This window comes from Schistocerca americana, chromosome 6 (genome assembly GCF_021461395.2).
Source record: "Schistocerca americana isolate TAMUIC-IGC-003095 chromosome 6, iqSchAmer2.1, whole genome shotgun sequence".
In the NCBI taxonomy this organism is placed as follows: Eukaryota; Metazoa; Arthropoda; class Insecta; order Orthoptera; family Acrididae; genus Schistocerca; species Schistocerca americana.
In genome coordinates, this window is record NC_060124.1 from 536,764,000 (window position 1) to 536,908,178 (window position 144,179).

The 144,179-nt window shown below is 43.7% G+C and overlaps 2 protein-coding genes across 2 annotated transcripts; both read left to right on the forward strand.

The window, feature by feature from the left end:
- The first annotated feature begins 7,656 nt into the window (after positions 1-7,656).
- Positions 7,657-60,625, forward strand: LOC124620273. Its single transcript, XM_047146940.1, has 2 exons — positions 7,657-7,773; positions 59,381-60,625. Exon 2 carries the CDS (start codon positions 59,384-59,386, stop codon positions 60,623-60,625), a length of 1,242 nt encoding a protein of 413 aa, XP_047002896.1. The 5' UTR covers positions 7,657-7,773; positions 59,381-59,383.
- A 64,913-nt stretch (positions 60,626-125,538) lies between these two features.
- On the forward strand, positions 125,539-126,780 carry LOC124620274. The gene has a single exon (XM_047146941.1). The coding sequence runs from the start codon at positions 125,539-125,541 to the stop codon at positions 126,778-126,780; it is 1,242 nt and encodes a 413-aa protein (XP_047002897.1).
- The last annotated feature ends 17,399 nt before the right edge of the window (positions 126,781-144,179 follow it).

Below are 144,179 nucleotides of genomic sequence, written 5' to 3' on the forward strand. Positions count from 1 at the left end.
AAGAATGCCTTCAAGGTGCCGGAGACGCCATTATGAGCACCTCGCTGAGTTTGAACGAGGAAGTGTAATAGGCCTACGAGAAGCTGGTTTTTCCTTCTGTGATATTGCAGAAAGTCTTGGCAGGAATGTTGCCACTGGACTTCAGTGATGGCAGCAGTGTTCACGAATATTCACGGTTGCAAGAAGCCGGGTTCTGGATGGCCCTGCCGAGAGGGAAGGCCATCGTATTCGGCTTAAGGTTCTGGCATCTACAGCAGTAATATGAACTGCATTTGGCACCACAGTGATACAACGAATTGTTACAAATTGCTACTTCTGGGACAGCTCCGAGCCAGGTACCCTGCAGCGTACATTCGAGTGACCCAAAACGACCGCCTTTTGCGAGTTCAGTGGTCCGAAACGAGAGCTCATTGGAGGGCAGGGTGGAGGTCTGTTGTATTTTCTGATGAAAGCTGGGTATGCCGTGGTGCCAGTGATGGCTGTGTGTTGGTTAGAAGGAGGCTAGCTGAGGACCTGCAGTCAACCTGTCGGTGTGCTACACACCCTGGATCTACACCCGGAGTTATGGTCTGGGATATGATTTCATATGGTCTGGGATATGACTCTCGTGGCTATCCTACGCATCCTGATTGCAAATTTATAGGTCAATCCGGTGCTTCGATCTGTTTCGCTACCATTCATGAACAGCGTTCCAGGTGGTGTTTTCCAACAGGATAATGCGCGCCTACATACCGCTTTGTAAACCAACATGCTCTACAGAGTATCGACATGTTGCCTTTCCTTGCTCGATCACCAAATCTGTTTCTAACAGAGCACATGTGGGATATCATTGGACATCAACTCCAACGTAATTCACAAACAGCGTTAACCGTCCCTGTGTGGACCGATCAACTAGAACAGGCTTCCACTTCATTGTACAAACTGACATCTGGCCCCTGTACAAGATAATGCATGCACGTTCGCATGCTTGCATTCAACATTCTGGCAGTTACACCGGTTAGTAATTTAACAGCATTTGACATTTGCAATGTCTTATCTCGCGCTTTCGTTAACCTGTGATCTTGCAATGTTGATCACTTAAATACGAGGGCCGTTCAGAAAGTAACCTCCGGTTGATTTAAAAAATACACCAAGTTAAATAAAAATATTTTAATATATACATCTTACAACTACATATTTGCACTATTTTTCTACATAGTCTCCATAGCGATTGAGGCACTTGTATCTCTTCACAAGCTTTGAAATTCCTTCTGCATAAAAATCACCCGCTTGTGCCTGGAGCCAGCCTGTGACCGCATCTTTGAGCTCTTCGTCGTCATCAAACCGCTGTGACCCGAGCCATTTCTTCAAATGCATGAAGAGGTGATAACCACTTGGCGCCAGGTCTGGGCTGTAAGGTGGATGGTTGATAACGTCCCACTTGAAGGACTCAAGAAGGGCCGTTGTTCTGCGAGCAGAGTGAGGACGGGCGTTATCGTGCAAAAAAACGATACCGGAAGTCAGCATACCACGGCGTTTGTTCTGTATAGCCCGTCGTAACTTTTTTATTGTTTCACAGTACACGTCTTGATTAATGGTCGTACCACGTTCCATGAATTCAACCAACAACACCCCTTTGGCATCCCAAAACACCGTTGCCATCAGTTTTCTGGCAGAAAAATCTTGCGAGGCTTTTCTTGGTTTGGTAGGCGAATTTGAATGTGCCCACATCTTTGATTGTTCTTTTGTCTCAGGGTTCACGTACTTAATCCAGGTTTCGTCATCGGTCACGATTCTGTTTAACAATGGTTCTCCTTCGTCCTCATAACGTGACAGAAAGTCTAATGCAGAGGCCATTCTTTGAGTTTTGTGGTGGTCGGTAAGAATTTTGGGCACCCATCGTGCACAGAACTTACGGTAACCCAATCTTGCTGTCACTATCTCGTACAAGAGAGTCTTAGAAATCTGTGGAAAACCAGTAGACAACTCCAACATTGAGAAACGTCGATTTTCACGAACTTTTGCATCAACTGTCTGAACGAGTTCGTCAGTCACCAATGATGGTCTACCACTCCTCTCTTCATCATGAACGTTTTCTCGTCCACTTTTAAATAAACGTACCCATTCACGGACAACTCCTTCACTCATAACTCTTGGTCCGTACACGGCACAAATCTCACGATGAATAGCTGCTGCAGAATATCCTTTGGCTGTAAAAAACCTTATGACAGCACGCACTTCACATTTGGCGGGGTTTTCTATTGCAGCACACATTTCAAACTGCCACAAAAACTAAACTAGCGCAGGTACGACGTTCACTCGACCACGGCTTGATGCCGACTGACCTGTTGAGTGCGTGAACGCACAGATGGTGTCGCTACTCCCCCCACAACCCACACTGTGACCAATCGGAGGTTACTTTCTGAACCGCCCTCGTATGTTACTTAGACAAATGTATTCCCGAAATTTCTCTGCTGTACATTAATTTATTTTGATGTTGCGACTTTTTTTCCGTCCATGTAGTTCACCTGTAGTGGAATGTGTACGTGACAGGAGAAATATAGTCAGGCTTAAGAAGAATGTAATAATTCCAGTTCCAAATAAGGCAGTGCTGATCAAGTATGAGAACTACCGAACCACCAGTGTGCCAAGTCACGGTTGCAAAACATTGACACGAATTATTTACAGGAGAATGGAAGAACTGGCAGAAGCCGATCATACGGAAGATCAGTTTGGATTCTGGAGAAATGTAGGAACACAGGAGTCTATACTGAACTACGACTAATCCTAGAAGATATGTTAGTTACTTACACCTCCTATAAACCATTTCAACGGTTCTTTTACTAAAATGATGCGGAACGAGTCAGTTTATGTAATATGTATACATGATTAATGTTTACAATAATGTACGCGTTATTTTGTTAGTCCTACTCATGCAACTATTCTATTTTTTAAGAAAGGAAAATCCACTTTTATATCATTCGCAGACTTAGAGCTTTTGACAATGTTGACTGGAATGCATTCTTTGGAATTCTGAAACAAGACCGATAAATACAGGGAGCAACAAGTTATTTATAACTCGTAAAGAATCCAGAGTGAAGTTGTAAGAGTGCAACGACATGAAAGGGAAGATGTGATTCAGAAGCGAGTGAGACAGGGTTGTAGTCTACCCCGACGTTCTTGATTCTGGTCACTGAACAAGCTGAGAAGTGACCCAGAGGATGACGCAGGGGACATTCGGAATGGAAATTAAAGTTCTGAGACAACAAACAAAAATTTTGTAGTTTGCCGATGAGACTCTAATTGTGTCAGACACGACATAGGATTTGGAAGAGCAATCGACCAGAATGGATAGGACCTTGAAGGAAGATATAAGGTAAACACCAACTAAAGTAAAAAAAATGTAAATGAATCAGACGATGATGAGGGAATTGGATCAGGAAATGAGATGGAAAGACCTAGATGAGATGGGAAAAAGTAAGCTAACTGTTTACGATTTCAAAAGTAATCGCCGTAGGTGTTAATACATCAATCCCTCCATGAGACAAGCTTATTCATCTCTGAATAATTACTGCGACCTACAACCATTTGAAACCGCTCTCTTCGTTCGTGCCTAATACTCCCCCTACTGTTTTTGCCGTCCGTGGTTCCCTGCGTTACCAAACTGACGAATCCTTGATGCCTCAGGGTGTGTCCAATCAACTGATCTCGTCATTTAGACAAGTTCTGCCGTATGTATTTACTTCCAGATTTGTTTTAACACGCCCTAGTTATTCTGTCTGTAACGGCAATCACGTAAGAATGAGACAAATGGAAAAACTAAGCAAACTGCTTATTATTTCGAACACTTTAATACAGTTTTAACACATTTATCCTACTGTGAGACAAGGCGGTCCATGCCTTTACGGAAAAATGTGTAACATTACCTACGAAAGAGAGATTGTACTCAGGCGTCCGGCTCTTCGTCCGAAGCAAGTCTAGGGCCACGAATGTCCTTTTACGTGGATCCACCCCAAAAACATGGAAAATGCATGCCGAGAGATAGGAACTGTGTGGAATAGTGAAAACAGCACCATTCTGTAGTAGTATAGTGCCTACCCACGTTTTGACAAGGTTGTTTTGACTACGTTGGGGATGAGTCGCTGGGGATGAGTCGCTGGGAAGCCTTTACACATCAAGCGCACAGCTCCGACCTCTCCCAATGAGACGTATATATTTTTGCGGCCCTGAGGAAAGACCTTCGTGGTCTTAGATCCGCTTGGGACGAAGAGCGGCACGCCTGGATACTATCTGCGTTCCGTAGGCAACTGAAAACATTTTGCCATGAAGGCACTGGCCATCTTGCCTCGCAGTGGGATAAGTGTATTGAACAGTATTAAAACGTTTGAAATATTAAATTGGTTTTTCCATCTCTCTCTTTGATTTATCTATTGCTTCACAGACAGAACAACTAGAAGGTATTAAATCACATTGGGAAGTAAATATATACGACATTGGATTGCACGGGAGTGCAAACGCGACCTCCCACTCTTTTATCCGGCATGACGAATCTCGAGCTGTGACGTCACCTGGCAGCTACTGCAGTTTGTTTACAACGGTGTCGCTCAGTGTTTCTATCGAAGGCGTGCAAGTGAGTTCGTGTTACACGTTAGTTTGTGTGTAATTCTTGTCCTGCCGAGTGTTCAGTTGGAAAGGAATTGTTCCGTGAGTCTTGTAGCTTCGTTCTTGGAATTATGTCTACAAATACGTCGTATTGTGCAGTTGCTGAATGTAGTAATAGTGGACGTAAGACTGAAGGCGTAATTTATCATCGTTTTCCAAAAAATGTTGACCTACAGCGTAAGGGGATTGCTCGTTGTAAACGAGAGGACAAAATTAATGTTAATAATGCAAGAGTTTGTTCTGAACATTTTTGTGGAAGCGATTACAAACGAGACTTGCAGAATGAATTGTTAGGTCTAGCTATACGGAAACTGCTACAGGATAATGCTGTTCCGTCTCTAAAAATACCAAACTGGCACGGAAATATATTCGAAGTTCCAGGTCCCAGCACCGCGAATGTTACCGGTAGTGTTCTAACAGAGAGAGAACGTCGCTGTGACGCTAGAACAGTAAAAAAAAGAGCTCTCTCAACGTTGAAAACTTTATCTCCCAAGAAAAGTAAGCTGGACAAATCCAGCAACACAGACGTTTTTACTGATCCGCTAATTTCACTTAAAGACCAGGAAATTCAAGCACTGAAGAAAGAATTGGTTAGTTTGAAGATTAAAAATGTTCGACTGGAACAAAGAATTAAGTCCATGAAAGAAGTTATAAAGCAAGCTACATCTATAAAACGTAATGTGTCTCACACTAAGAACCACAAATGTGTATGCTCGGATGTGAGAAGTGCACTTTCTCAGTGTCTCACACCAGGACAAATTCGTTGTCTGTTAAAGAAGAGGAAGCAAGTAAAGTGGTGCTCAGAGGACATTGCAAATGCTCTCACATTGAGAGCTTTGTCTCCTAAAGCATATGCCTACCTGAGGAGGAAGAATTATCCTTTTCCCTGCATGTCAACACTCCAGACATGGACGAAACAGTTGAAATGCTAACCAGGTATTTTGAAACCAGTTTTGGAGTTAATTAAAGGTAGGTCAGAAATGTTCACATCATTAGAGGCTATTGGTGTCCTAAGCTTCGACGAGATGAGCATTGACGGTCGTGTGACTTACGATTCGTCCGACGATGTAGTACTCGGACCACACAACAATGTCCTAGTCGTCATGGTTCGCAGCTTGCTCTCACACATCAACCGCACAGCTCCGACCTCTCCCAATGAGACATATTTTTGCGGCCCTGAGGAAAGACTTTCGTGGTCTTAGATCCGCTTGGGACGAAGAGCGGCACGCCTGGATACTATCTGGGTTCCGTAGGCAACTGAAAACATTTTGCCATGAAGGCACTGGCCATTATTGAACAGTATTAAAACGTTTGAAATATGAAATTATATACTTGGTTTTTCCATATGTCTCTTTGATTTATATATTGCTTCATAGACAGAACAACTAGAAGGTATTAAATCACAATGGGAAGTAAATATATACGACATTGCATTGCTTGTATTGTACCTTCCGACAGGCACTGCTGCGACAACAAGCGTTATGAAGTAAATTAAATTTATTCAGTTGCGAACATGAAAAACTATCAGCTGACAAAAGGAACGACAAAAATGAAAATTTGTGTCGGACCGAGCCTCGAACCCGAATGCCCCGCTTTACGCGAGCGGTCGTCTTAACTGGTTCGGATATCCGTGCACGACTCACTGCCAGACCCGAGTTTCCCCACATGTCGTCGTTCTTGCGTTACAACCCGTATGTATGCATGTCCGAAGGAACATTACATCGTACTTTTAACAATACTGGCACTGCAACGTCATATTTATCCGAGAATACCAGGCAGCGACTTTCAATTAAAATGTCTTTCCCTGCAAGAGAATTACACAACACGTGTGCGAGAGGACAGGTTGTGACGCAGGAACGACGACATGTGGAAGTTTGGGTCGGGCCGTGAACCGCGCACGGATAGCCAAAGCCGTTAAGACGACCACTCACGAAATGCGAAAAAGCCGGTTTCGACTCCTGTACAAATATTCATTGTCGTCATTCCCTTATACAGCTTATGGTGGTGGTTGTGCGTATTTGCAACTCCGAATACATTTCATTTAAGTGAGTATATGGAGGAACTTGATTAAATGAAGGGACCATAAGATAGTACACACCCTCAGGTATTAAAGAATCGTCAATTTGGTAATGCAGATAATCACAGAGGCTTAAAACTGTAGACGGAGTCTTAGGCATGAAAGCAGTGAGCAGGTTGAAATGGATGTACGTTGCAGTGGATTACTCAGAGATGAAACGGCTTTCCCAGAATGGACTGGTGTGCAGAGCTTCGTCACACCTGTCTTCGGACTGAAGGCCAAAACAACAACGACATCCTGTTGCATACGACCCTTGCTACAAAATGTCATCCTAACCTTACAACTGATTTTTGGACTGGAATACAGTTTCATATGAGTATTAAGAGTGTTAATGGTATTTATGTGCAATGCAGCACACACACGTTTTATGTCGTCACTCCACTTCTGTGGTCCTTCAATTCAGCTGCTTTTCTCGTTCCTGTAGTAAGTGACGCACATATCGGTGTGTGGACTGTCACTTAGTTGCGTATTCGAAATAGTATAAATGTATGCATTTTGGAAACAGAAACAGAAAACACCAAACCGGCTGCAAGAAGCGAGTCGGAACGCGCAGGTGGTACAACGAGTTAGCTCAACACGCAACTTAGACAGTCAAAATACCAGCAGGTCAATGATACTTCACAGTGGCAAGCAACGTCAGATGCCATGTGACTGTTTACAGTTGTATAATCTTGTGTTCAAGATCAGGAGCAACTAAAAACAGGTTGTTTATCCCAGACCATGTGATGTGTCGGAGAACAATCATGTGGTGTTGCCTCTATCTTATCTGACAGAAGAGAAACAAATAAGTAGCACATGTGCACACGCACGATGACTAGAAGTAAAGGAACCTTGAAGAGAGGCCAGGAGTGATATAATTACCCGATGTCACGATGGTAGCAGTAGCAAAGTTTCCTTATATAAGGAAATCCTCGGCTTGTAACCGCTTCTATTGTGTCCATCTTTGCTCGCGGCTCCTAGCGCCGCAACTAGGGAAAGACGAACGTTGCCGTTAGTTGCACCCTCTGGTCACAGAGGAAGGGGACTTTGGAACCAAACGCCTACAATTAGTAATCGTAAGTGGAGATTTAATTTACGTTTAGTTGTTAAGCGGAGTGTAATATCGTATCTCTCGCGCCAAAACTATGATTGTGCATCGGAGAGTGTCATTTTCCGTGTTGTTTGTTGTGGCAAAACCATGAGTAAATTGCCTTGGTAGTGCAGGGAAAATGCAAGGTACATTATCAAGAAAGTGCAAAATTTGCGTATTTTGCAACACCACAATGGTGAATGTACCGCATTCGTGATTTTGGTACCACGTTAGGAGCTTCCTGTGCGTTGTGCAAACATGCATGTGCAACATCTACAAATTTTCTTACGTGCGACTACAATCGCGCATGTCATTATTTACGCCTTTCGCTTGTAACAATGTGCATATAAACCGAGAACGAAATGATGTAGTAGTAATGTGATCATAACAATCGTTTGAAGAGAAGAGACCTGTGTCAAAAGAAACACAGTAAGAACACAATGCTAGTACAAAGTGATGCATGTTCTGTGGCCGTAAATTTTGATCTGCAACGCACGTTAAACAATCCGAATTCACCTTGTGCTCAAATGTTCTACGTGAGAAAACGACAGAGTATAATTTGACTATAAACAATCTGGGAAATCAAGAAGGCACATGGTACTTGTGGAATGAGACAGCCGGTAAAAGAGGATCGATTGAAATTCCCACATTGTTTATGATTACGTTATGGCCATTCCAGATACTACCCAAGTGAAGATAGATGGATGTACGACCAGCAGAACAACTCTGGCTTGTATCTGTGCGTACTGATCTGTTCAAGAACCATCCAAACTTACAGTCAAATTATCATGCAGTTTTTGAAACATGTCAAACGAAAATGAAAAGCGACTTCATTCAATCACGAGAGAGAAAGAAGTATGTAGATGTAGAACCTTGGAGGATGGGCATAAGTCTGCCAAGCTGCAAGAACAATCCTTGCCCTTTCGTCATCCGTACTACGCTAAGCGGCGATTTTTGAACTTTAAAAATGACCCTAAAAACATCCTCAAGTTTTCAGTACACAATGTCTGCCTTCCCTGTTATCAATGAAACAAACCTCTTTCAGTTTTTTATAAGCGAGAATTTGAAACGTACCTTTAGGGGAGTAAACCTGAAAGTGCCAGCCTTCGGCAAATACGTCTCGTCCCAAGGTATACACGAGAAAAAGTTCTGTAATTGCAAGATCTTCTCATAATGTGTGAGCAACAGATGATTAGGCGGGAATATCATGATTATTACAGCAGTTCGTTGATCGATCAAGCTGCCGCACTGTCTGAAACAGATATTGAAGAGGAATCTGACGCACATGAAATGTTTCTGTGGATTAGATTGTTTATTTACTAGTTTTGTGGCTGGTTCAATCTTTGTTTTGTAATTTGTCTTATCTATTTTAAGCAATAAAATTGTAATTAGTGTCTACTCTGTCTGATTTACTTCTAGTACGTATGTGAAACTCAGTATGTATTTATAATTTCAGAACAAAGAATGTACAATTACCTTCATCCTCTACAAGTATGAAACTCAAATTCAAAATTTTTAAATATGGTAACAGTAAATCAGACACAAATCGATTTCTTAAATCAGTGTAGTTGATTTTTAAGACTATGAAACATTCAGTCGCCTGCATCTCAAAAATAATATAATACACGTTTTTTATGAAGGGGACGAGTTGCTTCTGCTGACAAGTACTGGAACAACAGTCTCTTAGTTCTAAAATACGCAGGATATCCCTTAAGCCTTATTCCTATTTCAAGCCGTAATATTTTTCATTAACAACAGTTTCGTGTTAAAAAGGTTGTACACTTAATATTTAAAGTAGTCGATCACAAGAAGGAAATTTGGAGCTCTAAGAATAAATATAAAACTACGTGGTTAATTGTGAAACTATTGTCAGTGCTGTAGACGGATGCTCGATATGTTACATATATTTTGCGAGATCATAACACTGTATAAAAAATGTAATAATCATTTCGTGTTAACACTCGTAGTTAGCAATTTAAATAAAGATTATACCGGTACCGGCAAGTATACAGAAGTTTAACAGTTCGATAATCCAAATGAAACAGGCAAGCAGGAAATTGAAGCAATTATTATGACACACAAGAGTAAAGAATGACTCGCGTGGAACAATATATGTCTGGTTAATAAAGATCGTTGCAAGACATATCATCACACTATTCTCCCCTCCTCAGAATACGTCTTTCGACTGTATTAATTTTCGACGTAGGTGAGAAGCACTTTACCACACAGGAAAAAGAAAAAAAGTGTTGTTTTAGGTGGTATGTGAAAGAAAAGTAACATCTCAGTACATAGAATTACAGACGGATTTGCGTTTTGCCTCCAATAAAGTGTGATAAACAATAAATACAAGTTATTCGTTCGGGTGTGTGGTACTATTTGGCCCAAAAGATAAGCTGAAGAGAGTACCTTGTTTTACTGAACAAAATTTTTTGACTTTCTGGACCAAGATATACCTTTACAGAGTTTGTGTGTGTGTGTGGTTTGAGGTTTTCGGGCGCTAAACAGCGTGGTCATCAGCGCCCGGAATCAATGAAAAATCTCATAAATGGTTCTATTTTTATCTTCGTATCTAGTAACTAAAAACTCTGGTGTCAACAAATAAGGAGAAAACTTGACTGTCTGCTCTCTGATGCAAACAGGTCCGAGGAGAAGTACATATTTTGTAAACCCTCGTCGCCAGTTTTGTAAAGGTCTCGTCGCTACTGCTGTGGTGGCTGAGTTACCATTTTTGTTACGGTAGGCCGAGCTTGTGAGTTCTTGGAACGGCTTCTGGTGCAGTACATCGCTAGAACAATTTCTCCCTGCCACTATTACACAGCTATGCCCCAGGGTCAGGCAACAGGAAAGGAGAACGAAGGTTCTACAACACTCCAATCAATTAGTAACAAAGTCAAACAAATGAGCTAAAAAGGTTTACTTATCTTTGTGACTTGTTGAATGATTAAGTCTACAACACTGCTTGTAATATAGCACAAACAAGGCCCTCAATGGCTAAGTGCAAATAATTGTAGGCAAACTTTACAGTATATAGCAAGTGCAGCTCACTTCCAAGAGTTCAGTAAACGACGTCCGCCGTCTAAGTCAGCCCCGGACGACGACCTATAACCAAGTGGGCGAGAGGTGATCTATCTTCAGAGTAGGCTTCTATCCGTTGTCGTCCGGTCTTTGGCGGATTGTACTCGGCCGGCAATTGGTCGAGGCGAAGTCGATGTCTTCATCCTCAGTGCCGCCTGTGGCGCTGGTGGAACTCGCCGAAGTGGCGAGTCTCTATGGCACTCGCACCAGCTCACATCTTTGCGCCTGTGGTGCTTTTCTCCTGGCTGTGTTCAAAAAATGGTTCAAATGGGTCTGAGCACTATGGGACTTAACATCTGAGGTCATCAGTCTCCTAGAACTTAGAACTATTTATTTATTTACTTATTTAAATGTCAAGTTCCGTAGGACCAAATTGAGGAGCAAATCTCCTCCTAACTAACCTAAGGACATCACACACACCCATGCCCGGAGCAGGATTCGAACCTGCGACCGTAGCGGTCGCGTGGTTCCAGACTGTAGCGCCTAGAAACGCTCGGCCACCCCGGCCGGCTCCTGGCTGTGTCTTGTTCGGGCGACACAGTAATATATACTGAAGGGAAAGAAATCCCAGCACCAAGAAGGCGTTGTGCGAGATAAACGAAAGTTGTTAGGCGCTTTTCTACATCTGAAAGATATCTATTCAAACTAAGAGTGGCGCTAGTATCGCCAGGTTAGCTTTAAATACGCGCTGTAATGATCATTAGCGCTATTTACCTTGGGGATTGGACGTAGCGAGTTGATGTCAGTTTCGAATGATTTTAAGGTAAAGGATGACAGCCAAAAACAGTTGCAGGATAAAAATTTTATTAAAATTTCTTGACCAAGGTTTCGGTACATATAAATATGCCTTCATCAGAAGTAAAAAATCTGAAATTACATCATGTAATGGAGATTAATAAAACAATTACGCCAAAGGCGTCGTCAATAATTGAGACATCTGCTGCCCTTGCAGCTTCAACACGATACCACAGTTCATCAAGAGTAGTGACTGGCGTATTGTGACGAGCCAGTTGCTCGGCCACCATTGACCAGACGTTTTCAATTGGTGCGAGATCTGGAGAATGTGCTGGCCAGGGCAGCAGTCGAACATTTTCTGTGTCCAGAAAGGCCCGCACAGGACCTGCAACATGCGGTTGTGCATTATCCTGCTGAAATGTAGGGTTTCGCAGGGATCGAATGAAGGGTAGAGCCACGGGTCGTAACACATCTGAAATGTAACGTCCACTGTCCAAAGTGCCGTCAATGCGAACAAAGGTGACCGAGACGTGTAACCAATGGCACCACATACCATCACCTCGGGTGATTCGCCAGTATTGCGATGACGAATACACGCTTCCAATATGTGTTCACCGCTGTAAACAGAACCTGGATTCATCCGAAAAAAATTACATTTTGCCATTCGTGCACCCAGGTTCGTCGTTGTGTACACCATCGCAGGCGCTCCTGTCTGTGATGCAGCGGCGAGGGTAACCGCAGCCATGGTCTCCGAGCTGATAGTTCATGCTGCTGCAAACGTCGTCGAACTGTTCGTGCAGATGGTTGTTGTCTTGTAAGCGTCCCGATCTGTTGACTCAGGGATCGAGACGTGGCTGCACGATCCGTTACAGCCATGCGGATAAGATGCCTGTCATCTCGACTGATAGTGATGCGAGGCCGTTGGGATCCAGCACGGCGTTCCGTATTACCCTCCTGAACCCGCCGATTACTCATTTTGCTAACAGTCATTGGATCTCGACCAACGCGAGCGCCAATGTGGCGATACGGTAAATCGCAATCGCCATAGGCTACAATCCGACCTTTATCAAAGTCGGAAACGTGATGGTACGCATTTCTCCTCCTTACACGAGGCATCACAACAACGTTTCACCAGGCAACGCCGGTCAACTGCTGTTTGTGTATTAGAAATCGGTTGGAAACTTTCCTCATGTAAGCACGTTGTAGGTGTCGCCACCGGCGCCAACGTTGTGTGAATGCTCTGAAAAGCTAATCATTTGCATATCACAGCATCGTCTTGCTGTCGGTTAAATTTCGCGTCTGTAGCATGTCATCTTCGTGGTGTAGCAATTTTAATGGCCAGTAGTGTAGAAGGACTTAACGGGCTCCGACTGGCCACTTGGCACTAACGAGAGGGAAGACGGCCGTTTTCGGTGTATGGCTGTCCAGCAATGTATTGCGTCTGCAACAGCAATTCGAGCAGCGGTTGGCACCACAGAGACACAACGAACTGTTAAAAATCGGTTACTTCAAGGACAGACCCGAGCCAACAACCCTGTAGCGTACATTCCACCGACCCCAAACCAACGCCATTTGCGACTTCAGTGGTGTCAAGCGAGATCTCATTGGAGGGCAAGGGGCGACCTGTTGTGTTTTCTGATGACAGCTGGTTGTGCCTCGGTGCCAGTATTGGTTAGAAGGAGGGCAGTTGAGGGACTGCAGGCAACCTGTCTATGTGCTAGAAATACCGGATCTGCAACCGGGTTTATGGTCTGGAGTGTTATTTCGTATGACAACAGGAGCACTCTCGTCGTCATTCCACTCACCCTGACTCCAAGTTTGTACGTCAGTTCGGTGATTCGACGTGCTGCCATTCATGAGCAGAATTCCATGAAGTGTTTTCCAACAGGATAACGCTCGCCCACATACCGCTGTTGTAACTCAACACGGTCTACAGAGCGTTGACATGTTGTCTCGACCTGGTTCAAAAGGTTCAAATGGCTCCGAGCACTATGGGACTCAACATCTGAGGTCATCAGTCCCCCAGAACTTAGAACCACTTAAACCTAACTAACTAAGCACATCACACACATCCATGCCCGAGGCAGGATTCGAACCTGCGACCGTAGCGGTCGCGCGGTTCCAGACTGAAACGCCTAGAACCGCTCGGCCACACTGGCCGGCTGTCTCGACCTGGTCGATCACCAGATATGTCTCCAGTCGAGCATACATATCATATCATCGGTCGATAACTCCAGCGTTATCCACAACCAGTATTTAACTATCCATGTATTGATCGACCAAGTGCAACAGTGATAGAACTCCATCCTACAAACTGACGTCCGGCAATTCTATGGCACAGTGCGTGTACGTTTGCATTCTGGCATTCAATATTCTGGCGGTTGCATCGATTATTAATCTACCATCATTTGACATTTACAATGTGTTTTCTCGCGCATACATTAACCTGTGATCTCTCAACATTAACCACTTCAATATATTACGTAGACAAATGTATTCCTGTAATTTCATTACTCTACATTAATTATTTCTTGCTGTTGGGGTCTTTTCCATACCCTATCTGCCATCTTAACAGATGAAATGTGTTTATTTAGCATAAGTTTCTCTTTTGTCTTCTCCATACTCTTACGGAAAAAATAAAAGGTTCAAATGGCTCTGAGCACTATGCGACTTAACTTCTGAGGTCATCGGTCGCCTACAACTTAGAACAAATTAAACCTAACTAACCTAAGGACATCACACACATCCATGAACGAGGCAACATTCGAACCTGCGACCGTAGCGGTCGCTCGGCTCCAGACTGTAGCGACTAGAGCCGCACGGCCACTCCGGCCGGCCACTCTTACCGATTGCAGTTGTTTCTCGCATTATATTCTCATTGCATTTTCTCACACTTTTTTGGTGACATGTTGTACTAATTTTGTTTAATGAAGCGTATTTTAATTCCAATAACTGTTTACTTGAAACATTCGCTTACTCTTTAATAGACACCTCGTCCGTCTGGGGGTTTTATTTTCTTTTATTCTCTTCATAAATAATATCTTACTCTTTTTGTTGTTTGAATAGATATTTATGTTATGCGCTGTCCAATGTCTCTTGTTTCTATGCTTCTTCTTTTCTCAACATTTTCTGTAGACCTTCTGTGACTTATTTGTCCCAAAGTGCAAGTCAGTTGGTCACATCGAATCCGAGGAAACAATTAATAGGATTAAAAATAAATCTACATCAACATCTACATCAACATGGATACTCTGCAAATCACATTTAAGTGCCTGGCAGACGGTTCATCGAACCACCTTCACAATTCTCTATTATTCCAATCTCGTATAGCGCACGGAAAGAACTAACACCTATATATTTCCGTACGAGCTCTGATTTACCTTATTTTATCGTGGTGGTCGTCCCGCCCTATGTAGGTACGTGTCAACAAAATATTTTGGCATTCGGAGGAGAAAGTTGGTGATTGGAATTTCCTGAGAAGATTCCGTCGCAACGAAAAAAGCCTTTCTTTTAATGATTTCCAGTCCAAATCCTGTTTCATTTCTGTGACACTCTGTCCCATATTTCGTGATAATACAAAACGTGCTGCCTTTCTTTGAACTTTTTCGGTGTACTCTGTCAGTTCTATCTGGTAAGGATCCCACACCGCGCAGCAGTATTCTAAAAGATGACGGACAAGCGTAGTGCAGGCGGTCTCCTTAGTAGGTCTGTTACATTTTCTAAGTGTCCTACCAATAAAATACAGCCTTTGGTTAGCCTTCCCCACAATAATTTCAATGTGTTATTTCCAATTTAAGTTGTTTGTAATTGTAATTCCTAGGTATTTGGTTAAATTTACGGCTTTTAGATTAGACTGATTTATCGTGTAACCGAAGTTTAACGAGTTCCTTTTAGCACCCATGTGGATGACCTCACACTTTTCTATATTTAGTGTCAACTGCCACTTTTCGCACCATTCAGATATTTTTTCTAAATCATTTTGCAGTTTGTTTTGATCTTCTGATGACTTTATTAGTCTATAAACGACAGCGTCACCTGCAAACAACCGAAGACGGCTGCTCAGATTGTCTCCCAAATTGTTTGTATAGGTAAGGAACAGCAAAGGGCCTATAACACTACCTTGGGGAACGCCAGAAATCACTTCTGTTTTACTCGATGACTTTCCGTCAATTACTACGAACTGTGACCTCTCTGGCAGGAAATCACATAACTGAGACGATATTCCATAAGCACGCAATTTCACTATGAGCCGCTTGTGTGGTACAGTGTCAGCCTTCCGGACATCTAGGAATACGGAATCGATCTGAAATCCCCTGTCAATAGCACTCAGCACTTCATGCGAATAAAGAGATAGTTGTGTTTCACAGGAAGTACGTTTTCTAAGCCCATGTCTATTGTGTGTCAATAGACCGTTTCCTACGAGGTAACTCAATGTTCGAACACAATATATGTTCTAAAATCCTGCTGCATATCGACGCTAACGATATGGGGCTGTAATTTAGTGGATTACTCCTACTACCTTTCTTGAATACTGGTGTGACCTGTGCAACTTTCCAGTCTTTGGGTACGGATCTTTCGTCGAGCGAACTGTTGTATATGATTGTTAAGTATGGAGCTAATGCATCAGCATACTCCGAAAGGAACCTAATTTGTATACATTCTGGACCAGAAGACTTGCTTTTATTAAGTAATTTGAATTGCTTCACTACTCCGAGGATATTTACTTCTACGTTACTCATGTTGGCAGCTGTTCTCGATTCGAATTCTGGAATATTTACTTCGTCTTCTTTTGTGAAGGCATTTCGGAAGGCTGTGTTTAGTAAATCTGCTTTGGCAGCACTGTCTTCGATAGTATCTCCATTGTTATCGCGCAGAGAAGGCATTGATTGTTTCTTGCCGCTAACATGCTTCACATACGACCAGAATCTCTTTGGATTTTCTGCCAGGTTTCGTGACAAAGTTTCGTTGTGGAAACTGTTATAGGCGTCTCGCATTGAAGTCCGCTCTAAGTTTCGAGCTTCTGTAAAGGATCGCCAGTCTTGGGGATTTTGCGTCCGTTTAAATTTGGCATGTTTGTTTCGTTGTTTCTGCAATAGTGTTCTAACCCGTTTTGTGTACCAAGGAGGATCAGCTCCGCCGTTTGTTAGTTTATTTGGAATAAACCTCTCAATTGCTGCCGATACTGTTTCTTTGAATTTATGCCACATCTGGTCTACACTTATATTATTAATTCGGAATGAGTGGAGATTGTCTCTCAGGGAGGCGTCAAGTGAATTTTTATCTGCTTCTTTGAATAGGGATATTTACGCTTATTTTTCGAGGATTTGGGGATTACAATATTCAAAAAAATGGTTCAAATGGCTCTGAGCACTATGGGACTGAACATCTGAGGTCATCAGTCCCCTAGAACTTAGAACTACTTAAACCTAACTAACCTAATGACAACACACACATCCATGCCCGAGGCAGGATTCGAACCTGCGACCGTAGCAGTCGCGCGGTTCCAGACTGTAGCGCCCAGAACCGCTCCGCCACCAGCGACCGGCTTACAATATTCAATCTCGCTACGACAACCCTGTATTTGCTAATTCCTATATTGATTTTGATGCTAGTTATTAACTCAGGATTATTTGTTGCTAAGAGGTCAAGTGTGTTTTCACAAACTTTTACTATTCGCAATAAATTAAAAGTTATTAAATAGTAGTTTCGCAAACATTTAAGCGTCTTCCAGTTCCTCAGCACACTCATTAAGCCGATAGCTACTCTTTTCAAAATTTCTATGTAGCCGCTATTATAACCTGTGTCTTCAAGTTATCTAAAATGTTCATTACTGGAGAAACATACACAGAACCTTTTATGAACTTGCGCAAAAAGAAATCACATTCCGTACTTTTGTGGAAAGATGTGAAGTGTCAAATTAGGTCCCTATCACACAAACTCAGAGTTGTTCAAAAGGTGACTCTCTAGCATGGAGGGCTGCAGTGGTGTACCGTTTCGTTACGAAATCAAACCTAAAACTTCCAACATTGGTTAGAAATAAAATGTTCCGTACAAAGTATTAGTTGGATAAAAGAGAAAGCCATAATCAATTGATGGTTCAAATGGCTCTGAGCACTATGGGACTTAAAATCTGAGGTCATCAGTCGTCTGGAACTTAGAACTACTTTAACCTAACTAACCTAGGGACATCACACACATCCATGCCCGAGACAGGATTCGAACCTGCGACCGTAGCGGTCGTGCGGTCCCGGACTGAAGCGCCTAGAACCGCTCGGCCACCGTGGCCGTCTCAATTGATGGATTTTTTGCGTTAAACATGGATAGATGTCTTTTCTTGACAGGAAGCCATACTGTTAGGAGAATCTCTTCCATGGAGGTGAAACTGGTGTTTGCCCCGTATTTACTCTTGCGCCAACGTAACTTTCGCACAATGTTGTACTTCAGACATACAGTTTCAGAAGTACTGTATCTTCCTCAGTTCTGTTCGACTACTGTTCGTCAGCAGAGTTCTTTGATGAGGAAATCTTTCTTCGCCGATGCCTGTCTGCTCTGTTGGCCTTCCTTGCTACTATGATCTGACATAACTTCCTCCCTACGTAGTGGAATCTTCTGTTCTTACGCTGAATTCTCCAATTCCTATGCTTGTTGCTTTCCTCTTAGCTCCATCTTTTCGTTGCTTTCGTTTGTGTTCTGGATATACCGAACGTCACGGCTATAGGTACAGGTATTATAATAATTGGTACCTTAATATGTACCAATTTAAACGCGTTAATTGTTTTTTTTTCTCTAGGTCTAACAGTCTTCTGCAAAAATATCACGTAGTATACTACTGCTCTCAATGGGCTATGCCTGTCAGTATAGACTGCCCGTTTTGTGTCCACACGTCCACACTTCAGTAGCTTACCTTCTGCCTAGTGTGAAAAACTTTAAGAGCTTGCTTCTGCCTTGTGTACTTGGAGGCACTAACCAACCTAAAAATATATCACTTGTAATAGCTATAATTATTAGTGTGCATATGAAGTAAATGTTGGTGTAACGTTGTTCAGTACACTGCCCTCAGTCATTAGCAGAAATATCTGCACTTGTACCCCTGACAACCAGTATGTAGTGTGCCAGGGTTGAAGTTTTGTCAGCGTTTCGGAGCGGGTCGGAGCCTGAACGTGGCAGTGTTACTGGTAGGACGACTTAGAGAATGATTTTCATGATGTTCACCAGATTATTCTTTGAAATTCCGTAGGTACCAGGGGTGAAATTCAGGGAGCGAAACACTATTTACAACTTACACAGAAACCAGACAGCAGTTATAAGAGTCGAGGGACATGAAGAGGAAGCAGTGATTGAGAAGTAAATGAAGGAGGGCTACAGCATATCCCCGATCTTATTCAGTCTATATATTTAGCAAACAGTAAATGATACAAAAGAAAAATTTGGATTAGGAATTAAAGTTCATGGAGAAGAAATAAAAACTTTGACAGCAAACGACTTGGAAGAGCAGTTGAACGGAATGGTCAATGCCTTGAAAGCAGGATGTAGGATGAAGTATTGATAAAGTATTCAGGTATCAACATATAAGTAAACCAATCAAGGAGCTCAGTACACAATATATCCCCTTAGGAATATCTGTCATTGTAACAAAGAGTGTTGGCTTAGTTTGCATACTCTCATTCTCTGTTGAATTACAAATTTATCTTCTGCATTCAAAGCAAATGAAGCAATTATTCAGCGCAGGAAGCATTAAGAATATTGTGTAAAATAGATAACGGCAGAGATCTTTTTAACGATCTAGAAATTTATGTACTTACATACCATAATGCTTAATGTTACTAACAGGATTTCATAGTTACACACAGACAAGTCCTACGGAACAAGTGCACCTCAAACACGTAACACAGCTATTGAAAAGTACCACGACCATTTAATCAGCTGGACTGAAATCCGCACATTCAAAATACAGGGGCGATCAAAAGGTTTCCGTTTGAGAGAGGTACTATAGCGTATATGCAACGCAGTGGGATTCCGAAGTTGGTATATATAAGTACGGACATGTATGAGAAACAATCGTATAATTTCCGTTCGGAGGCCGCACTAATCTTTCGCCTGCAAGACACTAGAATGATTTTCATTTATACTTTGCCTTAATGGCTAGGCTTCAGCGTGGCGTTATAAACTCTGGTGAAAAGGAATGCAACAGACTCCCACCTAAAATAAAGCAAGCAGTTTGGAATCCCTGTCAGGTCAAAAGAAAATTATAAACGCATCGCATTAACCACTGTTTCTATGATCAAAAGTATCCGGACATCTGGCTGAAAATGACTTACAAGTTCGTGGCGTCCTCCATCGGTAAGGCTGGAATTCAATATGGTGTTGGCCCACTCTTAGCCTTGATGACAGGCTTCCACTCTCTCAGGCATACGTTCAATCAGGTGCTGGATGGTGTCTTGGGGAATGGCAGCCCATTCCTCACTGAGTGCTGCACTGAGGAGAGGTATCGATGTCGGTCGGTGAGGCCTCGCAAGAAGTCGACTTTCCAAAACGTCCCAAAGGTGTTCTATAGCATTCAGTTCAGGACTCTGTGCAGGCCAGTCCATTACAAGGATGTTATTGTCGATTCCGCCACAGGCCGTGCATTATGAACAGATGCTCGATCGTGTTGAAGGATGCAATCGCCATCCCCGAATTGTCTTCAACAGTGGGGAGCAAGAAGGTGCTTAAAACATCATGGAGGCCTGTGCTGTGATAGTGCCACGCAAAACAACAAGGGGTTCAAGCCCCCTCCATGAAAATCACGACCACACCATAACACCACTGCCTCCGAATTTTGCTATTGGCACTACACACGCTGGCAGATGACGTTCACAGGGCATTCCCCATACCCACACCCTGCCATCTGATCACCACATTGTGTACCGTGATTCGTCACTCCACACAACGTTTTTCCACTGTTTAGTCGTCTAATCTTTACGCTCCTTACACCAAGGGAGGCGTCGTTTGGTATTTACCGGCTTATGAGCAACCGCTCGACCATGAAATCCAAGTTTTCTCACCTCCCGCCTAACTATCATAGTACTTGCAGTGGATCCTGGTGCAGTTTGGATTTCCTATGTGATAATCGGGATACATGTCTGCCTATTACACGTTATGACCCTCTTCAACTGTCGGCGGTCTCTGTTTAGTCAACAGACGAGGTCGGCCTGTACGCATTTGTGCTGTGCGTGTCCCTTCACGTTTCCACTTCACTTTCACATCGGAAACAGTGGACCTAGGTACATTTAGGAGTGTGGAAATCTCGCGTACATACGTATGACACAAGTGACACCCAGTCACCTGACCACGTTCGAAGTCCGTGAGTTCCGGGGAGCGCTCCATTCTGCTCTCTCACGGTGTCTAATGGCTACTGAGGTCGCTGATATGGAGTAACTGGCAGTAGGTGGCAGCACAATGCACCTAATATGAAAAACTTATGTTTTTGCGGGTGTCCGGATACTTTTGATCACATAGTGTATGTGACTGTGAGGACTCAAGGATGGAAAAGTTCTGTTAGCTTCATTGAAAGCTGAACTGTTCACTGCAGTGATGCGTGAGAGATAGAGTATTGCAAATTGTTATTACAGATAAATAGGTAACTATTTGCTTTGGAAGAGATCAATGTCATGAAGTAAATGTTACGATTCCAACTGGAAATAAACAGCAGATATTTAACAAACCTGAGGAAGCAACAGTTTTTTTCCCAAATTAGAACCTTTCTTTCTAACCTATGTGGTTAAATTTAGCTGGCATAAGTACCAATATCATCAAGCAGTATAGTGATGGTTCACTGTTAGAAGGTTTCTATGACTGCTTGTCTTTTGCTAATTCCTAGTGTTGGGGACTAGGAAGCACGATGAATGAATGAATGAACAAATCAGTTTGTAGCAGTGACAGGCCACAACGAAGCCCACATCGTAGAAAAAATCCCTAATTCGATTTAAAATAAGAAGTTGGAGAACTAGTAGCACTTGATGTAAAAACACACTTATGTTAATGCTGCAGTGCATAAAGTATCTTGTTCATGTTAAGCTATGTATTATATTCAGAAGATAGTCCGAATTTTCGGCGAAATCTTCAAAATGTGTGAATGCCTTTATTTTAAATCACATTTTTTTTTCGTAACTGAGCAGCTCATTTGCACTGGTTCATTTCGTCCAAATCTGAGAAAGGTAAATTGTATGTTTAGTCATTTTGAAAAATCTACAACTGGGAGAACATGTGCAAAGAAATATCTGAATACGTTACCAAATGTAAGGCTCATGAGAGGCCTTATATACAGCAGGCTACATGGATGACGGATATAGAGATTCGACACCCTTAAATAACAGACTACTCGAAGTTCACGAACTGACGCCACAGATAACTGTGACTGTCGTTTTTGGGCTAAAAACAGGGGGCGCTGTTTCAGCAGTGTGTGGAAACCCTGTATTTATTGTAGTCATCTCTGCTTGTCTTCTCCATACAAACGGCCCAACTGCTCTGGTTCGTAACAGCAGCTCGTATTGTAGCTGATCTGACCAGCAAAAACTAGTATTTGCTAAGTGAAGCAATAGTTGATGGTGTAAATATCGTCGGCAGACTTTCGTACTGTAATATTATATATACTACTTTGAGTTTTAACTAAGGAAGTATCTCTGGTGTACGAGAAATATTCAAGAATATTTGTTAGTTCACGCTTAGTTATCACTTAGTTATCACTTTTTCTAAGCACGAAGAAAACTGCAGATCACGAATATGAGCAGACTTAGATACCTGGCGAAAGACAACCCTGTCCTAATTGTCGAGATGTAAAGTCTGGCGGTGTGTTGTAGTTACGGTACGCAGAAATGTAATTTGAGTGACACCTACTTAAATACCATCATGGTACTGTCTGCCACATCAACGCAGTATCAAACGAGAACCTGGTGCTGGCTATGTATTTAAAAGAGGTTAGGCCGAAAAGCATAGTAGGGCTGTCAGTGTTGCTTGAACTTTCCTTGTCATAAATCCGGCAGTAGCGTGTGACTGTTGTCTTACGAACAGTTCAAGATCGCTTTCTAATTATGCCAATTTCCCTAGCCTCAGTATGGTCATAATAACAATGTCACGTGTTGCAACACCCCCTATGACAGCTGCATCCCCCGCTCCCCACCGTGACGTCACACGGTGATCCAACTGTGCTAAGTCCAGAGATCTCTGGATCCCCGGAAGTGTTCGTTCGGCTCGCTGCATGTTCAGTTATCAAATTATGTAATTATCCTGCTGCCGTCCCCTGGATTCTGTGATGTATGTCATAATTTCATCAGATGATGGCGCTGTCTTCTGGACATGAACCCTGAACCTTGTGCCCTCGTCAGGATACAATACATTCACTAGACATGATGAACCTGTAAAAAAAATTACAAGAGTACATAAAATTTGTGGTGGATACATACCGAATACATCGTCAACAGCGGAATGTATCCCGACAAGTTTAGGTGCGTCATTACCACCTGTGAGAGCAAATAAATAAAATTGTACTTACCAGTACAGCTACGGTGAGAGTCGTTAGCGTCTTGTGAACGTTCTGTACTGCGTCATTTGATAGCTAGCTTTACAAGGTGCTTCCTACTGACCCTGAGAGAACGCCCGCATGAACCCATGTTCAGATGCTGGTGTTTGCAACTTTGGAGGGGGAAGAAGAAGAGGAGGAGGAGAAAGAGGAGAAGGAACAAGTTTTGAAACAAACTAAGCGAAAAGATGTAACTATCGTGGCACACAGAAAAAAATACATTAACACTTGTATTACTATGCTCCACTATGTTTCCCACTGGTTTTTCAGAAACTCGCTTTGTAAAAAATATACATACAGTCGTCCAGTATACAACCACGCATCTCAGAAACGCCTGCACAAAAATCAATATAGAGGGTGTCTGGGAAGTCGGGACGAATGTTAAAGTGCTATAGAACATACAAAATTTAATGAACATGTAATGTCTCTTTTCAAACACATGAAGTAATTTCTCCGATTTACGTACGAAAAATTATAACTTCCATACTACCACCCAAGGCCGCGCGGCAATGAGCAATGCGTTCATTGAAGTTCTCGATCACAGTTCACAAACGTCTGGTTGGAGGCCGTTAATAACCCTTTTAATTTTATACTTCAATTGGTGTATTGTTTGTGGTTTGTTCACGTACACTTTTGATGGTTGTGCCCTTCCCAAAAAAAAAAAAAAGTCACAAGGCGTAAGATCGCTTGATATGGCAGGCCATTCCAGGTTGCCACGCAAAGAGATAATTTTTTAGGAAATTTTTCATTCAGCAGAGTTCGGTTCACTGGATGTGTGACATGTCGTACCACCTTGTAGAAACAAAAAATCATCATTTTCTTCAATAAGAGGGGAAACCATTCAGAAATCATTCTTCACTAAAAACCTCCAACCTGATACGACCATGGTCGATGTATAAATCTCTCCCCTGACGTTTCGTGCAACGCTGACGTCCAAATTTTATCCAGCATAGATGTCAGCATTGCACCGGAAGCGTGACGATCGAACACTTTTAATCGAGAATGTTGGCATTACCAGAGACAGTCTCACAGCCGACGCCACGTGATGGACAGTGGCACCTTCTGCACTGCCTATAAAATCAGCACTTCCTCGAGTTCTCTTTTCAGTTCGCCGCTTTACCTCGGAGGATGTCTACCGCAGTCAGAGACGAAACGTCAGCGGTGAGATTTATACATCGAGCACGATCTATCAGCCCGAAAGTTTTAAGTGAAGACAACATCGGCCGTGAAAGCCTACATTGTATGATCAGTCAGAAAGCATGTTTCGGTAACGGTCACCTTTCACAGTGAGGACAGCTCGCTCTTCATTTTCAAAAAAGTGCGGGCCGACCACGACTCCCGCCCAGAACTCACACCAAACAGTCACGCGTTGTGAATGCATCTCATGTTACGCAGTCACTCGCGGAATTTCGTTACCGCAAATTCTGCAGTTCTGTTTATGAACGTACCCACTGAGGTGGAAGTGCGCCTCATCTGACAAAATTATTCATTTTGTGAAGTTCCCATTCTCCCGCTTTTTATTTCATGAAAATTGGGAAGAAAAATGTTCGAAATACAAAAACATGCTTATCTTTCGTAAATAGAGCGGTAGTGTGACCTCCGAGAGACCAGATGAGAAGAAAAGTCCATGCCAACTGAAAACGCGACTATCTGTAAGTAATCACTTATTTACATAAAAAGCGAGAAGTTAATTCTTTTATAATCTACGAATAATACACATCAAAGCAAAAGTTTACCGTTACTGTATCATTATAGATACCACTGATGATGCGTTAAAGTGACAAAAGGCGAAACGCGTCTGGGAGAATAAAATACAGTGCACCAAGACAAGGCTTTTTTTTTATTTACAAAACAAATATGCATGTGCTTGCTGCGGAGAATGGCCACGCAAACAAACTCGATATAAAAATCAGCTAACGTCAATTGAGACCCACTTTCAGCAGAACACAAGGAACATTTATAAAATATTCAAAAATAGTTTAAAGCAGTATACACCACCAAGTTTGCAGTTTATAGATCCAAAAACACAAAAGACTGAATATAATAACACAGAAAGCTGCAGAATACTTGCGGACTACTTCAAAGAATTACAGAACCGCGAACCACCAAGAGAAGAATTTCATTTTGATAATTCAGTCCAGATACAACCAAATACAAAGCCAGCAACAACAGTGGTAATCAAAGAAATCATAAAACAACTTAAAAATAAAGCATCAGCAGGAGACAATATAGTTGCAGAATTGTGGAAACATTCTAGTGGCAACATTATTCCATATATAACAGAAATTATATGTACGTATAATTCCATGTATAAGATGAACATCAACAAAAGCAAAACGAGGATAATGGAATGTAGTCGAATTAAGTCGGGTGATGTTGAGGGTATTAGATTAGGAAATGAGACACCTAAAGTAGTAAAGGAGTTTTGCTATTTGGGGAGCAAAATAACTGATGATGGTCGAAGTAGAGAGGATATAAAATGTAGACTGGCAATGGCAAGGAAAGCGTTTCTGAAGAAGAGAAATTTGTTAACATCGAGTATAGATTTAAGTGTCAGGAAGTCATTTCTGAAAGTATTTGTATGGAGTGTAGCCATGTATGGAAGTGAAACGTCGACGGTAAATAGTTTGGACAAGAAGAGAATAGAAGCTTTCGAAATGTGGTGCTACAGAAGAATGCTGAAGATTAGATGGGTAGATCACATAACTAATGAGGAGGTACTGAATAGGATTGGGGAGAAGAGGAGTTTGTGGCACAACGTGACCAGAAGAAGGGATCGGTTGGTAGTACATGTTCTGAGGCATCAAGGGATCACCAATTTAGTATTGGAGGGCAGCGTGGAGGGTAAAAATCGTAGGGGGAGACCAAGAGATGAATACACTAAGCAGATTCAGAAGGATGTAGGTTGCAGTAGGTACTGGGAGATGAAGAAGCTTGCACAGGATAGAGTAGCATGGAGAGCTGCATCAAACCAGTCTCAGGACTGAAGACCACAACAACAACAACAACAGAAATTATGACAACAAACAGCCTACCATCATAATGGACCACGGCATTAACACACCCTCCACATAAAAAACGAAAGAAAACTGATCCTAACAGTTAGAGAGGGATCTCGCTCTTACCAATGACATAACATTTTGTCCATGGCACTTTTAAAGAGAGCTGAAGGAATACTCGACCCACAACTAGTTAGCATCAAGCAGGATTGAGGATGGGAAAATCTTGTGCAAAACAAATACTAAATCTAAAGAGCATATTAATAGAAATAAGAAAAATCAGAAACATGAAATATGTGATAACTTTGCAGATTTTAAAAAAGCATGTGACTCAATTGATAGCAATACACTGATGAACATGTTAAAGGAATTCGGAATCGACAATAAAACAGAAATAATTAAAGGAACTTTAATAAACAAAACATCAAAAGTAAAATTGGTGGGGTAACTGTCAAAATCTTTTGAAATAAAATCAGGAATAAGACAGGGTAGTGAGGCATCGAGAAAATCTATCAATAGTAACGGTGTTCAATAAAGAAGAAACCAAAATAAAATGAAGCTAGACTGTCTAGCTTCGCAGACAATATGACATTAGTGGCTCGTTTGATAGTGGTAAAGAACGGATCACAGAAATACAGAAACAAGCAGAAAGATAGGACCAAAATTATAATTTGAAAAATACGATTCATGACGAATATCAGTGATGCCCCTGCAGGTCTTAAAATTCATAACACAATATCTAAAACAAAGTGTTTTAAAAACTAGCAGAATGGATAAAAAGCAACACAAAAGAAAAGATAGCCATAGGAAATAGAAAACATAAAATGGAAAGGACATTCCAAATGATAAACATATATAACAAAAAAGTTTTCGCTCGAACACAAAACTTAAAGACATCATCAAACAGTGGTAAAGCCTGAAATACTGTGTGCAGCAGACACACATAAACCAAGATTTACAGGGCTTGAAAACTAGAAAAAGTTGAAAGAATAATTCTAAGGAAGATACTGGGATCTAGAACTAATTCTAACGTTGAACACAAATTAAGATCAGAGAGCTCTCTTTAAAAGTGGAAAACCCAACTCAGGTAACGAGGAAAAATAAACTACAGTTTTGTGACTACATATACCGAATGGATACTAACAGACTGACCAAGCATATCTTCAATTTCCTACAGAGCTAGAAATCCAAACCCAAAGGGTTCACTGAAATTGTCAAAGTCATGAATGGGCATAACAGGTAACAGAACAATTTTCAGAGAAGCAACACAAAAGGCAGGACTTCGGGAAAGAAAGAAGCCTGCAAAAGGAAGAAAGTGGACCCAAGAAGAAAAGGAACGACAATCTCACAGGATGAAGGAAATGTATGAGCAACGAAATTAAATACAAAGAAAGTTTATTTATCGTACCCTCCAAAAGATTTATTCGAATAAATAAATATGTAATCATCTATAAAAATTTACAAGTGACCAAAAAAATGTGGTGGATACGTACCGAATACATCATCAGCAGCGGAATACTCGTATACCTAGTCAATTTTGGGCTTGTCATTACCATCTGCGAGTGCCAATAAATAAAACTGGCCTTACCAGTACAAGGGTGGTGAGAGTCACTACTGCTCCGAGATCCGTATGTACTGTGTCGTTTCATGATGAGAAATACGTCTTCACTGACTCTGCATAGGTCTCGTATACACTCACTAGGAACCCTTTGGGTGTGAGGTCGCAAAAGGCCAATGATATTGAGGGCATTCGACGCCCCTCACATTGTCTACCGTGCAACCACAATATTAGCTACTAACGGTAAACGGAAACAGGGGGCGGGAATAGAGGTGTCCGGCGGTGGGCACAGCGTGAAGCTACGGAGCGTAGTTGAACTGCTTAGACGACGAGTAATTCACGTAAGTGCTACAGTGTTCGTGGTGTTGACACAAAGCAGGGCAATGACAACGATAATCAAAGCAAACGTTGCATTACATCTATAACAACGTATGTTGAAGTTGAAATTTCGTCAGAAAGGAACCCAAGGTATTTCGTAGAGTGAGAAAGAAGTGGCAGATGAAAAATTAGCGTTTCTGCAAGATGAGTCAGAGGAACGTGTGGTGTCGTTTATAATCGACTGTGCGGACAATGTACATGAGGAGTACAATGATGACGATACGTGCTTAACAAGTGAAAGTGATATTTAAACAGGTGTCGAACCATGTACTTCATCATCTTTGTTGGACAGGGGGCCAAATACCCTATCTCTAGTGAAAGGTAGTAAAAGACAATCGTTGTCCAAGGAGCGGTTACTAAATGTAATTAAGTGCATGGAAGAACAACCGCAGCATAATAAAAAGCAAATAAGAACAGATTTCGAATACGAAACTTCATGGTAGGTTAAAAGTGTGTGCCGAACAGATACTCGAACTCTGGACCGTTGCCTTTTGCTGGAAAGTGTTCTACCCTCTGAGCTACGCAAGCACGACTCAGAACCCGTCCTCACAGCTTCAATCCTGTCAGTACCTCGTCTCCTACCTTCCAAACTTCACAGAAGCTCTTCTGCGGTAGAGCACTTGCCCGCGAAAGGCGAAGGTCCCAAGCTCGAATCTCGGTCCGGCACACAGTTTTAATCTGCCAGGAATTTTCATATCAGCGCACACCCCGCTGCAGAGTGAAAATCTCATTCTACATTTCGAATACGTTAGCAGGAATATGACAGAGTAGTGCCTTAGAAAAACTACGGATACTCAAGGGAGGAGAAGGCACGTTTGCTACAAGACACTGGTGTTTGCGCGTTTCGAGGATGCTCGGATCGAATTGCGCACGACGTAGATTACAGTTTTTTCATGTGGTTGCATAATTTCAAACAGAGCTACAGAATTGGAAGACATAAGATAACGAAATTTCAAACAAAGCGTCAAGTTGACGATGCGCAGCAAACTCCGGAATCGGACCAAAAATTTGTACATGAGATAAACAACTTATCCTATAGTTCAAAAAGGATATTTTTGAATTCTGAGAAATCGGGATTTGAAGAGGAAATGCATATGAAAGGAACCATGGAAATTACAGGCATCAAAAACAACTAACGTCAAAGCCTTAAGGCATTAGTATACAATTATGCTGACTGTTAAACTGGGTGGCAAATAGGCTGGAAAGTTATTTATTGTGCTGTTGGAGGTTGGAGGTGCTCTACGCCTACGAATCTTTCTCGTGTGGTTGATTTTGGAAAGCCGGTAGGGAATATCTGTGTCATAGCAAGCAAGAGTGGGAAATGGACGTAAGAGAACGATTACTATGGTTTGAGCACTGCTTTTGACCAATAGCTGTTCAGGACAGCTGCTTTTGTTTCGTTCCTGGTGTGTGTGTCAAAATCATAGTCCTTTATAGCAAACTCTACCCCCCGAAAAGCGTGTGACTGCAATTCATACTACCAGGAACCAATGGACAAATTCGGCCTCCTGATGTTTCTTCTTTCCCTGTATATAAAACATATTGTCGGAGTACAAAGATGAGCCAAAACATTATGACGGCCTGCTTCCAACAGTTTGTTGGTAGGTTTGTGGAGGTATGTGGCATTAGATGTCTGCGGGCAGGTCTTGTAATTAGCGTAAAATAACGGATCGCTGAGTTGCGTACGCGGTGATGGCGCCCGATAGCGATTCTGTCTCCGAGACACGGACTGTTATACTGTTGAAAGGTGACATGGCCGTCGGGGAAGACATCAAGCATGAAGGGATGGAGGTAGTTCTTAGCTATCAGGGTGTCTTCGATTACTACCACAGGACCCATGCAAGCACAGGAGAATGTATCCCATAGTATAATACTGCTCCCACCAGCCCACGGCCGTGATACAATGCACATTTCGAGCTGCCGTTCACATCGCTGACGGCGTATATGGAGACGACCATCGACCCAGTGTGGCAAAAATGTGATTCACACGAAGAGCCGACACGTTTCCATTATTTGACGGTCGAATCCTGAAGGTCCCATGCGCACTGTAATCGTAACCGACAATGTCGTTGGGTCAACAGTTGTGGGTGTTCTGCTGCGGAGCCCCATGTTCAACAATGTACGATGAACATTGTACTCCGAAACACTTGTGCGTGCACCAGCATTGTGCTCTTTCGGCAAGATGCCACTGATCGCATCTGTCCTTTACACAGCAGCGACGCCTCCGAACCCCACGTTCTGTGAAGAGTCGTGTACGTTCAACGATGTAGCTGTACTGTCCCTCTACCTCATTCCGTAGATGCTCGCGACAGTAAAACTTTAACATACGAAAAGTTTCACCCTTTTCAAGGTACTCGTTCACAGGCTCTGCGTAATAATAATCTACCCTTTGTTAAAGTCCCTTATCTCATTGGAATTCCCCATTTGCAGCCCATGTCTTCGCTTGGGTCATCCCTCCGTCCGTGTCTCCTCCGCTTTAGTACTTTTGTCACCGCGTCACGTTCCAGCAAAGCCAACAGGTAGCATCCAACGCTGCGGTGGGCAGTGGTCATAATGTTTCGGCTTATCATTTTATCTGCAGCTATGCCTTAAAGTATAGTTACTTTCACAATAAGCTCCACAACGGACTGTTTCGCATTCAGTTGACGCCGCTAGATTGCATCAGTTCTCATCACTCCGTTCCCCAATATCATTCTAACGCATTCTTCAAGAGAGTGGATACCTAGCTGAACTTCCTGCACTGTTTGTAACTCGTAAAAAATCCGCTTTCGATCTAGATTGTGCGAACTTTCGTGTTCACTGTGACTCGTCATTTTTCGTTCGGTGTTCATGCTGGAAGTTAATGATTTGTTTCTAAAATTTATTGAATTTCAACGCTGTCCATTGCGTGAAGTGTAATACATACATCCCACAGGCTAATTTCTGCATCTCCTACACATTCATTTACTGTCGCCCTCCTGATCCACATGGTGAGCAATTAGTAGCTGATTTTTCTCGTCTCATAATTGTTTATACAACATTTTCAAATGAGCCTTACTAAATATTGAATTTGCGACCTCGCTCTCAACGGGTTCCTTGTCAGTATAGAAGGATGGAAAGCAACTTCAGTCGTGCTGGAGGGAGTTCGCTTACGTAACATCAGTGTGCGTGTGAGAGAAAAGTTTTTACACACACACACACACACACACACACACACACACACACACACACACACACACACAGCCGCGCTACGGAAAAGAAATGAGTACTTTATAACGTCTGCCTACTTGTACATACAAATATAAAAAAACTGCTGCAACTCATATTTGATAAACTGCAAAGGTGGAGTTAAAAAAATACATGATCCGTTTCATATCGCTGGTTCGTTAATACATTTAGATCCTGCAACCCAAAATCATTTGCCGAGTATAGTTACAAGAAAATACACAAATCCGTAGAATACGTATACTGCGGAATACATAGCATTACTGTCCACCTTTCTGTTCTTCACTGTCTCCAGATCTGCGCTTACAACCGAACAGATGCTACGGTCGCAGGTTCGAATCCTGCCTCGGGCATGGATGTGTGTGATGTCCTTAGGTTAGTTAGGTTTAAGTAGTTCTAAGTTCTAGGGGACTCATGACCTCAGTAGTTGAGTCCCATAGTGCTCAGAGCCACAAGCGAACAGAGTTGTTTACTCACATAGAATACCAATGTTTCAATAATTTCACCAACACGGTAGGTGCGTTAACACCCTGCATTCAGGTAACTTCCTTTGAATATGTACATCAATTGAACTCTCCGCAGCCGGTCTGAGTGACCGAGCGGTTCTAGGCGCTACAGTCTGGAACCGCGCGACTGCTACGGTCACACGTTCGATTCCTGTCTCGGGCATTGATGTGTGTGATGTCCATAGGTTAGTTAGGTTTAAGTAGTTCTAAGTTCTAGGGGACTCATGACCTCAGTAGTTGAGTCCCATAGTGCTCAGAGCCACAAGCGAACAGAGTTGTTTACTCACATAGAATACCAATGTTTCAATAATTTCACCAACACGGTAGGTGCGTTAACACCCTGCATTCAGGTAACTTCCTTTGAATATGTACATCAATTGAACTCTCCGCAGCCGGCCTGAGTGACCGAGCGGTTCTAGGAGCTACAGTCTGGAACCGCGCGACTGCTACGGTCGCACGTTCGATTCCTGCCTCGGGCATTGATGTGTGTGATGTCCATAGGTTAGTTAGGTTTAAGTAGTTCTAAGTTCTAGGGGACTGATGATCTCAGCAGTTGAGTCCTATAGTGCTCAGAGCCATTTGAACCATTTGAACTCTCCGCAGACAAAAATCGTTAGCATGCACGTAGCGGATACAGCAACAGCTGACTTGCGGCACTTACCACACATATGAATCGGACCTGTATCTGACGATACTATGTGGACTTACTTCTTCACGTAGTAAGCATTGTCCTCGATGGGCAGCTAACTCGAGATTTTAACATTAAAACAGCAATCCAGCTCATTCTACGCCCTAACTTTGTTACCTGTGCTGCAAATGGTTGCAATGTTCGGTAGATATACACTGAATGTAAGAAATCCCCCTGAGGCAGTCTCGTCCTCACCATAGCATTGGTAAACTTTTCAAATTTAAAACTCCTTGCTAACTGGCACTGAGCATAGTAGGATAGCGGTAAATCGAAAAAGTGAAAAACAGTTTCAAGAAGCGTATTAATAACGTAGATAATGGTGGAAGCTGGAGAAATGAATTAAAATTTGTGCCACGGCTGGGACTCTAAGTTGGGTAGCTAGTGCAGCAGTGTTGTCCATAGTGATGCAGTCGCGTAATGGTCAGCATTTCTGCCGGATAACTAAAAGGACCAAGGGTCAATTCCTGGCTGTATTGCGCATTTTAATTCGTTTCTTTAGCTTCGAGCATTATCGTAGATAAAGACGAGTCTTAAATGTCTCCGGGAAAATTTGATTGTAGTACCGTAGAACTGCACTTCGCTGGACGGATCCATGAAGCTTCACTGCTCTCACCGCAAATAAATTTCTAATTTCATTGCCAAAATTCTATTTACGAGATATTCAACGAAAGCTTGCCACCTGTGGGATAATAGGAATACCGTTGAGGGCCTGCATCGTAGTCTTTATAAAGCTGTTAACGATGACAGCATCCGTCTAACGTTTCTCCTTCAGTCGGTAGCAGAATGGCACAGCGGGGGGAGGGGCGTTCGATGAGTTCAAAATGGTTCAAATGGCTCTGAGCACTAAGGGACTTTACTTCTGAGGTCATCAGTCCCCCAGAACTTAGAACTACTTAAACCTAACTAACCTAAGGACATCACACACATCCATGCCCGAGGCAGGATTGGAACCTGCGACCGTAGCGGCCGCGCGGTTCCAGACTGTAGCTCCTAGAACCGCTCGGGGTTGCGTTAAGTCATAAGTAAATTCGGAGAGGATGTTTCTTTCACTTCGACATTTAGCAGAATAGACGTTAATACACTCCTGGAAAATGAAATAAGAACACCGTGAATTCATTGTCCCAGGAAGGGGAAACTTTATTGACACATTCCTGGGGTCAGATACATCACATGATCACACTGACAGAACCACAGGCACATAGATACAGGCAACAGAGCATGCACAATGTCGGCACTAGTACAGTGTATATCCACCTTTCGCAGCAATGCAGGCTGCTATTCTCCCATGGAGACGATCGTAGAGATGCTGGATGTAGTCCTGTGGAACGGCTTGCCATGCCATTTCCACCTGGCGCCTCAGTTGGACCAGCGTTCGTGCTGGACGTGCAGACCGCGTGAGACGACGCTTCATCCAGTCCCAAACATGCTCAATGGGGGACAGATCCGGAGATCTTGCTGGTCAGGGTAGTTGACTTACACCTTCTAGAGCACGTTGGGTGGCACGGGATACATGCGGACGTGCATTGTCCTGTTGGAAGTTCCCTTGCCGGTCTAGGAATGGTAGAACGATGGGTTCGATGACGGTTTGGATGTACCGTGCACTATTCAGTGTCCCCTCGACGATCACCAGTGGTGTACGGCCAGTGTAGGAGATCGCTCCCCACACCATGATGCCGGGTGTTGGCCCTGTGTGCCTCGGTCGTATGCAGTCCTGATTGTGGCGCTCACCTGCACGGCGCCAAACACGCATACGACCATCATTGGCACCAAGGCAGAAGCGACTCTCATCGCTGAAGACGACACGTCTCCATTCGTCCCTCCATTCACGCCTGTCGCGACCACTGGAGGTGGGCTGCACGATGTTGGGGCGTGAGCGGAAGACGGCCTAACGGTGTGCGGGACCGTAGCCCAGCTTCATGGAGACGGTTGCGAATGGTCCTCGCCGATACCCCAGGAGCAACAGTGTCCCTAATTTGCTGGGAAGTGGCGGTGCGGTCCCTACGGCACTGCGTAGGATCCTACGGTCTTGGCGTGCATCCGTGCGTCGCTGCGGTCCGGTCCCAGGTCGACGGGCACGTGCACCTTCCGCCGACCACTGGCGACAACATCGATGTACTGTGGAGACCTCACGCCCCACGTGTTGAGCAATTCGGCGGTACGTCCACCCGGCCTCCCGCATGCCCACTATACGCCCTCGCTCAAAGTCCGTCAACTGCACATACGGTTCACGTCCACGCTGTCGCGGCATGCTACCAGTGTTAAAGACTGCGATGGAGCTCCGTATGCCACGGCAAACTGGCGGACACTGACGGCGGCGGTGCACACATGCTGCGCAGCTAGCGCCATTCGACGGCCAACACCGCGGTTCCTGGTGTGTCCGCTGTGCCGTGCGTGTGATCATTGCTTGTACAGCCCTCTCGCAGTGTCAGGAGCAAGTATGGTGGGTCTGACACACCGGTGTCAATGTGTTCTTTTTTCCATTTCCAGGAGTGTATTATTTGGTACGAGGTTTTCTAGTGAAATATAAACACGCTTCACAAATCCATTTATTTCTAAGTCTTTTGACATCTGGTAGGATAGATGTACGTACTGCACATTTCTGGTGGTACATATGAATGCGCAAAAAGAATTCTAATATATTTAGAAATTATTTTTCACATGGCTGAAATTCGCAGCGTGCTAGTGCTGTCACGTTTGACAGTAACTGTTTTACATGTGTTACTTACACGATTCATAATTGTTCAAATTATACGTAATGGTGTACAGTAGAAGACCTTCAAAGGATCTGCAGATGTTACCGCCACCAGCGGGTGAGTTGAAATCACTGCGGGACGTCTAGCGAACAGGACCTCAGCGATTCCACACGCCCCCTTAAATTGCCACTTCCGCGATCGATGGGTTTCAGGATATTTCGTAAACATTTAGCTAGAACATCTTAGCCGAACTTCACATTTGTGAGTAGTTTTTCCATTTACGATGAAAGTTTTAACAAAGTGGTAGCTAGCGACAGGTTATAAATAATATTCCCGTTGCACATTTTCTTTAACACTTAGCTATTGTGATGTGCTGCAGTCTTAAAACAATATTGCGTTCATCGTGGACACGTCGTAGACATCGACCTAGTTCGTCTTATCTAATTTCATATTAGTGGGTAGGTTTCCCGTATATCCTGAAACCTTGTAGGACGCAGTAAATAACAGTATAAGGAAAACATTCTCAAATAAATGGTTCAAATGGCTCTGAGCACTATGGGATTTAACTTCTGAGGTCATCAGTCCCCTAGAACTTAGAAGTACTTAAATCTAACTAACCTAAAGACATCACACACATCCATGTCCGAGGCAGGATTCGAACCTGCGACCGTAGTGGTCGCGCGGTTCCAGACTGTAGCGCCTAGAACCGCTCGGCCACCCCGGCCGGCAAATCATTCTCACTGCACATCTTTCTGTAGCACTTGGCGATTGTACTGCGCTACAGTTTTAAAACAATATTAACTTCTTCATGGCTTCATATATTATTAAGAGCACTGAAGACATCATGAAACTGATGCGGTAGAGCGACTCCCATCGTCAAACAATACCGCGTTCATCATGACTTCACATACTGTTAAGAAAGTACGGTTTTCGGAACAATGTTCAGTTATTCATCAGAACTGTATCTTGCTGTAACATGGGGTAAATTGTTACAATATTAAAGATTAGGAAGGGACCATGTTACAATTTTGTCTGACGGTTATCTATACCCTAATATAAAATACCTATATATGAGAGAAGTTGTTACAATTCCTTATTTTTATTTTGTTGTGGCGAGTATCATGGAAAAAAATGAAACGAAGACAGACAAATGCAAAATACCAAAAGAAACATGGTGAGGCGCCAAAAATAGTTATAGCCGATTCATCACTGACGACGGTCGCTACTAATGTGGAACAAAGTTCATGACACTACACCGATTCCGTCAGAAAATGAAAACGTCTGTACCTAGTTTTGAATTTATTACTGAATCCTAATTCTCTCATTAAATTACACCTCACTATAGGGTTAATGCAATAACGTAACTGCGTGGGATACGTCTAAAGCATATTGCACACACCTCGGCATCCAAGTTTCAGGTCTAAAGAGTAGCGTAATTGTCTGATAACGTCATACGTAATTAATAATGTGTTCATCTAGGGGAAATCTTAATAAGTGAGATAGAAGCGTCTCATACACGTGCTATATGGGTGAACTTAACATGTGCAAAGCAGTGAAGACATACCCTCGTAAGCGTAATCGTCTGGTAAAATCACAACTGCGTAACAGATCAAACCGAAAAACTGTAGTACATACACCTGAAAAATAATTATTTGATGAAATTATGACATGCATCTAAAGCATGTTGAAGCATAGCACAGAGTCCTGGGTTCAGATGCATTGGGGAGCGTAATTATCTGATAACATGAAGATATACATCTCAGGATCCGGGGACCAGCATCCAGGGAACAGAAAAATTGATCAAATCATACGTTATTATTTGATGATATTACGACATACATCTCAAGATCCAGGGGACAGCATCAGGATAATTACATAATTTGATAATTAAACATACAGGGAACCGAACCAACACACCTAGGAATCCATAGATCTCAGGACTCAGCGCCGTTGGGTCATTAGTGTGACGTCACGGCGGAGCGTGGGGCACGTAGCCGCCTCAGCAGGTGATGCATCATGTGACATTGTTGTTGTTATGGCAATATTGAAGCTGGGGCAACTGGAGTAACGAGAAAGTGAACTTCCATTGTCCGTAAAAGAACAGTTCTACTCTACTTCCGGCATCTATATAAATCTATATCATTTGGAATATTTTTTGTTAACATAATAATAATGTTACGTTAAACTCAGGATCCAGCATTAAACTCTGATCTGGAATGACATCTTCACACAGCAGGAAGCTGCTATAATTTTTTATATTTGTAACTACCTGCACTCATAGAAACCTTGATATAGTGTTGTAAATATATTAGTTGACAACAGACTGAACTGACGTGCAGACATGATATTCAGTAGAGCCGGCTATTATACGTCAATCATTGTCTAATGTCAATGAAACGCATTACCATGTTAAATTTTTAGTACTATATCGGCCTGACGAAAACCTACGATTGAATGTAGACGGAAATAAAAATTATATGGTTGCACTATCGGTCGGAGAATGACATTCACGTATCATACAGCCGTTACGGCGCATTCCATGACCACCAGCGGCATACGCCAGGCCCACATAATGCCACCCCAAAACAGCAGGGAACCTCCACATTGCTGCACTCGCTGGACAGTGTGCCTAAGGCGTTCAGCCTGACCGGGATGCCTGTAAACAAGTCTCCGACGATTGTCTGATTGAAGGCATATGCGACACTCATCGGTGAAGAGAACGTCATGCCAGTCCTGAGTGGTCCATTCGGCATGGTTTTTGAGCCCATCTGTACCGCGCTGCACGGTTGCTGTGGTTGCAAAGGTGGATCTCGCCATGGACGTCGGGAGTGAAGTTGCGCTTCATGCAGCCTATTGCGCACAATTTGAGTCGTAACACGACGTCCTGTGGCTGTACGAAAAGCATTATTCAACATGGTGGTGTTGCTGTCAGTGTTCCACCGAGAGATAATCGGTCGTCCACTGCAGTAGTAGCCCTTGGGCGGCCTGAGTGAGGCATGCCACCGACAGTTCCTGTCTCTCTGCATCTCCTCCATGTCCGAACAACATCGCCTTGGTTCACTCCGAGACGCCTGGACACTTCCCTTGTTGAGAGCCCTTCCTGGTATAAAGTAAGAATGTGGACCCGATCGAATCGCGGTATTAGCCGTCTAGGCATGGTTGAACTACAGACAACACGAGCCGTGTACCTCCTTACTGGTGGAATGACTGGAACTGATCGGTTGTCGGACCCCTCCGTCTAATAGGTGCTGCTCATGCATGGTTATTTACGTCTTCGGGCGGGTTTAGTGACATCTCTGAACAGTCAAAGGGACTGTGTCTGTGATACAATATCCACAGTCAACGTCTGTCTTCAGGAGTTCTGCGAACCGGGGTAATGCAAAACTCTTTTTGACGTGTGTATATCAGCTTTTGACGGTTTAAATAAATCATCCCTGAAACAATTGAGAATCGGCAAAATGTGTTTTGAGTGCTGGATGAATTTGCAGTGTTGCCTTGTTTGCCGCATGATCTAATATTTGTTTACGCATGATTATGCAGTTTTTAAAATTTTTTAAGCATTTGTAGCTTGCTTGAAATCATCATTAAGTTTCAGGAAACTGTTTTGGTCTCCCTATAATTTCACTTTACCTGCTCGGCAACCCAAACATCGTGTCTTAGATGGGTGTACCACTTCCAGCACGTCCTGAACGTCCCAATTCGGTTTTCTGTTCATTAATAAATATCCACTTATTTTCGGTTCAGTTTCCGCTGAAGAGGGAGGCAGTAACCATAAGCCTATTATACCGTCAATGAGCATTAATGTTAAATAGAATGTTAACAAAGACATGACAATATTATTATTAACAAATGTGACAGGAAACTAACAGAAGATTATTTGAGCAGTCCATATCAAATTCTCATCTTTGGGGACGAAATGCATGTTGTCAACGGATAAAATTTAGCAGCGTTGTTCATTATACATTTACGTGCCGAGCAAAGTTGTGAGTGATGAGGAAGTTGTATACTCGTAAGATACGTAAGTAAAATGAAGATTCGATGAACCCTCTGCCAGGCACTTAAATGTCATTTGCGTAGTATCCATGTAGATGCGTATTCAGATACAGAGATACGTAAACAGGGAGAATATGGCGCAGCGGTCGGCAACGCCTTTATAAGACAAGTGTCTGGCGCAGTTGTTATATCGGTTATTGCTGCTACAATGGCAGGTTATCCACATTTAAGCGAGTATGAACGTGGTGTTATAGTCGGCGCACGAGCGATGGGACACAGCATCTCTAAGGTAGCAATGAAATGGGGATTTTCCCGTACGACCATTTCACGAGTGTACGGTGAACGTCAGGAATCCTATGAAACATCAAATCTCCGAGATCGCTGCGGCCGGAAAAAGAGCCTCCAAGAACGGGACCAACGACGACTTAAGAGAATCGTTCAACGTGACAGAAGTGGAACCCTTCCGTAGATTGCTGCAGATTTCAATACTGGGCCATCAACAAGTGTCAGCGTGCGAACCATTCAACGAAACATCATCGATATGGGCTTTCGGAGGCGAAGGCCCACTCCTATACCCTTGATGACTGCACGGAACAAAGCTTTATGCCTCGCCATGGCCCGTCAACCCCGACATTGGACCCTTGATGACTGGAAACATATTGTCTGGGCGGATGAGTCTCGTTTCAAATCGTAGCGAGCGGATGGACGTGTATAGGTATGGAGACAACCTCACGAATCCATGGACCCTGCATGTCAGTAGTGGACTGTTCATCATGATGAAGGCTCTGTAATGGTGTGGGGCATGTGCCGTTGGAGTGATATGGGACCCCTGATACGTCTAGATACGACTCTGACAGGTGACACGTAAGTAAGCATCCTGTGTGATCACCTGCAACCATTTATGCCTATTGTGCAATCCGACGGATTTGGGCAACTCCAGCACGACAATGTGACACCATACACATCCAGAAATGCTACAGAGTGGCTCCAGGAGCTCTCCTTTGCGTTTAAACGCTTCAGCTGCCCACCAAACTCCCCAGACATGAACATTATTGAGCATTTCAGCGATGCCTAGGAACGTGCTGTTCAGAAGGGATCACAAACCCCCTCGTGCTCTTACGGACTTATGGACATCACTGCAAGATTCACAGTGTTATTTCCCTCCAGTATTACTTCACACATTAGCCGTGTCCATGCCATATCGTGTTGCGGCATTTCTGCGTGTTCGCGGGGGCCCTACACGATAGGCAGGTGTACCAGTTTCTTTGGCTCTTCAATGTAGATGAACACAGTACACTTACGCTGCACACATTCACAACCATCCGCTTATCTACTGTAATATTACGGTGGCAGCTCGTACCTAGGTAACCACACCATTCTCCAACTGTCCCACGCCTCGCTTGGAAGCCACATGAATGTCCTGGACGAGTGATGTAATACGAGAAAGTTTCAAGTAACTCCACAGACAGTCGAAACCACCATCTCTCTACGCGCCGCTCGGCAATTCCATCATCCAGATTTCTGCCTCTCCAACTACAACAAACACAGAAAAGTGTTTAGGATTGACTCTTGACAGAAAACGAACATGGAATGCAGACCTCCTTACCGTCCAACACAAAGCTTGGAACTGACTTAAGTACGGCAGCAGGAGCCGACCGAGACAGAAGCAGCAACAGGGAAGTAACCGATTTTCTGACTTTTGCGAGTTCCTAAACAGGAGCGAATTTTATATCATCTTTGTGGTTTAATAGTTTAGTTTATTGAGTATCTGCGTGTTTATGTAATATCTAATAGCCACAGTTCTCGCGTCTTCGTTTGCGTCGGAAAGGAAACCGATTTTGCAACACATTACAAGTTCCTAATCAGTGGAAAATTATTTAGTTTCACCTGAGTGCTTCGGTAGTTAGGTTTTTGAATCTCTGCGTATTAAACTTATTATACACAATTCCTGCGGTTTCGTTAGGGTCTACAGTAGAGTTTCGCAGGTCTTTGCTATGGACAGGGACTGCGATTGTTGTGTGCGGATGCGAGCCGAGTTGGTGACACTTCGCTCTCAGTTTCAGGCTGTGATGGCTTCAGTTACACATCTGGAGGCTGCAGTGGATGGGCACCACTGCTGTGGGCCGGCTGTGGCGATCCAACGGACGTCCAGCACATCCGAGTCCTCCGGTCGGTCCTCACCGGTGGCCAACCCAGTTACTGCTCGCTCTGAGCAACCCATCACCGGTGGTCGAGTGGGAGGTCGCCCCGGGGCGAAGCAGGCGGCGAAAGACCTCCCAGGCGGCCGCACGTAAGGCCTCCCCGGTTTGTCTGACAAACAGGTTCCAGGCGCTGTATGTGGCTGACACTGTCGCCGAGCCAAATGCTGTCGCCTGTCCTGTTTCAGAGGAAACCTCTCAGCCAGCAAGATCCGGACAACCACAGAGGGTGGGATTAGTGATAGTTGGGAGCTCCAACGTTAGGTTAGTTATGGGGCCCTTACGGACATGGCTGCCAAGAAGGGAAAGAAAACTAATGTGCACTCCGTGTGCATACTGGGTGGAGTCATTCCAGATGTGGAACCAGTGCTCCCGCATGCCATGAAAAGCACAGGATGCAGCCAACTGCAGGTGGTAGCTCACGTCGGTACAAATGATGTGTATCACTTTGGATCAGAAGAGATTCTCTCTGGTTTCGAGCAGCTAACAGAAGTGGTAAAGGCTGCCAGTCTTGCTTGCAAGATGAAAGCAGAGCTGACCATTTGCAGCATAGCCGACAGGACCGATTGCGGACCTCTGATGCCGAGCAGAGTGTAGGGTCTGAATCAGAGGCTCTGGCAGTTCTGCGACCGTGTAGGTTGCAGATTCCTCGACTTGCGCCAAAGGGTGGTTGGGTTTCGGGTTCCGCTAAATAGGTCAGGTGCCCACTACACGCAGGATGCGGCTACACGGGTAGCAGGGGCTGTGTGGCGTGGACTGGGCGGTTTCTTAGGTTAGAGAGTCTCGGGAAAACACAAGAAGGGCTTCAGTCACAAGGGTGCAGGTCGAACACGGGAAGAACATAGATACAGGAACCATAGTTATAACAGTTGTAAATTGTCGTATCTATGTTGGGAAAGTACCACAGCTCCAAGCTCTAATAGAAAGCACTGAGCCGGCCGTAGTGGCCGTGCGGTTCTAGACGCTACAGTCTGGAACCGAGCGACCGCTACGGTCGCAGGTTCAAATCCTGCCTCGGGAATGGATGTGTGTGATGTCCTTAGGTTAGTCAGATTTAATTAGTTCTAAGTTCTAGGCGACTGATGACCTCAGAAGTTGAGTCGCATAGTGCTCGGAGCCATTTCAACCATTTGAACCAAAGCACTGATGCTAAAGTCGTTATAGGCACTGAAAGCTGCCTAAAGCCGGAGATAACCTTAGCCGAAATTTTTGCGAAGAACCTAACGGTGTGACGAAAGCATAGGTTAAACACGGTTGGCGGTGGCGTGTTGGTTGCTGTTAGAAGTAGTTTATCTTGTTGCGAAATTGAAGTAGATGCTTCCTGTGAGTTAGTATGGGCAGAGGTCATTGTTGGCAACAGGAATAAAATAATGACTGGATCCTTTTACAGACCTCCCAATTCAGATGATACAATTGCTGAAAGTTTAAAAAAAAAACAACTTGAGTTTGGTTTCAAACACGTACCCGACTCATACGATTATAGTTGGTGGTGACTTTAATTTACCCTCGATATGTTGGCGAAAATACATGTTTAATGCCGGAGGTACGGATAAAATATCATCCGAATTGTGATAAACGCGTTTTCTGAAAATTATTTTGTGCAGGTAGTTCATGAGCCCACGCGAATAGTAAACGGTTGTGAAAACACACTTGAGCTCTTAGCAACAAATAATCCTGAGTTAATAACGAGCATCAAAACGGATACAGGGAATAGTGAACACAGGGTTGTCGTAGCGAGATTGAATATTGTCACCCCCAAATCCTCCAAAAAATAAACGAAAAATATACCTATACAAAAATGCAGATAACAATCCACTTTACGCCTTCCGGAGAGACAATCTTCACTCCTTGCAAATTAATAATATAAGTGTAGACCAGATGTGCCTTGAATTCAAAGAAATAGTATCGACAGCAATTGAGAGATTTATACCAAATAAATTAACAAACGGCGGAGCTTGGTACACAAAACGGGTCAGAAGATCTTTTACAAAGCTCGAAATGTAGCGCGGGCTTCAATGCGAGATGCGTATAACAGTTTCCACAACGAAACTTTGTCCCCAACCTGGCAGAAAATCCAAAGAGATTCTGGTCATATGTGAAGTATGTTAGCGCCAAGAAACAATCAATGCCTTCTCTTCGCCATAGCAATGGTGATACTATCGAAGCATTAGCTCCATACTTAACAATCATATACAACAGTTCGCTCGACGAAAGAGTCGTATCGGAAGACTGGAAAGTAGCACAGGTCACACCAATTTTCAGGAAAGGTAGTAGGAGCAATCCACATAACTATAGGCCCATATCTTTAACGTTGATATGCAGCAGGATTCTGGAACATATATTGTGTTCGAACATCATGAATTACCTCGGAGAAAACGGTCTATTGACACACAGTCAACATGGGTTTAGAAAACACCGTTCTTGTGAAACACAACTAGCTCCTCATCCGTATGAAGTTTCGAGTGTTATTGACAAGGGATTTCAGATCGATTCCGTATTTCTGGATTTCCGGAAGGCTTTTGACACTGTATCACACAGGTGGGTTGCAGTGAAATAGCGTGCTTATGGAATATCGTCTCAGTTATGTAACTGGATTTGTGATTTCCAGTCAGAGAGGTCACAGTTCGTAGTAATTGACGGAAAGTCATCGAGTAAAACAGAAGTGATTTCTGGCGTTCCCCAAGGTAGTGTTATAGGCCCTTTGCTGTTCCTTATCTATACAAACGATTTGGGAGACAATCTGAGCAGCCGTCTTAGGTTGTTTTCAGATGAGTAATAAAGTCATCAGAAGATCAAAACAAACTGCAAAACGATTTAGAAATGATATCTGAACGGTGCGAAAAGTGGCAGTTGACTCTAAATAACGTAAAATGTGAGATCATCCACATGAATGTTAAAAGGAATTCGTTAAACTTGAGTTAAGCGATAAATCAGTCAAATCTAAGGGCCGTAAATATCAAGGAATTACAATACGAACAACTTAAATTCGAAGGAACACACAGAAAATGTTGTGGGGAAGGCTAACAAAAGATTGCGTTTTATTGGCAGAACACTTTGAAAAAGTAACAGACCTACTAAGGAGACTGCCTACACTTCGCTTGTCCGCCCTCTTTTGGAATACTGCTGCACGGTGTGGGATCCTTACCAGATAGGACTGACGGAGTACATCGGAAAAGTTCATAGAAAGGCAGCACGCTTTGTATTATCGCGAAATATGGGAGCGTGTGTCACAGAAATGATACAGGATTTGGGCCGGACATCATTAAAAGAAAGGCGTTTTTCGTTGCGATGGAATCTTCTCATGGAATTCCAATCACCAACTTTCTCCTCCGAATGCGAAGACATTTTGTTGACACCGACCTACATAGGGAGAAACGATCACCATGATAAAATAAGGGAAATCAGAGCTCATATGGAAAGATATAGGTGCTCGTTCTTTCCGTGCGCTCTACGAGATTCGTGTAATAGAAAATTGTGAAGGTGATTCGATGAACCCTCTGCCAGGCACATAAATGTGATTTGCAGAGTATGCATGTAGATGAAGCGACCATAACTACTAAGACACGACACTCGTAATCTACAACCTTCCACCACTGTCCTCACCTATAACTCCTACATCAGTCTCACCCAGACTTATGCTAGTATTTCCTGGATCTCCACATCTGCTTCATTCTACCAATCGCTTGAAAACCTTGAAAGACATGTACAGTGGCACGGTTTCGCATCTGCCAAACCTCTCTCTAGGTCCTATACCAACTCATTATTTTCCCATAGTTATCTCACTCCTCAGAGCACCTTCACACTCAATATATTAATCGGTAATATCAGCTCCAGCACCCAATACACTGTCCACTAATCACCAACCCAGATTCCCCGCTCTGCCACTACACTCATCTCTCTTACACGCAGATTCATGCCTTTTCCAACACCTCCAGCACTAAGTCAATCATCTTCTACCTGAAATTCAGCTACCTACCACCGGAAATTTAACCACTTCTTATTACATGACAATAAAACTCATTCTAAGATATATCTTATTTGTAGTCCTTCACAACACTCGACTTCACTTAATGCATAGTTTTATCCCTCTTCCATCCTCCTCTCTTAGTAACTGTTGGCTACTCTATGCAGTTCAACGTGGACCCATTGAAACAGAGTGCGCGCAAAATAAAGTGACCAGCAACTGTGCAGTCGGCAGGTCAAGTGTGGGGAGAGCAGTAGTGGGGGCAGTTGCGGGCATGCAGTGTAGGTGAAATGCCGAGTGCTGGAGAAGTGTCGCTCTAAGCTGAAGCCTACACTCACATTTTTTGCAAATATTAAGTGGAGGCTATCCACGCTCACAGTTCCATGGCAACCATCAAAAAACATCTACTGTCACCTCTTCTTCGGTTACTATCAAAAAACAATTCCGCTGAAAATGCAATAAAATCAGTGATTTATTTTCGCCTCACTTGCTAATCATTTTTAACTTTCACAGAAGCGCAGTTAGTGGTGAATTTTTAGTAAAACCTACATTTATTTCGTTGACATTTAAAAAATTATTTTTTTTGCCAAAATACAGCGGAGTTTACTTAATGTCACCTTATTTATGTAATTGTGCAATCGCAGTTGCGAGAGAATTTCGGAACAGTGGTTTATGAAAGTTATTACGTGAGGAACAGAGGACAAATAGCATCAATAGCTAATGAAAAAGCACATTTTTGGTACAAAAATAGACGTGTAGTGTCTTTACTTTTTTTTTTAGTCATCACTCTTCTGCTTAGTTTGATGCAGTACGCCACGAGTTTCTCTTCCGTGCCAACCTCTTCATCTCAGAGCAGCACTTGCAATTTATGTTCTCAGTCACGCATATTTGCTGGATGTATTCCAAACTCTGTTTTCATTTACAGTTTTTACTCTCTATAGCTCCCACTAGTACCATGGAAGTTACTCTGATTTCTTAACAGATGTCCTACCATCCTGTCCTTTCATCTTCTCAGAGTTTTCCATATTCTTGTTTCGTGGTCGATTATGTGGAGAACATCCTCATTCATTACCTTTTCAGTTCACGTAATTTTCAACAGTCTTCTGTAACAGCACATCTGAAATGCTTCGATTCTCTTCTTCTCTGGTTTTCCCACAAGCCTTATTTCACTACCATATAACGCTGTGACCCAAACGTATATTCTCAGAAATTTCAAGGCCTATGTTTGTTACCAGTAGGATTTTCACAGCCAGGAATGCCCGTTTTACCAGTGCTACTCTGCCTTCATGTCTTACTTGCTCTGTCCGTCATAGGTTACCATGCTCTCTAGGTAGCAGAATTCCCTAACTTCACCTTGGTTTATTCTGATTTCTGCTACTTCTCATTACTTTCGTCTTTCTTCGATTTACTCTCAGTCCATGTTCTGTACGCATTAGGCCGTTCATTCTATTCAGCAAATCATGTAATTCTTCTTCACTTACACTGAAGATAGCTCTCTCATCAGCGAATCTCATCATTGATATCCTTTCACCATGAATTTACTGCACCCTTGGACCTTTCTTATACTTCCGTAGTTGGCTTCTTCGATGTATAGACTGAACGGTAGAGGCGAAATATTGCGTCCCTGTCTTAGACCCTTTGTAATCCGAGCATTTCGTTGTTGATCGTCCACTCGTATTATTCCCTCTGGGCTCTTGTACATACTGTATATCACCCGTCTTCCCCTATTGGTTACCGTTATATTTTCAGAATTTCGAACGTCTTGCAACATTTTACATTGTCGAACGCTTTTTTCAGGCCGAAAAATCCTATGAACATGTCTTGATTTTCTTCAGTCTTGCTTCCATTACCAATGGCAACATCAGAATTGCCTCTCTCGTGCCTTTACCTTACCCAACGCCAAATCTATCGTCATCTAACACATCATCAGTTTTATTTTCCATTCTTCTGTGTGTCATTCTTGTCAGCAACTTGGATGCATGAGCGGCTAAGCCTGTTGAGCGATAATTCTCGCGCTTATCGGCAATCTTCGAAATTGTGTGGATGATGTTTTTTCCGAAAGTGTGGTGGTATATCGCCAGACTCACACACACTACTCGGCAAGGCAAATAGTCGTTTTGTTGCCACTTTCCCCAATGTTTTTAGATATTCTGACGAATGTTATCTGTCCCTTCTGCCTTATTCGATCGCAAGGCTTCCAGATCTCTTTTGAATTCTGATTTTTATACTGGATCCCTTATCCCTTTTATTCTTGTTTCTTCTTGTGTCACGTTATCATACAAGAATTCCCCCTCATAGAGGCCTTCAGCGTATTCTTTCCACCTATCCGCTCTCTCCTCTGGATTTAATAGTGGAATTCCTGTTGCACTCTTAATGTTACCACCCTTACTGTTAATATCACGGAAGGTTGTTTTGACTTTCCCATATGCTGAGACAGTCCTTCCGACAATCATTTCTTCTCGATTTCTTCACATTTTTTCTGCAGCCGTTTCGGCTTAGCTTACCTGCTCTTCCTGTTTATTTCAATACTAAGTGACTTGTATTCCTGTATTCCTGAGTTCCCCTGAACATTTTTGTACTTCTATCCTACATCAGCTGCGGTATTTCTACTGATACCCACGATTTCTTCGCAGTTACCTTCTTTATACCCATGTTTTTGTTTCCAAAATCTGTGATTCCCCGTTTTACAGATGTCCATTCCTCTTCAACTGATCTACCAAGTGAGCTATTCCTTATCGCAATACCTATAGCTTCAGAGAACTTCAAGCTTATCTCTTCATTCCTTAGAACTTCCGTATCCCATTTCTCTGCACATTAATTCTTCCTGACTCTTGAGCTTCAGCCTTCTCTTCATCAGTACCAAATTGTGGTTTGAGTCTATATCTGATGCTTGGTACACGTTACAATCTAGCATCTGACGTTGGAATCTCTGACTGACCCCGACTCACTGAAATGCTCCCGTATTACCAGGCTTTTTCCAAGTATCCCTCCTCCACTTGTGATTCTTGAACAGTGTATTCGCTATTGCTAGCTGGACTTTATTGCAGAACTCAATTAGTCTTTGTCATCTCTCTTTCCCAGTACAGAGCCTTTATTTTTCCACAAGTCTTTCTTGTACTCCTTACCCTACAACTTCTTTCCAATCTCCCATGACTATTAGATTTTCATCTCCCTTTACATACTGAATTATCCGCTCAGTATCCTCATATACTTTGTCTATTCACCTACGACTTGTGACGTCGGCATGTATACTTTAATTATTGTTGACGCTATTGGTTCGCTGTCAGTCCTGATGAGAACAGCTACGCCACTGAACTGTTGACAGTAACTCATCCTCTGCCCTACCTTTATATTCATAACGAATGCTACTCTCGTTATACCCTTTTCCGCTGCTATTAATAATACCTTATCTGACCAGAAATCCCCTTTCTCCTTTCCTCTTCAATACACTGACCTCCACTATTTCTAGTTTGAGCCTTTACGTTCCCCTTTTCAAATTTTCTAGCTTCCCTACCACGTTTAAACTTCTGACATTCCACCCTCCTACTCCTAGAACGTTACCTTTTAGTTGGTTATTCCATCTTTGTCTCGTGGTCATCCCCCCCCCACCCCCCCTCCTCTTTGCACTCCCTTTCCGGAGATCCGAGTGGTGGAAAGGTCCGGAATCTTTTGTCAATGTAAAGATCATGATGACAGTTTTTGCAATTACAGGTCACATGTGCTGCGGATAGACATTGTATCTTTAATGCATTGGTTTCCATTGCTTTCTACATCCTCATGCCGATGATCATTGCTGATTCTTCCGCCCTTAGATTCCAATCCCAAGGCGCATGGACTTTACTTAACCTGTATCCGCTGCCCTGCCCTGTATGACAAAATGAAAGTGACTTCTTATCGCAGAAGTCTTCGGTCGCGTTGTCGATGATTTTTATTCAAAATTTATGCTATGGCAGGATTCAAACCCGATCACTAATCAAACACGTTTACAATTTCAATATATTAGCTAAATATGATACCCAGTGAACCGTGGTACTACTCAATTCTTAAGAAAGTCAAAAATTATAATCTCACCACAGTTATTTAAAGGACATAGGAAGCCCGGTATCACTAGTGATGGACAAGCTTGTGTTTGTTTTGCAATTTTAATTTGACTCAAAACAGACTTTATAATAAACTTCAATTCGGACATTTGCCCTCTTACTGATGCAAAATACAAATCTTCACTTTAATTGAATTACACAAAATCATAGATAGTAGGCACGGTGAAATAATCAATCATAAAAAATCGTTCTTATTTAACCATATCTCAAAAGACTAGTAGCACTATACACTTCCAACCCAAAGTTACACAGCCTCAAAATACCACAACTTCATTTAAAAAAATCTTAAAGCTTAATAAAACTGAACTGCCCACATAAAGGCCCACAGCGAAACATGCTTATACTAAAAATGCAAAGTGGGCCAACCAAGGTCGCAAAACTGGCACACAGGAAAAATAACAAGTTGCACATTAATTAAAGATACACAAATTACTAACATAAGTGTTAAATAAGAATGGCTACTAATAACTCAACCAGTAAAATGACTTACTTAACAAAGTGGCCTCACTTAACTAACGGACATGATGACTCAGAATGATTCCCCTAATTGCACTTAACGTTAGAGAACAGCGTTAAGGCCCTTAGCAGGATTTGGAAGCAATAACGCCACGGCCGGCAGGCTCGTGCACAGGTTCACTAGCAGGCGGTATATATTTATATATAGTCCTACCGGCCTCACAATGAGCGGTCCTGACAAGAATCCATAACCGCACCGACGCCAGGAAACGAGCAGACTTAACAAATAGCCTGCAGCACAAATAGATTGCAATGAAAAGAAGGTCAAATCACAGCCACACTGGAATATATAATAAGCATGCCCCCAAATTCTTATGGAGCAATGCTCTAACAGTACCCGTCTCCCAGTAAATTAGAAGGAAACTTAGAGAGCACTTGCTGTTGCCTTAAGGCACTTTCAACATTAAATAAACATACCAAATCCTGTCGTGACAAACGATTAAACCATTAACTCTATGGGGTGCCGGGCGCGTACACAACCGCAACCAGATCCAAAGCGGTCAATATGTCTTAAAACAAAATCTGCGTGAAAACCACTTAAAACACACATTCCACAGATGATGAGAAACGAAATGAGGAACATCAGCCTCCTTAAAATAGCCACTGTGGAACCAAGTTCAGAACCATCTGCGGCAGCTACCCATGCCACAATAAGTTTCAATAACCTTCTTAGTTACACACAGAATAAAAGTTATACGTAACTTGGAGCTTGCAAATTACGAACTGGGAAGCTGTTCAGCGTGAGACGTCGAACTCACCACAATTTTGCACGTCAAGGCGCTCAGTGATCGGCACCGTACATCCGATACGACAAAAGACAAGGGCGGCGACCACGGCGAGGCCCATGCACCACGGTTAGGGACGCCGCCTGTTTTCAACACAAGTTGACTCGTTGAACGTCGATCGGAGACTCTCTCGTCACACGTTCACCCGGAAAACCCGCCAGGGGGGAGCAGTCAAAGATAGCAAGACAGCCGAATATCGATATCAGAGATGCAAATAGAACACCCTACCGCCAATTGCCACAGCTCACTCAGCAACGTACAGGGTCCGGCATAAAAAACTCCCCGATTACAAAGTAACGTGCAGCGGACAGTAGAAGGAGCAGAGTGGTGGGGGGCGCGTCGTTAAGTAGCTGCCTACGTGCCGTTTTCAGTGTACGCCATGGCGTGGTCTGGTGAACATCGTACCTTCGTAGTGGAAGATTTTATTCAAAATGGCGAATCGCCTATTAATACTCAACGTGCTTTTCGCGTTCGCTTTGCGCTCGGACGACGGGACCCTGTTCCCGATAAGAAAACCATTTATTCTTGGGTTGCTAACTTTCGTGAGACAGGTTCCGCATTAAAAAGGAAACCACCTGGACGACCACGGACTGCAACAGGCCCCGGAAATGTTGATGCAGTTGGAGCTTCAGTTCAACAATCTCCTCGACGATCCGCTAAAAACCATGCGGCAGCATTACGGATATCTGATCGAAGTGTGAGAAGAATCTTGCATCGAGATCTTAAAATGCATCCTTACAAAATTGTAACTACGCAGGAACTGAGTGAACGAGACTGTGGTGTCCGTGTAAGTTTGTGCCAAGACCTTCTTCGGAACATTCGTCCCAACGATATTGTGATTTTTTCTGATGAAGCACACTTTCACCTTGCCAGAACAGTGAACAGCCAAAATTGCAGGTACTGGTGTGAACACAATCCCCAAGAACTTCATCAACGACCACTTCATAGCCCTAAAGTAACAGTATGGTGTGCTGTTTACAATTCCGGAGTGATCGGTCCTTACTTTTTCGAAGAAAATGACAGGAATTTAACCGTCAACAGTGAACGCTGTTGTGCCATGCTCCGCGACTTTCTCCACCCGCAACTAAGGGAGCTTTTTGGTGAAATAGAGAACGTGTGGTTCCAGCAAGATGGTGCTACAGCCCACACAGCGCGGCAGTCACTGGCATTGGTGAAGGAAATGTTTCCTGGACATGTGATCTCGTTGCGTGGAGACATTGGCTGGCCCCCACGATCGCCGGACTTAACGCCCTGTGATTTCTTTCTTTGGGGCTATTTAAAAGCAAAAGTTTATGAACAACGTCCACAATCTTTACGAGCCCTGAAAGAAGCAATTACACAAGAGGTTGAAGCTATTCCACCTGAAATGACTCAAAGAGTAATGAATAACTTCAGGGAAAGACTCAAACAGTGTGTCGACAGTGCAGGAAGCCATTTAAGGGATGTTTTATTTAAAAAGTAAGACCATAAGAGTATTTTCTAAAATGGCATAATATGTACTTTTATTTAGTATAAATAAAATTGTTCTACCTTATTTGGTTTTGTTTTTTATTAGCTTTCCTTAAAGGGGAGGTTTTTCTGTATCACGCACCAGCGCAAAATCATAGCGATCACTACTTTTCATTGCAAACTTTCTCCAATTTCGCACTGTCTTACTTCAATGAAAATATCACAGTAACTATGACCATTAACGAAATAATGGGCACGTCATCATGAACCTGACATGTGAAGCTGTAAGTTAAACAAAAATATTTTTTATTTTACCAGATAGTTTCTGTAAGATCGTTTGAGAAAGACTGCACGGCATTCGCATCGATTCTGTCAGCACAGCGCGTCCCTAACCGGACGAAAGTGGACAAATAACATCGACATCCTCTTCGGAACATACGAACGAATTCGTTATTCAGTTTGGTCGAAAACTGGTCACTGCGCATCAGCATCGGCCACAGTATCCTACATTTCATTTCCGCAATGAACACGACCATTTACAAGCACCACCAGCGATATCAAAACCATCATCTCTGATTAAATTTTTTCTTCGCGTATGTGTAAATAGTATTTGGTTGACTTGATTGTTAAACAGTTTCTTCTCTAATGAGTTATCATCAGAACTGAAAATCAAGAAAAGACAGAAATGCCACATTACTACACGCATCCAAAAAAGTTTTGCATCACCCCAGTTACTGGAACTCCTGAAGCTATACGTTAACTGTGGATATTGTATCACCACAGACGCAGTGCCTTTGACTGTTCAGAGATGTCACCAACCCCCCCCCCCCCCCCCCGAAGATGTAAATAACCATGCAAGAGCAGCGTCTATTAGACAGAGGGGTCTGACAGCCGATCAGTTCCAGTCATTCTACCAGGAAGGAGGTAGCCAGCTCGTGTTGTCTATAGTTCAACCATGCCTAGACGGTCAATACCGCGATTCGATCGGGTCCACATTGTTACTTCGTGCCAGGAAAGGCTCTCAACAAGAGAAGTGTCCAGGCGTCTCGGAGTGAACCAAAGCGATGTTGCTCGGACATGGAGGAGATGCAGAGAGACAGGAACTGTCGATGGCATGCGTCACTCAGGCCGCCCAAGGGCTACTACTGCAGTGGATGACTGCTACCTGCGGATTATGTCTCGGTGGAACCCTGACAGCAACGCCACCATGTTGAATAATGCTTTTCGTGCAGCCGCAGGACGTCGTGTTACGACTCAAACTGTGCGCAATAGGCTGCATGATGTGCAACTTGACTCCCGACGTCCTTGGCGAGGTCCTCCTTTGCAACCACGACACCACGCAGCGCGGTACAGATGGGCCCAACAATATGCCGAATGGAACGCTCAGGATTGGCATCACGTTCTCTTCACTGATGAGTGTCGCTTATGATTTCAACCGAACAATCGTTGGAGACATGTTTGGAGGCAATACGGTCAGGCTGAACGCCTTAGACGCACTGTCCAGCGAGTGCAGCAAGTTGGAGGTTCCCTGCTGTTTTGGGGTGGCATTATGTGGGCCTGGCGTACGTCGCTGGTGGTCATGGAAGGTGCCGTAACGGCTGTACAATACGTGAATGCCATCCTCCAGCCGATAGTGCAACCATATCGGCAGCATACTGGCGAGGCATTCGTCTTCCTGGACGACAATTCGCGCCCCCACCGTGCACATCTTGTGAATGACTTCCTTCAAAATAACGAAATCGCTCGACTAGAGTGGCAGGCAAGTTCTCCAGACATGAAGCCTATGGAAAATGCCTGGGATAGATTGAAAAGGGCTGTTTATGGACGACGTGACCCACCGACCACTCAGAGGGATCTATGCCGAATCGCCGTTGAGGAGTGGGACAATCTGGACCAACAGTGCCTTGAGGAACTTGTGGGTAGTATGCCATGACTAATACAGGTATGCATCAATGCAAGAGGACGTGCTACTGGGTATTAGAGGTACCGGTATTTACAGCAATCTGGACCATCACCTCTGAAGGTCTCGCTGTATGGTGGTACAACATGCAATGTATGGTTTTCATGAGCAAATAAAAGGCGGAAATGAGGTTTATGTTGATATCTATTCCAATTTTTTGTACAGGTTCTGGAACTCTCGGAACCAAGGTGTTGCAAAACTTTTTTTGATCAGTGTGTTAAATCTGAAGTCACAAAAATATTAAGAAAAGCAAGTCAAAAGCAACACATCCAGTTGTTATTTTATGTTTAAAGTAAAATTTGAATTTTTTTATCTTTCAGAATTTTTACTTTTGATGGTGATTCAATAGAGTCGAAATGGGTTAACTGCTAAATAACCATATGCGGTCAAAACGTTTGTAACTTTTTTCTGGCAGATTAAAAGTGTGCCTGCAAAAAACTCGAACCTGGGTTCTTTCCCTTTGGGGGGGCAAATGCTCTGCTGTCTAAGCTATCCAAGCACGACTCGCTACCCGTCCTCAGAGCCCTACTTCCGGCAGTGCCGCATCTCCTACCTTCAAAGCACCACCACACAAATCTCCTGCTTACCTTGAGGGACTAGGACTCTTGGAAGAAAGGATATAGCCAGAGAGTATGGGATTGTTTCCAACGCGAGTTTTCACTTTCTAGTGGAATGGGCCGCTGATTGAAACACCGTAACATATGAAAACTGTGTGCCAGACCGGGACTCGAACTCTGCGTGGGTCGTCAATGGCCCTTGCATGGCTCAGTCGGTAAGAAGGCAGAGAGAGGTTCTTAGTTCGACTGCCAGTATGGTATACAGTTTCAGTGTAGCAGGCAGATTCAAATAAAAGCACTCTTTTCTGCAGAGTCAAAACTCACTCTAGGACACGATTGTGAATAGAAGAATGTACACTCACGGAAAAAAAAATCAAAACACCAAGAAGCAGTCGTGCGACATAAGTGAAAGTTGGTAGCCGTATTTCTACACTGAAGAGCCAAAAAAACTGGTACACCTGCCGAATATCGAATAGGGGCCCGCGAGTCGCAGAAGTGCGACAACAAGACCTGGCATGGTCTTGACTAACGTCTGGCGTAGTGCAGGAGGGAATTGACACAATGAATCCTGCAGGGCTGTCCATAAACCCGTAAGAGTACGACGGGGTGGAGATCTCTTCTGAACACCACACTGAAAGGCATTCCAGACGTGCTCAAAGATGTTATTGATTGGGGAGTTTGGTGGCCAGCGGGAATGTTTAAACTGAGAATAGAGTTCCTGAAGCAACTCTGTAGCTATTCAGGCCATATGGGATGTCGTATTGTCCTGCTTCAATTGTCCAAGTTCGTCCAAATGCACAATGGACGTGAGTGGATGCAGGTGATCAGAGACGATGCCTACGCAATTAACACCTGCCAGAGTCTATCTAGACGTATCAGGGGTCGCATATCACTCCAACTGCGCACACCCCACACCACTACAGAGCCTCCACCACCTTGATCAGTCCCCTGCTGACATGAAGGGTCCGTGGATCCATGACGTTGTCTCCATACCTCCACACGTCCATCAGCTCTGTATAATTTTAAACGAGACTGGTCGGGCAAGGGAACAAGTTTCCAGTCATCAACAGTCCAATGTCGGTGTTGACGAGCCCAGGAAAGGAGTAAAGATTTGTGTCGTGAAGTCATCAAGGTTATAGGAGTGGGCCTTCGGCTCCGAAAGCCCATATGGATGATGTTTCGTTGTCTGGCTTGCGCATTCACGCTTGTTCATGGCCCAGCGTTTAAATATGCAGCAATGTACGGAAGGATTGCATTTCTGTCACGTTGAACGATTCTCTTCAGTCGTCGCTGGTCCCATTCTTGCAGGATCTTTCTTCGGCCGCAGCGAGTTCCGAGATTTGATGTTTTACCGGATTCTTGATATCCACGGTACACTCCTGAGATGGTCGTACAGGAAAATCCCCACTTCATCGATACTTCGGAGATGCTATGTCCCATCGCTCATACGCCGACTATAACCCCATGTTCCAGCTCACTTAAATCTGGATAACCTGCCATTGTAGCAGCAGCAACCCATCTAGCAACTATATAGGCGTTGCCGACCGCAGTTACGTATTCTGCCTGTTTACATATGTCTATATTTGAATACGCATGCCTTACCAGTTTGTTTGGCGCTTCAGTGTACATCTGAAGGATGATGTCTGTTCATATTTCACGTCAGTCGCATAGAAATCGCGGTAGAAGTGCCAGTGAGGTTGCAAAACAGATTTGCTTTAAATACCACGCTATAAAGTTTGTGAGCGATAGTTACCTTTGAGATTAGAATTGGAGAGTTGATGTTAGTCAATAATGCCTTCAAGGCGACAAAGACGACAATATAAACGCCGCACTTAGTCTGATCAAGGTCGTGTACTAGAGCTACGAGAAGCTGAATGTTCCTTCCGCGCTACTGAAGAAAGACTTGACAGGAATATAGCCACTGTACATGATTGCTGGCAGCGGTGGTCACAAGAATATACCGTCGCAACAAAACCAGGCTCCGGACGGCCACGTGGTACAACCGAGAGGGAAGACCATCGTGCTCGGTGTGTGTCTGTGGCACTGCATCTCCAGCAGCTGACACCACAGTGTCAAAACGAACTGTTACAAATCATTTTTAAATCAACACACCGCAATTTGACTGTATTGTTGTTTCTTTAATTGCGACCAAGGTTTCGGCCTTTAATGCCATTTTGCTGATTGTGTTATTAACATATTTAGTGATCTTTTTGCAAGAAGATAATTTTACATCTGGCATTTCGTTGGGAGCGAATATTTTTCTTAATTTATGGTCAGTTTTGAGTCTGATGTCCCGCATCATATGTTGATGATATAAACATAAACACTTGAAAATGGCATAATAGGCCGAAACCTGGGTCGAAATTACATAAACAACAATACAGTTTAATGAAGATAAACTCATTTAAAAGTTATTGTATGACTGTCGTTGTGCAACATTAAAAACTGTTTGTTACAAATCACTTACTTCAATGGCAGCTCCAAACCAGACGATCTGTACCGTGCATTCCAGTGACCCCAAACCACTGCCATTTGCGACTTCAGTGGTATTAAACGAGAGCACATTGGGGGGCAGGGCGGAGGTCTGTTGTTTTCTCTGATAATAGCTGGTTCGGCCTCGGTGCCAGTGAAGGCCGTGTTTGTTAGAAAGAGGCCAGATGAGGAACTGCAGCCAGCCTGTCTTTGTGCTAGATACACTGGATCCACACCGCGATTTACGGTTTGGACTGTGATTTCCTATGCCAATAGGAGCACTCTCGTCATTATCCTACGCACCCTGACTGCAAATTTGTACGTCATTCGGTGATTCGACCTGCTGTGTTGCCATCAAGGAACAGAATTTCAGGTAGTACTGGTTCAAATGGCTCTGAGCACTATGGGACTTAATATCTGAGGTCATCAGTCCCCTAGAACTTAGAACTACTTAAACCTAACTAACCTAAAGACATCACACACATCCACGCCCGAGGCAGGATTCGAACCTGCGACCGTAGCAGTCGCGCGGTTCCGGACTGAAGCGCCTAGAACCGCTCGGCCACCACGGCCGGCTCTGGTAGTGTTTTCCAACAGGATAACGCTCTCCCACATATCGCTGTTGTAACCCAGCATGCTCTACAGAGTGTCGAGATGGTCGCTTAGCCTGCTGGAACATCAGGTCTGTCTCCAGTCGAGCACATAGAGGACAACATCTGACGACAACTCCACCAGCGTGATTCACATATCAGCGTTAACAGTCCCAGTACTAGCAGACGAAGTGCAACAAGCATGGAACTCCGTCCCAAAAACAGACGTCCAGCGTCTGCACCCCTCCGTTTAACATTCAGGCTGTTACACCGGCTATTAATGTGTCACTAATTTACATTTTCAGTGGTTTATTTTATGCTGTTAACTTGCAGTGTTGTTGTTGTTGTTGTTGTGGTCTTCAGTCCAGAGACTGGTTTGATTCAGCTCTCCATGCTACTCTACCCTGTGCAAGCTTCTTCATCTCCCAGTACCTACTGTAACCTACATCCATCTGAATATGTTTAGTGTATTCATCTCTTGGTCTCCCTCTACGATTTTTACCCTCCACGCTGCCCTCAAATGCTAAATTTGTGATCCCTTGATGCCTCAGAATAAATCCTACCAACCGATCCCATCTTCTAGTCAAGTTGTGCCACAAATGTCTCTTCTCTCCAATTCTATTCAATACCTCCTCACTAGTTATGTGATATACCTATCTAATCTTCAGCATTCTTCTGTAGCACCACATTTCGAAAGCTTCTATTCTCTTCTTGTCCAAACTATTTATCGTCCAAGTTCCACTTCCATACATCGCTATACTCCATACAAATACTTTCGGAAACGACTTCCTGACATTTAAGTCTATACTCGATGTTAACAAATTTCTCTTCTTCAGAAACGCTTTCGTTGCCATTGCCAGTCTACATTGTATATCCTCTCGATTTCGACCATCATCAGTTATTTTGCTCCCCAAATAGCAAAACTCATTTACTACTTTAAGCGTTTCATTTCCTAATCTAATTCCCGGAGCATCGCCCGATTTAATTCGACTACATTCCATTATCCTCGTTTTGCTTTTGTTGATATTCATCTTATATCCTCCTTTCAAGACACTGTCCATTTCGTTCAGCTGCTCTTCCAGGTTGCTCTTGCAGTGTTTATCACTTAAATACGTTACCTATACAGAGACATTCCACAATTTCACTACTCTACATTAATTATTTTTTTGTGTTACATTCTGTCAGTGTATGTCACGTAGAGCGCATCGTTCTGCCTGACAATGTGAAATTTAGTGGTGTATCTTAACGAAAATCTTGTACTTTTAAAAATAGGATTTTTTAAATCTGTTTTAAGTCACTAAAATTTTTATTAAACATCTAAAGCTTTTGCGTCAAGGGTTGTTGGTTGGTTAGTAGGGGGGGGGGGGGAGGAGGGGGCCAAACAGGTAATCGGTCCCACATGAAGAGTGGTTTTAGTCTCTGTGATCCTGATTGCTCGTGGGGAATCGAAATTTAAGAAAATAGGAAACTTTGTATTTATTGTCGCTGCTATGAGTGTGCTTTCGAATTAAGATTCTGCATAATTTATTAGCTACACGATTATGATTTATTTACCATTCAAGACAATTCGTCTCAATCGTCTCTAGACCGACCCTTTCATTTCTGTTGCATTGCAGGTGATGACCGCGGAAGCCACCACCGTGCTGCCTGCTTGGCTGGACAAGCAGTTCGCGGAGACTTCGCTGAAGGAGAGCGACGCGTCCAGAGACTTGAAGGTCACCTCGGTCGCTGTGCAGAGGGCGACGGCTATAGGCGACAACTACCTCAGCGACGTCTACCGCATGACCGTCGAGCTGGAGCGCAACGCCAGTCCCTATGGCAGCTCCCTGTCGCTGATCATCAAGTGCCTCCCGACGGGAGAGGTGATGCAGAAGTTGGTGCAGGAGATACAAGCCTTCGAGCACGAGACTCGCATGTTCTGCGAGACCATTCCCGCGATGTCACAAATCCTGGAGAAGGCGGCACCCGGTAAATACACGCAGCTGTCTGCCAAGTGTTTCGCCTCTGGGAAGCAGCCGGTCAGCTATCTGGTTCTCGAGGACTTGAAGGCCAGAGGGTTCTCGCTGGCGAAGAGGTGCAGCGGACTCGATTTGGCGCACTCCAAACTCGTGGTCAGGAAACTGGCAGAGTTCCACGCGGCCTCCGTCAAGCTGTTCGAGCAGGACCCGTCGGCTCTGGACAACTACCTGGTCTTCAAGTCGTTCCACGGACCTGCGGCGCAGCAACTGGAGACCTTCTTGAAACAGGGTTGCAGGTTACTTGCGGATCAGTTGGACACGTTAGACGGATCGTTCTCAAAGTATGCGCCGAGGATACGAACTCTCGCAGAAAGCATATTTCCACGGCTAGCTGACTTGACACAGCGGAAGGGAAAGTTTCGTGTGCTAACCCACGCAGATACATGGGTCAACAACATCATGTTCAGATACGCTGCAGGAGTCGTCCAAGACGTGGTCCTTCTCGATTTCCAGGTGTCTTCCTACAGTTCACCTTCGATTGACTTGCAATATTTTACTCACACAAGCCTTACGGAAGAAGTGTACGCCAATCATTTAACAGATCTTCTGAAAGAGTACCACAGCCGTTTAATCGAGGTGATGGACGATATTGGTATCAGTACGGACAAACAGATGTCCTTTGAGGAGCTACTGGAGGATTTCGAGGCGCATGCACTGTACGCCGTTTTTTCGGCAGTAGCAGTGCTGCCAATCGTGCGCACTCAAGACGAAACTAGATTCGATGTGGAAGCGTCTCTGAACGAAAGTGACAGTGCTGCCAACAGAAACACCTTCGCGAGCGCTCAGTATACGCAGGCTATAAAACAAATGCTGCCAGAATTTGAAAAGAGAGGCCTACTGTAGTCGCCTTGTTGCGTGTCAGAAGCAACTCACGCAGGATGAACGAATTTTCTCCTTCTTGATTTGCTCTCCCAATTTCGCCACTGCCTCCACTACGCTCATCTCCTTATGAAACAGGAGAAACGTAAGTTGGCCAACTTAATACGAAAGACGCTCTAGAACGTGCGTGATCGTAGCACTGTACACCCAAGGCGTACTATGAGTGCATTACAGCCTAATCCGCTTCAGACAGCTCGTTGGAATCTACCTGTGTACCTCACATCACGACTACAAATTGGGCCTAAATGTAAGGCTCGCCCACTCCCCACTCTACGCTGCATACCGAGGTCAACGTCAGCATGGTTCTTCGACATGAGGCACAAACTTTTACACTCTGAACCCCTGTCGATTTCGGATGGACTGTGTAGTTGCTTAAGACTAATATGTGGTTACTTGATAGACTCGATGTGGATACTGTTCCCGAAGTATGTACTTTCTTGTGTTCGACGACTGGACCATCCATGTTCTTGACCGAGTGTCCATGTTTTCTGTACCGGTAACTGACCAGCGTGAAAATAAATCTGTCTAGTGCAGACGCAATAAAATTAGATATGAAATATTTATATCAAATATATTTCTCGGAATCAGAAACCTTGTCTCCTTAACCTCTTAGTTGTAAGCTATAACCAGTAAAATTTGAATGATCAGATAGACAACTGTTCAGTTGAAACTTCCGGGCTGAGAGGCCGTAATCGATGTATAAAATTTCCACCTAACGTTTCGTCTCCATCGGCGGGAAACATCTTCTGAGGTCGTCCGGCTACTGCCACTGAGGCTCCAGGTACTCTCGCGTTTATAGGGCGCATAGAGGCCACCACTATTCGTCACGTGATGCCGACGGTATGCCTATCTTTGGAAGGAGTCATCCTTCTCGATTAAGAGTAGTCGATTGTCATTTTGCTGGCACAACGTCGACATCCAAATTTTGTCCAATTTAAAAACTTCCTCTTTTCTATTAAAATTATTATGATGTTTGTGAATCTCTATTGCTTCTCTATACATGCGCGCATGATAACGGGATGTTCGTGCTAGAACGCTTGTCTCATTAAATTTAATTTCGTGGTTTCCATCTCGAAAAACACGCTCAGCTACGCCCGATTTTTCGATGTGTCCTAAGCGACAGTTTCTTTTATGATCGGCTAAGCAGGTGTTTACACTTCTTTTCGTTGTTCCAATATATACTTGTCCACAACTGCATGGATTTTTGTATACCCCAGGTGTTGCTAGGGGGTGTCGGGCGTCGTTTGCAGTTCTTAAATATTCCTTAATCTTCTTTGTAGGTCTGAAGATTGTTTCGATCCCATAAATGGCCAGAACTTTCCCGATACGTTCCTTGACTTTATTAATGAACGGTAGGAAAACTTTTCCAATAGGTGACCGTTGTTGCTCTTGACTTCTGGCTTCTTTTCTTCTTTGGTGGCGGGCTCGATCAATTTCCTTGCTGGTATATTCGTTTTTCATGAAGGCTGACCGTAAATGATTTAATTCATCTTGCAAGTAAGCCGGCTCGCAGATTTTGTTGGCTCTGTCCACCAAGGTTTTCATGACACCTCTTCTTTGCCTAGGATGATGGTTTGATTCCTTGTGGAGGTATCGATCCGTGTGAGTGTTCTTTCTATATATCTTGTGGCCCAGCGTCCCATCCACCCGTTTAATTACCGACACACCCAGGAAATTGAGTCGACCGTTGCTCTCTTTCTCCATCGTAAACTGTATCTTCGGGTTAATACTGTTCAGATGCAGCAAGAAGACATCCATCTCTTCTTCACCATGAGTCCACACTACAAATGTGTCATCAACATAGCGGTACCACTTAGCTGGCTTTTTACTACGCGCTCTATAAATGCGAGAATACCTGGAGCCTCAGTGGCAGGAGCCGGACGACTTCAGAAGATGTCTCCAGCAGATGGAAACGAAACGTTACGTGGAAATTTTATACATCGACCACGGCCTCTAAGACCGGAAGTTTCAACTGAAGACAACACCGACTGTGAAAGCCTACATTGTATGAGTTAGAGAACTGTTTAATCATCTTCTTTAACTGCTCTGTAACTTTGTTCTTGTGTTTCACCAGTCCTCTACTTGACCTTCCAGCTACCCATGCTATTCTTAAAAAAATAAAGAACATACTTCTACCTAATTAAATAATATGGCAACGGTATGCTACCGATGGCGCCTGCGACCCGTCGCGTAGTTTGTAAGAAAACAAGATACACGAGTGGAGTGTAATAAGAATATCTAACTACTGCCATCTGGCTTGCCGTGAATGATGCATGTACATCTCAGTACTTACGTGCAACTTAGATTCTAGGCGCAGTATAGATAAGAAAGTCCCTGAGTAAGCTGGTTACTCGCAGCGTAGATACCACTCTATTTTTCCAGAACAAGTTGGAGAAAAACACCAATTTTTTGCTTTCTACAAAGAAAATGGGGAAGCAGCACCTTGTATTTCATTGTACCTACCTCCATCATCTCACTATTGGCTTTTGCGTAGTCTACACTAAAAAGAGAACTCAAATTTCGTGGACTGGTCCTTATGTGTAACTCTAGGCAGTGAAATCAGCAACATGGTGCCGTTAGGAACAAAGAGTCTCGCAGCTGGCACATCTCGAATATCTCATTCAGTAGGAAGTATCAGTAATTTGTGCCTCGCATTTCGTTCATTGATACCGTTGGAAAAGATACCATTAACTGTAAGGAAGGTGTTGACATTGTTGCGGTCTTCAGACCGAAGACTGGTTTGAAGCAGCTCTTCACGTCAGTCTGCAGCCTGTGGAACTCCTGCATATCTGCATAACTACTGCAGTATACATGCATTTCAACATGCTCACTGTATTCAAGGCACTCTCTCCCCTTCCACCCACCCCCCACTACTTCACGCCCCTATTATCAAATTCTTGATGATTTTGGATGTGTCCCGAAATACGGTCGCCCCTTCGCTCTTTTTCCCTGTTTCGGTTCTGTACCTCTTCACTACTTGTGTTTTACGGCCATCTAATGTTCAGTATTCCTCTTTAGAACTATATTTCCCTTTTGTTAATGTTCGTATTGTATTTCTTCCATGTTTCGCCGTAAGTACAAATCTTCATCCCACACAAATACTTTCACAAAACACTTCGTCATACTTGATTCATTATTCGCTGTTAGCATTTTCCTCTTTTTCACCATATCTATCCTGCCTGTGGCCAGTCTCTGTTTTATATCTTCTCTACTGCTGAAATTACAAGTTATGTTTTAATCTTGTTCCCTCGGTATCACCTGACTTAATTCGACAACATTCAATTATCCTTGTGTTACTTTGATTTGTCCTAATCTTACAGCATGTTTCCAAGTCATTATACATACCGTTCAGCTGATCTTTCAAGTCGTTTGCCGTCTCTGACAGAATTAAAAAGTCGCTGACAAACCTTATAGCTTTCATTTCTTCTCCCCAGACTTGCAGTTCCGTTTCCAAATTACCGAGCGAGGTGGCGCAGTGGTTAGCACACTGGACTCGCATTCGGGAGGACGACGGTTCAATTCCGTCTCCGGCCATCCTGATTTAGGTTTTCCGTGATTTCCCTAAATCGCTTCAGGCAAATGCCGGGATGGTTCCTTTGAAAGGGCACGGCCGATTTCATTCCCCATCCTTCCCTCACCCGAGCTTGCGCTCCGTCTCTAATGACCTCGTTGTCGACGGGACGTTAAACACTAATCTCCTCCTCCGTTTCCAAATTCCTTCTTAGTTTCCTTTACTGCTTGCCCATTGTACATTGAATAAGATCAGGGATAGGCTACAGCCCTGTTTCACCCCTTTTTTCAAGTAGCGTCTTCGTTTTATGATCCTCGACTATTAAAAATGCAGATTGGTTTCTACATAAATTGCAGACAATCCTTGGTTCCGTACATTGTAACTACTGACAAACTCAGGATTCGGAAGAAGTGACCTCAATGGATAGCGGAGATGGAAAAGTATAGTCGGGAGTTATCGAAATTAATAAGAAGGTTAGGGCACTATCGTATGCTAAGAGGATTGTTCATTGAGACTTGGCCTGCAGTTATAATGAATTGTTTAAATGACTCAATGCTGCCTTCAACTTAATATTTTCCTTTTTTTGCTGTACTATCGCTAATTTCATTCATAGACAGGTAGAAAGTATCTTTAAAAGAAGTTCACCGATGGCATATTACACCACACAAGTATCTGCGCCTGTGTACATTTAAATAGCGTCCACCGTCATTGCGCTTCTGAATGCACGTGTCGTAGTTGTCAGTTATCTACTGTCCAGCATAACAGTGGGTGGGAACCATCATGTACATACTAGCGTAAATCAATAAAACTGACAACTAAGTCGTATAACTATCATTGCACATGGTAAAAAACGTGCCCTGTGGTATATTTACTAGTTTGGAGGCAATAATGCAAGTGTTAATGTGCTAAAACAGCTAGAATATTTGGAAATAACAGTGCCCAACATTTAATGTGTAATATTTAACACATTAGCAGATTGTAACGAATTTCAAATGTGAATGTCAGAAGCAAACTGACAGCCAACTCACATAAGAGATAAGCATGACTACTATTAAGCTCAGGCAAAGGCTGGAGACACAATAAAAGAACAAAATATTAAGTAACAGTAAGTATCATGAAGTCATATAACCAGTATTACAAATGTAATTAACATGCAGCTTCTTTTCCTATCCAAATAAGACCACAGTATTAATAGGAATTAAGTAGACAATGCAACAAAAGAGAGTTTGGGGAGGGGGGAGTTATTAACGATGAAGCATTAAGGTTATAAGTAACCATGCAACATTGTCTTTGGAAGTATTATCATCCTAGAGAAAAGTCACATAGGATTGCGAGACCCAGGTACAACATACATGTATTGGTGTCTAAGCCTGCGTAATTCATGTTATTACACGATCAATTAGACCAAACGGTGGACATCACATCATGCAATACTAGAAAACAAGGCCATATAACGTAGATGTAGGCTTAAAAAGTAGGTGATCGCTTGTAACAAACTGAACATGTCAATGTAGTTTTTTAAGCAGTTTTTATAAACTTATTGGTTCATTAAAGATTTTTTCTTGGTCTTTAAACATATTGGAAAACGTTTTCATTTCTTCATATAAAGTCTTGCTTACTGCTTCATTGGCAATATGTAGCATCTCCGTTTGTTCATTCATATTATTAAGTGAATGCTCGTGAGTTTTTACATGGGTATCTGAAGCTGATGAGTTGCTTTGGTAAAGGTCTTCCTTGAACCTGGTCTTTAGCATCCTCCCTGTCTGCCCAATATAAAATCCGTTATAGTTTAGATATAAGGTTTTATATACTCCTGACTGATCATGTATGTTTTTTTTTAATACTGTCTTGCAGTTTTAAACCTAAATTATTGTCAGTCTGGAAAGAGGTGGAGACATTACTATTTTTGAATAACTGACTAATTTCCTCTGAAACTCTTTCAAGATGTCGGCGAACAGGATATTTAGTTTTCAGTCTGTCATCCATATCCATCAATGTTATTTCATGTGTTGCGGCATTTCATTTTATTTTAATTTTCTTCTGATATACTCTATCAAATAAAATTGATTCATAACCATTCTGCCAAGTAATGTGAGATGATGTTTTTAGTTTATCATTAGTATTGTCACCTGAGTGAAAGAAACCGCATTTTTACAGGACATGGTGATCAGATATTTCATGTATAATAACATCAATAGTTGTGGGTTCTTGGAATATACTGAACTGACGATCTCTCTCCCCCTCTATTTTTTATTCATAAATCTAGACAATTAATCCCTCCATTCTTTTGAATTTTTAATGTAAACTTGATAGCTGGATGTAAGCCTGAATGTAAGACTGATCTAACTTATGTAGATTGTTTGTAAGCCATTTCAAAACAATAAGTGTCATTAACACATCTTTTGTAGAGTATTATTTTCTTTTCTTAGTGTTTTATTTTATTTTCTAACTTTGTTGTTAGATTTTACTTTTAATGTTTTCTGCGAATATATCAGCAGGGGGTACCAGCTGAACTGTAACAGAAGAGCAGATCTTGTAGTTCTTATCAAGATCTCCATCAAAACTGAAACAATTCTCAGATAAATCTATAAAAAGTAATTCTATTACTATGGTACATGCACACATACATACATGTCCGCCTGCTTAGGTGGTTGGTAAAGTGCTCGCCTCCCATGCAAGCGGGCCCAGGTTCGATTCCCGGCTGGGTTGGAGATTTTCTCCGCTCGGGGACTGGGTGTTGTGTTGTCCTCATCATCATTTCATCCTCACCACCGGCGCGCAAGTCAGCCAGTGTGACGTCAAATGAAATAAGACTTGCACTTGGCAGCCTAGTTTCTGTGAATAGGGGCCTCCCAGCCAACGATGCAATACGCTCGCTTCATTTTTTTACATACATACATACATACTTGTTCCATAAATCATGAATACGACATTTCCCTAATGATGTGGAACTTGTCACTTTAACATACGTTTTCTTTACACAAAAGATTAATTAATTTTTTATCGTTAATACTTCATATCTAAAAATTCACCTATTGAGCAGAAGGGGTTGTCATTCAGAAATTCTTTTAATTTCCTTTCAAATGTTGGTGGGCTATCTGTCAGACTTTTAATGCCATTTGGCAAAATACCAAAGTTTTTCGTGGCAGCATAATTCACCCCTTTCTGTGCCAAAGTGAGATTTAATCCAGAATAGTGAAGATCATCCTTTCTTCCTGATATTTTTTAATAGGGATGGATCATTAGTAACAAAATTCATAAGTGAATATATGTATTGTGAAGTTACTGTGAATATCCTGAGTTCCTCAAAAAAATGTCTACAAGGTGATCTTGGGTGGGCTCCCTCTACAATTATGATTACCTGCTTTTGTGCAATGAATACATTCTCTCTTAATGATGAATTGCCCCAGGAATATTCATCCTTTTATGCTGTAATACATTTTTCATTATGTGATCAAAGAATCACTGGCCACACCACTTACTGTGCACAGATACCTGTCAGGATCTGTGAATTTCCAACAGTTCAGAAGAGGCAGCAGTTATGTGTATTGTTATACTGATATAATATGCTAGGACAGTGGAACAGCATTTGACTTTTGTAACTATTAATTTAGACCATCCATATATAATTGGTTGGACTGTATGCATTCATGGTTGTTTCATGCTGTGTTGATGTATACACATACCATGATGCACGCGGAGTGCAAGCTGAGCTTAATATCTGCAGCATAGTGCCCAGAGTCGATCGCGGTCCTCTGGTTTGGAGCCGTGTGGAGGGTCTAAACCAGAGGCTCAGACGACTCTGCGACTATAATGGTTGCAAATTCATCGACCTCCGTTATTGGGTGGAGAACTGTAGGGCCCCCCTAGACAGGTCAGGCGTGCACTACACACCGGAAGCAGCTACTAGGGTAGCAGAGTACGTGTGGCGTGCACACGGGGGTTTTTTAGGTTAGAGGGACCCCCCCTTGGGCGAAACGATAAAATACCTGACGGCTTACCAGAGAGGACATTATCATCGTTGATAAAGAATGTCCGTCCTCAGAGACCAAAAACAGGAAAAGTTAACGTAATATTGGTAAACTGCAGGAGTATCCAGGGCAAGGTTCCTGAATTAGTATCTCTTATTGAAGGAAATAGTGCGCATATAGTATTAGGAACGGAAAGTTGGTTAAAACCGGAAGTGAACAGTAACGAAATCCTAGACACAGAATGGAATATATACCGCAAGGATAGGATAAACGCCAATGGTGGAGGAGTATTTATAGCAGTAAAGAATTCAATAATATCCAGTGAAGTTATTAGCGAATGCGAATGTGAAATAATCTGGGTTAAGTTAAGTATCAAAGGTGGGTCAGATATGATAGTCGGATGCTTCTATAGACCACCTGCATCAGCAACCGTAGTAGTTGAGCGCCTCAGAGAGAACCTGCAGAACGTCGTGAAGAAGTTTCGTGATCATACTATTGTAATAGGGGGAGACTTCAATCTACCAGGTATAGAATGGGATAGTCACACAATCAGAACTGGAGCCAGGGACAGAGACTCTTGTGACATTATCCTGACTGCCTTGTCCGAGAATTACTTCGAGCAGATAGTTAGAGAACCAACTCGTGAAGCTAACGTTTTAGACCTCATAGCAACAAATAGACCGGAACTTTTCGACTCCGTGAATGTAGAAGAGGGTATCAGTGATCATAAGTCAGTGGTTGCATCAATGACTACAAGTGTAATAAGAAATGCCAAGAAAGGAAGGAAAATATATTTGCTTAACAAGAGTGACAGGGCACAAATCGCAGAATATCTGAGTGACCACCATCAAACGTTCATTTCTGAGGAAGAGGATGTGGAACAAAAATGGAAAAAATTCAGAAACATCGTCCAGTACGCCTTAGATAAGTTCGTACCGACTAAGGTCCAAAGCGAGGGGAAAGATCCACCGTGGTATAACAATCATGTACGAAAGGTACTACGGAAACAAAGAAAGCTTCATCATAGGTTTAAGAGTAGTCGAATCATAGCTGATAAGGAAAAGCTGAACGAAGCGAAAAAGAGCGTAAAGAGAGCAATGAGAGAAGCATTCAACGAATTCGAACATAAAACACTGGCAAACAATCTAAACAAGAACCCTAAAAAGTTTTGGTCATATGTAAAATCGGTAAGCGGATCTAAATCCCCTATTCAGTCACTCGTTGACCACGATGGAACCGAAACAGAGGACGACCGAAGAAAGGCAGAAATACTGAATTCAGTGTTCCGAAACTGTTTCACTGCGGAAAATCGTAACACGGTCCCTGACTTCAGCCGTCGCACGGACGCCAAAATGGAAAATATTGAAATAAACGATATCGGAATTGAAAAACAACTGCTATCACTTAGTAGCGGAAAAGCATCCGGACCAGACGAGATACCCTTAAGATTCTACAGTGATTATGCTAAAGAACTTGCCCCCTTTCTATCAGCAATTTATCGTAGATCGCTGGAAGAACGTAAAGTACCTAGCGACTGGAAGAAAGCGCAGGTCGTTCCCATTTTCAAGAAGGGTCATAAATCAGATGCGAATAATTATAGGCCTATTTCGCTTACGTCAATCTGTTGTAGAATAATGGAACATGTTTTGTGTTCTCGTATTATGACGTTCTTAGATAATACAAATCTCCTTCATCATAACCAACATGGATTCCGCAAACAGAGATCATGTGAAACTCAGCTCGCCCTATTTGCCCAAGAAATTCACAGTGCCGTAGACACTGGCGAGCAGATTGATGCCGTATTCCTGGACTTCAGGAAGGCATTTGATACGGTTCCGCACTTACGTTTAGTGAAAAAAATACGAGCTTACGGAATATCGGACCAGGTTTGTGATTGGATTCAGGATTTCCTAGAAGAAAGAACACAACATGTCATTCTTAACGGTTCAAAATCTGCAGATGTAGAGGTAATTTCGGGAGTACCGCAGGGAAGCGTGATAGGACCTTTATTGTTTACAATATACATAAATGACTTAGTTGACAACATCGGTAGCTCCGTGAGGCTATTTGCAGATGACACGGTTGTCTACAAGAAAGTAGCAACATCAGAAGACTCGTACGTACTCCAGGAGGACCTGCAGAGGATTAATGCATGGTGCGACAGCTGGCAGCTTTCCCTAAACGTAGATAAATGTAATATAATGCGCATACATAGGGGCAGAAATCCATTCCAGTACGATTATGCCATAGGTGGTAAATCATTGGAAGCGGTAACGACCGTAAAATACTTAGGAGTTACTATCCGGAGCGATCTGAAGTGGAATGATCACATAAAACAAATAGTGGGAAAAGCAGGCGCCAGGTTGAGATTCATAGGAAGAATTCTAAGAAAATGTGACTCATCGACGAAAGAAGTAGCTTACAAAACGCTTGTTCGTCCGATTCTTGAGTATTGCTCAGCAGTATGGGACCCTTACCAGGTTGGATTAATAGAAGAGATAGACATGATCCAGCGAAAAGCAGCGCGATTCGTCATGGGGACATTTAGTCAGCGCGAGAGCGTTACGGAGATGCTGAACAAGCTCCAGTGGCGGACACTTCAAGAAAGGCGTTACGCAATACGGAGAGGTTTATTATCGAAATTACGAGAGAGCACATTCCGGGAAGAGATGGGCAACATATTACTACCGCCCACATATATCTCGCGTAATGATCACAACGAAAAGATCCGAGAAATTAGAGCAAATACGGAGACTTACAAGCAGTCATTCTTTCCACGCACAATTCGTGAATGGAACAGGGAAGGGGGGATCAGATAGTGGTACAATAAGTACCCTCCGCCACACACCGTAAGGTGGCTCGCGGAGTATAGATGTAGATGTAGATGTAGATGGTGTGAAATAGAAACCAGTAGCAATAATAAAAGACAACTAAAAAGCTGTGTGTCATCCTTTTTTTTTTTAGAAAAGATGTGTATCAATGGTTCTGGTTGGTAGATAAATAACTAATTTTCTACAATTTCTTGCAGAGACTCAAATAAAACTGTGTTTCACTACATGATAAAACAAAGCCCCCATATCTCATTATCAGCATCATTGATATATGAGAAGACAATGTAAGCTCCTTGTCAGAGTATTTTAATGCCACTTCATTAAACATCTCCTTTTACTTTGCTTTACTTTCAATGCCAAGAACTAAGCACACTTACTTATATTTTGCTATGTTAAATTGCTGAACTCAAAATACTTCATTTTAGACATTTCCAAAAGATTCATAAGAACAAGATGAGTTTCAGTATCCTAGATTGTAATAAATGTGAAAAACTGATACTTGGTACACTCACAGATCAGAGAACTAAAAGTTACTTACAATGTAACAGAGCAGTGCTATATATTTGTGATGTGAAATGGAGGAGTCTGAATAGTCAGCATTTGTAGGCACAGCTGATGAGTAATATTGAATCATTATCATAAATTAATCACTTCATCTATTACTGTATTTACTAAACCTTTTACTTTGAACTCTAAAAAGTTGTGTTGCACTTGGTGCGATTGGTGATACGACGTTGTGAAAGTTGTGAGATTTAAAAATTTCCCAACGAACTGAGTGTTAAAATATCGTAACTAGAAGTTACCGATATCAGACAGTAAACCCCAAATTTCATGGTTCAAACAAGTTTAATTATTTTAAACAATTTACAAGAAACATTGTTATAAAACTTAAGCTATTAGAGAATGAAACAGACAATTTAGATAACTAAAAATGAAATTTACTAACACAAAATGAATTACCCTATGAAATGAAATCAAAGGAAGGGCAACTTACGAATAGTAACAGTTGTACTGGTAGTTGTATTCATCTGCACATCTCTTCATCTATTGCAGGTCTAGAATGACAAGAATAGGACAGATAGTTGACCATAACCTTAATGTAGAAACCATGCGGACGTTTGCTGAAATAATTTAGGGAAATAATGGAAAACCTAAATCAGAATGGCTGGGTGAAATATGGAGTCACCACTCGCCCGAATACTCTGTTTAAAACAGTGCAACCTCATTCAGTTTACCTTTAGTGTACAATACTACAGATCACTTTTAGTTTGTTAAGCTAGACGGGAAACGGATGACGAATGGCGAGTGTCAGGTTGTGACATAGTAAATAAAGTTTTTAAAACATTGTTTGGGATATGTTAGCAAGTTCAGTGATTATAAATTACTTTTGTTGTGTAATGGTATTTAGACTTTAATTATAATACCATTCATAAACTGACGGTTGCCCAGTGATAATGGAGATGTGTAATGACTAGTACAGGAGAACCCTGCACGACTGGATGAGGGAACAGCTTGGAGAGGAAGAAGTCAGTGGGTGAGTAAAGAAAATTAAATGGAGGTGAGAATGACATATAGCCAGGATATTGGAAACCAGATGTAAAAGGCAAATACTTTACTGGAAGACAAGGCACTTGAAAAGATGTCACGACCGACTGGAAGGTGAGTAGATGCAATTGGGAAAAATCTGCATTTGCAGCTACATCCATACACTGCAAACCCCACTGTAGTACATGGCAGAGGGTCATTTCTATTGTGGCGGTTATTAGGGCATCTTCCTGTTCAATCCAAACATGGAACGCCTTTATAATAATCACTTTTACACCTCTGCGCGTGCTGGAATCAGCCTAATCTTGTCTCTGCGCTCCCTATTGAAGCGATACGTAGGGGCTGTAGGATATTCGTAGATTCCTCACTTCGACGTGGCCCTTGGAACTCTGTAGGTAGGCTTAGAGCGCCTGCCAATTCAGTCTTTTTACCTATTTCGCGACGGTCCACCATGGGTCAAACAAACTTATGACCACTCGTGCTGTCGTTCCTTGTATACCAATAGGTTCAGTATACTCTGTTAGACCCATCAGGTGCCGGCCGGAGGGGCCGAGCGGTTCTAGGCGCTTGAATCTGGAACCGCGGGACCGCTACGGTCGCAGGTTCGAATCCTGCCTCGGGCATGAATGTGTGTAGGTCCTTAGGTTAGTTAGGTTTAAGTAGTTCTAAGTTCTAGGGGACTGATGACCTCAGATGTTAAGTGCCATAGTGCTCAGAGCCAACCAGCCAGACCCATCAGGTACGAGTCCCACACACTGGAGCCTTATTGTAGCATAGGTCTTGTTGTATCCACGGACCCAACCAACCACCCAACCAACCAACCAACTCGCGCACGCGCGCCCTGACCGTGACATCGCTGGCCACAGTTCCTGTCGCGGCCGTCGGCGTCTCAGGGCGTTACCGCCGACGGAAGAGGTCGCGCCATGGCTGAGCTCGGGTCCGCAGCGCCCTCTGCCTTTTGCATATAAGGAGGAGCGCTGGCCCCGAGACGGACAGTCTATTGTCGATTGTCTATTGCAAGCCTTTCGTGGAGTTTATAGCGGAGCCGTTGCAGTGTGATATTTGCTCTTGTATTCGACTAGGCTCAGTACACGGATTACTCTTGGATATTACTTGGACCTGTATTGCTGGTGCACGTTTCGTCACAAATAAAGATAAGTTATCTCTTTATTCTAGCTGGCGCAATTCTTGTTATTAATTATTTTTCGGCCAACAGACATAGATAGCTACATCCTGGTCACTACCCACGCTTTATACAATTTGTGGTGCTGCCCCAAAAGTACCGCTGAGGACCTTGGGTTTGGGAGCCGTCACAAAAGGTCTCACGAATGTTTTGTGAGCAAATCTTTGCAAACTGATAGCATTTTCCTAGCATAGTCAGAGGACCGATTCCTGTCAGCTGCTTTACCTACGACTGAACCAGTGTGATCGTTCCATTTCATACCTCTACAAACTGTTATATTCAGGAACTTGTATGAGTTGACTGATTCCGACTGACCTACTGATATTGTAATCAGAGGATACTACGGATTTTCGTTTCGCGAACTGCCATTTTTATGTTTACGAACACTTAAAGCAAATTGCCAGTTTTCGCACCGTTTGAAATTTTTTCAAGATTTGGCTGAGTATTTCTGCTGCTATTTTCAAACAGTAGTGTATTGTAGACGGCTGTATCATTTGCAAAAACTCATAATTATCTGCAAGCTCAACAAGGTCTCTACGTCATCTTCAGGCGTAGCGAGCAGTCAGCACCTGTTATGGATGGCTTTCATCGCTGGAATCACCGGTTCTCGGTGATAACGGTTCTTTTCCACGACAGTTTAACCTTAACGTAAAAACCGCTCAAAATAACAGTTTCTGAAATAACCTATTATCGGTATTTTGTTCCTATTATCTCTTGTAATAAATGTAGAAATCGAAAAATGGTTCAAATGGCACTGAGCGCTATGGGACTTAACATCTGATGTCATCAGTTCCCTAGAACTTAGAACTACTTAAACCTTGCAGGCCGGGGTGGCCTAGCGGTTTAGGCACTACAGTCTGGAAACGCGCGACCGCTACGGTCGTAGGTTCGAATCCTGTCTCGGGCATGGATGTGTGTGATGTCCTTAGGTTAGTTAGGTTTAAGTAGTTCTAAGTTCTGGAGGACTGACGACCTCAGAAGTGAAGTCCCATAGTGCCCAGAGCCATTTGAACCATTTGAATTTAAACCTAACTAACCTAAGGATATCACACACATCCATGCCCGAGGCAGGATTCGAACTTGCGACCGTAGTGGTCGCGCGGTTCCAGACTGAAGCACCTAGAACCGTTCGGCCACACCGGTCGGCTGTAGAAATCGAATAAAGATAGAAAAATTTTGACTTTCTCAGTTTCAAGATACATAGAATCTAAAATATTAAATTAGACAGACACATTAAAGAAAACTGAGTCCGTCCGCCGTCCGCTGCTTTCCTCAAAAAGTGATAAATCGTAGAACAACAAAAAATCACAAGTATTCTCCTACTCATATTTATTTTTTTAAACTCGGTTTAAAAATCGTGTTCTAATCGGGGTGAATTATACACTGAAGCGCCAAAGAAACTGGTATAGGCATGCATATTCAAATACAGAGATATGCAAACAGGCAGAATACGGCACTGCGGTCGGCAACGCCTATAGAAGACAACAAGTGTCTGGCGCAGTTGTTAGATCGGTTACTGCTGCTACAATGGCAGGTTCTCAAGATTTGAGTGAGTTTGAACGTGTAGTTACAGTCGCACCACGAGCAATGGGACATAGCATCTCCGAGGTACAGATAAAGTGGGAATTTCCTTACGACTATTTCACGAGTGTACCGTGAATATGAAGAATCCGGTAAAACATCAAATCTCCGACTTCGCTACGGCCCGAGAAAGATCCTGTAAGAACGGGACCGACGACGTCTGAAGGGAATCGTTTAGCGTGACAAAGTTCATCCCTTCCGCAAATTGCTGCATATTTCAATGCCGGGCCATAAACAAGTGTCAGCATGCGAACCATTCAACGAAACAACATCGGTATGGGCTTTCGGAGCAGAAGGTCCACTCGTGTACTGTTGATGACTGCATGACACAAAGCATTACGCCTCGCCTGCGCCCTTCATCACCGGCATTCGACAGTTGATGACTGTAAACATGTTGCCTGGTCGGACGAGTCTCGTTTAAAATTGTATCGAGCGGATGGACGTGTACGGGTATTGAGACAACCTCGTGAATCCATGGACCCTGCATGTCAGCAGGGAACTGTTGAAGCTGGTGGAGGCTCTGTAATGGCGTGGGGCGTATGCAGTTGGAGTGATATGAAACTCCTGATAAGTCTAGATATGCCTCTGACAGGCGACACGTACATAAGCATCCCGTCTGATCACCTGCAACCATTCACGTCCATTGTGCAATCCGACGGACTCTGGCGATTCCAGTAATAGAATGCGACACCCTACACGTCCAGAATTGCTCCAGGAATACTCTTCTGAGTTTAAACAACTCCGCTGGCCACCAAACTCCCCATACATGAACATTATTGCGCCTATCTGGGATGCCTTGCAACGTGCTGTTCAAAAGAGATCTCCATCCCCTCGTACTCTTACGGGTTTATGGACAGCCCTGCAGGGTTCGTGGTGTCAGCTCCCTCCAGCACTCCTTCATACATTAGTCGGGCCCTACACGATATTAGACAGGAGTACCAGTTTTGTTGGTTCTTCAGTGTACTAATTGGGAATTACCAATTGTCAGTACTAAAGGATGAAAACTGGGCATTACCAATAGTCAGTACTAGAGGATGAAAACTGAGATTGAAGAAACCTGTTTTTGGTGCTAATTTGTTCGTTTTTAGGGACATCAAGTAGATAACGCAGTATTATGTAGACGCAGCCGTGTAGAGGTGATGGGGGCAACTCTTGCACACTGCATGCAAACTGTAAGCCACGACACACGACAACAGGGACATTATCGAGTCGGCGGTGATGTACCAATTCTTATGCCATGTATTTGTTGCTTTTCTGTAGGTATTATTACTAAAATAGCACTGCTCCCTTTTCCCATTCTCTATAGCAATGCAATATTTCAAAGCAAAGCGCATTTAACGAATAAAAATTACTCCTTTTGTAAGGATAAGGTTTATTTAAAAATGAAATCTTATGGTTGATTGATATTAGGTTTGTCTTTACTCGGTTATCGTAAAAAATAAAGAAAACCTTTTACTGCAGGCAGAGGGGCCGTCACCTCGTGACGCAACACAGCTCTCCCACCTGGCTGTCTGCCGACCTCGAGACAAAACATACCGAAAAAAACGTTTGTTCAGAACTAAAGTTCCAGTACCAGTTTTAACCCGTCCGTTTCGCCTATCTTCAGTACGGTTAACACTGAAAATTGAGGTACCTGTGCGTCCTATGGTAGGGACACCAGTGCTGGACTAGGATAGTTGAGGAATTCTTCGGAAAAACGGAAAAAGGGAAACACCAAGGAACCAACACAGAAGTTCAGTGGCTACGTACTTGCTGTCTTTGAACATAAGCGACAGTACATAGATGGTGCAGAGGGACTGCTCACGAATTGAATGAAGTCCTATGAGAATTTTTGTAACTCGTCGACAGGTGTACAAGAAACTTCTGATGTTTCCCAAGAAAGTGTGTTGACACCCTCGCTGTTCATTTCGTACGTCAGCGACCTGCTGTCATCTGCGACTACAGCCGCCAGTGTTAAAAAACCGAGAGGCGAAATCTTAAGGGCGAATTGATGCGGATGAAGAAAAATCAGGGCGGTACAGTGGCGTATTTATTTCTTAGTTACATACGTAGCATGTAATTATACAGATTTTTTTTACAAGCACAGTGGTCGACGTAAGTTGTGGCGCGCTAGGAACAATAACTCATAGTTTCCAACCACTATTTCTTAGAGAACTTGAGTTTGCGTAATGGTCTCCTAAAAGTCAGTATTTTTCTGCCGGTGCAGTTCAGAACTCAAATGGATCTATTTTTCTTTTAATTTTGCAAACAGTGCCTGCATGTGTTGCGTTAGGAGAGATATATGAAGCAACTTTACGGACGCTGGCCTTCACTGAATGCAGTGTTTGTGCAGTGATGATATCCACGAAACGGTACCATCTCAGTTCCTTACTGTTTTCTCGCAACCTCGTTAGTGGACGGCGATTCGTTCGCAGTAATGTGTTTTCTCGCCCAGAGTTGAGATAATCTAAGCGTCTTCATCGGATTGATGGTGTTGCCCACTTCCTTTAACAGCGTTCCTTTAAGTCAGTGTATCCAATACAGCGAAGCGCTAGAGAAGGGATAGTTTGTGTAAGTCAAGTTATCGTAGTGCGAAGATATTCCTCTTGTAGCAGAAAGGGTATCTGTAAAATACGTAAGTTTAAGTATCAGGGGAAGCACAACACTTCTTTATCTAGTTTTAAATGTCCTTGGTACTGGAAATTTCGGTGAAACGAGAGGATCAATGTTCGAATGAGATTGTTTCTAGTGAAATTCTGTCACGCTTTTGTCCTTCATCTAGTCTACATTTCGACCATGTCGTAGTATCTTTTAGTATTTCTAACACTTACCTGTTTTCTGAGTCGTTGGCCGAAAAGTTCCCTTTTTGCGCCTACCATACATAGGGGTGATGACCTTCGGAGTAAAGACGTAGACTGTAATGTAGAAATGTGAAGCTAAACAGCTGTAGCTTTGTCATCATGCCACTGCAATAACCGCGTGGAATCCAGCAGTGTTTGACATACGTTCATAACAGACGTTTTGAACTAGACGTTCTCTTAGTATGGTCTTTGGCTAGACTAACTAAAAGACTTGCACCTGCAAATGATGGGTTGCGTAGCAGTTAGTAATATTTGCTTTGACTGTGTATAGAACTATCAGTTATTGAAAATCGGGTGGTAATGTGAGTTTCGTCAAACAATAAAAATAGGTTCGAATATTTAGAATTAATTTTATCGATTCTGGACGCTCAGTACAGCGCCAGCGGTTAGAGAGCGAATGGTTTGTGTAGAGACTACAACTTGTTGCCTTATAAAGTATATTAAACATACCTTTGTTCCACTTGTCAACTTTCGGGCACCCGAAAATGTCCAGCTTTCTAACCACGTCGGTAGCGGAAACAGACAGTAACAGAACGACTATTAGTTTCTGATCTCTACAGTTCATTGCTATAGTCGTTGGCGATTTTTCCATGGAGATGAACCACGTCGTTTATTTCTTTGTACATACTTTACCGACAGTTTATGTTTAGTTGATGTTCGTCTTACACCAGAATGGCGTATTTCAGTCAACGTTGTCAAATACTTTCTCTACTGAAATCGAAAATTATTTTCTGTTAGTTAAACTGTAGTACATGTTGCTGTTCAATATGAGTTCGTAGACGTTTGTTCAACAGACCAATCTGTTTGTAGCAACTTGTAGCAGGAATCAAACAGAAATTTAAAAAAAGAGAAACCTGTCCTTGTTGCTTCTTAGCTCTTCAAATGGGAGCTCAGAAGTAGTGAACGAGTCTCTCTCTTTTTTTTTTTTTTTTTTCGTTAAGCCAGTGAACCCCCTCTGAACAAAGTAAGAGATTGTGATTCATCTTCAATGAACAGTCGCCGACGACTATCGCAACAAACAAATGGTTGGGTATTATTCAGTGCAGTGCTGTTTTTGCAGTACAGCGTATTATTCTTGACAAATTATGGCATTATGGCACATTTACCATACCTGATGTAATAGTCAGACTTAGCCCAGTAAACACCGCAGAAAATTCGCGTCTAACGGTAACTAGCCATGGGCACGAATTTAGAATTTACCTAGCTTTGTCTATTCAGTTGAGCACATTTCCTTCAGCTAAAAACAGTTCCCATTAACATAATGACTATTAGCACTTCAGCGTGCTTGTTTTGATTGGTTGTCGTTTTGCGACTATAGCTCCACAAGGAGCGTTTCCAACCTGTGGCTGTCTAGAGAATTTTGTTCTGCCCTTATCATCAGACTGCCGTTGCCCGGCCTATATACATAAGAATACATTGAACAGTACTTAGAAAGTAGTAAACAGCAACATTTTACTTTCTCCTTTGCATATTGTTCTCTTGCTAACTCCCAAATATTATCGAAAACTATTTTATCGTGCAGTAGATCTGACTTTTTCGCTGAAGAAACTATTTTTATTAAAAATTATTTATCTATTTATGGTCGTATTTACAGGGTGTTTCAAAAGTGACCGGTATATTTGAAACGGCAATAAAAACTAAACGAGCAGCGATAGAAATACACCGTTTGTTGCAATATGCTTGGGACAACAGTACATTTTCAGGCAGACAAACTTTCGAAATTACAGTAGTTACAATTTTCAACAACAGATGGCGCTGCGGTCTGGGAAACTCTATAGTACGATATTTTCCACATATCCACCATGCGTAGCAATAATATGGCGTAGTCTCTGAATGAAATTACCCGAAACCTTTGACAACGTGTCTGGCGGAATGGCTTCACATGCAGATGAGATGTACTGCTTCAGCTGTTTAATTGTTTCTGGATTCTGGCGGTACACCTGGTCTTTCAAGTGTCCCCACAGAAAGAAGTCACAGGGGTTCATGTCTGGCGAATAGGGAGGCCAATCCACGCCGCCTCCTGTATGTTTCGGATAGCCCAAAGCAATCACACGATCATCGAAATATTCATTCAGGAAATTAAAGACGTCGGCCGTGCGATGTGGCCGGGCACCATCTTGCATAAACCACGAGGTGTTCGCAGTGTCGTCTAAGGCAGTTTGTACCGCCACAAATTCACGAAGAATGTCCAGATAGCGTGATGCAGTAATCGTTTCGGATCTGGAAAATGGGCCAATGTTTCCTTTGGAAGAAATGGCGGCCCAGACCAGTACTTTTTGAGGATGCAGGGACGATGGGACTGCAACATGGGGCTTTTCGGTTCCCCATATGCGCCAGTTGTGTTTATTGACGAAGCCGTCCAGGTAAAAATAAGTTTCGTCAGTAAACCAAATACTGCCCACATGCATATCGCCGTCATCAATCCTGTGCACTATATCGTTAGCGAATGTCTCTCGTGCAGCAATGGTAGCGGCGCTGAGGGGTTGCTGCGTTTGAATTTTGTATGGATAGAGGTGTAAACTCTGGCGCATGAGACGATACGTGGACGTTGGCGTCATTTGGACCGCAACTGCAACACGGCGAACGGAAACCCGAGGCCTCTGTTGGATCTGCTGCTGCACTAGCTGCGCGTTGCCCTCTGTGGTTGCCGTACGCGGTCGCCCTACCTTTCCAGCACGTTCATCCGTCACGTTCCCAGTCCATTGAAATTTTTCAAACAGATCCTTTATTGTATCGCTTTTCGGTCCTTTGGTTACATTAAACCTCCGTTGGAAACTTCGTCTTGTTGCAACAACACTGTGTTCTAGGCGGTGGAATTCCAACACCAGAAAAATCCTCTGTTCTAAGGAATAAACCATGTTGTCTACAGCACACTTGCACGTTGTGAACAGCACACGCTTACAGCAGAAAGACGACGTACGGAATGGCGCACCCACAGACTGCGTTTTCTATATCTTTCACATCACTTGCAGCGCCATCTGTTGTTGAAAATTGTAACTACTGTAATTTCGAGAGTTTGTCTGCCTGAAAATGTACTGTTGTCCCAAGCATATTGCAACAAATGGTGTATTTCTATCGCTGCTCGTTTAGTTTTTATTGCCGTTTCAAATATACCGGTCATTTTTGAAACACCCTTTATGTACAGTGTAGGCTTTGTCTTTGTTCAGGTATTGTGGAACCTAAATAGCAATATACCTTCAGATATTTGGTCTCTCTTGTGGATCAACAATATAGCGGCTGTCACGAAAATGTCACTTCCATGTCATCTCACCGTTTTACAGAACTGCCAGCTAGTGATAATTTCAAGCGTTGGTAAAAATTCTAAAAAAAAGTAGAAAAATCTATTTTTAGTGCAGAATGTGATGGAGTAGTTTCCAAAAGAAAATTCTTGACAGCTACTACGAAAGAAATAAGAACTGACGTTACATGAAATATTGAAGAAAAAATTTTTTTACTTCAGCCTCTTGGTAAGACAGAATCGCTGATGTATTTGAACTGAGCAGAATACATGAACATTCTGAAAGTTTATAGATGCGCGTGATATAAAATAAAATTATTCAGAGATAAAAAATAAAATACCGTAAATGGTGTGAAACTGTTCCGTATGTAGAATGAAAAGTGTCGTTGTCGATGAATTTACGTTCTGTAGCACCTTGTAGAAACTTGCAGCGATAAAGTTGTTAAGAAAACTGTGAATTTAGTTTTAGTAACTCTGAGACATCATTGTTGTATCGTATCACGTGTAAACTCATTTTATTTGTGAGAGAATCTGTGCGTGGCAGCGCGCGAGAATTGTGTGCCGCCGCCAGTATTTTTATTCCAACGTCTGGCCTTAGTGCAACCGAGAATATTCCATACCTTCACAAAAATTTTACAGCTCTTGCTGACTCTCCGTCACTGCACCCATCACCCAAATCGGCGATATACGCTACACAAAAGCAGATGTAGGTACTTTCAAACCACTACTTCCTTTGACGAGGATCAAAATATATTTAGCGTTGGTTTCATGAGAAATCCTAGTTTTAAGGAAATGTGCTACACGACTGTTGTCCTCAGCCAGCAATAAGTGCATTGTACACAAAACTTCGTTATTTCTGCTACAATGTTTCTGCATTCCACTACAAATTTTCGACCACCTTTACACTTTCTGATTCAATAACCAGGAGAGAGGAAAAAGCAAATGAAGGACGTCTCTGGGCCACAACAACTAATTTTTTCACTGAGATCATCCCACACTTCTCTAGCCGGCGGAAACTCTCATCTGTCGTAGTATCTAGGAATAATTCTACGAACTATCTGTCAAAATCGTAACATTCCGTAGATTTCCGTTTCCGTTTATATCCCTTTCTTGGGAAACTCAAACAGCCCACATCTAGACATCCTGTCGAGTTTGCTGCACTGTTAGTGCGGAGTCCAGTCGATTCCGAAATACTATGAGCTTTTGTTGTAATTTTATGAACTTGCGCAAAATTTATGTTAATCCAGGTTTCTTTGGTGTTGATCAGTAAACAACTTGAGTACATTCGATAGAATTTTAGATTGTTTTGGAATGTCTCTACCCCCTTTACGCACACCTACTGGGGTAACGCTACACGGAGGCCCTGCTCATGCATTTCGCACACTACCAAACGCACGCCAGCGCAACACTAAACGAAGACTGAAACCACACGTGGCGCTGACCTACTGCAGCAACAAAGCTACGAAGGAGCTACGAAGGAGCTACGAAGGAGCGAAGGAATCAGCGCTCGACACCTGTGGACTACAAGCAGCGGGTATGAACTTGAGACGTCTGATTTCATCATGGCCACTCTATCAGGAAAAATATCAAATCCTCCTGCAACCATTACATTATGTCACGAAATGCGAGTTGCTTTTAATAGTTTCCGCAACGAAATTCTGTCTCTAAATTTGGCAGAAAATCCAAAGAGATTTGGTACACTAACGGCAAGTCACAATCAGTATCTTCACTTTGTGATAGTAATGGTAATGTTACCGATGGCAGTGTCACTAAAGCCGAGTTCCTAAACGCGACTTTCCGAACTTCCTTCACCAAGGAAGACAAAGTAAACGTCCCAGGATTCCGATCAACGCAAGGAAAGTTGTCGATATGAGTAACTACGAAGTATAAGGGACATTCAGATGGTAACGATTTTACTAACTCAAAAATGTAGTTATACACAGTATACATACTCAAAAATAGCCGCCAAAACTGTTGGCACATCTGTCCCATTGCGACACTAGCCGGTCGATTCCATCCTCGAAGAAGCTAGTAGGCTGCTGTCGGATCCAGACCTGGACCCAGCCACACACTTCGTCGTCCGTTGCGCATCGGTAAAAAAATGGAAATGTCGTGTGGCTAGGGCCTCCCGTCGGGTAGACCGTTCGCCTGGTGCAGGTCTTTCGATTTGACGCCACTTCGGCGACCTGCACGTCGATGGGGATGAAATGATGATGATTAGGACAACACAACACCCAGTCCCTGAGCGGAGAAAATCTCCAACCCAGCCGGGAATCGAACCCGGGCCCTTAGGATTGACAGTCTGTCACGCTGACCACTCAGCTACCGGGGCGGACTGCGCATCGGTGTCCGCGAATATCTTGTGTTAGAGGTCGAAACGCATGAAAGTCACACGGTGAAAGGTCGGGGCTATACGATGTTCCAGCGTTTCCGTCCGTAACTGCTGCAATGTCGTGTTCACCGCATTGGTCGCGTGTGGGCGTGCATTATCATGCAGGAGGATAACGGGATTGGACAACATGCCTCGACCTTTCGACTTGATGCCTCGTCTAAGGTTCTGTAGAGCGGCTTATTAACGCTGGGCGTTGATGGTGGTTCCCCATTCCAGGAACTCGACAAGCAGTGGGCCCCTGTGGTCAAAAAAGGACATCATGACGTTATCAGAACTGGTGTGCACGACCATTGATTTCTTTGGACGTGGTGAAGTCGCATGTATCAACTGCTTGCTCTGACGCTTGCTTTCCGGTTCAAAATGGTGACACCTTGTTTCGTTACCTGTCACAATACGCGGCAGAAAGCCGTATTCATCCTCATGATAACGTTGCAGATGACTCAAATACAGCGCCATTCGAGTATAGCGCTGTTCGGTGGTCAGTTGGTGGGGAACCCACTGCGCACAGATTTTTCGGAAGTTCAAGTGTTGATGCATTATGATGTGGGCGGTGCCCACGCTAATACTCAGAGACCGATGTACGAGGTGCATTCAAGTTCTAAGGCCTGCGATTTTTTTTCTCTGGACTGGAAAGAGATAGAAACATGCGCATTGTTTTAAAATGAGGCCGCGTTCATTGTCAATACGTCCCAGAGATGGCAGCACCGTACGGCAGATGGAATTTTACCGCCAGTGGCGAGAGTGAGAACTGTTTTAAATACTTAAAATGGCGACGTTTTCCTTACTTGAACAGCGTGCAATCATTCGTTTTCTGAATTTGCGTGGTGTGAAACCAATTGAAATTCATCGACAGTTGAAGGAGACATGTGGTGATGGAGTTATGGGTTTGTCGAAAGTGCGTTCATGGGTGCGACAGTTTAATGAAGGCATAACATCGTGTGACAACAAACCGAAACAACCTCGGGCTCGCACAAGCCGGTCTGTCGACATGATCGAGAAAGTGGAGAGAATTGATTTGGGGGATCGCCGAATGACTGTTGAACAGATCGCCTCCAGAGTTGGCACTTCTGTGGGTTCTGTGCACAGATTCCTGCATGACGGCCTGAAAATGCGAAAAGTGTCATCCAGGTGGGTGCCACGAATGCTGACGGATGACCACATGGCTGCCTGTGTGGCATGTTGCCAAGCAATGTTGACGCGCAACAACAGCACGAATGGGACTTTCTTTTCGTCGGTTGTGACAATGGATGAGACGTGGATGTCATTTTTCAATCCAGAAACAAAGCGCCAGTCAGCTCAATGGAAGCACACAGATTCACCGCCACCAAAAAAATTTCGGGTAACCGCCAGTGCTGAAAAAATGATGGTGTCCATGTTCTGGGACAGCGAGGGCGTAATCCTTACCCATTGCGTTCCAGAGGGCACTACGGTAACAGGTGCATCCTACGAAAATGTTTTGAAGAACAAATTCCTTCCTGCACTGCAACAAAACGTCCGGGAAGGGCTGCGCGTGTGCTGTTTCACCAAGACAACGCACCCGCACATCGAGCTAATGTTACGCAACAGTTCCTTCGTGATAACAACTTTGAAGTGATTCCTCATGCTCCCTACTCACCTGACCTGGCTCCTAGTGACTTTTGGCTTTTTCCAACAATGAAAGACACACTCCGTGGCCGCACATTCACCAGCCGTGCTGCTATTGCCTCAGCGATTTTCCAGTGGTCAAAACAGACTCCTAAAGAAGCCTTCGCCGCTGCCATGGAATCATGGCGTCAGCGTTGTGAAAAATGTGTGCGTCTGCAGGGCGATTACGTCGAGAAGTTACGCCAGTTTCATCGATTTCGGGTGAGTAGTTAATTAGAAAAAAAAATCGGTGGCCTTAGAACTTGAATGCACCTCGTATCTCGTGCACGGTGATTCTGTGGTTGTCGAAGATGGGATGACACGATGAGCCAGTCCAGGACGAGCATCGTCTTCCAGTGACTCGCGCCCCTGAAGGAATCGTTTGTGCCCTTCCACAACATTTGAACGACTCAGACTGACTCACCGTACGCAGCCTGCATCCGTCGATACATTTCACGGCCTCCACCGCCAAAACTCGAATCACTTGTGTGACCACCTTCTCTTCGGCGTGAGACACATTGGCGCTATGCAACATCAAACGGTACGCACGCGTCAGTCTCTGTACCAATAGATGGCACCACCATACCCGCAGTTACGTGGTGCCACATTACGTGTGAGGCCAAGGTAGACGCACTGACCACATTCCATTTGAATGAACCTCGTAGCGAAGCAGCTGAAATCGTTTAATAAAAGCAAGGCCTCCGGTCCAGATCGTACATCAACTAGGTTCCTTTCAGAGTATACTGATACATTAGCGTCATACTTAGCAACAATATCCGCACATAACGACTGTAAAGTCGTACAGGTCACACCAACAAATCAACAATCAAAGAAGGAGGTAGGAGTAATGCGCTGAATTACAGATCCATATGGCCGGCGTCGATTTTTTTTATATATTTGGCCTTCCGAGTAGCAACTCGATTTAGTCATCAATAAAATACAGTTGCAATGTAAATAGAATAGAAGAAAAGACTACAGAAATACGTATTTAGAAGCAGAGAAACCTCAAACCGTCACAGCTGTGTCCGCTATATTTTTCCAACAATTATATGAAAAGGTAGTTAAAATTGTGTTGAGTTACAGTTCACACCATTCCTGAAATATCTACAGAAGGAAGAAAGAGAAACAGGATATGTACACCACTGAAACCTGCTGATTGTCCCCAATACTCTTAAGGAACTTTTGCAGCAGGATTGTGGAACATGTACTATGTTTGAACATTATGAATTACCTCGAACAAAACGATCTGTTGACACGTAGTCAGCAGGGATTCAGAAGACATCATTCTTGTGTAACACAGCTTCCTCTTTATTCACACGAAATAATGAGTGCTGTCAACACGGGGTCTCTAGAAGAGCGTAGCGTTCCAAAGGATTGGAAAAGGGCACAGGTCATCCCAAATTGTTGGCTTCGCTATGTCTATGATACTTTCGTCATCTGGCCCCACGGAGAAGAGGAGTTACAGAACCTCCACAAGCACCTTAACCAACAGCATAGGAAAATTCAGTTTACAATGGAAACAGAGAAGAATGGGGTGCTGCCTTTTCTCGACTTGGAAGTTTATCGAAAACCTGATGGTAAACTTGGCCACAAAGTGTACAGGAAACCAACCAATACGGACAGGTACCTTCACGCCTCCTCCCACCATCACCCCACGCAGAAGAAGTCCGCCCTGCACACGCTAACGAAGAGAGCGTACAGGATAAGCGACGAAGAACATCTGAAGACAGAACTTGAACGCCTCAGGTCCATCTTCGGAACTAATGGCTATGGGAAGCAGATGATAGACAGCACCATGTCGACAAGGGAGAAGACTAATAGGGAAGAGGAGAAGGAGGCACAGAGCATTCCTGTGTTACCATATGTACAAGGGGTCACCGAACGTATTGGCAAAATTCTACGAAAAGCCGACATCAAACCAATTTTCCGAAGTAGAAACAAAATATCAGACATGCTCGGTTTTACCAAGGATGCAGTTGACAAACTACACACAGCTGGCGTGTATGAAATTGGTTGTGCGTGTGGATTAGTCTACATAGGTGAGACGGGACGACCGATTAGCACAAGGCTCTCGGAACATGAAAGATATATCCGCCTGAAACAACACACTAAGTCAGCAGTGGCGGAACACCGAGACGAGTGCGGGAAACCAATATTTTTTCAAGATGCCCGCGTCCTGGCGAAACAGCCTCTCACTTTCAAAAGAAAGATTAGAGAGGCGATAGAAATAGCCAAAAGACCCGCCAACATGAATAGAGAGGACGGGTACAAGCTTCCGAGGTCTTGGCTGCCTGCAATAGCAGGGCTACGGAGCGGCGGCAGAGCCGTGGCGGCCCATGCAGACACGCGGAGAGCCGCAGTAGTGGTCGCGTGCACACAAAGCAATTGCACGCCGCAGCCGGCTTCTGGACAGCATGGAAACAGTGTGACGTCACAGCCATCACCTGTTCGCTATTCGTCCGTCTCCTCCAATGGGGTGGATTAATATAAAGACCAATAGAAAACAGCTATTTCACCCAATGACAGATAATAAAGGAAACACCAATAAAGCATACCTTTCACCCCCCCTCCTCCTCCTTTTACAGCCAATCAAGTAACGACACGGTTTTCTCGTGCAGCTATTTAAAGAACCAAGTGTGTTCATTTAGCACATCTAGAGGGTTGGATCCCCTCCTTCGAAAGCGTCAGATTGCAAAGCCTGGGCTACTCTCAGGGTGGAATCTCCGTCTTCGAAGATTGTGTGTGTCTGTCTGTCTGTCTGTCTGTCTGCCCGCTGCTGACGCTGTTCGTTCGTCCGTCCGTCCGTCCGTCCGCCTGCTGGCTGTCCATCGCCGTCGTCGCCACCGCTGCCGCCGCCGCCGCCGCCGCCGCCGCCTGCTGTTCGTCTGTCTGTTCGCCGCCGCCGACGCAGCCGACGCCGCCTGCTGTTCGCCGCTGCCCATCGCCGACGCCGACGCCGCCTGCTGCACGTCCGTCTGTCCGTCGCCGTTCGTCTGCAATGAGTACTCCCACCTCCACCGTCATCTACACCTCCCCCTCCCCCTCTCCCACAGTCACTTCCTGGAGTGCCGCCTCTGGCCTCCCTCCTTCCACCTCCCCTTCCCTTCCTCCACTTACCCACCCCCCTATCTCCTCCCCTGCTGTATACCCACACCTCTAAACCCTTCCTCCAGCCTCCACACCCTCAATAGCTCCCACTACTACCCCCCCCCCTCACGTACGCCTCTGTTGCCGCCTCTGCTGCCGCCCCTCAGGTGGTTGGCTTCCCCTCTCTCACCGACCCCGTCGCGTCGTCTTCTGCATCTCCCGCACGCATCACGTTGCGCCGAGCCACCATCGCCACCACTGAACCAGCCGCTTCTCCCGGTGCCTCCACTACGCCACAGGGATCTGCCACCCGCCACCTCCCTCTCCTCCCCGTCCCTCTCCCCTCCTCCCAGCCTCCAGTCTCCAAAAAACCCCAAAATCGCGTCCTTACCGACTCTGCTCCCGCCACTTCCCACAAAAAATCAACGCCACCTCCCCCTCCCCCTGCCGTCACCATGGACACCACCCCTCCTCCTGCCACCCCTACCTTGGCCCCCACCCTCCACACCTTTGTCCTGTCAACTCCCGATCCTAAGTTCCTCGACGCTCGTACCCTCACCAAGGAAATACGAAAGCACTTACCTAGTGCTCCCATCTCCCAACTCATTCCCCGCAGGGACTCAGTCCTTATCAAGTCCCCGTCCCCATCATTTCACACAGACCTCCTGCAAAAACTCCCTCGCCTCTCTGACACCCTTCCTTTCCACTTCCACTCCTCGTCAGCCCCAGCCTCCCCGTCGCCCCCCCACCTACACCGCTGTGATCACCAAGCTCAGCCCGGTGATCACAGAGGATGAAGTGTTGGTAGAACTGAACTCCCACCCAGACTTGGAAATCCGCTCTGCCCGCCGTATCCACAATGCCTCTGGTCCCACCTACCTCATGCGGGTATTCTCAGAGTCCGCCCCGTCCATAGACCATCTCCTCACCCAGGGTGCCCTGATATACCACCGTCGCCACCCTGTTGAATCCTCCAAATCCCCTCCCCAATCCTACCGTTGCCAACGGTGCCTGATGTACAATGACCACTTGACTCCCAACTGCAAAAACCCCCCCACCTGTCCCCATTGCAAGGCCTCCCACTTTCTCAAGAACTGCCCCAACCTCGCTGCTCCTCCTTCCTGTAATACCTGCAATGGCCCCCATCCCACATACTCCCACAAGTGTAAAGCTAAACCCCCTCCAGCCACCCCTGAACATACAGTCCCAGTTCGTCCCGTCGATCCTCCTGTCCATCCTAACAATTCCCTCCGTCCACCCCCCACGGCCGAGGACATCATCCGGTTCATTACCGTTGTACTCCAAAACATTCACCCTTTTCAGCGCCCGCACATCTTCCAACAAATATCCCTTGCTGCTCGCTCTGTTTTCCACCTGAACACCTTCGCCACTTACTCCCACAACCAAGCCCACTTCACCTTCACCCGCCTCGACACCCTAGTTTAAGTCTCTTCCCTTCCCTCTCTTCCCCCCCTCCTTCCCGTCATGGCACGGCACGAGTCTCGCATCCTCTTCCAGAACATTCGCTCCTTCCGCTCCAACAAATACCTCCTCATGCACACCCTCTCCCACCACCAGGTCGACACCTTCCTCTTGAACGAAACCTTTCTCCAGCCCCACCATTCTATCCGCACCTCCCCCTATATCCTCCACCGCACTGATGCTCCTGGTCCTCGTGCGCAGGGTGGAGTCGCGATTGGCCACCTTAAGCATATCCCCGTCCGGCCACAACCTCTCCTCAATGACCCCACTGAACACCTTATCCTTAGCGTCTTCTTCCCCTCCCTCACCATTACCTGTGCCACCATCTATGTCCGCTCCACTGCTCCTCTTCCTTATGACTTCATCTCCCACATTGACCACACCTTCTCCACCTATGTGATTGCCGCCGACCTTAACATCCATAGCCGCACTCCTGCTGCCCTTCGGCGGTGGCATCAGTTCCTCTCCACAATCCAGGGTGACCTTGTTCCCATTCCCCAGCACACCCGACCCGAAAGTAACACCACCCCCGATGTTGTCATTGCCTCCGCCAACCTCCTTGGGCGTATCACTGTCGCCGTCCTTGACCCCAGAGGTAGCGATCACCTCCCTGTCCTTCTCACCATAACGTCTGCAAACCGCCCCCCTCCGGCTCCGCAAGCTGCACCCCCTCCCAAGGTCGTCCATGACTATCGCCGTGCCAACTGGGATGCCTACCGGGACTCCATCTCCACCCAGGTCGAAAGCCACCCTCTTACCTGACGACATCATCCGCGCCTCGTCCTTCCTTCAGACGGTAATTACTGACGCCGTGGAGGCCCATGTTCCTACTAAAACCATCCACCCATACCGTCCCACTCTCCCTCCGTGGGCTGTCCTCCTCCTCCGTGAATCCCGCCGCCTCTATAGCTCCTTCCTCCGCACTCGTGACAGGGATACACTCCAACGCCACCAGCAAATACAGCGACACGTACGGAACCTTATTACAGCAACGAAACGCCGGGACTGGCGCCAGACCTGCACATGACTCAATGCCACCCTCCCTATCAACTCCTCCAAGTACTGGTCTGCCTTCCATCGTCTTACTGGTTCCCTTTCCGCTCCCCACTACCCCCTTCTCCATAACAATCGCCCCCTTCCGGACAACCTCAGTAAGGCCAACCACTTTGCTTCCCACCATTCCGAGGTCTTCTCCATCCCCGATGATCCCCGCTTTGATTATTCTCTTTTCCCCACCGTCATGGAACGTGCTGATACCTCAGTCGCTCCACTTGCTCCTAGTCTCCAGTACTTGGGGCAGTTGCCCCCCTCCGACGTCAACACTCCCATCACAGCACAAGACATTAAACTTCTCCTCCAGTCCAAACGCAACACGGCCCCTGGTCACGACTGTGTCACCTACCGTCACCTTCGAGAAAGCCCCTATTCCTTCCTAGCTGTCCTCGCCCATCTCTATAATGTCATCCTCTCTACTGGCTTCTACCCTGACCTGTGGAAGACCTCCCGCGTCCTCCTCTTCCTCAAACCCAACAAACCCCCTTCTGTCGCCTCTTCCTATCGTCCCATCTGCCTCACCTCCATCTTCAGTAAGGTCCTTGAATCCATCCTCTCCCACCGTATCCATCGGCACCTTGCTCAACACCACCTCCTCCCCCTTACCCAGTGTGGCTTCCGACCCTCCTTCTCTGCTGACGACCAACTCCTCAACCTTGTTCACCTTCTGTCCCTCCAGCTCAACTCCCGTCGCTCCGCCATTTTTGTTTCCCTTGACCTCCAAAATGCCTATGACCGTGTATGGCATCCCGGTCTCCTCTTTAAACTCCAAACCTACGCCCTGCCTATCAATTTTGTCCGTCTGGTCGCTTCCTTCCTCTCGCACCGTCCTTCCTATGTCACCCTTCACAACACCAACTCCCGTATCTTTTATCCCACGGCTGGCGTCCCCCAGGCTTCTGTCCTCTCCCCTCTCCTTTATCTCTTGTATACAGCTGATATGCCCAAGCCACCCCCACCAGTTCACCTTCTCCAATATGCTGATGACACCGCCTTCCTGGCTCTCTATCCTACCCTTCAACGGTCTCAACGTACCCTCCAAACCCACCTTAACCAGTTCACCACTTGGTGTAACCAGTGGCTCCTCCGTCTCAACCCCTCCAAAACCCAGGCGATCATCATAGGCCGTACCACTCGCTCCTTTCGCCTCCAAGATTTCTACCTCACCCTTTATGGTCGTCCTATCCAACTCACCCCCACCCTGAAATACCTTGGCCTCACCCTTGACCGACACCTCACCTGGACGCCTCATCTCCTGACCATCCAGCAGAAAGCCCATTCCCGCCTCTGCCTGCTGAAACTCCTGTCTGGCCGGACATGGGGATTGCATCCTTCTACCATCCTCCAAACCTACAAATCCCTCATCCGTCCTATCCTCTGTTATGCCAGCGTCGCCTGGATCTCCGCCCCCACCCGCTTTTACAAGGCCCTCCAAATCCTTGAACGCCATGCGCTCCGCCTTGCCTTCCGTATCCGCCTTCCTTCCCCCACACGGCTCCTGTATGAACTGATCCCCTTCCCCCACCTCCTCTTGTTCCTCCAACATCTCCGCATCCTTTACATTGTTCGCAGGGTTCATCCCCCCCACCCTCTGGTTTCCTCCTTCCTCTCCACCCCCCGCCCGTTGCCGCGCCTCTATCGCTGTATCCCTCCCTCTCTCCACCTCCACACCCTCCATCTCCTTCATCAGGGCAATTTCCAACGCCTCCCCCTCCCGGATGACGAACTTCGCCGTGACATATACCCTTCCTTCCAACTATAACCTGGCCTTGTTCCCCCCCCCCCTCCCCAAGGCCCCCTTCTCCTCTTTCCTCCTTCTCCCAGAGCGGATTTTCCTCCATCCCCCCCTCCCCTGAGACCCTGCACCCCATACTTGCCTCTCTCCTTCCCACATCCCTCCCTACCTGGCCCTCTTCCGAGCGCCCCCCATTCCCCTCCCCCATCTCTTCCCCTCCCTCCCTTCTTCCGGTCTCCCTCATCTCCTTGAACCTGGCAGATCCTCTGTATTGATCATCATCAGTGTGCCACGTCAGTGTTGTGTTTTGTGCTGTTTCTCGTGTGCGTCAAGAGGTGTGATTTTAATTGTGTACTGCCTTGAGGTTCGCCGTCAGTGTTACGTTGTGTTCTATGCCATCCGTCAACACCTTTATGCTCCAGTCATACTGTGCCTTGTGTTCTTTTAATCGTCGCAGTGTGTGGCTTTTTGTGTGTGCTACTTTTAAACAGTTTTTTATCTCCATTTTACAGTCACCCCGTTTTTTTGTATATTGCCTTCCATGATGTTCTCCCTTTTTTTATATCTATGTTCGCCTTCTTCTCTCCTTTGCTGTTTTTAAATGTCTTCTATTGTTTTGTTCTATGTCTTTCGGCTGAAGAGCAGCGCATATGCTGCTGCCAGCCCGCCCCGATGGGGAATTGAAATACAATAAAGGAAAAAAAAAAAAAAATTCATTTAGCAGTTAACGTAAGGCCCTGATGACGGCTAGCTGGAACGCTGGCCGAAACGTTGGCGCATTTTAAAATTATGACGATGCGGTCTGATACCCTGAAGAATTTTATTGAAAAAGGCGTTTTTCGTTGCGACTACATCGTTTCATGAAATTTCACTGCTCGACGTTCTCCATCTAATGGGAAAATATTTTGTTGGCCCCCACATACGCAGGGAGAAATGATCTCAGTAATGAAATAAAAGAAATCAGAGCTCGCACGCAAAAATATATGTGTTCGTTTTAGCCACGCACAATTCGGGTGTGGAACGGCACAGAAATATAGTGAAACTCCAAAATTTTTAAGGCTTTTGTAGCCACTTCTGGACAAACTGCCTGTTGACTTCTGTCTTGGGTTCTTCGGCTGACGTTTGTTTGATGATTTTTCTGACGTTTCGCCAGCACGAGTGGCGGGCATTGTCAAAGCTTCACCCTCTACTGCTAGTGGTGGGCTGGCGCCGAGCTCGCTTCCGCAGATTGTATGTGTCTGGCGCACAAACGTCCAAGGGCGGGCCGCGCGGGGTAGCCGCACGGTCAAGGCGCCTTGTCACGGTCGGCGCGGCTCCCCCCGTCGGAGGTTCGAGTCCTTCCTCGGGCATGGATGTGTTTGTTGTCCTTAGAGTAAGTTAGTTTAAGTTACATTAAGTAGTGCGTAAACTTAGGGACCGATGACCTCAGCAGTTTGGTAACATAAGACCTTACCACAAATTTCCAAAAAAATTCGAAGGGCTTTTGCGTGATCAATACCGGTCCGGTTCTTCTCTTGCTAACTGCAATGGTCATTCACTGCAGCACGGGAAGCCGGGATCCATTCACCTCGAGGCTTTCTTCTTTCTTGTTGGAGCTATTCTCGTGTTTGTGCATTTCAAAAGCTTCTCTGAACAAGAGGATGAGAAAGCTCTCCTCTACAGCCAGAAATTTCGTGTCAGCGAATTTTACTACGTAGTCGGCCTCACAGAGGGCGTGCTCTGCGATGCCCGATTTAGCCATCTGCCCCAGCCTACAATGTCGCTTGTGTTCTGTGATCCTGGTGTTGATTGATCGTCTACTTATTCCAACATAAACTTATAGGCGTGTGCATGGTATATGGTATATTCCCGATATTGCAAGTGTCCCCTTTCTCCTTTGCCGATCTAACACAGGCTTTGATCTTCTTTGTGAGTTAATAAATAGTCTTTACGCCGTGTTTACACTATATACGGCCGATTATCATCATCACTCTTGGAATGTGTGGCACAAAGTGAAATGAACCGCAGCACCTCAGACACGAAACTCAACACCTGGAAAGCGTTCTGTGGAGTAATGATTACTCCACCAGTTATATTTCACTGAAGAGGCAAAGAAACTGGTACACCTGCCTAATAGCGTGTAAGGCCCAGTCGAGCACGCGTAAGTGCTGCGACACGACGTGGTTTGGACTCGACTAAAGTCTGAATTAGTGCTGGAGCGAATTAACACCATGAGTCCTGCAGGGCTGCCCATAAATCCGTAACAGTACGAGGGGAGGAGGTCTATTCTGAACAGCACGTTGCAAGGCATCCCAGATATGCTCAATAATGTTCAAGTCTGGAGTGTTTAGTGGCCAGCAGAAGTGTTTAAACTCAGAAGAGTGTTCCTGGAGCAACTCTCTAGTAATTCTGGACGTATGGAATGTCGCACTGTCCTGCTGGAATTGCCCAAGTCTGTCCAAATGCACAATGGACGTGAATGGATACAGGTGATCAGACAGGATGCTTGCATACGTGACACCTGTCAGAGTCGTATCTAGACGTATCAAGGGTCCCATACCACTTCAGCTGCACACGCCCCATACCATTTCAGAGCATCCACCAGCTTGAACACTGCCCTGCTGACATGCAGGGTCCATGGATTGATGAGGTTGTCTCCACACAAATTGTACCGAGATTCGTCCGCCCAGGCAACATGTTTCCAGTCATCAACAGTCCATTGTCAGTGTTGACGGGCTCGAGCGAGGCGTAAAGCTTTTTGTTGTGCAGTCATCAAGGTTACACGAGTGGGCCTTCCGCTTCGAAAGCCCATGTCGATGATGTTTCGTTGAACGGTTTGCACGTTGACACTTGTTGATGGCCTAGCACTGAAATCTGCAGCAATATGCAGAAGGTTTGCACTTCTGTCACGTTGAACGATTCTACTCAGTCGTCGTTGGTCTCATTATTTCAGGGTCTTTTCCCGGCCACAGCGATTCGGAGATTTGATGTTTTACCGCATTCCTCATCCTCACGGCGCACTCGTGAAATGGTCGTACGGGAAAATCCCCACCTCACTGCTACCTCGGAGATGCTGCGTTCCATCGCTCGTGCGGCGACTATAGCACACACCGTCAAGCTCACTTAAATCTTTATAATCTGCCATTGTAGCAGCAGTAAACGATCTAGCAACTGCGCCAGACACTAGTTGTCTTATATAGGCGCTGGCGACCGTAGCGCCGCATTCTGCCTGTTTACGTATCCCTGTATTTGAATACCAATGCCTATAACAGTTTCTTTGGCACTTCGGTGTAGAAGTGTAAGAGAGTTAAACACTAGGCGAAGTGTCATATCGGAGAACGAAATGCCGGGTACGGTTTTTCTGCCATAAATTCCAAGAACGATGGTCAGAATCGGCCGTATATTGTGCAAACACGGCTTAAAGACTATTTAAAAAACCGACAAAGAAGACGAAAGTGTGTCTCAGATCGGCAAAGGAGAAGAGGGACCCACTTGCAATGTCGGGAATATACCGCATACCATGCACATGCGGAAAAGTTTATGTCGGAATGAATGGACGATCAGTCAACACCAGGGTCACAGAACGTGAGCGACATTGCAGGTTGGGGCAGGTGGAGAAATCGCCCGTAGCAGAGCACGCACTGCGTGACGCCATCGCATAGTAAAATTCGCCGACACGCGGAAATTCTGGCTGTAGAGAAGAGGTATCAGACCAGCTTGCCCAGAGAAGCTGTTGAAATACACAAACACGAGAACAGCTCCAACAAGAAAGAAGAAAGCCTCGAGGTGAGTGGATCCCGGCTTTCCGTGCTGCAGCGAACGACCGTCGCAGGTAGCAAGAGGAGAACCGCACCGGAAATGACCGCGGAGAAGCCCTTGGACCTTGACGCGCCACACACATTCGAGGGGCGTTTGAAAAGTCCGTGCAAAAATAAAAACTACTTACGTGTTTGGGGCAAACATTTTTTATTTTTCTACATTGTCTCCTCTTAGACTTATACCCTTCGTCCTACGCTGTTCTAATTTGTTGATCCCTTCCGAATAATAGGAATTGTCCAAGTCTGCAAATTAGCTATAAGCTGCTTCAAACACCTCCTCCTTTAGATAAAATCTTTGTCCTGCCAGCCATTTCTTCAAATTGGGGAACAAATAGTAGTCCGAGGGGCTCAAGTCTGGAGAATAGGGGGGATGTGAATCGAGTTGGAATCCTATTTCCATTAATTTTTCGACCACAACTGCTGAGATGTGTGCTGGTGCATTGTCGTGATGGAAAAGACCGGCGTTTTTCTTGCAGCTCAGTTTTCAAACGGTCCAATAACGATGAATAATGTGCACCTGTAATAGTTTTACCCTTTTCGAGATAATCGATGAGGATTATCCCTTGCGAATCCCAATAGACAGTCGCCATAACCTTTCCGACCGAAGGAATGGTCTTCGCCCTTTTTGGTGCAGATTCTCCCTTGGTAACCTATTTTTTAGATTGTTGTTTGGTCTCAGGAGTATAGTAATGTATCCATGTTTCATCCACAGTGACGAAACGACACTTTAAGTCCTGCGGATTCTTTTTTAACAGCTGCAAATCATCTTTGCAACACTTCACACGATTCCGTTTTTGGTCAAGCGTGAGCAATCGCGGAACCCATCTTGTGGATAGCTTTCTCATGTCCAAATTTTTATGCAAAATATTATGTACCCGTTCATTCGAGATGCCCACAGCACTAGCAATCTCACGCACCTTTACTCTTCTGTCATAAATCACCATATAATGGATTTTATCAATGATTTCGGGAGTCATAACTTCCATAGGGCGTCCAGAACGTTCAGCATCACTTGTGCCCATGTGGCCACTCCGAAAACTTTGAAACCACTTATAAACTTTTCTAATCGAAGATGCACAGTCACCATAATGTTTATCAAGCTCCTCTTTAGTCCTGAGGCGTTTTGCCTTTCATAAAGTAATGTTTAATCACCACACGAAATTCGTTTTCGTCCATTTTTTGACAATCACTCGACTTCTTTGATTCACACGAATGCCAAACACAAAGAAATAGACCAATATCACTGAAACTTGGTGTCCGTTCTTTCCAAAGATGCTACTAACTAAACATGACCTCGATACGCGCCGATGGTGCCGTCTTTCGGACTTTGCATTGACTTTTCAAACGCCCCTCGTATAATCTGCGGCCGCGAGCTCGGCTCCATTTCACCACCAGCAATGGAGAGTGAAGCTTTGACAATGCCAGCCACCCGTGCTGACGAAACGTCAGAAAAATCATCAAACAAACGTCGGTCGAAGAACCTGAGACGGAAGCTAACAGGCAGTTTGTCATAGTGAAAGTCGTTCGAGGAAGATAATGAAGATAAAAAATACTCAATAGCACAAAATGCGTTACTGTAACATGAGTGAGCGCAATGAAATAGGTTTTTCTTTCGATGTTAGCAGACAGCGTCACTGTCCCCTTTCTGCTTGTGCACAGCCTGCAGCGTACTCACTGGTTTATAACTCCACTCTCGTGACAGCCAATTGATGGAGCGGCCAAATATCTCACGAAATAAGCATCAAACGAAAAGACAACAAAGAATGAAACTTGTCTAGCTTGAAGGGGGAAACCAGGTGGCGCTATGTTTGGCCCGCTAGATGGCGCTGCCATAGGTCAAACGGTTACCAACTGCGTTTTTTTTTTAATAGGTACCTTCATTTTTTATTACGTATTCGTGTAGTACGTAAAGAAATATGATTGTTTCAGTTGGACCACTTATTTCGCTTTGTAATAGGTGGCGCTGTAATAGTCACAAACGTATAAGTACTTGGTGTCACGTAACATTCCGCCAGTGCGGACGCTATTTGCTTCGTGATACATTACCTGTGTTAAAATGGACTGCGGAAAAGGTCGATATCGCGTTGATGTATAGCTATTGCGATCAAAATGCCCAACGGGCGTGTGCTATGTATGCTGCTCGGTATTCTGGACGACATCACCCAGTGGCAGACAAACTGCGCGAGAATCGGGAATCTCAAAAACGTCGGTGTTGAGAATGCTACATCAACATCGATTCCACCCGTACCATATTTGTATGCACCAGGAATTGCATGGCGACGACTTTGAACGTCGTGTACAGTTCTGCCACTGGGCGCAAGAGAAATTACGGAACGATGACAGATCTTTTGCACGCGTTCTATTTACCGACGAAGCGTCATTCACCAACAGCGGTAACGTAAACCGGAATAATATGCACAATTGGGCAACGGAAAATCCACGATGGCTGCGACAAGTGGAACATCAGCGACGTTGGCGGGTTAATGTACGGTGCGGCATTATGGGAGAAAGGATAATTGGCCCCCATTTTATCGATGGCGATCTAAATGGTGCAATGTATGCTGATTTGCTAAGTAATGTTGTACCGATGTTACTACGAGATGTTTCACTGCATGACAGAATGGCGATGTACTTCCAACACGATGGATGACCGGCACATAGCTCGCGTGCGGTTGAAGCGGTATTGAATAGAATATTTCATGGCCCGCACGTTCACCGGATCTGACGTCGCCGGATTTCTTTCTGTGGGGAAAGTTGAAGGATATTTGCTGTCGAGATCCACTGACAACGCCTGACAACATGCGTCAGCGCATTGTCAATGCATGTGCGACCATTACGGAAGGCAAACTACTCGCTGTTGAGAGGAATGTCGTTACACGTATTGCCAAATGCACTGAGGTTGACGGACATTATTTTGAACATTTAATCTTGTATTTACAGGTAATCACGCTGTAACAGCATGCGTTCTCAGAAATGATAAGTTCACAAAGACACATGTATCACTTTGGAACAACCGAAATAAAATGTTCAAACGAACCTACGTTCTGTATTTTAATTTAAAGAACCTACCTGTTACCAACTGTTCGTCTAAAATTGTGAGCCATATGTTTGTGACTATTACAGCGCCATCTATCACAAAGCGAAAAAAGTGGTCCAACTAAAACATTCATATTTCTTTACGTACTACACGAATATGTAATAAAATATGGGGTTTCCTATTTAAAAAAAAAACGCTGTTGATATCCGTCTGACTTATGGCAGCGCCATCTAGCAGGCCAACCGTAGCGCCATCTGGTTTCCCCCTTCAAGCTAGACAAGTTTTGTTCTTTTTAGTTTTTTCGTTTGACGCTTATTTCGTGAGATATTTGGCCCGATCACGATAAATGGGCCACCCCGTATATAAGACATATTATATTATGCACGATGTAGTACACATATTATATTATGCACATAAGACATATTATGGGACTACACCGATGAGCCATAACATTATGACCACCTGCTTCCAACAGAGGTTTGTGGAGGTATGTGGCATTAGATGTCTACGCACAGGTCACGTATGTAATATGTGTACGGACAGGTCATGTAATCCGCGTAAATAACGGACCGCTCATGTGCGTACTCGGCGATGGCGCCTGACAGTGACCTAGATGGGTTGCATAGGATTTGTGTCAGTTGAATTCGATCGCAGAGACATCAACGTGAGTTGACTATAATATTTCTCAAACCAATGTAGCACGGTTCTGACTTCGTGACACGAACAGTTATACTGCTGAAAGGTGACACGGCCGTCGGGAAAGACATCAAACAAAAAGGGGTGCAGGTGGTTCGCAGCTGCCATTGTGTCTTCCATTACTACCACAGTTCCCATGCAAGCGCAGGAGAATGTCTCCACAACATACTACTGCTACCACCCGCCTTCATCCGTAGAGCACTGCACGTTTCGTTCAGCTGATGACGACGTTTGTGGAGACGACCATCGACCATCGACCATTGACACGTTCCCACTGTTTGACGGTCGAATACCGAAAGTATCGTGCCCACTGCAATCGCAACCGACAATGTCGCTGGGTCAACATGTGAACACGTATCGGATATCTGCTGCAGAGCTCAGCTATCAGCAATGTACGGTGAACGACGTGCTGCGAAACACTTGTGAGTGCACCAGCATTGTGTTCTTTCGGTAGAGATGGCACAGATAATCATCTATCTACTTTGCAGAGAAGAGAAGCCTCCGAACCCCAAGTTCTGTGAAGAGTCGTGAACATCCAACTATTCAGCGTCTAGAGGTAGTTTCACTGTCCGTCTACCTCTTTCCGTAGAGTCCGCAGCTCGTGGTCTCGCGGTCGCGGGGTCCCGGGTTCGATTCCCGGCGGGGTCTGGGATTTTCACCTGCCTCGAGATTACTGAGTCTTTGTGTAGTCCTCATCACTTCATCATCATTCATGCACGTGGCAAGATTGGACTGAGGAAGTGTTGGGAATTTGTACGGGCGCTGATAAGCGCGTAGTTGAGCGCCCCACGATCCAAAACATTATCATCATCTATCCGTAGATGCTCGCAACAGTAGCACGTGAATATGCGAAAAGCTTTGCCGTTTTCGAGATACTCGTTCACAGGCACTGCGTAACAATAACCAGCCATTGTTAAAGTCACTTATCTCATTGGACTTCCCCATTTTCAGCCCGTATCTTCGCTAGGGTTATCCCCCACCCGTGTCGTCTCCGCTTACGTAGTATTGTTACCACGTCCCGTTCCAGCAAATCAACCAAGTGGGATCCACTGCCGCTGTGAGCAGTGGGCATAATGTTTTGGCTTATCAGTTTATCTGCAGCTATGCCTTAAAGGATAGCCACTTTCACGATAAGTTCCACAACAGACTGTTTCCTATTTGCATTTGCACGCCGTCAGATTCCATCAGTTCTCATCACTCTGTTGCACCAATACGATTCTAACTGCATTCCTCAAGAGTGGACACGTAGCCGAACGTCTTGCACTGTTTGTAACTCCTAAAAAATCCGCTTTCCATCTAGATGGTGCGAACCTTTGTGGTCACTGTGACGCGCTATTTTTCATTCGTTGTTCATAGTGCAAGTTAATGGTTTGTTTTAAAAATTTATTGAATGTCGACGCTGTCCATTGTGTAAAGTGTAATACGTACGTCCCATAGGCTGATTTCTGCGTCTTCTAGACACTATCGGCCTCCTGATCCACATGGTGAGTAATTAGCAATTAATATTTTTTGTTGTTAACATAACACTTTCAAATGAGCCATACTAAAGATTGAACTTGCGACCTCGCACTCAAGTGCTTCCTTGTCAGTATAGAAGGATGGAAAGCAGCTTCAGTCGTGCTGGAGGGAGGTCGCTTAGGTAACATCAGTGGGCCTATGAGAGGAATGTTGTCACACACGTAACAAAGCCGTGCTACGGAAAAGAAATGAGTATGAAACGTCCTGGCAGATTAAAACTGTGTGCCGGACCGTGACTCGAACTCAGGACCTTTTATTTTCGCGAGCAAATACTCTGCCAACTGAGTTACCCAAGCACGACTCACGCCCCGTCCTCACAGCTTCACTTCTGCCAGTATCTCGTCTCCTACCTTCCGAACTTTACAGAAGCGCTCCTGCGAGCCTTGCAGAACTAGCACTCCTGAAAGAAAGGAATTTGCGGAGACATGGCTTAGCCACAGCCTGTGGGATATTCCAGAATGAGATTTTCACTCTGCAGCGGAGTGTGCGCTGATATGAAACTTCATGGCAGATTAAAACTGTGTGCCGGACGGAGACTCGAACTCGGGACTTTTGCCTTTCGCTGGCAAGGTCTCGAGTTCGAGTCTCTGTCCGGCACACAGTTTTAATCAGCCAGGAAGTTTCATATCAGCGCACACTCCGCTGCAGAGTGAAAATCTCATTCTTGAAGAAATGAGTACAACATCTGAGTACTTACACGTTCAAATAAAAAAAACATCTTCTACAACTCATGCCTAATAAATTGCAAGTGTGGAGTTAAAAAATTTCATGATTCGTTTCATATCGCTGGTTGGTTAAAATATTTAGAGCTTGCAACGTAAAATCATTTGAAGAGTATTTTTACAAGAAAATACACATATCCATAGAATTTGTAAACTGCGGAAGACATAGCATTACTCTCCACCTTTCTCCTCTTCGCTGTGCGCAGATTTGCGCTTACACCCGAACAGAGGTGTTTACGCACATAGAAAGCCAATGTTTCAATAATTTCACCAGCATGTTAGGTGCGTTAACACTCTGCATTCAGGTAACTTCCTTAGAATATAAACATCAATTCTACTCGTGCGAGACAAAAATCATTCGCATGCACGTTTCGCAGAGATACAGCAACAGCTAACTTGCAACACTTATCACACATACGAATCGGACCTGTATCTGACGATAGTATGTAGACTTCCTTATTCACATAGTAAACATTGCCCTCGATGGACGGATAATTCGATATATTCACATTAAAACAGCAATACAAGTCATTCTACACCCAATCCTTGTTAGCTGTACTGCAAATGGTTGCAATGTACAGTAGACATGGACTGGATGTCAGAAAGACCCCCTAAGGCAGTCCCGTCCTCACCATAGCGTTGGTAAACTTTTCAAATTTTAAACTCCTTGCTAACTGACACCGAGCACAGTAGGATACCGATACGTCGAGCAAGTGAAAAACAGTTTCAAGAAGCGTAGTAATAGCGTAGATAATGCTGGAAACTGAAGAAATGAACTAAAATTTCTGCCACGGCCGAGACCGGAACTTGGGTAGTTCATCAAAACCGATTCATGGATTAGTGAAAACAGGGTTGTCGTCGCGAGATTGAATATCGTAATCCCCAAATCCTCGAAAAAGAAGCGTAAAAATATGCCTATTAAAAAAAAACAGACAAAAAGTCACTTGACGCCTTCCGAGATACAATCTCCACTCCCTCCAAATTAATAATGTAAGTGTAGACCAGATGTGGCTTAAATTCAAAGAAACAGTATCGACAGCAATTGAGAGATTTATACCAAATAAATTAACACTCTACAGAGCTGATCCTCCTTGGTACACACTGTTGCAGAAACAACGAAACAAATATGCCAAATTTAAACAGACGCAAAATTCCCAAGATTGGCGATCTTTTACAGAAGCTCGAAATTTAGAGCGGACTTCAGTGAGAGATGCTTATAACAGTTTCCACAACGAAACTTTGTCTCGAAACCTGTCAGAAAATTCAAAGAGATTCTGGTCGTATGTGAAGTATGTTAGCGGCAAGAAACAATCAATGCCTTCTCTGCGCGATAGCAATGGAGATACTATCGAAGACAATGCTGCCAAGGCAGAGTTACTAAACACAGCCTTCCGAAATGCCTTCACGAAAGAAGACGAAGTAAATATTTCAGAACTCGAATCAAGAACAGCTGCCAACATGAGTAACGTGGAAGTAAATATCCTCGGAGTAGTGAAGCAAGCTAAATTACTTAACAGAAGCAAATCTTCTCGTCCAGACTCTATACCAATTAGGTTCCTTTAGGAGTATGCTCCATACTTAACAATCATATACAACCGTTCGCTCGAAGGAAGATCGGTACCCAAAGACTGGAAAGTTGCTCAGGTCACACCAATATTCAAGAATGGTAGAAGGAGTAATCCTTCTAATTCCAGGGCCATATCGTTAACGTCGATATGCAGCAGGATTTTGAAACATATATTGTGTTCGAACATTATGAATTACCTCTATGAAATCGGTCTATTGGCACACAGTCAACATGAGTTTAGAAAACATCGCTCTTGTGAAACACAACTAGCTCCTTCTTCACCTGAAGTGTTGAGTGCTATTGACAAGGGATTTCAGATCGATTCCGTATTTCTGGGTTTCTGGAAGGCTTTTGACGCTGTACCGCACAAGCGGCTCGTAGTGAAATTGCGTGATAATGGAATATGGTCTCAGTTATATCAGACAGATCACAGTTTGTAGTAATTGACGGAATGTCGTCGAGTAAAACAGAAGTGATTTCTGGCGTTCCCCAAGGTAGTATTATAGACCCTTTGCTGTTCCTTATCTATATAAACGATTTGGGAGACAATCTGAGCAGCCGTCTTCGGTTGTTTGCAGATAACGCTGTCGTTTATTGACTAATAAAGTCATCAGAAGATCAAAACAAACTGCAAAACGATTTAGAAAAGATAACCAAATGGTGCGAAAAGTGGCAGTTGACCCTAAATAACGAAAAGTGTGAGTTCGTCCACATCAGTGCTAAAAGGAACTCGTTAAACTTCGGTTACACGATAAATCAGTCTAATATCAAAGCTTCTAAATAGCTGGGAATTACAATTACGAACAACTCAAAATGGAAGGCATACATAGAAAACGTTTAGGGAAGGCTCACCAAAAACTGCGTTTTATTGGCAGGACACTTAAAAACATAACAGACCTACTAAGGAGACTGCCTACACAACGCTTGTCCGTCCTCTTTTAGAACACTGCTGCGCGGTGTGGGATCCTTACCAGATAGGACTGACGGAGTACATCGAAAAAGTCCAGAGAAAGGCAGCACGTTTTGTATTATCGCGAAATATGGGAGAGAGTGTCACAGAAATAATACAGGATTTGGGCTGGACATCATTAAAAGAAAGGCGTTTTTCGTTGCGACGGAATCTTCTCACGATATTCCAATCACCAACTTTCTCCTCCGAATGCGAAAATATTTTGTTGACACCGACCTACATAGGGAGGAACGATCACCACGATAAAATAAGGTAAATCAGAACTCGTACGGAAAGATGTAGGTATTCATTCTTTCCGCGCGCTAGACGAGAATGGAAAAATAGAGAATTGTGAAGGTGGTTCGATGGACCCTCTGCCAGGCACTTAAATGCGATATAGATGTAGATGTAGATGTAGCATAGTTGGCCGTAGCGCTGCGGTGATGTAATGGTCAGTCTTTCTGCCTATTAAGCAAGAAAACCGGCTTCGAGTCCCGGACCTGGCACGAATTTTAATTCCTTTCTTCAGCTTTCAGCACTATCGTAGATAATGATGAGACTTTAATGTAGCGGGGAAAATTGAATTGTAAGAGCGTAGAGTTTACTTCACTGGACAGCATCTCATTTCATAGTCTAAATTCTAGTTACGGAATATTGTACTAAAGCTCGCTGCCTGTAGGGTACCTGCACCGTAGTCGTTAGAAAGCTGTGAATGGTGACAGCATCCGTCTAACGTTTCTCCTTCAGTCGGCAGCAGAATGGCACAGGAAGCGGAACGGTGCTCGGTGAGTACAATACGGTTATTCTGTTGGACGTAGGAAAAGAATGTGGGAGACAAAAGAGTAAACATATTTTAATATGCACGCATTCAGTTAAAAAAATACAGCAGAGATACAATAAACTTCATTCCGTGAGAATTCCAACGTCGGCCAGTCTGTCTATGTCGCTGTCGGTCACCTACACGTTCCTACAACTAAACTCCACATCGTCGTCGATCATTGTTGTAAGGTGACGAGGTAGGCACACTTTACAATTGTCCTGCTCCAACAACACAGTTGCATCGTATTGAGTGATTACACTTTTAGCACTGAGCAGATCACAATTTTTATGGATTTCATATTCAAAGTCCATTACTCACAATCATAAGTGAAAACGGAATTCCTTTTCAGTCACATTGGAAGCTTCGTTTTGATATCTTTATTTAGTTTACTGTCATCATATCGGGGTATTTTTACTCTTCTGTTAATTTCTTCTTTGTGTCAAACCAATCGTTTTTCCAACTAACCTGATTGCAAAAAACAGAAAAGAAACCCTCAAACTGACCTAATACTTTTTACTTCTTTTCGTTCAGTGCGTTGACCATATACTCACATTAACCCTTTGTTATAACTGATTGACAGTTTGTAATCTACCCCTCCATCCTTTGTTTTTCTCTCTACTATTGTCGATGGTAAAGTTTATTCAAAAAATACGAGAGTAGTAATATTTACAATAAACTTTTTACTTACCTTCTTTTCTCGCAGTTGGCTCCAGTTCTTCCTGTCCAGGGGTCTGATTCTTGAAGCTGAAATTTTTACATTTTAGGTTCTCATGTTCCAATTGACGTAAATATATTTGATGATTGCCTGTGCAGATATGTTCAAATGGCTCTGAGCACTACGTGACTTAACATCTTAGGTCATCAGTCCCCTAGAACTTAGAACTGCTTAAACCTAACTAACCTAAGGACAGCACACAACACCCAGTCATCACGAGGCAGAGAAAATCCCTGACCCCGCCGGGAATCGAACCCGGGAACACGGGTGTGGGAAGCGAGAACGCTACCGCACTGTGCAGATATGTTTTTTATCTTTATTTGCTTCACATTTTACTATATCACACTGTCTTTTGAATTTTCACATTAACAGAGCTGAAATTACAACGTTCTCCCAAAATACAAAAACACGTCCGATTACATCAAAGGCATGCCCAGTACTACTTCCTCATTCTGCAGTAATAACAATACTCCAGAGAATTTATAAATTTGCTTGACAAATGAATTTCTATCAATGTATAAATGAATCCAGAAATAAACGTAATAAACGGCACCAGATTGCGTAATTAATAATATAAATTTTAAGTGTGCCAAATATTTAGCAATTTCAAATGTTTATACAAAAATAATTTTAACTGTACATACAGAGATAGTACATATCGATTGTGACAACGAAAATAAAGTACTTCATTTTCATAGTTTTTATCTTGAAATATAATACATTGTGTATCAAATTACATGAAATTTTACAGATAAACAGTAGAGATAATATTGACCTGTCCCAAATTCGGAAATTAGTTCCGGTATCGACTACTTCTGTTGAGGAAATGCAATGCTAGAGGACGGTGTCCCTTTACAAGTTCTTCTAACAAACTTTATCTAGTAATTCATTCTGTTCGATGAGTGTTGACTGCACTACAGGCGAAGACTACAGTGTAATCTGGAACACGTTAGTTCAGTAACAAGGATTCCCTCAACTACGAAATCTTAATCCTCCACAAGACTCACAAACCATATCCACGTAGATACCAATTTGATATTGTGTGTTGATGATCCCTGTGATCGAATCCGACAAAGAATAAAGAATAATTTGTACAAATAAGGCTAAAATGTATTTCATTTTCATGTTTTTCACATTCAAAATTCATTACTCAGAGCCGTAACATTCGAACCGTTCCATTGTACTGTCTCTATATGTGTGTTGATATATAGGCAAATTCTGCTACAATACTGTGAGGCGTGATATAGCGGAAAAACAGCACGGTGAGGTGAAATGCAAGATGTAACTCATATGTATACATGCATTCTGAATGTAAATATTCGTACGGGAAAACTACTTTTAAAGTTGGAATACAAACTTATAACCATACGTTTCGAATCGCTACTGTTAAAACCATACCTAGCGGTGCTGAGTGAGCGTCCAGAATCACGACATTACCCATAATGATAGAAACAACAACTCATTGTTTCACAGTTATACAAAAATATTAGTAAATTTCATTTATCATTTACATGGTTGGCGGGAAGATCTCTTCACGTTGACGGTTTAACATAACCTGTTGACCAAATGTTACTCAACTATTTTTATTTATCGTTGTTACAACCGAGGCGTGGCTATTTTATTGTCAAAAAAGAAAAAATGTAGCAAGAAATACATAAATCAGGGAAATCGTTCTGAAGAGTTTCCTGTTTTGTCTTTCGTCGTGAATGAATCGTGAGCCGCATGAAGCTTTCACTTTCCTCATGGGTGTATTTCATATGTTACGTAACGCGTCGTAAACACACGAAATACAGTTTGGTTAACTTTGCATCATGAGCAGGTTTCCATATTATGGTGAAACCTTACAGCTCGTGTTAAATAGCAAGTGGGTGCAAATAATAAAATCGTTCTAAATTAACATTCAACGACCCATACTGAAGTTGTCTTCACAAATTTGCTCCATATTCGTGACGTCCTGTTTGAAAACTAAAATAATATTCATATTGTCACAAATCAGCTGTTTAGGTACTTTTAATTATGGCTGAGAAGTGTAAAATGAATCCGTATTGTTATGCCTGTCAAACCAAAAGTAATTCCTTATCCGAGTTGGTTTTCCACAGGTCACGTGTAACAACCGAGTTACGTTTTATCTCAGCTGGTAGTGGTACCGGTATAACGTCGTTAAACTCACTAAATGTTAAACCACGGATTCCGCTCACTATTCTTTTCATATTTGATACTTTCACTGCGATTTGATACTTTCACTGGAACAAAGACTTAGAAAATACATAGAGGTGTTCAAAAAAAAAAAAAGGAAAAAGAAGGCTCCATCTGGACGGGTTAAGTCAGAAGAAAATTCAGAGCATGTGGTTCTTTCACCTTGACATTTAGCAGAATAGACATTTGTTTTACTTTGTACGAGACTTTCTAGTGAAACATAAACACGCTTTATACATTCATTTATTTCGAAGTTTTTTTATATGTTGTTGAATAGATGTTTTGCTTTAAATGTAGTTTCAGTTCAGTTCCAGTGTCCTGCACGTACTGTACATCTATAGTGCCATATATGAATGCTCAAAAACAGTGGCAACATAAATAGAAATTATTCTCCCATGGCTGAAATTCGCAGCGTGCAAGTACTGACACGTTTGACAATAACTTTTTTACATATGTTACTTATTCGATTCATAACTGTTCACTATATGTAATGGTGTATAGTGGAACACCTTCAACAGGATCTGCAGATGTTTCCATCGGGTGAGCTGAAACAATTACGGACAACCAGCGGACAGGATCCCAGCGGTTTCACTGACGACACGCCCGTTTAAATTCCCACTTTCGCGATCGATAGGTTTCGGGATACAGTGTAAACATCGAGTCAGAATATCTTAGCCCAACTTCACGTTTGTGAGCAGTTTTTTCATTTATGATGAAAGCCAAACAACTTGGTAGCTAGTTCGTTGTACATTTTCTTTAACACTTAGCTATTGTTTTGTGCTACGGTCTTAAAACAATATTGCGTTCATCAAGGACACGTAGTAGACATCGACCGAGTTCGTCTTACCTATTTGTCACTAGGTTTGCCATATATGATGAAACCTTGCAGGACGCAATAAATAACAACAGTTTAAGCAAAACATTTGCACTATACATTTGTCTGTTACACTTAGCGACTGTACTGCGCTACGGTTTTAAAACAATATTAACTTCAACATGGCTTCATATACTATTAACGAAACTGGTGGGTTAAAACGACTCTCATTGTCAAACAATATTCCGTTCATCATGGCTTCACATACTGTTAAGAAAGTGCGGTTTGCAGAACAATGTGCAGTTAGTTATTCAACAGAACTGTATCTTGCTATAACATGGGGTAAATTATTACAGTGTTAAAGATTAGGAAGAACCTTGTTACAATTTTGTTTGATGATTGTCTATACCCAGATATAAAATACCTATATATGATAGAAGTTGTTACAAAATCTTATTTTTATTTTATTGTGGCAGGTATCATGAGAAAAAATGAAAAGAAGACAGACAAATGCAAAATACCAAAAGAAACATGGTGAGGAGCCAAAACAAGTAATAGCCGGTTCTTCACTGAGGAAGGTCGCTACTAATGTGGAACAAATTTCACGACACTACAACGGTTGTGTCACAAAATGAAAATCTCTGTGCCTAGCGTTGAATTTATTATTGAGTCGTAATTGTCTGCTTAAATCACACCTCACTACAGGGTTAATGCAGTAACGTAACTGCATGAGATACGCCTAAAGCATGTTGCATACATCTCTGTATCCAAGTTTCATGTCTAAGGAGTAGCGTAATTGTCTGATAACGTCGTACTTAATTAATATTGTGTTCATCTTGGGAAAATCTTAACTCCTGAGCTAGAAACGTCTCATAGACGTGCTAGTGGATGAAATTACATGTGCAAAACAGCTAAGCCATACTCTAGTAAGCGTAATTGTCTGGTGAAATCACAAGTGCCTAACAGATCAAACGAAAAGATTCTAGTATATACATCTGAAGCGTAATTATCTGACGAAATTAAGACACGCATCTAAAGCATGTTGAAGCATATCAAGAGCACAGAGTCCTGTGCTCAGATACAGGGGACAGCGTAATTATCTGATAAAAAAATGACATACGTATCAGGATCTGGGGACCAGGACCCAGGGAACGGCGTGATTGTCTGATAAAATCATACGCAATTATCTGATGAAATTACGACATACATCTCAGGATCCAGGGGACAGCTTCAGGATAATTACATAATTTGATAACTAAACATGCGGAGAACCGAACCAGTACATCTGGGAATCCAGAGATCTCAGGACTCAGCGATTTTCGGTGATTAGTGTCACGTCACGGGACGGGGGAGGGGGGGGGGGGGGTGCACGACAGCCGCCTCAGGGAGTGTTGTTGATGTTATGACAATATTGAGGCTGGGGCAACAAGTGACCTTTCATTTTCGAAAATTTTGTTATAATAACATTAATAATCAAACCCAGGATCTAATATTAAACTGTGGGCGGGAATGGCATCTTCAAACAGTAGATAGATGCTATAATTTTTTATATTTATAAAGTAAAGTAGTATAATATACGTAAATAAAAAGCGACGAAGACGGTACACTTAGAATGAGATTTTCACTCTGCAACGGAGTGTGCGCTGATATGAAACTTCCTGGCAGATTAAAACTGTGTGCCCGACCGATACTCGAACCCGGGACCTTCGCCTTTCGCGGGCAAGTGCTCTACCAACTGAGCTACCGAATCACGACTCACGGCCGGTACCCACAGCTTTACTTCTGCCAGTACCTCGTCTCGTTTGGAAGGTAGGAGACGAGGTACTGGCAGAAGTAAAGCTGTGGGTACCGGGCGTGAGTCGTGCTCCGGTAGCTCAGTTGGCAGTCTGCCTTCGGCAGTGGCACAGTGCGGACCGTGTTGCCTGCCGGCCGCGCTGTGGTGCGCGCGCCTGTTTGTTTACGCCGGAGCAGCTTCGCGTGTGCGGTGTTGTGAATCTAGAACGAGATGGCACACTCGAACAGAAAAACGACTTTAAAGTTCAGTTTTGCGAACGACTATACACGACCAAAGGCACACGAGACTGAACGTTTCTTCAGAGAAGAGGTAAAAATCGATCCACAGGAAATCGTGGGAATCAATTTATCGCTCGTTTCAAGCGTCGTCTATGTCAAGCTTGTTGACGAGGCTGCTTGCGAAAGACTTCTACAACGATCACCGAACGGGTATCGTTTCTGTCATGCCGACGGGAATGTTGGTGCGGTTACAGTCGATCACGCAGGAATGGGGATCCGCACTATACGAGTCTTCGAACTTCCGTTTGAGGTCCCGTCTGAACTTATTACCGACGCCTTTCGACCATACGGTACAGTTCTATCCCATGTGACCGAAAAATGGACGAGTTTTACCACGTACCCCGTTTTAAATGGGGTGAGACAAATACGGATAGAACTGCGAAAGCACGTCCCCTCTTATTTGTACATAGGAGGTTGTCGAGCGATTATAATCTATGATGGGCAACCTCGCACTTGCTTGGGGTGCGGGAAAGAAGGTCACGTCCGCTCGGAATGCCTCCGGCGACGTTTAGTGCAAACTCCATGGGATGACGTTCAGGCGCCACAACAGACGACTGTCTTACCATTGACCTTTGTGGAAGCCCTGAGAGGCGACGTGAGGGAGATTTCCGATGGACACCAGCAGCTGCCCCCTATAGAGAGCATTGACACCAACGGACTGGACCTCCGACCACCGGTTCCACCACAGCAGCCACAGGACACCACACAAGAGATGCAGCTGACGGCCGCTCCAGGCTCATCCGTGGTGGCTGACAGTGCTTCCACCGAGAGCGTGATAGGCCAGGATCAAGACGGAGGATACGCAACCCAAACAGCCGATGCGGAAGCAAGGCAACGGAAACAGCGTTCGCCGAAGAGAAGAAAGAAGCGTCGACTGACTTCTGCTGACGATAGCCGTAGTTCCGAGGGGACAGTGGACGACAACGACAGTATCGACCTGAGACCAGTGGATTCAACAGATACCGAGATGACTGTGCAGGAGCTACACAGCGACGATAACTTGACCTCTCCTTCTGGTGACCGGAAGGCAGAAGTGGAGATGACACCTGTCCAACATCAGAGCGATGACAACGTTGCCTACCATCCTTCGACCAGTTCCGGAAATATGCTGGGGGACTGGGCGCAAGAAACGGACCAACAGGAACAGGATGAAAATACGAACGCGACGATTGAGGATAGTCCTGGCCAGAGGCCGGGAGGGGTCGGGAAATGTTGAACAAATTAGTGTGTTGAGGAGCGCCGGGGGTGCAGATAGACGCTTAATGACACCGCCCTACAACTGATGAACACAAGCCAGGCGTACCACATTGCCACGATAAACATTAATGGCATACGGACACCGCTTAAAATTCAAATGCTGAAAGATATGTTACGTGCTGCGGATGTGGATATTGTACTCCTACAAGAAGTGCGTTTCACATCGCCGCCAGAGTTCTACGGTTACGAGGTACATTATTCAGTGCACCATGAAAGTGGATGCGGTGTGGCGATTCTCACCAGGGAAGGAATAGGAGTGGAGGACGTCAGGTCTCTCCGTTCGGCATGTGGCATAGCGATCACTGTCGATGGCGTTCGTTTCATCAACTTATACGCACCATCTGGCTCCACAAAACGAAGAGAAAGGGCGACTTTTTACACCGAAGAGATAGCACCGTTGTTCACTAGACGCTATGATAACTATAAAGTGGGCGGCGACTTTAATTGTGTCGTCGACAAAAAGGACCAAGTACCTCATTATGTGTCATGCATGGAACTGCGTGCGTTGATTACCGAAATGGCGCTTCTAGATACCTGGGAACAGCAGCATGGTGACAGACCGGGTTATACGCTTGTCACGGGACACTCGGCGAGTAGACTTGATAGAGTGTATGTGACACGAGCTCTACGGACGGCGATACTGGATGCCGAAATCTGGCCAGCGGCTTTTACGGATCATATGGCGTACGTCTGTACGATTTCACTAACGCGTCAGAAGATATGGCGGAGTAAGGGTCACTGGAAAATGAATTGTGCACTTTTACGTGACACTGAATGTCACCGGTCGATAGAGGCGGCCTGGGAGACCTGCGTTCGCCGCCAACGAGCATACACCTCGGTTCTCCAGTGGTGGATTAAATGCGCAAAACCAACGTTACGGAGAACGTTGATACGATACGGGCAGGACAAATCGCAGTGGAACCGCACGACGGCTGATTTTTATTTTACAGCCCTGAGGGAGCTGATGACCCAACAACCATCGCCGGAAAGGCACACGGCCATGCGCAGGATAAAAGCCAAGTTATTACAACTGACGAGACTAAGAATGGAAGGTATAATGGTCCGGGCGAGATTGGCGGACACAGTTGCTGCCGAAACCCCCTCCATGCACCACGTGGTACGTGAACGCCAACGACGACGCAGGACATTGATCAGGGAACTAATCTCTGAAACTGGCCAGCAAGTTGTGCACCAGCGTGATATTGCGCATGTGTTTACCGACTATTTCCGTCAGTTATATGGACCTGTACGTGTGAACCACGAGACACTACATGATGTCATCTCGGAAATGCCAGATAGAGGACCACCACTGGATGCAGAGACTTTCATCACAGCGATAACAGAGGACGAGCTGACAGACGCAATTGCCAGGGGGGCTCCGAACAAGTCCCCAGGACAGGACGGCTTCCCAATTGAATTTTACCGCGCCTTTGCATACCTCATGGGACGGACCTGGATTCAGATGTACAACGAACTACTGTTACCGCAGACTGAGATACCTCCCGAATTCACGGAGGGTATCATCATCCCAATACCCAAACCACGCGGTGGCAGAAATCCAGGAGATTATAGACCACTCACTCTCTTTAACTGCGACTATAAGATTTTCGCGCGCATCCTTGGGGCTCGCCTGCGGTCTTCACTTTCTGATAGACTCCTCATACGTACATACGGCGCTCGGTGACTACCGAGATATCTTCGCATTAGCAGCGGCATGCCGAGTGCGTGGGGCACTCGTCGCCATTGACTTCGATCATGCGTTCGACAGAGTGGATCATACCTTTTTGCATGCGGTGATGGGCAGATTGGGAATCCCACAGGCCTTCATCCTAGTGATCATGCGACTGTTACACGGCGTACGATCAAAGGTCTCGGTGAATGGGCGGGGCACTGACTACATTGTTATTTCAAGGTCAGTTCGTCAAGGTTGCCCCCCTTCGATATTTTTTTGTATGCAATGGCTTTGGAACCCTGTCTATATGGTCTCCGAAGACGGTTGGAGGGAGTGCCGTTGCCACAACTGACCTCTCATTGCCGCGCTTATGCTGACGATGTGATGCTGGTGGGACGGACAGGCGAAGAAGTACGTACGGCGTTGGTATGGATACAGCGATACGGGATGGCGGCAGGAAGCGTGCTTAATCTACAAAAATCACGCTGCATGAATGTCGGTCGAGGATTACAACCGGGGGAGGAAGGCCCGCTCATCTTAGTTCAGACCATAAAATGCCTAGGTATTACGTTCCACACGGATGTGCAGCGGACAGCAGCGGATACCTACCGACGCATATTGAAGCTGATGCGGACAATGGTGCTGTTACAGAAATTAAGAGCGTTGGATATGATTCAGAGGGTGACCTATGTTAACGTATACCTAGCACCGAGTCTCAATCACGTAGCGCATGCCCTGCCTTTAACGCGCACAATGGCATCACGGATACAAGCAACTTTCGGAACCTACGTGAGTGTGGGACACCTGTTTAAGATCCGATACACAACGCTTACGGTACCACCTGGAGAGGGTGGACTTGGTCTAGTGAACGTATATGAAAAGGCACGGGCGCTATTCGTCAGTACGATTTTCCGACAGTGGCGCGGTCAATTTCGCAATATCTCGGGTGCGTTGGCCGATGTACTAGCGCCCACTTCAATGCTACCCCCAGTTAATGTGGGCCGTATTTCACCGAAGCTGTCACATTTCAAGTCTTTTTTTTTTTTTGGAGCTTAGCTATGTCAGAGATTCCTTCCCAACAACACGACTACCGACGACGCGAGACGTATACCAACTCTTACTGCGCCGGTGCCCCAGGAATACCCTGGAAAAGAAGTACCCAGACAAGAACTGGCGACAGATATGGCGCGTTATACGGAACGTTTACCTCCCAACGTCGGTACGCTCAACATGGTATGTGGTGATAAATAGGAAGTTCGCAACGAATCAACGGCGGCACGCGATTCATTTGGCAGACACTCCACTATGTTTAGGCTGCGCAACAGTGGACACTGATGAACATCGTTTAGCATGTAGTGGGACGGCTCCAGTGTGGCACTTGGCACAACAGATATTGGCGTTCCTGTTACGCTCCGCCTCTCACACAATTTCATCAGACAAACTTTTTTTCCCCCAAGAATCTTATTTCCCGGTCCAAAAAACCAATGCAGTGACATGGGTGCGGGGAATGGTGGTGGGCTACGTGTATAACGAATCGGAAAAGGACAAAATTGATTTTTGGCATTTTCTCCTGGATGGACACACGAAGCTGCAACAGCATAAGAAATATAGGCAAGACTTCGCTAATTACTTGCGACTTACATTTACCGACCCGCCGGCCAGATGGGGTGTGACGGGTGAGAGATGAGATAGACGAAGAAGCCGAGATAGACACCGATCACACTTACGGACCCTTAGTTAATTTCGAGAAGACGACTCAGTCTTACACCAACGTCTGGAGAACGAGTCGATAGATGGCTCTCTAGCTCTATCAAACGTCGGGTCGTGTGCAGGTGTCGCCCCCGACACGAATTTCATTTCATTGCTACAGGAGCATGTTTCTTTTGTATTTGTACTATCCGCAATGTCTTCATGTCTTTCATTTGGGCATTTTCAGTTTTATTCATTTCTTTAATTAATTAATTTTCTAATTAGCCACCATTTGTTAACATATGGACTTTGTAGACACTATTTATGCGATAGTACAACAAAATGTATGTCAGCAAAGGTGGTAAGCCTGACATTGGAAAAAAAATGGATAGAGCGTCTGCCATGTAAGGAGGAGATCCCGGTTTCGAATACCGGTCGGGGCACACATTTTCAGCTGTAAAAAAAAATAAAAATAAAAGTTGGTAGAGCACTTGCCCGCGAAAGGCAAAGGTCCCGAGTTCGAGTCTCGGTGGGGCACACAGTTTTAATCTGCCAGGAAGTTTAACGGTACACTTACTCTGCACTCATAGAAATCTTGATACACTATTGTAAATATAGCAGTTAATATCAAACTGGTCTGGCATGGAGGCATGATATTTAGTAGAGTCGGCTCTTATACACCGCTCATACCTCTGATGTCAACGAAACGCACTACCGTTTTAAATTTTTAATATTATGTGACATGACGACAACCTATGATTCAATATCGAGGGCAACAAAAATTATTTTGATATATCAGCTTTTGGCGGTTTAAATAAATCATTCCTGAAACAACTGAGAGTCGGCAAAAGGTGTTTTGAGCACTGGATGCATTTGCAGTGTTGCATTGTTTGCCACAGATGATCTAATATTCGGTCACGCATGATTGTGCAGATTTCAAAACTTTTTTTAGCATTTGTAGCTCGCTTTGAATCATCATTAGGTTTCAGGAAACTGTTTTGTTCTCCCTATAATTTCACTTTACCTGTTCGGCAACCCAAACATCGTGTCTTAGATAAGTGTACCACTTCCAGTAGCGTTCTGAACGTCCCAATTCGGTTTTCTATTCATTAATAAATAGCCACTTAGGAAGTTTTCAAGGGACTCTCAAATGGAATCAACACCGTTCTCCGCGGTTATCGGTTAGTTACAGCGGAGGAGGGAGGCAATAACCATAAGCCTGTTATACCATCAATGAGCATTAATTTTAAATAGAATGTTAACAAAGAGAGGACAATATTATTATTAACAAATGTGTCAGGAAACAGACAGCAGATTATTGGAGGAGTCAACATCAGATTCTCATCTCTGGGGCCGAAATGCATGGTGACAATGGATAAAATTCAGCAGCATTGTTCAGCAGGAATTATACATGTATATCCTGAGCGAAGCTGTGACTCACGAGAAATTTGTATAATGTACATAAATAAAAAGCGATGAACACGGTACACTTTCCATATTCCCAGCCCTCCACTTATCTGCTATAATATTATAAAGGCAGTGCGTACCTAGGTACCCACAGCGTACTCCAACTGTCCCACGCCCCGCTATAAAGCCACTTAATGTCTGGACTAGTGATGTAATATGCGGACGCTTCAAGTAACTCCACCGACAATCGATACCACCATCTCTGTACGCGCCACTCGCTGATTCCATTGTCCAGATTTCTGCCTTTCCAGCTACAGCAAACACAGTAAAGCGTATAGGATTGACCCTTGACAGAAAACGAACATGGAATGAATACCTCCCTACCGTCCAATACAAAGTTCGAAACTGACTTAAGCGACTGTAACTACTAAAAGGCCATACTTGTAACCTACAACCTTCCACCACTGTCCTCACCTGTAACTCCTACATCAGACTCACCCAAACTTGTGTTAATATTTCCAAGATCTCCACGTCTCCTTAACTCTACCAATCGCTCGAAAACCTTGAAAGACATGCAGTATGGCACGGTTCTGCATCTGCCAAACTTCTCCATCTAAGTTCCTACACCAACTAATTATTTTCCCATACTTACGTCTTACCTTGGAGCACCTTCACAGCCAATATATTAATCGGAAATATCAGTCCCAACACCCAATATACCATCCACTAATCGCTAACCACAGTTACCTACTCTGCAACTACACCCACATCCCACCTTATACGCAGCTTAATACGTTATCCAAAACATCTAGCAGAAAGCCAGTTCAGCTACCTACCACCGGAAATTCAACCACCCCTTGACATGTGACAATGAAATCCATCCTAAGATACATCTTATTTGCAGTCCTAGTCAACAACACTCGACTTCACTTAATGCATAAATTTATCCCTCTTCCATCCTCCCCTATTAGTAACTGTTGGCTACTCCGTGCAGTTCAACGAGGACCTACTGTAGTAGAGCGCGCGCAAAATAAAGTGACCAGCAGCTGCGCAGTCGGCAGGTCAAGTGTGGGGATAGCAGTGGTGGTGGCCGTTGCGGGCATGCAGCGTAGGTGAAATGCCGAGTGCTGGAGAAGTGTCGCTCTAAGCTGAAGCCTACACTCACATTCTTTGCAAATATTAAGTGGAGGCTATCCACGCTCACAGTTCCAGGCGACCATCAAAAAACATCTACTGTCACCTCTTCTTCGGTTAGTATCTAAAAACAACTTCGATGAAAATGCAATAAAATCAGTGATTTATTTTCGCCTCACTTGTTAATCATTTTTAACCTTCACAGAAGCGCAGTTAGTGGAGAATTTTGAGTAAAGCCTACATTTCTTTTGTTGACATTTTAAAATTTGCTTCTTTTGCCAATATACAGCGGAGTTTACTTAATGTCACCTTATTTATGTAATCGTGCAATCGCAATTGCAAGAGAATTTCGAAACAGTGGTTTATGAAGGTTATTACGTGAGGAACAGAGGACAAATAGCATCAATATCTTATGAAAAGTACATTCTTGGTACAAAAATATACGTGTAGAGTCTTTACTTTTTTTTTAGTCATCATTCTTCTGATTGGTTTGATGCAGTACGCCACGAGTTTCTCTCCTGTGCCAATCTCTTCATCTCAGAGCTGCATTTGCAACTTACGTTCTCAATTATTTGCTGGATGTATTAAAAACACTGTTTTCCTTTACAGTTTTTACTATCTATAGCTCCCTCTAGTACCATGGAAGTTACTCCGTGATGTCTTAACATATATCCTATCATCCTGTCCTTTCTTCTTCTCTGAGTTTTCTATATATTCCTTTCATCGTCCATTATGTGGAGAATCCTCATTCATTACCTATTCAGTTCACGTAATTTTCAACATCTTCTGTAACACCACATATGGAGTGCTTCGATTCTCTTCTTTTCTGGTTTACCCACAATCCTTGTTTCACTGCCATATGACGCTGTGATCCAAACGTCTATTCTCAGAAATTTTGTTACCAGTAGGATTTTCTCAGCCAGGAATGCCCTTTCTACCAGTGCTACTCTGCCTTTATGTCTTACCTGTTCTGTCCGTCATAGGTTACCTTGCTCTCTAGGTAGCAGAATTCCCTAACTTCACCTCTTCCTGTCACCAATCTTGATGTTAAGTTTCTGACTATTCTCATTTCTGCTACTTCTCGGAGAACTTCAAGCTTATCTCTTCATTCCTTAGTACTTCTGTATCCCATTTCTCTGCGCATTGATTCTTCCTGACTATTCTTTTAAGCTTCAGCCTTCTCTCCATCATTACCATCATTACTAAATTGTGATTTGAGTCTATATCTGAATCTTTGTACACGTTACAATCTAGTATCTGATTTCGGAATCTCTGCCTTACCGTAATGTAATTTCACTGAACTCTTCCGTATCTTCCGTCCTTTTGCAAGTTACCTCCTTCTCTTGTGGTTCTTGAACAGTGTATTCGCTATTACTAGCTTTACTTTATTGCAGAACTCAGTTAGTCTTTGTCATCTCTCATTCCTAGTACAGAGCCTTTATTCTCCAATAAAGTTTTCTTCTACTGCTTATCCTACAACCTCTTTCCAGGATTTTCATCTCCCTTTACGTACTAAATTACCCTTTCAATATTTTCATATACTTTCTCTGTCCCTTCATCTAGGGCCTGTGGCGTCCGCATGTATACTTTAACTACCTTTGTCGCTGTTGGTTCGCTGTCAGTTCTGATGAGAAAAATCCTATCACTGAACTGTTCACAGCAACTCAATCTCTGCCCTACCATTCTATTCATAACGAATGCTACTCTCGTTACCCCATTTTTGTTGCTGTTGATATTACCCTATGCTCATCTGACCAGAAATCCCTGTCTTCTTTCCATTTCAATTCACTGACCCCCACTATATCTATATTGAGCTTTTGCATTTTCCTTTTCAAATTTTCTATATTTCGTACCACGCTTAAAATTCTGACATTCCACGTCCCGACTGCTAGAACGTTATCCTACCGTTGGTTAATCCATCTGTTTCTCGTGGTCACCTCCCCATTGGCAGTCCCCTCCCGGAGATCTGAATGGGGGAAAGATCCGTAATCTTTCGTCAAGGGAGAGATCATCATGAAATTTATTTTCCAATAACAGGCCCTATGTCCTACGGATAAATATTGTGTCTTTAATGCAGTTGTTCCATGTCGAAGGTCATTGCTGATTCTTCCGCCTTTATGGGCAGTTTTCCATCCCAAGGGCAAGGGAAAGTCCTAAATTTCTGTTCGCTCTTCCGCCCTCTTTCGCAAGACCTATGGCAGAATGAGGGTGACTTCTTATCACAGAAGTCTTCGGCCGCCATTGTGGAAGATATTTATTCAAAATTTAAGCCGTGGCAGGGATTCGAAACCCATACCGTGGGCGTTTTGATTACTAATCAAAGACGCTGAAAAATTCAAAATGTTAGCTAAATGTCATATCCAGCAACATGTACACCAGTGCAAAATCATAGGGACCCCTACTTTTCCTTGCAAACTTTTTCCAGTTTCTGAATGCCTTACTCAAACGAAAATATCACAATAGCTACGATCATTAACGAAATGATGGACGCGTCACCATGAAGCTAAGATGTGAAGCTGTAAGTTATACTTTTTTTTTTTTTTTTTACTGAATACTTTCTGTAAAATCGTTTGAGAAAGATTGCACGGTGTGCCCCTCGATTCTGTCAGCACGGAGCATCGCCAACCGGCCAGAAGCGAACAAACAACGTCGGCCTCCCTATCCGAACAAACAAGTGAACTCGCCCAGCGGTTTGGACGAGAACTGGTCACTGCGCGGCGGCCACCGTACCCTGCGTGGACACTACTCACTTCACTCCCGTGATGAACATGATCATTTTCAAGCACCACCAGCATCACCATTATAGCGCGACAGCATTATCTTTGATTACACTTCATCTACAGTCTTTTATTCGCAACTGTCGAGACTGCATTTGGTTTATTTGACTGTTAATCAGTTTCTTCTCTAATGAGCGACCATCAGAACTAAAAATCCAGAAAAGACAGAAATGGCTCATTGCTATTATTACATCTGAAGTTATAAAAATGTTAAGAAGAGCAAGTCAAAAGTAACAAGTCCAGTCATTTTGTGTTGAATAGTAAACTTGCATTTTTTTTCTTTTCAGAATTTTTGTTTTTGATGACGATTCATTAGAGTCGAAACCGGTTAACTGTCAAATCAACCAAAAGCGATCAAAATATTTGTAATTTTTTTCTGCGCGATTGCCGGCCGGAGTAGCCGTGCGGTTCTAGGCGCTACAGTCTGGAACCGCATGACCGCTACGGTCGCAGGTTCGAATCCTGCCTCGGGCATGGATGTTTGTGATGTCCATAGGTTAGTTAGGTTTAAGTAGTTATAAGTTCTAGGGGACTGATGACCTCAGATGTTAAGTCCCATAGTGCTCAGAGCCATTTGAACCAATTTTTCTGCCCGAACCTGGGAGCTTTCCCTCTAGGCCGCGCGGGATTAGCCGAGCGGTCTTGGGCGCTGCAGTCATGGACTGTGCGGCTGGTCCCGGCGTAGGTTCGAGTCCTCCCTCGGGCATGGGTGTGTGTGTTTGTCCTTAAGATAATTTAGGTTAAGTAATGTGTAAGCTTAGGGACTGATGACCTCAGCAGTTAAGACCCATAAGATTTCACACACATTTGAACATTTTTTTGACTGTTAATAAGTTTCTTCTCTAAGGAGCGACCATCAGAACTAAAAATCCAGAAAAAGCAGAAATGGCTCACTGCTATTATTACATCTGAAGTTATAAAAATGTTAAGAAGAGCAAGTCAAAAGTAACAAGTCCAGTCATTTTTGTTGAATAGTAAACTAGCATTTTTTTTCTTTTCAGAATTTTTGTTTTTGATGATACATTAGAGTCGAAACCGGTTAACTGTCAAATCAACCAAAAGCGATCAAAATATTTGTAATTTTTTTCTGGCCGATTAAATCTGTGTATCGGACCGAGACTCAAACCTAGGAGCTTTCCCTTTGGGGGGGGGGGGGGGGGGGAGCAAATGCAAATGCTCTGCCGCCTAAGCTATCCAAGCACAACTCACTACCCGCCCTCAGAGTCCTACTTCAGACAGTGGCGCATCTCCTAGCTTCAAAGCACCACGCAGATCTCCTGCATACCTTGAGGGACTAGGACTCTTGGAAGAAAGGATATAGCCAGAGAGTAGGGGATTGTTTCCAACACGAGTGTTCACTTTCCAGTGGAGTGGGGCGCTGATTGGAACACCGTAACATATGAAAACTGTGTGCCAGACCGGGACTCGAAGTTTGCGTGGGTCTTCAATTGCCCTCGAATGGCTCAGTCGGTAGGAAGGCAGAGAGAGGTTCTTGGTTCGACTGCCCGTCTGGTATACGGTTTCAGTGTAGCAGGCAGGTCCAAATAAAAGCACTCTGTTCTGCAGAGTCAAAACTCATTCTAGGACACATATGTGAATAGATGAATGTATACGAAGAGGGAGATGTACGACATAATCGAAAGATGGTAGCCGTGCTTCTACATCTGAAAGATGACGTCTGTTCAGATTTCACGTCAGTCGCATGGAAGTGGCGCTAGTAGTTCCAAAGAGGGAGCGAATCAGGTTTTCTTCAAATACACGCTGTAACGGTCGTGAACGTTAGTTACCATTGAGACTGGTGGTGGCGGCCTGATGTTAGTCAACACTGACGCCATTGTCAGCATAATACCGAATTTGAACGAGATCTGGTAGTAGGGCTACGAGAAGCGGGATATTCCTTCCGCGATACAGAAGAAAGACTTGACAGGAATGCAGCGACTGTACACGATTTCTGGTAGCGTTGGTCATAAGAAGATACGGTCGCAACAAAACCTGGCTCCGGACGTCCACGTGGCACAACCCAGAGGGAAGACTATCGTGTTCGGCGTATGCCTCTGGCGCATCGCACTGCATCAGCAGCAGCAATTTTAGCAGCAGTTGGCACCACAGTGAAAAAACGAACTGTTACAAATCATTTTTAAATGAACACACCGCCATTTCACTGCATTGTTGTTTACGTAATTATGACCCAGGTTTCGGCATTTAATGCCATTTTTGTGATTGAGTTTATGTTATTAACATATTTAGTGATCTTTTTACAGGATGATGACATTTCATCTGGCATTTCGTGGAGAGCGAATATTTTTCTTAATTTATGGCCAGGTTTGTGTGTGATGTCCTGCAATATACGTTAATGACATAAACTCAATTACTTGAAAAGCGCATAAAAGGCCGAAAGCTGGGTCGTAATTACATAAACAACAATAAGGTTAAATGGCGATTCGTTTAACAATTATTGCTATTCATTTAACAATAATTGTATGACTGTTGTTCAGCGACATCAAAAGCCATTTGTTACAAATCAGTGACTTCAATGACAGCTCCAAACCAGATGATCTGACCCAAAACCACTGCCATTTGCGACTTCAGTGGTGTTCAGTGAGGGCTTATTGGAGGACAGGTTGGAGGTCTGTTGTATTTTCTGACAAAAGTTGCTTCTGCCTCGCTGCCAGTGAAGGCCGTGTTGGTTAGAAAGAGGCCGGTTGGGGGACTGCAACCAACCTGTCTGTGTGACAGGTATACTGGATCTACACCCGGATTTAGGGTTTGGAGTGTAATTTCGTATGACAGCAGGAGCATTCTCGTCATTATCGTACGCACCCTGACTGCAAACTTCCACGTCAGTTTGGAGATTCAACCTGCTGTGTTGCCATTCATAAACAGAATTTCAGGTAGTGTTTTCCAATAGGATAATGCTCGCCCACATACCGCTGTTGTAACCCAACATGCTCCACAGAGTGTCGACACGTTCCCTTAGCCTGCTGCAACATCAGATCTGTCTCCAATCGAGCACATATAGAACACCATCAGGAGACAACTCCAGCGTCATTCACATATCAGCATTAACAGTGCCAGTATTGGCAGATGAAGTGCAACAGGCATGGAGATCCGTCCCAAAAACTGACGTCCAGCGTCTGTACGACACAATGGATGACCGTCTGCATGTTTCCGTTCAACATTCAGGCTATTACACCGGTTATTAATGTACCACTAATTTACATTTTTGGTTCAAATGGCTCTGAGCACTATGGGACTTAACATGTGAGGTCATGAGTCCCCTAGAACTTAGAACTACTTAAACCTAATTAACATAAGGACATCACACACATCCATGCCCGAGGCAGGATTCGAACCTGCGACCGTAGCGGTCTCGCTGTTCCAGACTGAAGTGTCTAGAGCCACTCGGCCACTTAGGCCGGCTTTTCAGTGGTTTGCAATGTTAGTCAGTTAAATATGTTACCTGTAAGGAGACATTCCCCAACTTCATTACTCTACGTTAATTATATTTTGGTGTTACAACCTTTTCCGTGAATGTAGTTCTTGTAGATCGCATTCTTCCGTCTGAAAATGTCAAATTTAGTTGTGTATCTTAAGTTATCTAATATCACGTACTTTGAAAAAACAGAATTGTTTTATCAGTTTTATGTAATCAAAAGGTCTTATTAAACATATAAAACTTTTGCATGAAGAGTGGTTGGTTGGTTGGTCTGTGGGAGGGGACCAAACGGAGAAGTCGCGCTCCAACATCGAGAATGATTTTAGTCTCTGAGACCCTGCCTGCTCGTGGGGACTCGAAATTTAAGAAAAGACGAAAGTTTATATTAATTCTCGCTGTTATGAGTGTGCTCTCGTATTATGATTCTGCATAATTTATTACCTACACAATTGGGATTTATTTACGATTCAAGACAATTCGCCTCAACTGTCACTAGACCGTCCCTTTCATTTCTGTTGCATTGCAGGTGATGACCGCGGAAGCCACCACCGTGCTGCCTGCGTGGCTGGACAAGCAGTTCGCGGAGACTTCGCTGAAGGAGAGCGACGCGTCCAGAGACTTGAAGGTCACCTCGGTGGCTGTGCACAGGGCGACGGCTACGGGCGACAACTACCTCAGCGACGTCTACCGCATGACTGTCAAGCTGGAGTGCGACGCCAGTCCCCATGGCAGCTCCCTGTCACTGATCATCAAGTGCCTCCCGACGCGAGAGGCGATGCAGAAGATGGCGCAGGAGATGCAAGCCTTCGAGAAAGAGACTCGCATGTTCTGCGATACCATTCCCGCGATGTCACAAATCCTGGAGAAGGCGGCACCCGGTAAATGCACGCAGCTGTCTGCCAAGTGTTTCGCCTCTGGGAGGCAGCCGGTCAGCTATCTGGTTCTCGAGGACTTGAAGGCCAGAGGGTTCTCGCTGGCGAAGAGGTGCAGCGGACTCGATTTGGCGCACTCCAAACTCGTGGTCAGGAAACTGGCAGAGTTCCACGCGGCCTCCGTCAAGCTGTTCGAGCAGGACCCGTCGGCTCTGGACAACTACCTGGTCTTCAAGTCGTTCCACGGACCTACGGCGCAGCAACTGGAGACCTTCTTGAAACAGGGTTGCAGGTTACTTGCGGATCAGTTGGACACGTTAGACGGATCGTTCTCAGAGTATGCGCCGAGGATACGAACTCTCGCAGAAAGCATATTTCCACGGCTAGCTGACTTGACACAGCGGAAGGGAAAGTTTCGTGTGCTAACCCACGCAGATACATGGGTCAACAACATCATGTTCAGATACGCTGCAGGAGTCGTCCAAGACGTGGTCCTTCTCGATTTCCAGTTGTCTTCCTACATTTCACCTTCGATTGACTTGCAATATTTTACTCACACAAGCCTTACGGAAGAAGTGTACGCCAATCATTTAACAGATCTTCTGAAAGAGTACCACAGCCGTTTAATCGAGGTGATGGACGATATTGGTATCAGTACGGACAAACAGATGTCCTTTGAGGAGCTACTGGAGGATTTCGAGGCGCATGCACTGTACGCCGTTTTTTCGGCAGTAGCAGTGCTGCCAATCGTGCGCACTCAAGACGAAACTAGATTCGATGTGGAAGCGTCTCTGAACGAAAGTGACAGTGCTGCCAACAGAAACACCTTCGCGAGCGCTCAGTATACGCAGGCTATAAAACAAATGCTGCCAGAATTTGAAAAGAGAGGCCTACTGTAGTCGCCTTGTTGCGTGTCAGAAGCAACTCACTCAGGATGGACGAATTTTCTCCTTCTTGATTTGCTCTCCCAATTTCGCCACTGCCTCCACTACGCTCATTTCCTTATGAAAGAGGAGAAACGTAAGTTAGCCAACTTAATACGAAAGACGGTCTAGAATGTGCGTGATCGTAGCACTGTACACCCTAGGCGTACTATGAGTGCATTACAGCCTAATCCGCTTCAGACAGCTCGTTGGAATCTACCTGTGTACCTCACATCACGACTACAAATTGGGCCTAAATGTAAGGCTCGCCCACTCCCCACTCTACGCTGCATACCGAGGTCAACGTCAGCATGGTGCTTCGACATGAGGCACAAACTTTTACACTCTGAACCCCTGTCGATTTCGGATGGACTGTGTAGTTGCTTAAGACTAATATGTGGTTACTTGATAGACTCGATGTGGATAGTGTTCCCGAAGTATGTACTTTCTTGTGTTCGACGACTGGACCATCCATGTTCTTGACCGAGTGTCCATGTTTTCTGTACCGGTAACTGACCAGCGTGAAAATAAATCTGTCTAGTGCAGACGCAATAAAATTAGATATGAAATATTTATATCAAATATATTTCTCGGAATCAGAAACCTTGTCTCCTTAACCTCTTAGTTGTAAGCTATAACCAGTAAAATTTGAATGATGAGATAGAGAACTGTTCAGTTGAAACTTCCGGGCTGAGAGGCCGTAGTCGATGTATAAAATTTCCACCTAACGTTTCGTCTCCATCGGCGGGAAACATCTTCTGAGGTCGTCCGGCTACTGCCACTGAGGCTCCAGGTACTCTCGCGTTTATAGGGCGCATAGAGGCCACCACTATTCGTCACGTGATGCCGACGGTATGCCTATCTTTGGAAGGAGTCATCCTTCTCGATTAAGAGTAATCGATTGTCATTTTGCTGGCACAACGTCGACATCCAAATTTTGTCCAATTTAAAAACTTCCTCTTTTCTATTAAAATTATTATGATGTTTGTGAATCTCTATTGCTTCTCTATACATGCGCGCATGATAACGGGATGTTCGTGCTAGAACGCTTGTCTCATTAAATTTAATTTCGTGGTTTCCATCTCGAAAAACACGCTCAGCTACGCCCGATTTTTCGATGTGTCCTAAGCGACAGTTTCTTTTATGATCGGCTAAGCGGGTGTTTACACTTCTTTTCGTTGTTCCAATATATACTTGTCCACAACTGCATGGATTTTTGTATACCCCAGGTGTTGCTAGGGGGTGTCGGGCGTCGTTTGCAGTTCTTAAATATTCCTTAATCTTCTTTGTAGGTCTGAAGATTGTTTCGATCCCATAAATGGCCAGAACTTTCCCGATACGTTCCTTGACTTTATTAATGAACGGTAGGAAAACTTTTCCAATAGGTGACCGTTGTTGCTCTTGACTTCTGGCTTCTTTTCTTCTTTGGTGGCGGGCTCGATCAATTTCCTTGCTGGTATATTCGTTTTTCATGAAGGCTGACCGTAAATGATTTAATTCATCTTGCAAGTAAGCCGGCTCGCAGATTTTGTTGGCTCTGTCCACCAAGGTTTTCATGACACCTCTTCTTTGCCTAGGATGATGGTTTGATTCCTTGTGGAGGTATCGATCCGTGTGAGTGTTCTTTCTATATATCTTGTGGCCCAGCGTCCCATCCACCCGTTTAATTACCGACACACACAGGAAATTGAGTCGACCGTTGCTCTCTTTCTCCATCGTAAACTGTATCTTCGGGTTAATACTGTTCAGATGCAGCAAGAAGACATCCATCTCTTCTTCACCATGAGTCCACACTACAAATGTGTCATCAACATAGCGGTACCACTTAGCTGGCTTTTTACTATGCGCTCTATAAATGCGAGAATACCTGGAGCCTCAGTGGCAGGAGCCGGACGACTTCAGAAGATGTCTCCAGCAGATGGAGACGAAACGTTACGTGGAAATTTTATACATCGACCACGGCCTCTAAGACCGGAACTTTCAACTGAAGACAACACCGACTGTGAAAGCCTACATTGTATGAGTTAGAGAACTGTTTAATCATCTTCTTTAACTGCTCTGTAACTTTGTTCTTGTGTTTCACCAGTCCTCTACTTGACCTTCCAGCTACCCATGCAATTCTTAAAAAAATAAAGAACATACTTCTACCTAATTAAATAATATGGCAACTGTATGCTACCGATGGCACCTGCGACCCGTCGCGTAGTTTGTAAAAAAACAAGATACACGAGTGGAGTGTAATAAGAATATCTAACTACTGCCATCTGGCTTGCCGTGAATGATGCATGTACATCTCAGTACTTACGTGCAACTTAGATTCTAGGCGCAGTATAGATAAGAAAGTCCCTGAGTAAGCTGGTTACGCGCAGCGTAGATACCACTCTATTTTTCCAGAACAAGTTGGAGAAAAACACCAATTTTTTGCTTTCTACAAAGAAAATGGAGAAGCAGCACCTTGTATTCCATTATACCTACCTCCATCAACTCACTATTGGCTTTTGCGTAGTCTACAGTAAAAAGAGAACTCAAATTTCGTGGGCTGGTCCTTATGTGTAACTCTAGGCAGTGCAATCAGAAACATGGTAGCCGTTAGGAACAAAGAGTCTCGCAGCTGGCACATCTCGAATATCTCATTCAGTAGGAAGTATCAGTAATTTGTGCCTCGCATTTCGTTCATTGATACCGTTGGAAAAGATACCATTAACTGTAAGGAAGGTGTTGACATTGTTGCGGTCTTCAGACCGAAGACTGGTTTGAAGCAGCTCTTCACGTCAGTCTGCAGCCTGTGGAACTCCTGCATATCTGCATAACTACTGCAGTATACATGCATTTCAACATGCTCACTGTATTCAAGGCACTCTCTCCCCTTCCCCCCACCCCCCACTACTTCACGCCCCTATTATCAAATTCTTGATGATTTTGGATGTGTCCCGAAATACGGTCGCCCCTTCGCTCTTTTTCCCTGTTTCGGTTCTGTACCTCTTCACTACTTGTGTTTTACGGCCATCTAATGTTCAGTATTCCTCTTTAGAACTATATTTCCCTTTCGTTAATGTTCGTATTGTATTTCTTCCATGTTTCGCCGTAAGTACAAATCTTCATCCCACACAAATACTTTCACAAAACACTTCGTCATACTTGATTCATTATTCGCTGTTAGCATTTTCCTCTTTTTCACCATATCTATCCAGCCTGTGGCCAGTCTCTGTTTTATATCTTCTCTACTGCTGAAATTACAAGTTATGTTTTAATCTTGTTCCCTCGGTATCACCTGACTTAATTCGACAACATTCAATTATTATTGTGTTACTTTGATTTGTCCTAATCTTACAGCATGTTTCCAAGTCGTTATACATACCGTTCAGCTGATCTTTCAAGTCGTTTGCCGTCTCTGACAGAATTAAAAAGTCGCTGACAAACCTTATAGCTTTCCTTTCTTCTTCCCAGACTGTGCAGTTCCGTTTCCAAATTACCGAGTGAGGTGGCGCAGTGGTTAGCACACTGGACTCGCATTCGGGAGGACGACGGTTCAATCCCGTCTCCGGCCATCCTGATTTAGGTTTTCCGTGATTTCCCTAAATCGCTTCAGGCAAATGCCGGGATGGTTCCTTTGAAAGGGCACGGCCGATTTCATTCCCCATCCTTCCCTCACCCGAGCTTGCGCTCCGTCTCTAATGACCTCGTTGTCGACGGGACGTTAAACACTAATCTCCTCCTCCGTTTCCAAATTCCTTCTTAGTTTCCTTTACTGCTTGCCCATTGTACATTGAATAAGATCAGGGATAGGCTACAGCCCTGTTTCACCCCTTTTTTCAAGTAGCGTCTTCGTTTTATGATCCTCGACTATTAAAAATGCAGATTGGTTTCTACATAAATTGCAGACAATCCTTGGTTCCGTACATTGTAACTACTGACAAACTCAGGATTCGGAAGAAGTGACCTCAATGGATAGCGGAGATGGAAAAGTATAGTCGGGAGTTATCGAAATTAATAAGAAGGTTAGGGCACTATCGTATGCTAAGAGGATTGTTCATTGAGACTTGGCCTGCAGTTATAATGAATTGTTTAAATGACTCAATGCTGCCTTCAACTTAATATTTTCCTTTTTTTGCTGTACTATCGCTAATTTCATTCATAGACAGGTAGAAAGTATCTTTAAAAGAAGTTCACCGATGGCATATTACACCACACAAGTATCTGCGCCTGTGTACATTTAAATAGCGTCCACCGTCATTGCGCTTCTGAATGCACGTGTCGTAGTTGTCAGTTATCTACTGTCCAGCATAACAGTGGGTGGGAACCATCATGTACATACTAGCGTAAATCAATAAAACTGACAACTAAGTCGTATAACTATCATTGCACATGGTAAAAAACGTGCCCTGTGGTATATTTACTAGTTTGGAGGCAATAATGCAAGTGTTAATGTGCTAAAACAGCTAGAATATTTGGAAATAACAGTGCCCAACATTTAATGTGTAATATTTAACACATTAGCAGATTGTAACGAATTTCAAATGTGAATGTCAGAAGCAAACTGACAGCCAACTCACATAAGAGATAAGCATGACTACTATTAAGCTCAGGCAAAGGCTGGAGACACAATAAAAGAACAAAATATTAAGTAACAGTAAGTATCATGAAGTCATATAACCAGTATTACAAATGTAATTAACATGCAGCTTCTTTTCCTATCCAAATAAGACCACAGTATTAATAGGAATTAAGTAGACAATGCAACAAAAGAGAGTTTGGGGAGGGGGGAGTTATTAACGATGAAGCATTAAGGTTATAAGTAACCATGCAACATTGTCTTTGGAAGTATTATCATCCTAGAGAAAAGTCACATAGGATTGCGAGACCCAGGTACAACATACATGTATTGGTGTCTAAGCCTGCGTAATTCATGTTATTACACGATCAATTAGACCAAACGGTGGACATCACATCATGCAATACTAGAAAACAAGGCCATATAACGTAGATGTAGGCTTAAAAAGTAGGTGATCGCTTGTAACAAACTGAACATGTCAATGTAGTTTTTTAAGCAGTTTTTATAAACTTATTGGTTCATTAAAGATTTTTTCTTGGTCTTTAAACATATTGGAAAACGTTTTCATTTCTTCATATAAAGTCTTGCTTACTGCTTCATTGGCAATATGTAGCATCTCCGTTTGTTCATTCATATTATTAAGTGAATGCTCGTGAGTTTTTACATGGGTATCTGAAGCTGATGAGTTGCTTTGGTAAAGGTCTTCCTTGAACCTGGTCTTTAGCATCCTCCCTGTCTGCCCAATATAAAAGTCGTTATAGTGTAGATATAAGGTTTTATATACTCCTGACCGATCATGTATGTTTTTTTTAATACTGTCTTGCAGTTTTAAACCTAAATTATTGTCAGTCTGGAAAGAGGTGGAGACATTACTATTTTTGAATAACTGACTAATTTCCTCTGAAACTCTTTCAAGATGTTGGCGAACAGGATATTTAGTTTTCAGTCTGTCATCCATATCCATCAATGTTATTTCATGTGTTGCGGCATTTCATTTTATTTTAATTTTCTCCTGATATACTCTATCAAATAAAATTGATTCATAACCATTCTGCCAAGTAATGTGAGATGATGTTTTTAGTTTATCATTAGTATTGTCACCTGAGTGAAAAAACTGCATTTTTACAGGACATGGTGATCAGATATTTCATGTATAATAACATCAATAGTTGTTGGTTCTTGGAATATACTGAACTGACGATTTCTCTCCCCCTCTATTTAAATCTAGGCAATTAATCCCTCCATTCTTTTGAATTTTTAATGTAAATTTGATAGCTGGATGTAAGCCTGAATGTTAGACTGATCTAACTTATGTAGATTGTTTGTAAGCCATGTCAAAACAATAAGTGTCGTTAACACATCTTTTGTAGAGTATTATTTTCTTTTCTTAGTGTTTTATTTTATTTTATAACTTAGTTGTTAGGTTTTATTTGTAATGTTTTCTGCGAATATATCAGCAGGGGGTACCAGCTGAACTGTAACAGAAGAGCAGATCTTGTAGTTCTTATCAAGATCTCCATCAATACTGAAATAATTCTCAGATAAATCTATAAAAAGTAATTCTATTACTATGGTACATGCACACATACATACATGTCTGCCTGCTTAGGTGGTTGGTAAAGTGCTCGCCTCCCATGCAAGCGGGCCCAGGTTCGATTCCCGGCCGGGTTGGAGATTTTCTCCGCTCGGGGACTGGGTGTTGTGTTGTCCTCATCATCATTTCATCCTAATCACCGGCGCGCACGTCGCCCAATGTGGCGTCGAATGAAATAAGACTTGCACTTGGCGGCCTAGTTTCTGTGAATAGGGGCCTCCCAGCCAACGATGCAATACGCTCACTTAATTTTTTTACATACATACATACATACTTGTTCCATAAACCATGAATACGACATTTCCCTAATGATGTGGAACTTGTCACTTTAACATACGTTTTCTTTACACAAAAGATTAATTAATTTTTTGTAGATAATACTTCATATCTAAAAATTCACCTATTGAGCAGAAGGGGTTGTCATTCAGAAATTCTTTTAATTTCCTTTCAAATGTTGGTGGGCTATCTGTCAGACTTTTAATGCTATTTGGCAAAATACCAAAGTTTTTCGTGGCAGCATAATTCACCCCTTTCTGTGCCAAAGTGAGATTTAATCCAGAATAGTGAAGATCATCCTTTCTTCCAGCGTTGTAGCTACGCACTTTCCTGATATTTTTGAATAGGGATGGATCATTAGTAACAAAATTCATAAGTGAATATATGTATTGTGAAGTTACTGTGAATATCCTGAGTTCCTTAAAAAAAATGTCTACAAGGTGATCTTGGGTGGGCTCCCTCTACAATTCTGATTACCTGCTTTTGTGCAATGAATACATTCTCTCTTAATGACGAATTGCCCCAGGAATATTCATCCTTTTATGCTGTAATACATTTTTCATTATGTGATCCTCAGAATCACTGGCCACACTACTTACTGTGCACAGATACCTGTCAGGATCTGTGAATTTCCAACAGTTCAGAAGAGGCAGCAGTTATGTGTATTCTTATACTGATATAATATGCTAGGACAGTGGAACAGCATTTGACTTTTGTAAGTATTAATTTATACCATCCATATATAATTGGTTGGACCGTATGCATTCATGGTTGTTTCATGCTGTGTTGATGTATACACATACCATGATGATGGTGTGAAATAGAAACCAGTAGCAATAATAAAAGACAACTAAAAAGCTGTGTGTCATCCTTTTTTTTTTTTTTAGAAAATATATGTATCAATGGTTCTGGTTGGTAGATAAATAACTAATTTTCTTCAATTTCTTGCAGAGACTCAAATAAAATTGTGTTTCACTACATGATAAAACAAAGCTCCCATATCTCATTATCAACATCATTGATATATGAGAAGACAATGTAAGCTCCTTGTCAGAGTATTTTAATGCCACTTCATTAAACATCTCCTTTTACTTTGCTTTACTTTCAATGCCAAGAACTAAGCACACTTGCTTATATTTTGCTGTGTTAAATTGCTGAACTCAAAATACTTCATTTTAGACAATTCCAAAAGATTCATAAGAACAAGATGAATTTCAGTATCCTAGATTGTAATAAATGTGAAAAACGGATACTTGGTACACTCACAGATCAGAGAACTAAAAGTTACTTACAATGTAACAGAGCAGTGCTATATATTTGTGATGTGAAATGGAGGAGTCTGAATAGTCAGCATTTGTAGGCACAGCTGATGAGTAATATTGAATCATTATCATAAATTAATCACTTCATCTATTACTGTATTTACTAAACCTTTTACTTTGAACTCTAAAAAGTTGTGTTGCACTTGGTGCGATTGGTGATACGACGTTGTGAAAGTTGTGAGATTTAAAAATTTCCCAACGAACTGAGTGTTAAAATATCGTAACTAGAAGTTACCGATATCAGACAGTAAACCCCAAATTTCATGGTTCAAACAAGTTTAATTATTTTGAACAATTTACAAGAAACATTGTTATAAAACTTAAGCTATTAGAGAATGAAACAGACAATTTAGATAACTAAAAATGAATTACCCTATGAAATGAAAACAAAAGAAGGGCAACTTACGAATAGTAACAGTTGTACTGGTAGTTGTATTCATCTGCACATCTCTTCATCTATTGCAGGTCTAGAATGACAAGAATAGGACAGATAGTTGACCATAACCTTAATGTAGAAACCATGCGGACGTTTGCTGAAATAATTTAGGGAAATAATGGAAAACCTAAATCAGAATGGCTGGGTGAAATATGGAGTCACCACTCGCCCGAATACTCTGTTTAAAACAGTGCAACCTCATTCAGTTTACCTTTAGTGTACAATACTACAGATCACTTTTAGTTTGGTAAGATGGACGGGAAACGGATGACGAATGGCGAGTGTCAGGTTGTGACATAGTAAATAAAGTTTTTAAAACATTGTTTGGGATCTGTTAGCAAGTTCAGTGAATATAAATTACTTTTGTTGTGTAATGGTATTTAGACTTTAATTATAATACCATTCATAAACTGAGGGTTGCCCAGTGATGATGGAGATGTGTAATGACTAGAACAGGAGAACCCTGCACGACTGGATGAGGGAACAGCTTGGAGAGGAAGAAGTCAGTGGGTGAGTAAAGAAAATTAAATGGAGGTGAGAATGACATATAGTCAGGATATTGGAAACCAGATGTAAAAGGCAAATACTTTACTGGAAGACAAGGCACTTGAAAAGATGTGACGACCGACTGGAAGGTGAGTAGATGCAATTGGGAAAAATTTGCATTTGCAGCTACATCCATACACTGCAAACCCCACTGGAGTACATGGCAGAGGGTCATTTCTATTGTGGCAGTTATTAGGGCATCTTCCTGTTCAATCCAAACATGGAACGCCTTTATAATAATCACTTTTACACTTCTGCGCGTGCTGGAATCAGCCTAATCTTGTCTCTGCGCTCCCTAATGAAGCGATACGTAGGGGCTGTAGGATATTCGTAGATTCCTCACTTCGACGTGGACCTTGGAACTCTGTAGGTAGGCTTAGAGCGCCTGCCAATTCAGTCTTTTTACCTATTCCGCAACGGTCCACCATGGGTCAAACAAACTTATGACCACTCGTGCTGTCCTTCCTTGTATACCAATAGGTTCAGTATACTCTGTTAGACCCATCAGGTGCCGGCCGGAGGGGCCGAGCGGTTCTAGGCGCTTGAATCTCAAACCGCGGGACCGCTACGGTCGCAGGTTCGAATCCTGCCTCGGGCATGAATGTGTGTGGGTCCTTAGGTTAGTTAGGTTTAAGTAGTTCTAAGTTCTAGGGGACTGATGACCTCAGATGTTAAGTGCCATAGTGCTCAGAGCCAACCAGCCAGACCCATCAGGTACGAGTCCCACACACTGGAGCCTTATTGTAGCATAGGTCTTGTTGTATCCACGGACCCAACCAACCAACCAACCAACCAACCAACTCGCCCACGAGCTCCCTGACCGTGACATCGCTGGCCCCAGTACCTGTCGCGGCCGTCGGCGTCTCAGGGCGTTACCGCCGACGGAAGAGGTCGCACCATGGCTGAGCTCGGGTCCGCAGCGCCCTCTGCCTTTTGCATATAAGGAGGAGCGCTGGCCCCGAGACGGACAGTCTATGGTCGATTGTCTATTGCTAGCCTTTCGTGGAGTTTATAGCGGAGCCATTGCAGTGTGATACTTGCTATTGTATTCGACAAGGCTCAGTACCCGGATTACTCTTGGATATTACTCAGACTTGTATTGCTGGTGCACGTTTCGTCAGAAGTAAAGATAAGTTATCTCTTCATTCTAGCTGGCGCAATTCTTGTTATTAAATATTTTTCGGCCAACAGACATAGATAGCTACATCCTGGTCACTACCCACGCTTTATACAATTTGTGGTGCAGCCCCAAAAGTACCGCTGAGGACCTTGGGTTTGGGAGCCGTCACAAAAGGTCTCACAAATGTTTTGTGAGCAAATCTTTGCAAACTGATAGCATTTTCCTAGCATAGTCAGAGGGCCAAGATAGATACGAAGCCCACACCTACTACAGTAGTACAAGTTTATATGCCAACTAGCTCTGCAGATGACGAAGAAATTGAAGAAATGTATGATGAAATAAAAGAAATTATTCAGATTGTGAAGGGAGACGAAAATTTAATAGTCATGGGTGACTGGAATTCGAGTGTAGGAAAAGGGAGAGAAGGAAACATAGTAGGTGAATATGGATTGGGGGACAGAAATGAAAGAGGAAGCCGCCTGGTAGAATTTTGCACAGAGCACAACATAATCATAACTAACACTTGGTTTAAGAATCATGAAAGAAGGTTGTATACATGGAAGAACCCTGGAGATACTAAAAGGTATCAGATAGATTATATAATGGTAAGACAGAGATTTAGGAACCAGGTTTTAAATTGTAAGACATTTCCAGGGGCAGATGTGGACTCTGACCACAATCTATTGGTTATGACCTGTAGATTAAAACTGAAGAAACTGCAAAAAGGTGGGAATTTAAGGAGATGGGACCTGGATAAACTAAAAGAACCAGAGGTTGTACAGAGATTCAGGGAGAGCATAAGGGAGCAATTGACAGGAATGGGGGAAATAAATACAGTAGAAGAACAATGGATAGCTTTGAGGGATGAAGTAGTGAAGGCAGCAGAGGATCAAGTAGGTAAAAAGACGAGGGCCAGTAGAAATCCTTGGGTAACAGAAGAAATATTGAATTTAATTGATGAAAGGAGAAAATATAAAAATGCAGTAAGTGAAACAGGCAAAAAGGAATACAAACGTCTCAAAAATGAGATCGACAGGAAGTGCAAAATGGCTAAGCAGGGATGGCTAGAGGACAAATGTAAGGATGTAGAGGCCTATCTCACTAGGGGTAAGATAGATACCGCCTACAGGAAAATTAAAGAGACCTTTGGAGATAAGAGAACGACTTGTATGAATATCAAGAGCTCAGATGGAAACCCAGTTCTAAGCAAAGAAGGGAAAGCAGAAAGGTGGAAGGAGTATATAGAGGGTCTATACAAGGGCGATGTACTTGAAGACAATGTTATGGAAATGGAAGAGGATGTAGATGAAGATGAAATGGGAGATATGATACTGCGTGAAGAATTTGACAGAGCACTGAAAGACCTGAGTCGAAACAAGGCCCCCGGAGTAGACAATATTCCATTGGAACTACTGACGGCCGTGGGAGAGCCAGTCCTGACAAAACTCTACCATCTGGTGAGCAAGATGTATGAAACAGGCGAAATACCCTCAGACTTCAAGAAGAATATAATAATTCCAATCCCAAAGAAAGCAGGTGTTGACAGATGTGAAAATTACCGAACTATCAGCTTAATAAGTCACAGCTGCAAAATACTAACACGAATTCTTTACAGACGAATGGAAAAACTAGTAGAAGCCAACCTCGGGGAAGATCAGTTTGGATTCCGTAGAAACACTGGAACACGTGAGGCAATACTGACCTTACGGCTTATCTTAGAAGAAAGATTAAGGAAAGGCAAACCTATGTTTCTAGCATTTGTAGACTTAGAGAAAGCTTTTGACAATGTTGACTGGAATACTCTCTTTCAAATTCTAAAGGTGGCAGGGGTAAAATACAGGGAGCGAAAGGCTATTTACAATTTGTACAGAAACCAGATGGCAGTTATAAGAGTCGAGGGACATGAAAGGGAAGCAGTGGTTGGGAAGGGAGTAAGACAGAGTTGTAGCCTCTCCCCGATGTTGTTCAATCTGTATATTGAGCAAGCAGTAAAAGAAACAAAAGAAAAATTCGGAGTAGGTATTAAAATTCATGGAGAAGAAATAAAAACTTTGAGGTTCGCCGATGACATTGTAATTCTGTCAGAGACAGCAAAGGACTTGGAAAAGCAGTTGAATGGAATGGACAGTGTCTTAAAAGGAGGATATAAGATGAACATCAACAAAAGCAAAACAAGGATAATGGAATGTAGTCTAATTAAGTCGGGTGATGCTGAGGGAATTAGATTAGGAAATGAGGCACTTAAAGTAGTAAAGGAGTTTTGCTATTTGGGGAGCAAAATAACTGATGATGGTCGAAGTAGAGAGGATATAAAATGTAGGCTGGCAATGGCAAGGAAAGCGTTTCTGAAGACGAGAAATTTGTTAACATCCAGTATTGATTTAAGTGTCAGGAAGTCATTTCTGAAAGTATTTGTATGGAGTGTAGCCATGTATGGAAGTGAAACATGGATGATAAATAGTTTGGACAAGAAGAGAATTGAAGCTTTCGAAATGTGGTGCTACAGAAGAATGCCGAAGATTAGATGGGTAGATCACATAACTAATGAGGAAGTATTGAATAGGATTGGGGAGAAGAGAAGTTTGTGGCACAACTTGACCAGAAGAAGGGATCGGTTGGTAGGACATGTTCTGAGGCATCAAGGGATCACCAATTTAGTATTGGAGGGCAGCGTGGAGGGTAAAAATCGTAGAGGGAGACCAAGAGATGAATACACTAAACAGATTCAGAAGGATGTAGGTTGCAGTAGGTACTGGGAGATGAAAAAGCTTGCACAGGGTAGAGTAGCTTGGAGAGCTGCATCAAACCAGTCTCAGGACTGAAGACCACAACAACAACAAAGTCAGAGGGCCGATTCCTGTCAGCTGCTTTACCTACGACTGAACCAGTGTGATCGTTCCATTTCATACCTCTACAAACTGTTACATTCAGGGACTTGTATGAGTTGACTGATCCGACTGACCTACTGATATTGTAATCATAAGATACTACGGATTTTCGTTTCGCGAACTGCCATTTTTATGTTTACGAACACTTAAAGCAAATTGCCAGTTTTCGCACCGTTTGAAATCTTTTCAAGATTTGGCTGAGTATTTCTGCTGCTATTTTCAAACAGTAGTGTATTGTAGACGACTGTATCATTTGCAAAAACTCATAATTATCTGCAAGCTCAACAAGGTCTCTACGTCATCTTCAGGCGTAGCGAGCAGTCAGCACCTGTTATGGATGGCTTTCATCGCTGGAACCACCGGTTCTCGGTGATAACGGTTCTTTTCCACGACAGTTTAACCTGAACGTAAAAACCGCTCAAAATAACAGTTTCTGAAATAACCTATTATCGGTTTTTTGTTCCTATTATCTCTTGTAATAAATGTAGAAATCGAAAAATGGTTCAAATGGCACTGAGCACTATGGGACTTAACATCTGATGTCATCAGTTCCCTAGAACTTAGAACTACTTAAACCTTGCAGGCCGGGGTGGCCTAGCGGTTTAGGCACTACAGTCTGGAACCGCGTGACCGCTACGGTCGCAGGTTCGAATCCTGTCTCGGGCATGGATGTGTGTGATGTCCTTAGGTTAGTTAGGTTTAAGTAGTTCTAAGTTCTGGAGGACTGACGACCTCAGAAGTGAAGTCCCATAGTGCTCAGAGCCATTTGAACCATTTGAACTTAAACCTAACTAACCTAAGGATATCACACACATCCATGCCCGAGGCAGGATTCGAACTTGCGACCGTAGTGGTCGCGCGGTTCCAGACTGAAGCACCTAGAACCGTTCGGCCTCACCGGTCGGCTGTAGAAATCGAATAAAGATGGAAAATTTTTGACTTTCTCAGTTTCAAGATACATAGAATCAAAACATTAAATTAGACAGACACATTGAAGAAAACTGAGTTCGTCCGCCGTCCGCTGCTTTCCTCAAAAAGTGATAAATCGTAGAACAACAAAAAATCACAAGTATTCTCCCACTCATTTTTTTTTAAATCGGTTTAAAAATCGTGTTCTAATCGGGGTCAATGATACACTGAAGCGCCAAAGAAACTGGTATAGGCATGCATATTCAAATACAGAGATATGCAAACAGGCAGAATACGGCACTGCGGTCGGCAACGCCTATAGAAGACAACAAGTGTCTGGCGCAGTTGTTAGATCGGTTACTGCTGCTACAATGGCAGGTTCTCAAGATCTGAGTGAGTTTGAACGTGTAGTTACAGTCGCACCACGAGCAATGGGACATAGCATCTCCGAGGTACAGATAAAGTGGGAATTTTCCTTACGACTATTTCACGAGTGTACGTACCGTGAATATCAAGAATCTGGTAAAACATCAAATCTCCGACTTCGCTACGGCCCGAAAAAGATCCTGTAAGAACGGGACCGACGACGTCTGAAGGGAATCGTTTAGCGTGACAAAGTTCATCCCATCCGCAAATTGCTGCAGATTTCAATGCTGGGCCATAAACAAGTGTCAGCATGCGAACCATTCAACGAAACAACATCGGTATGGGCTTTCGGAGCAGAAGGTCCACTCGTGTACTCTTGATGACTGCATGACACAAAGCATTACGCCTCGCCTGGGCCCTTCATCACCGACATTCGACAGTTGATGAGTGGAAGCATGTTGCCTGGTCGGACGAGTCTCGTTTCAAATTGTATCGAGTGGATCGACGTGTACGGGTATTGAGACAACCTCATGAATCCATGGACCCTGCATGTCAGCAGGGAACTGTTGAAGCTGGTGGAGGCTCTGTAATGGTGTGGGGCGTATGCAGTTGGAGTGATATGAAACTCCTGATAAGTCTAGATATGCCTCTGACAGGCGACACGTACATAAGCATCCCGTCTGATCACCGGCAACCATTCATGTCCATTGTGCAATCCGACGGACTCGGGCGATTCCAGTAATAGAATGCGACACCCTACACGTCCAGAATTGCTCCAGGAATACTCTTCTGAGTTTAAACAACTCCGCTGGCCACCAAACTCCCCATACATGAACATTATTGCGCCTATCTGGGATGCCTTGCAACGTGCTGTTCAAAAGAGATCTCCATCCCCTCGTACTCTTACGGGTTTGTGGACAGCCCTGCAGGGTCCGTGGTGTCAGCTCCCTCCAGCACTCCTTCATACATTAGTCGGGCCCTACACGATATTAGACAGGAGTACCAGTTTTGTTGGTTCTTCAGTGTACTAATTGGGAATTACCAATTGTCAGTACTAAAGGATGAAAACTGGGCATTACCAATAGTCAGTACTAAAGGATGAAAACTGAGGTTGAAGAAATCTGTTTTTGGTGCTAATTTGTTCGTTTTTAAGGACATCAAGTAGATAACGCAGTATTATGTAGACGCAGCCGTGTAGAGGTGATGGGGGCAACTCTTGCACACTGCATGCAAACTGTAAGCCACGACACACGACAACAGGGACATTATCGAGTCGGCGGTGATGTACCAATTCTTATGCCATGTATTTGTTGCTTTTCTGTAGGTATTATTACTAAAATAGCACTGCTCCCTTTTCCCATTCTCTATAGCAATGCAATATTTCAAAGCAAAGCGAATTTAACGAATAAAAATTACTCCTTTTGTAAGGATAAGGTTTATTTAAAAATGAAATCTTATGGTTGATTGATATTAGGTTTGTCTTTACTCGGTTATCGTAAAAAATAAAGAAAACCTTTTACTGCAGGCAGAGGGGCCGTCACCTCGTGACGCAACACAGCTCTCCCACCTGGCTGCCTGCCGACCTCGAGACAAAACATACCGAAAAAAACGTTTGTTCAGAACTAAAGTTCCAGTACCAGTTTTAACCCGTCCGTTTCGCCTATCTTCAGTACGGTTAACGCTGAAAATTGAGGTACCTGTGCGTCCTATGGTAGGGACACCAGTGCTGGACTAGGATAGTTGAGGAATTCTTCGGAAAAACGGAAAAAGGGAAACACCAAGGAACCAACACAGAAGTTCAGTGGCTACGTACTTGCTGTCTTTGAACATAAGCGGCAGTACATAGATGGTGCAGAGGGACTGCTCACGAATTGAATGAAGTCCTATGAGAATTTTTGTAACTCGTCGACAGGTGTACAAGAAACTTCAGATGTTTCCCAAGAAAGTGTGTTGACACCCTCGCTGTTCATTTCGTACGTCAGCGACCTGCTGTCATCTGCGACTACAGCCGCCAGTGTTAAAAAAACCGAGAGGCAAAATCTTAAGGGCGAATTGATGCGGATGAAGAAAAATCAGGGCGGTACAGTGGCGTATTTATTTCTTAGTTACATACGTAGCATGTAATTATACAGATTTTTTTACAAGCACAGTGGTCGACGTAAGTTGTGGCGCGCTAGGAACAATAATTCATAGTTTCCAACCACTATTTCTTAGAGAACTTGAGTTTGCGTAATGGTCTCCTAAAAGTCAGTATTTTTCTGCCGGTGCAGTTCAGAACTCAAATGGATCTATTTTTCTTTTAATTTTGCAAACAGTGCCTGCATGTGTTGCGTTAGGAGAGATATATGAAGCAACTTTACGGACGCTGGCCTTCACTGAATGCAGTGTTTGTGCAGTGATGATATCCACGAAACGGTACCATCTCAGTTCCTTACTGTTTTCTCGCAACCTCGTTAGTGGACGGCGATTCGTTCACAGTAATGTGTTTTCTCGCCCAGAGTTGAGATAATCTAAGCGTCTTCATCGGATTGATGGTGTTGCCCACTTCCTTTAACAGCGTTCCTTTAAGTCAGTGTATCCAATACAGCGACGCGCTAGAGAAGGGATAGTTTCTGCAAGTCAAGTTATCGTAGTGCGAAGATATTCCTCTTGTAGCAGAAAGGGTATCTGCAAAATACGTGAGTTTAAGTATCAGGGGAATCACAACACTGCTTTATCTAGTTTTAAATGTTCTTGGTGCTGGAAATTTCGGTGAATCGAGAGGACCAATGTTAGAATGAGATTCTTTCTAGTGAAATTCTGTCACGCTTTTGTCCTTCATCTAGTCTACATTTCGACCATGTCGTAGTATCTTTTAGTATTTCTAACACTTACCTGTTTTCTGACTCGTTGGCCGAAAAGTTCCCTTTTTGCGCCTACCATACATAGGGGTGATGACCTTCGGAGTAAAGACGTAGACTGTAATGTAGAAATGTGAAGCTAAACAGCTGTAGCTTTGTCATCATGCCACTGCAATAACCGCGTGGAATCCAGCAGTGTTTGACATACGTTCATAACAGACGTTTTGAACTAGACGTTCTCTTAGTATAGTCTTGGCCAGACTAACTGAAAGACTTGCACCTGCAAATGATGGGTTGCGTAGCAGTTCGCAATATTTGCTTTGACTGTGTATAGAACTATCAGTTATTGAAAATCGGGTGGTAATGTGAGTTTCGTCAAACAATAAAAATAGGTTCGAATATTTAGAATTAATTTTATCGATTCTGGACGCTCAGTACAGCGCCAGCGGTTAGAGAGCGAATGGTTTGTGTAGAGACTACAACTTGTTGCCTTATAAAGTATATTAAACATACCTTTGTTCCACTT

Bases quoted from the DNA above. Each gene is read 5' to 3' on its own strand.
- LOC124620273 (XM_047146940.1), top strand. From the start codon at position 59,384: ATGACCGCGGAAGCCACCACCGTGCTGCCTGCTTGGCTGGACAAGCAG.
- LOC124620274 (XM_047146941.1), top strand. From the start codon at position 125,539: ATGACCGCGGAAGCCACCACCGTGCTGCCTGCGTGGCTGGACAAGCAG.